General features: G+C 40.5%; 1 protein-coding gene and 1 long non-coding RNA gene across 9 annotated transcripts, besides 7 other annotated features; one reads left to right on the forward strand and one right to left on the reverse strand.

The window, feature by feature from the left end:
• Window positions 1-2,509: 2,509 nt before the first annotated feature.
• Window positions 2,510-40,284, forward strand: LINC01504 (long intergenic non-protein coding RNA 1504). 2 transcript variants are annotated; one of them, NR_110952.1, is made up of 5 exons: window positions 2,510-2,699; window positions 12,060-12,164; window positions 25,738-25,795; window positions 32,466-32,571; window positions 38,666-40,284. It is a non-coding gene; the product is annotated as a long intergenic non-protein coding RNA 1504 (long non-coding RNA). The 2 variants fall into 2 exon arrangements; NR_110953.1 differs by lacking the exons at window positions 25,738-25,795; window positions 32,466-32,571; window positions 38,666-40,284 and having other exon boundaries at window positions 12,060-12,542.
• Window positions 12,712-13,260: an enhancer, noted in NCBI's record as "OCT4-NANOG hESC enhancer chr9:74930554-74931102 (GRCh37/hg19 assembly coordinates)". NCBI's record gives its function as "activates a minimal SCP1, AML or CMV promoter by ChIP-STARR-seq in naive H9 embryonic stem cells {active_cell/tissue: H9 hESC(naive)}" and the evidence as "EXISTENCE:reporter gene assay evidence [ECO:0000049][PMID:30033119]".
• Window positions 40,285-48,486: 8,202 nt separating the features above from the next.
• Window positions 48,487-62,282, reverse strand: ZFAND5 (zinc finger AN1-type containing 5). 7 transcript variants are annotated; one of them, NM_001102420.3, is made up of 7 exons: window positions 61,770-62,282; window positions 60,544-60,680; window positions 57,702-57,861; window positions 57,184-57,295; window positions 56,492-56,595; window positions 54,005-54,130; window positions 48,487-53,175 (listed from the first exon to the last, which is right to left on the reverse strand). In NM_001102420.3, exons 3-7 carry the CDS (start codon window positions 57,850-57,852, stop codon window positions 53,027-53,029), a joined length of 642 nt encoding a protein of 213 aa, NP_001095890.1. In that variant the 5' UTR covers window positions 57,853-57,861; window positions 60,544-60,680; window positions 61,770-62,282; the 3' UTR covers window positions 48,487-53,026.
• Window positions 61,285-61,988: an enhancer, noted in NCBI's record as "H3K27ac hESC enhancer chr9:74979127-74979830 (GRCh37/hg19 assembly coordinates)". NCBI's record gives its function as "activates a minimal SCP1, AML or CMV promoter by ChIP-STARR-seq in primed H9 embryonic stem cells {active_cell/tissue: H9 hESC(primed)}" and the evidence as "EXISTENCE:reporter gene assay evidence [ECO:0000049][PMID:30033119]".
• Window positions 61,285-62,693: a biological region, named in NCBI's record as "hESC enhancers GRCh37_chr9:74979127-74979830 and GRCh37_chr9:74979831-74980535".
• Window positions 61,301-62,130: a silencer, noted in NCBI's record as "silent region_19947". NCBI's record gives its function as "represses an Ori minimal core promoter by ATAC-STARR-seq in GM12878 lymphoblastoid cells {active_cell/tissue: GM12878}" and the evidence as "EXISTENCE:reporter gene assay evidence [ECO:0000049][PMID:35858748]".
• Window positions 61,989-62,693: an enhancer, noted in NCBI's record as "NANOG-H3K27ac-H3K4me1 hESC enhancer chr9:74979831-74980535 (GRCh37/hg19 assembly coordinates)". NCBI's record gives its function as "activates a minimal SCP1, AML or CMV promoter by ChIP-STARR-seq in primed H9 embryonic stem cells {active_cell/tissue: H9 hESC(primed)}" and the evidence as "EXISTENCE:reporter gene assay evidence [ECO:0000049][PMID:30033119]".
• Window positions 62,141-62,520: a silencer, noted in NCBI's record as "silent region_19948". NCBI's record gives its function as "represses an Ori minimal core promoter by ATAC-STARR-seq in GM12878 lymphoblastoid cells {active_cell/tissue: GM12878}" and the evidence as "EXISTENCE:reporter gene assay evidence [ECO:0000049][PMID:35858748]".
• Window positions 85,959-86,028: a silencer, noted in NCBI's record as "silent region_19949". NCBI's record gives its function as "represses an Ori minimal core promoter by ATAC-STARR-seq in GM12878 lymphoblastoid cells {active_cell/tissue: GM12878}" and the evidence as "EXISTENCE:reporter gene assay evidence [ECO:0000049][PMID:35858748]".

Raw genomic sequence — 130,663 nt, forward strand, 5'->3', positions numbered from 1 at the left:
GATCACACCACTGCACTCCAGCCTGGGCAGCAAGAGTGAGACTCCGTCTCAAAATAAATGAATAAATGAAGGACAGCACCTCACAAATGTTTTCTTTGTGTAGGAGAAGCAAGGGAAAATAATATAGAACTATAGAACAGACAGCTGTGAACAGGCCCTCTGCTAATTTGATTTATAATCACCTAAAATACAAGAAACATCAGATGCTCTTAACTGGAAATTTTCTCTTCATTAGAGAAATATGCATTGCCATATTTTTATCTAAGAACCAGTATGGAGTTTGTAGGGAGTTTGGGGACGGCTCTGTGCAAAGTTAATCATAGCCTGCTCAGTTGATTATAGTATGCATTCTGTTTGCTTGTCTCGTTAATAGAGGGAGGCTTCAACTGCGTGACATGAAAAGGCTGGACGTGCCAGAGAATTACGTATTGTGTTATTTGTTAAACTTTAGAACCACAACCAATGCTTAATGCTGAAAACCTCTAATCAGCATTGGATTGTTCAGACTTAAAGCTATGTTTGTAATAGTAACAGTTAGTAGGATGGATTGCAAATTAAATAGAAACATACATTGTAATTGAAAGCTCTTTAAAAATTCCCCAGATGGAGTTAAAAGGTAATCACTTGATGAGTTCATTGGGAAAAAATGGAAAAATATTTATTAAAATTATTCAATTACTAGAACCCTCTCTGTCCCTAAAGACTAATGGGGGATATCAACACAAAGTAACTCATTCAAAGGTATTATAGGCCAGGTATGTGGCTCACGCCTGTAACCACAGCACTTTGGGAAGCCGAGGCGGGTGGATCACCTGAGGTCAGGAGTTCCAGACCAGCCTGACCAACATGTTGAAACCCCATCTCTACTAAAAATACAAAAATTAGCCGAGCGTGGTGTCGGGCACCTGTAATCCCAGCTACTTGGGAGGCTCAGATAGGAGAATTGCTTGAACCGGGAGGTGGAGGTTACATCTAGTGCCATTAGAATTTAATAAATGTTAACTGATGGAAAAACTTCCAAGGTAGGGTGTGGTGATGGGAGTAGAGAAAGCACATGTTTTTCCTATTAAATGGTAAATGTCCAATTTGGGGTTAACTGGTAACTTCAGAGAACTGTGAGTCAGTTGCGTTCACGGAGGCCTAGCATTTTGCACAGGCAACTGCATTAAGCAAAGCAAAGTGCATGCATTTTGTTTTCCTTTGGGTATGTCTGGGCTTTGGGAAGCAGATTTCTTGCATATCAGTAAAGTGAAAGAGTTTGTTAATTTTGAAGTTCCTTATTTCAAGTCATTTTTGAAAAATATTTTACTATTATCTGTTTTTCACTCCCTGTGTAGATTTTTATTTGTTTGCCTTTTTGGTTCCTGTTTAACCAACCCAAAGTTAGAATTGGCTGAGAAAACTCTTACTAGCAAGTAATGTTATTGTCAAATAAATAGACTTAGGGATAATGTCAGCCCTAGTTAGTTGGGGTCACCCTGCCTCTTAAGATCTAGAGGACATAGGCTCAATCCCCCATACCAAGACTTGCGGAAGTCCAACTCAGTCTTCAACAATTCCATGCATTGCCAGAGGGCTTACATTCTCATGATCAGTTCTGGCTTCAAACTCCTATTTTGCTGAATTTGTTGAGTTTAGAGATAATCTTTTCATTGCCTCTTGTGTTCCTTATTCTGTATCACCTCAATACAATGTAGATCCTGGCCAGCCAGCCAGCCTGCCTTCCTCTCCTCCTCATCCTTCTTCTTCTCCCCCATCCTCTCTCTTCTCTTGTCTCTCTCTCTCTCTCACTCTCTCTCTCTCTCTCACATACCCACACCCACACCCACACACACACACACTCACACAGGCATTTTTATATGTAGTCAACTTTGCTGGAGTTTGGGAAAGGTAAAAGTAGTTTGCATAAAATGTAAAAAACATGAATACAATATTCATCATCCTTGTCCTTGTTCTTAAAAAGCAAATCTTTCATTCCTTTTCTGCCACAATTCGGGCTCCAGCCTCCCTCTCTTCCTTTTCCCCTCCTTTCTATGCCCACTCTCTTTTAAGAGAAGAAAAAATTCCTCTCATTCTCTTACAGGGGACAACTTAGCCCTCCCAGAAACTTACTGGGTCATTTTGACTGCAAGTGACAGAAAACAAAGTTCAAGCTGCTTGACACAAGAGGATCTACTGAGCCTTATAACTTAAAAGTCCAAGGGTGGATCTTGTTTCGGGCGTGGGTAGATAAGGGAGCTCGGCCGTGTCAGCAGATCTGATTTCTGTCTCAGTGTGTTGGCTCCACCCTTCCTGATTCTGGCTCCCTGTCTCAGCAAAACTCTCCTTGCTTTACATTGGGCCTACCCCTAGGCCTGTCAGTGTGGGCTGGGAATGCAGCACGCTCATTGGCTTAGGCCTCATTCCCATCATCCAACCCTGGCTCCAGGAGGATGGGATTAGTGTGACTCAAACACGTGGAAAGGAGTGGTTCTTCTGAGGAAAACCAGCTGAAGTATTACAGAAAGAGGAAATGCTGCAGAGACCCAGCCGGAAACAGTGCTGGCCAGCTCACGCCTGACCCACCCTTATTCTAAGCATAGGGTCTGCCTCTGAAGAGCTAAAGACTTCCTGAAATTTAAAAATTAGTGCTTTTATTTGCTTGTCCTGCTAAGACCGTAGGCAAAGGCCATCCTCCTCCCATTGACAGTTTAGAGTGGGTAAGTTCGTTTTTATAGATATTCTAAAATGCCCTGCAGGTACCAGAAACGTTTTATATCTTGATGGTAGGGGTTACACGGGGTATACATACGTTAAACTTTATCAAGCTGTACAGTTAAGGTTTGTGTACTTTACTGTATATGTAGTTTAGTGTACAAGCTGTACCTCAGTTAATTTTATTTTGTAATTTCCTGCAAGATTAGCAGCAAAAGCGCATGTGATGTCGAGTGCAACACTCAAGCCCATGATCTTTGGTTTGCCTTTATACTAAGCCTTATTCAGCCAGAAGCCAAGAAATAGCCCAGCTGAGGTCACCAGGGTAGAAAACCCATATGGGTTTGGGATTAAGTCCTATTTTGTATTAATATGGGTATATTTGCCTGAAGTGTCTTCTGGAACCTATATTTAATTTGTGTCCCTCAGAAACTGAGTATGTTGACACAGGAAACATTTAGAGACTGGGGATAGCCTGAGAGTCAATGTCTATAACTAAGGCTTCTAAACATTCCCCTAAATTATTCAGGTGAACATTACAGTAGTCCCCTCTTATCTGGGGGGATACCTTCCAAGCCCCCCATTAGATGCCTGAAATCAGATTTTACCAAACCCTGTACATACTATGTTTTTCCTATACATACATAACAATTATAAAGTTTAATTTATAAATTAGGCACAGTAAGAGATTAACAACAATAATAATAAAATTAAAAAATTACAACAATATACTGTAATAAAAGTTATGTAAGGCTGGCAAGGTGGCTTATGGCTGTGAACTTTGGGAGGCAGAGGCGGGAGGATCCCTTGAGCCCAGGATCCTGGGCAATTTGGCAAAACCCCATCTCTACAAAAAATAAAACACTTAGCCAGGCATAGTGGCGCATGCCTGTGGTCCTAGTACTCAGAAGCTGAGGCAGACGGATTGCTTAAACCCAGGGGGTTGAGGCTGCAGTGAGCTATGTTTGTGCCATTGCACTCCACTGTGGACAACAGAGCAAGACCCTGTCTCAAAAAAAAAATTATATAAATGTCTCTCTCTTTCTTTCAAAATACCTTATTGTACTGTACTCACATATTTTCAGACCACAGTTGACCTCAGTTAACGGGGAACTATTGTATTCAAGGCAGAAAGATAGTTTGCCTTCTACCATAAAATGGTGCTATTCAAAGTCATCATTCCTCAGTGAAACATCACATTTGACAGTCCTTTAGAGCAGATTGTAATGGATTTAGAATTGGAAGATCCACCTTTAAGTCCTGGCCTTGTCCTTTACTGGCTGTGTGGCTTTGGGCAAGTCACTTAATTGTGGCTGAGCTTCAGTTCCACATCTATAAAATGATGATATGGGAGGTTCCTGTCTTTCAGGGCTGATCTGCAATACAGAGATGACACATGCAAAGATCTTTTGTGAAATGGTAAAGTCTCATTATTATCCTGATCCCCCCTGCCCATTGCCTTTGAGAGCATTAATCACGTTTTTTTTAGTGCCTCTTTTGCATTTATCTTCTCAGGCAATCTCTTGAATGAATTTTTCACTCCACAATTACCTCTAAGGTTAAGTGATTCCCAGGAGATTGTCCAGCAGCATCTTGCAGGTTGCCAATACATCAGAAGAGCTTGCGTGAATTTCATCTTTCATCATTTTTTAGATGCTATCTTCATGTAACTTAATCTTGTCTCTCTGAATCTTTTGCAGTTCAATCTCCTAATTCACCCTGCTTACAATATTCCCCTTTGGAATCTCATTATCAGCTGTTGCCAACTAAGCAAAGGCAGAGTTTCTTGATGTCTCTTCATCTGTTTCCATGTTTGTATTATTCTTTGATTATACAAGTAAAATAGATAAGGAATAATTGTTGATGTTACAGAGAAATGGCAATTTTCTTTTTGAAAGGTGAGATTATTCTTACATACAGAAAAGCTTACCATTCTTCATGAAGTTACTGGAGAAAATGATAAAAGGGGAAATTTAATGGGAATTGTTCAAATATTTGAGAAATTAACTTTCACCTGGTAGACGCTCTCTACATAAACCTAAAAATAATTTTAGGTTTGGTTAAACCAAGTAGTTGGGATTACAGGCATGTGCCATGATGCCTGACTAATTTTTGTATTTTTAGTAGAGACGGGGTTTCCCCATGTTGGCCAGGCTGGTCTCAAGTGATCCATCTGCCTTGGCCTCCCAAAGTGCAGGAATTACAATTAATGGGAATTGTTCAAATATTTGAGAAATTAACTTTAACCTGGTAGATGCTCTCTACATAAACCTAACCTAAAATTATTTTTAGGTTTATGTAGAGAGCGTCTACCAGGTGAAAGTCACTATTTTAGGCACATTACTTGCATTTCTTATCTAATTTAATCTCCATCACCATTCCATTAGTTAACTATTGTTTTCTTTCTTCTACACATGTTGAATCAGGTTAGCTTGTACAATGTCACAGTAGGTAAAATGGAAGAGCCATACTGGAATAAAAATGCATTTAAATCCAGGCCGGGCATGATGTAATTCCTGCACTTTGGGAGGCCAAGGCAGATGGGTCACTTGAGACTAGCCTGGCCAACATGGGAAACCCCGTCTCTATTAAAAATACAAAAATTAGCTGGGCATCATGGCGCATGCCTGCAATCCCAGCTACTTGGGAAGCTGAGGCAGGAGAATCGCATGAACCCAGGAGAGGGAGGCTGCAGTGAGCCGAGATTGCGCCACTGCACTCCAGCCTGAGGGACAGGGCGAGACTCCATCCAAAAAAAAAAAAAACAAAATCCAAAGCCTGGGATTTTTCCATGAGATATTCTTCCATGGCACTTTATTTTATAGAGTTTGGGTGAATCTCCAACCAGCCAGAGATAAAAGTTTTAAGCCTTGGTAGTTGAATATTGACTGGTTAGCCACATAGCTTGTGCTCAGGATTCATATACTTCCCCTTAACTAGAATGTAAATTAGGAAGAAAGGGGGGTTGAACACATGGCTCAGGCCTGTAATCCCAGTGCTTTGGGAGGTTGAGGTAGGAGGATTGCTTGAGTTTAGGAGTTTGAGATCATCCTGGGTGACATAGGTAGACTCTGTCTCTACAAAAAAAAAAAAAAAAATTAGCCAGGTGTGGTGGTGCGCACCTGTGATCTCAGCTACTCGAGCCCAGGAGGTGAAGGCTGTGATGAACCTTGATAGTGCCACTGCACTTCAACCTGGGCAACGGAGCAAGACACTGTCTCTAGTAAATAAATAAAAATAAAATAATTAGGAAGAAAGGAATGAAGGAGGAAATGAAGGAAGGAGCAAAGGAAGGAAATGGTCACTTTTCTGTTTCCCTGGAGGATTGCTGCAGACTAACAATGCCAGTCTTACATTGCTTCAGTAAGAAGTTCCATTGTTTTAGGAAGATATCCTAGAAAATAGGTTACTCAATATAGGGATGGACCAAGGAATTAATAGAATTAATCTTAATGAAAATTATGAAGTTAACAGTCTACCGAAGACAAACAATTGCCACCTTTTAGGACAATAGGGATCTGGACTCAAAAATCTTTTGGGAAACTATAATTTTATAATGTAATTACTTATTTTATATTAATTTAAATGTAGGCAAGTTAGAAACTATGAGAAAGCCATCTAAGTATTCCTCACGGGGGCACATCTGTTTTATGAGTCTGCAAACTCAAATGACTAAAATGGCACAGTTATCAGCATGTTAACATGACTAAAATTATTGACATGTTGAGAGACATACAGGTGCGGATGTATTAAATTAGCATATTGCTAGAAAAAATATATGATTAAAAGTGGATAACAGGGCTTTCCATCTTTATTCCTTTGGGAAAGCAGACATTGTTATGCACTCTCAAGTCAAAGATGACCCTGATCCTAGACTCAGAGGCACCTGGGGAATTTGCTGGATCAGGCAGTGACTCAGATTTACCGTCCAAACTCATCCCTGGTCTGAGCAGCTCCCTGCATCAGCTTTCATGACCCTGCTGTTGAATCATGGCAGCCAACAAACAATCACCACATTTGTGGGACCTTTTTTTAGCCCCTCTCACCTGTGGCTCCCAAGATCCATCACCTAAGATTTACAAAATAGAACACACAAAGATCAAAGGTCAGCTTTGAAATATAAAAGCATTGTGTCCAAATGTTAAAAATAAGGTCAGCCATAAATCATGTTGGAAAGAAGTAGAATGTCATAAACACAAGAGATTACAAATCATAATTCACAGCTTGGAGCTCCACAACCCTAACAGAATTAACTTAAAAGCAACAACAACAGTAAAGGTGATGACCACAAATAACACAGGTCGGAGATCTGAGGTTTGGCAGGAAAAAGCCAGATGTGTTCAGAGTTCAGTGGAAAAGGTCACAAGCCTAGACAGACTAACTAGGTATCATAAGAATGTCTGTTTACCTTTTTTATCTTGGTAAACACTATATTTATAATTATTAGACTTTTTGCTTGTTTGGTTACTGAAGGTCATGCTAGGACGCGAGAGAATGACTTATTTGGAGGACCCTAAAAATAAAATTCTACATGCTTAATTCAAGACATTCCTACTATGTTAGAGATAAAATACTGGAAATCCTAAAGAAGAGAAGAATAAACTTGCATCAGGTTCTTCTGCTGTCACTTCGCAATGCTGAACTATCACCCAGAATTCTTTCAATATATGATAGCACATCACTGACACCAAAAAGAATAATGATTTGGCCGGGTGTGGTGGCTCACACCTGTAATCCCAGCAATCTGGGAGGCCGAGGCAGGCGGATCATGAGGTCAGGAGATCGAGACCATCCTGGCTAACATGGTGAAACCCCATCTCTACTAAGAAATAAAAAAAAAAAATTAGCTGGGCATGGTGGCGGGCACCTGTAGTCCCAGCTACTTGGGAGGCTGAGGCAGGAGAGTGCCATGAACCTGGAAGGCAGAGCTTACAGTGAGCCAAGATCATGCCACTGCACTCCAGCCTGGGCGACAGAGCAAGACTGTGTCTCAAAAAAAAAAAAAAAAAAAAAGAAGAAGAACAATGATTTAACTATAAGTTAGATATAAGTTATAACCACAAATCTAAATATCAGCTTTCTTGATCAACTGCACAGCTTATAATGATTTAAAACCTACTAATAACTATGTATCTTATTTTCTTGCAATAACACATAATTATAATAGGTTAATATTTATGAATCACACTGAGGTTCTCGGATGAAGTGATAAGCAAGTAAGTAAATATTACATAAATAAATAATTACCTGAGCAGTTAATGCCTCTGAAGTTGTGGATTGTAAATTTGAGAATACTAATTGCCTTATGAAATTTTGGCTCACAGATAACATGGGAAGTAGTGCTGTGTAATATGTAATCAACTCCCCTCTAATTTGACTTTGAAACCAAGTGAAAGAGAAAGAAGAAAATTAGGTTAATGTCTACCTATTTCTTTTTTACATATGATTGGGGACATTCTGAACACACAATGTCAATTCAATATGATTGATTTAAGAACATGGAAAATTAAATGGTTTGATCTTTTTCCATTACATGTTCATATGCAGCCAATACATGAAAATAACTTTTAAATAGATTTAAAGTGTCTGATGGCCATTATAGGAAGAAAGAAATATATGTGGAAGTAATTTGTTCTTTGAATCATATTCAGATAAGATGGAAATATTAAATACTGCAAATATCCAAAAATGGTATAGATATAACCTGATTTTTGCAATTTTCTTTTTTTTAGGTATAACATTTTAATCCTTTATAAATAGGAAGAAAAATGGAAAAACAATGAGGAGTAGGAAATCACATTTCTAGTTGTCTTTTTAAACCATAGCTTTGAAAGCTCAGAGAAGGCAAGAATCCAGTTTGCTATACAATAGAAAGCATTGAAGAATGTCATAGGCTTACTTTTTCCCCATTCAACATTTCTCTGGATATTCACCCATAACACTTAGGAGCAGATAAAAAAATTCTTTTCTAACTTGACTTCTTTAAAATGACTTATGGTAAAATATCTTTTTTTTTAAGATGGAGTTTCTCTCATGTTGCCCAGGCTGGAGTGCAGTGGCGCCATCTCGGCTCACTGCAACCTCCGCCTCCCAGGTTCAAGTGATTCTCCTGCCTCAGCCTCTGAAGTAGCTGGGATTACAGGCATGCACCGCCACACCAGGCTAATTTTGTATTTTTAGTAGAAACGGGGTTTCACCATGTTGGTCAGGCTGGTCTCAAACTCCTGACCTCAAGTGATCTGCCTACCTTGGCCTCCCAAAGTGCTGGGACTACAGGCATAGGCCACCGTGCCCCACCAGTAAAATATCTTAAATTACACTAGAATCCAAAGGTTTATCCTTGTAGTCCCTCACAAAAACAACTCTGAATTTTATTAAGAGCCAAATGAGCCTTGAATCTGAGTCCAGATCAAACACTAAGAAATTTGGTTCATTTGAGTGGCTTCTTTATATACACTTGCATTTTCTAAATTTTCTATAATGGACATATACCACTTTTACAATCAGAGGAAAAAACAAAACAAAACAAAACAAACATTACATAAAGAAGTTTAGTTCAGTTGTCAAACTTGCTCAGGGCCAATAGAAATGAGAGGATAAGCCAGGCGCAGTGGCTCATGCCTGTAATCCCAGCACTTTGGGAGGCTGAGTGGATGGATCACTTGAGGCCAGGAGTTCAAGACCAGCCTGGCCAACATGGTGAAACCCCATCTCTACTAAAATACAAAAATAAATAAATAAATAAGCCAGGTGCGGTAGTGCATGCCTGTAATCCCAGCTACTCGGGAGGCTGAGGCACAATAATCCCGTGAACCCAGGAGGCAGAGGTTGCTGTAAGCTGAGATCGTACCACTGTACTCCAGACTGGGCGACTGAGTGAGACTCTGTCTCAAAAAAAGAAATGAGAGAATAGACTAGAGTTCATGGCGTAAGTTTTTGCAGAAGCACCACTGCGTGAGTCTGTACATGGCTTTAAGAACTGTTTCTTATGTTTTATAGCAAACATTGTGGATGATGTAAATGAACACTATTACTTCTTCCCCTTTTATTTGTGAGCACTGAAGGATGTGTGCACTTACACGGTTTGCTTCTGCATGGTGGTTAAAAAATAAATTATCCATCAGTTTCACAAACAATGTGAAAGTTGCTTTACATAAATCTGAAGCTGAGTTTGCTCTGGACAGTGTTAAGCCATCTAAGAATTCTGCTAGGAGCAGATGTTCAGTCCTATTAAAGTGAGCAACGACGAACTTCTCAACTGAACATTATTATTTTAGGGAGTTTAAAGAGAAGCAACACAGGCTCATACGAATTAGAAGAGACTAAATCCACATAATGCAGTAGACTCTCAGTTTAGTACCAGCTGTCATTCGTACAAGCTCTGTGACTCTGAAACATTCACTTAACCTCTCTGAGACTCTGTTTTCATTTATAAAATGATGATGATAATAATAGTACCTATTCAGAAGATTACTGAAAAGACTAAACTAGATAAATTGCTTAGGACATTTATTAGCACATGCAAAGTGCTCCAACAAATATTTACTCTTATAAAAACTTGTACTGTCTTCTCTGCTGACTTGACGGTGGTGTTACATGAAGAGCAGAGTCTGAATGGTTTTATTATTATTATTATTAATTAATTAATTTATTTATTTATTTATTTTTGAGGCAGAGTTTCACTCTTGATGCCCAGGCTGGAGTGCAATGGTGTGATCTCAGCTCACTGCAAACTCTGCCTGCCTCCCAGGTTCAAGTGATTCTCCTGCCTCAGCCTCCCAAGTAGCTGGGATTACAGGCATGTGCCACTACGCCTGGCTAATTTTGTACTTTTAGTAGAGACGGTGTTTTACTATGTTGGTCAGGCTGGTCTCAAATTCCTGACCTCAGGTGATCCACCCGCCTCGGCCTCCCAGAGGGCTGGGATTATAGGCATGAGCCACTGTGCCCAGCCTGAATGTTTTAAAATATCTTTACTACTTGGTATAGTAGGTTGGACATATCACGTGCCCTTACTTCTGTGCTAAGAGTATTATTTAGGATTAGAACCTTCAACCAGGTCCTAAAATGATGTCACCTAATTAGTTACTCATCCTAGGTGTGGCAAGTAGAACTTCCTAGTACAAATTGGAGAGAGCCTATGTTTGTGTTTAAGACACATGTCTTAGTCTGTTCAGGCTGTTAGAACAAAATACACACACTGGGTAGCTTATCAACAACAGAAACTTATTTCTCACAGTAATAGGGGCTGGAAAGGCCAAACTCAAGGAGCTGGCAGATTCAGTGTCTGGTGAGGGCCCTGCTTGCTGGCTCATAGATGGCACTTCTTGCTGTGTCCCCATAGGGTGGAAGAGGCAAGGCAGCTCTTGGGAGCCTTCTTCATAAGGACACTAACCCCATTCATGAAGGATCTGCCTTCGTGATTTAATCACTCCCCAAAGGGCCCACCTTCAGTTACCATCACATGGGTGATTAGGTTTCAACCTACGAATTCTGGGGAACACAAACATTCAGACCATAGCAGTGCTAGATGGTGTTTCTAAAGGAAAAATAGTGCTCCACTGGGGCATAAAAATCTGTTTATAGGCTAGGCATGGTGGCCTGTAATCCCAGCACTTTGGGAGGCCAAGGCGGCAGATCATGAGGTCAGGAGTTCGAGACCAGCCTGGCCAGCATGGTGAAACCCCGTCTCTACTAAAAATACAAAAAGTTAGCTGGGCACGGTGGCGCCCGCCTGTAGTCCCAGCTACTCAGGAGGCTGAGGCAGGGAAATCGCTTGAACCCAGGAAGTGGACATTCCAGCCTGGGCGACAGAGCGAGACTCCGTTTAAAAAACAAAACAAAACAAAACAAAACTGTTTATAATATTAATAATAAATAGTTCCTGAATGTTCACTTGGAGTCAAAGAGCTGCTAACAACTAGGCCCACATTCTCATTGAATTCTCACTACCACCTTATGCAGCAGGTACTGTTTTAATCCTGAGAGAAAACTGGGGCTCAAAGAGGTTAAGTAACTTGCTCACTGTCACATAACAAGTAGATGGTGCACTGGACACTTCAGTGCCTACTCACTCCTTTACAAGGGTTCTGAGCCATGATTTTTGTGTGGTAAAGATGAGAGGCAGACAGCTGTTTATAGAATTGGAAAATACTTCTATCTTTCCTTGATACCTGCACCCATCCCCCTTTCATCCACATTGCAGTTTTTGCAAAGTCAGTCAGTTAGGAGGGAAACATCCATTTAATTGAGGGGAAGGAGAGTATTAGCCTCATCCTTTTTTCTAAGTGGTGGGGGAAAAACCTCCACTGAGAGAGAGAAGAACAAGAAGAAAAAATTTAACCAGCAATTTTGTTCACTTGAAGGCAGAAACAACCACGGTTACCCTAGAAGTAAATCCAGAGCTGCGGGACGCTGGAGGACAAAACCAACCTTCCAGGGAAGCCGAGGAGAAGTCATGCCTTCAAAAGGTGTCTGCCTTTTTTTTTTTCACCCTCTCTCCTCTAACCTGTTTGTAACTGGGAAATGAAATAGTTTTGGTTTGCAAGCTGTCGCCAGGGAGTGGAGCAAGACTTTGTAATAAACAAGAGCAACTGCCAGAGCCCCCAGCGAGCCTCTCCAAGGCCAGACTGCCAAGAAAAGCTGGCAGTGTGACAGCAAGTTTCATTCAGCGTGGCCGGTGGTCACTGAGGAGCGACCATGAGGAGGATGGCCAGAGGGGGTACCCCCCAGTCTCACCTTGGGGAAGAGTACAGCCTCCTATTAGTGAGCTGTGTGGGCTATTAAAATTCCCCCAGGCTGAGTGTTTCAGGAAACACCATAAATAAATAAAATTGTCTGTGTGTGTGTGTGTGTGTGTGTGTGTGTGTGCAATTCTCTAGAGAAAAGATCTAGAGCTTTCACCAAATTCCCAAGAGCCCACGACCCTTACAGCAGAAGCCAAACTCAGAATTAGCACACACTTAGGTCTTCTGCAAAAGAACACCAAGCTCACCACTTTTATTTCTGGAAACTGAGCCTAGGCGGTCAGCCCACTCTCCTCTTACAAAACCCCTAGGCACTTAAGAGACCACAGGGGAAAAAAAAGAACTCAACCCCTTTTCTAATCTAAACCTAATCCTTCTTAAACCTTGCCTGACCCGGGTTACCAGGAATCCTGCCAGTGCCAAATGATACGATGTTTATTCAGCTCATGTCTTAGCCCGCTGCTCCTGAGCCACAGAAATCAAAGGGGAACATTCAGCCACCACCTGCTGATCAACGTGTAAACAAAGGGGTAGTCAAGACTGAGGAGGACCAGCTTTTGAGGACAATCACTGCGTGTTGCTCCAGCTCACATAAAGGCACGGCTCCTAAGGAACAGGCTTGAGACATGCACAAGTGCTGTGCCAAGTAGTTCAGGAGCCTGGTACAGCTGTTCCCAATATGCCTTTACCTCCTGTTGCCTCTTCTAACCACAATAGGGTGTGGATGACATAGTGCCCTTGCTCCCAGAAGAAACTGGGAAAGTTACAACTCATTAACCAGTTAGGTTAGTGTTGGAACAGTGCTTGCCACATTATTCTGAGAAGCCTCAGATCCGTGAGGGTGATGTGGAGCTCAGAACACATGGCCTGACCCCATGTGGGGTTTTACTGGAGCAGTTGTTTTGATCTGTCTTACATCTGGGGGATCTGCAAGAGATTTCGAGGGATGAGGGCCAGTTCCCTTGCTAAAACTTAGAATGTTTAAAAAAAAAAAAAACTCCCTTGTACTATTGAGCTTGGTACATCTTTCCTTGAAAGGAGCTAAAGTGAAATAACTTATAGATCCTGACATGCAATGAGCTGGGTTTTTTTCCAATTTTCTTTGCTTCTTGTCTCTGAACATATGCCTCCTTATAATTCTTCCTATATGTGTTTGATAGCATTGTTCTCTGAGTAATAGTAACCATGAGAAGAATATCTAACATTTATTCCATGCCTATTGTGTGCCATGCCACATGCTGGGCACTTTATGTGCCCTTATCCTACCGGACCCCGCTGCAGCCCTGTGAGTGGATGGTCCCTCTCTTCAGCTCTCAGGTGACACAAAAACAACAACAACAACATCCGCAACAGCAACTTCTTCAGTTCATTTAGTTGGTAAATTCTGGACTCAGAACTGCAAGCTAGGCAGTAACTCAGAGGTTGAGTTGACTTGATGTATAATGTCACCTTTAATGTCTACTGAACAAGAGATGTGTGTGTATAAGTAAGACGTAAATTATTTTTTCATCTTGAAAAGGAATGTGCTCAATAGAGAAAATCTGAAGTTAAAAAATAAAAAAACAGGAAGAAAAAATAACCCATGATTTCCCAACTCCAAGACCACCAACTGTTAATGTGTTAATGTTTGCGCATATTTCCTCCCAGTCTATTTTTATGCATAATTTTTAGCCCTGCATATTTAAAACAGCTGTGATTGTGCATATTTTATTTTGCTTTTGTCACTTTGTATGACAATATAATGTATGATGATGTTTTTCATAATATTTCAAATTCTCTATAATTTTTACTGGCTAAATATTAGTCTTTTAAGTGGAGTAATTCAGGTTGACAAATATTTATTGAGCACCTAATATGTCCCAGACCCTGTGCTCCACCCTGGGAACACACAGATATATAAAATTCTGTTCTTTTCTTCAAGAACTAGCAGTCTAGTGTAGAGCAAAGAAGGTAACTAGATAACTATGTAGTTATAATAATAGCTACCACTGGCTGGGCATGGTGGCTTATACCTGTAATCCCTGCACTTTGGGAGGCTGAGGCAGGCAGATCAGCTGAAGTCAGGAGTTTGAGACCAGCCTGGCCAACATGGTAAAACCACGTCTCTACTAAAATACAAAAACTAGCCAGGTATGGTGGCGGGTGCCTGTAATCCCAGCTACTCGGGAGGCTGAGGCAGGAGAATCACTTGAACCCAGGAGGTGGAGGTTGCAGTGAGCTGAGATCGTGCTGCTGCCTTCCAGTCTGGGTGACAGAGCCAGACTCCATCAATAATAATAATAATAATAATAATAATAATAATAATAATGATAGCTACCACTACTGAACATATATGATGTCCCAGGCACCATTCACAGGTATGAACTCACTGAATCCTCAGAGCAACCTTATGAGTAGGGATGATCACTCTGTTCTTTTTAATAGCTGTTGAGACTGAGGCATGCCTTGCTAATAAGATGGCATTGCCCAGTGTGGCAGGTTGAGTAATGGCTCCCTGAAGATGTCCACCTTCTAATCCCCAGTACCTGCAAATATTACCTTGCATCGAAATTACCTGTAAAGTAAAATGGTAAAAATGGAATATAATCTTACATGGAAAAAAGGGATTTTGCAGGTATGATTAAGTTAAGGATTTTTTTTTTTTTTTTAAGATGGAGTCTCACTCTGTTGCCCAAGCTGAAGTGCAGTGGCGCAATCTCAGCTCACTGCAAACTCCACCTCCCAGGTTCAAGAGATTCTCCTGCCTAAGCCCCTGAGTATCTGGGACTGCAGGCACGTGCCACCATGCCCGGCTAATTTTTATATTTTTAGTAGAGATGGGGTTTCACTATGTTGGCCAGGCTGTTCTTGAAATCCTGACCTCAGGTGATCTACCTGGCCTCCCAAAGTCCTGGGATTACAGGTGTGAGTCACCATGCTCGACCTAAGTTAAGGATCCTGATACAGGAAGATTATCCTGGATGATCTGGGTGGGTCCAATGTTGAGGAGAGTCCTAATAAGAGGTAAATAGTAATGTCAGAGTCACAGAAGGAATGTGATGATGAAAACAGAGAAAGAGAGAGAGAGAAAGGGCAGAAGAGAAGGAAAGAGAGGCTTGATGCCACACTGCTGACCTTGAAGACTGAGGAAAGGACCGTGAGCCAAGGAATGCAGGCAGCCTCCAGAAGCTGGAAATGAATTCTCCTCTGGAGCCTCCGGAAAGAACAGAGTCCTGTTAACGCCTTGATTTTACAACTTTTGACTTCTAAATTTATGTTGTTTTAAGCTATTAAGTTTGTGGTAATTTGTTATAACAGCAACAGGAAATAAATACACGAGGATTAAAACCCAGGCAGTTTGACCCTAGTGCCATCGTTCTTAACTATGGTCATATATGAGGTTATTAGCTATGTCCAGGGTGCTATGTGAATCTAGAGAAATAACACTTAACAGAGAGATAGGGAAGGACAGATAGTGTCAGCAAGATGACAATCTAGCTCTCTTAAGTGGGGCAGGAGTTACGAAGGCAGTGAAGGAAGGAAGGATAAGGAATTGAATTAACATAGAAAGATATGCATGATATCATAGGTGAAACTATTCTACTATTATGTATTTGTTTCCCCATTTCTGTTTTTAGAAATATATACATGAGTTTATTTATATTTATAATCATATGTGCAGATAATATGCTCTTATAGTGCTCTTTGGGGAGTGGGTTTCTGGGTAAATGTAAGAGAAGGCTTTACTTTTTGCTTATAAATTTTCACATTATTTGAAAATTTCATCACACATGTATTATGTTGGGCTTACTTTTTTGTAAAATAAAGTATGTGTAATATATCATTTTTCAAAATTGGAGAAAATGATATGCATTGCTGGGATGCAAATTTTTATGTATAATATAAAGCTTTGTGCTTCTTTAGTATAATTTCCTTAGTATGAAAATTTCCTAGAGGTAGAAGTGCTGAACCAATGGATACAATATTTGGAAAACATATTTAAAAAAAAAAGATATGGTAGACAATGGATAAGCCAAAATGAATGTATGAAGGGAAAGAAGATATTGAAGTTGGTAAAGAGAAGACATGATAGTTGCCTACTTGTATGTAAAGGCAGAAACATGGTATATTAGTTTGCTAGGACTGACATAACAAAGTACCACAAACTGGGTGCCTTATACAACAGAAATTTATTTTCTTACAATTCTAGAGGGTAGAAGTTCAAGATCAAGGTGTCACCAGAATCAATTTCTTCTGAGGCCTCTCTGCTGGGCTTGTAGATGGCCGCCTTCTCCCTGCGTCTTCACATGGTGTCTTTCTGTAGATGTCTGTGTCCTAATTTCCCCTTCACACAAGGATACCAGGCATATTGGATTAGGGCCCACCCCAATGATTTCATTTTAACTTAGTGACCTAATTAAAGACTCTGTCTCCAAATACAGTCACATTATGAAGTTTTCGGGTTAGGATTTTAACCTGTGAATTTTGGGGGAACACAATTCGCCTTATAACACATGGAAAAGAAAGCTCCAGAATCAATACTAGTGATGAGAATTTATCTTCACTATGAGAAGTAAACTTTGTTATATATATGTATCTATATGTATATATATACAAACACATATATATACATATATACACACACACACACACATATATATATACATATATATATATATATTTTTTTTGAGATGGAGTCTTGCTCTTGTTGCCCAGGCTGGAGTGCAATGGCACAATCTCTGCTCACTGCAACCTCTGCCTCCCGGGTTCAAGCAATTCTCTTACCTCACCCTCCCAAGTAGCTGGGACTACAGGTGCCCACCACCACACCTGGCTAATTTTTTGTATTTTTAGTAGAGACCGGGTTTCACCACGTTGGCCAGGCTGGTCTCAAACTCCTGACCTCTGGTGATCTGCCTGCCTCAGCCTCCCAAATTGCTGGGATTTTGAGACTCTGTCTAAAAAAAAAAAAAGGATGGACTGGACATGGGAGGGAAGTCCCATAAGATGATCATAATGGAGCTGAAAAATTTCTATCGCCTAGTGACATTGTAGCCATTTTGACATCAAAGTGCAATGTACTACTCAAGTGTTTGTAGTGATGCTGTTGTAAACAAATCTACCACACTGCTAGTCATATAAAAATATAGCACAATTGGCCAGGTGCAGTGGCTCACGCCTGTAATCCCAGCACTTTGGGAGGCCGAGGCAGGTGGATCACAAGGTCAAGAGATCAAGACCATCCTGGCCAACATGGTGAAACCCCATCTCTATAAAAATACAAAAATTAGCTGGATGTGGTGGCAGGCGCCTGTAGTCCCAGCTACTTGGGAGGCTGAGGCAGGAGAATTGCTTGAACCTGGAAGGTGGAAGTTGTAGTGAGCCGAGATTGTGCCACTGCACTCCAGCCTGGCAACAGAGGGAGACTCTGTCTCTCTGTCTCTCTCTATATATATATACATATATAGCACAATTATGTACAGTACATAATACTTGATAATGTAATAAACAACTTGCTGGTGTATGTATTTAATATACTATATATATATATACACACACATATTTTTTTTTTTTTTTGAGACGGAGTCTTGTTTTGTCACCAGGCTGGAGTGCAGTGGTGCTATCTCGGCTCATTGCAACCTCCGCCTCCTGGGTTCAAGCGATTCTCCTGCCTCAGCCTCCCAAATAGTTGGGATTACAGGCGCATGCCACCACGCCCAGCTAATTTTTGTATTTTTAGTAGAGACGGGGTTTCACCATGTTGGCTAGGATGGTCTCCATCTCTTGACCTCATGATCCACCTGCCTCAGGCTCCCAAAGTGCTGGGATTACAGGCGTGAGCCACCGTGCCTGGTCCTATACCATACTTTTAATCATTATTTTATAGTGGACTCCTTGTACTTATTTTAAAAAGTTAACTGTAAACAGCCTCAGGCAGGTCCTTCAGAATGTACCCAGAAGAAGGCATTGTTATCATAGGACGTGACAGCTCCATGTATGTTATTGCCATGAAGACCTTCCAAGTGGGACAAGATGTGGAGGTGGAAAGCAGTGATATTGATGATCCTGACACTGTGCAGGCCTAGGCTAAGGTGTGTGTTTGTGTCTTAGTTTTTAACAAAAAATTTAAAAAGTAAAAAACTAGTAAAAATTCTAAAAATGAAAAAAAGCTTATAGAATAAAAATATAAGGAAATAAAATATTTTTGAGCAGCTGTACAATGTGTTTTAAGCTAAATTTATTATAAAAGTCAAAAATTTTTAAAAATTAAATAGTTTAAAAAAGTAAAAATGTTACAGTAAGCTAAAGTTAGTTTACCTTTGAAGAAGGAATAGGTTTGTAGCATAGGAGCAATAGGCCACACCATATAAGCTAGGTGTGTAGTAAGCTATACCATCTAGGTTTGTGTGAGTACATTCCCTGAGGCTAACACAAGGACAAAACCACCTAACAACACATTTGTCAGAAGGTATCCCCAGTGCTAAGTGACACATGACTATAGTTTGCCAACCCTGATCTAAAGCTGTAATTCAAGAAAACTTAAAATATTTACTAGTTTGAACATAAGTATGTAGTGAGCCCAGACTGATTAATTATGAGTTATACTCATTTCTTTGTTGATTTGTTTAATAAATGCTGTATTTCTGAGTGATAATCATATAGTCTGGTCCCTTTCCAATAACTTTATACCTATATTCTATTATGAAGATGTAAACTCTGAACTTTAGTTTAATAATAGCATATTTCTGGACCAGGAATTTAGGTTTTTAAAAAGTTTTTGCTACAAATACTTAGGTTAAATCTGTCACAGAAATGATGTATCACATGCTATAACTGCAAAATAAGGGACAGAGAGATGAAGGTTAAGATGATGCATCCCAGAGAGTTGGTCTTTCATTCTGCTATTCATTCAAACAATATTCACATGTCAACATGTGCAAGGCACTAGAATGCATTCCTTGGAGAATTCCAGGATGACATAGACATAAACATGATCTTCAAAGTCTCCAGTGCTTTCTTTGGATAAAATGAGAATAGAATTGCCCTGGCCTTGGGAATTAGTTTAGGGAGAGCACATGACCAAGCTAGAACAAGTGGACTCTTGCCATGAAATTTTAGCCTCAAGTGGAATACCTTCGCTGTAAGAGCATGCAACTATGTCATTGAGGAGACAGTTCATTCGTTCCTGCCCTGTGCTACATAGAGTTGCCCTTTTTCCAAGGATGTTTGGTTTGCAAAGGGGATTAAAAAGAAATCATGCTGGAAAAGTAAGTTGGAGTGAGCTGTGGTGAGCCTTCAAAACCAGAGGGAGGAGCATGAACTATATTCTATAGATAAAAAAGCTTCTTCTAATACCATAATTGATTTTAGTGGGTTAGCAATAAACCAGGTGAATACAACATCCATGTCCATGATGTGCTAAAGACCAGCCTGAGTTATGCTAGGTAGAAGGCTGATTACAGATTGGAAGTATTTGGCATTCCGTGCAGATTTTCCTGTTCTGCTGCTCTACAGCAGGGTTTCTCAACCTCAGCACTGTAAGAATTAAAGAAATAGGAAAGAAACATGAAGGGTGGCTCGACAGTCAACAAGGACAGGTTTATTTTAGAAAACAAACCTGAGAGGGGCTTCTGGCCGAGTTAGGTCAGAGCCCACTCTCTTACACACTAAGAGGTTTTAAGGATTCAGGGTGGAAGAGTTTATCAGAGGCTTGGACTGCTTCTGTGTCTCTTTGTTGTGCTTATCTGGGAGGGAGAGTTGTGTGTCTGTTCCCATACATCTTTCTGCAGCTGCAGGCATACCCCCCAATTCTGCTTTTAGCTTCCCTAACTTAGTGCACCTGAAGGGAAAGGAATGTGCTTATTGGGGCCCACTGTTTTACCGGGGCCCATTGTATGAGGGCGAAGTTTGGCAGTTACCCAAGAGCCTTTCCCCCCACCTCTGTTTATCTGTGTTTTACTGTCTGCTCTTTCTGGCTGCTTGTAGTTAGAAGAGAAGTGATTTCCTTGAAATGCATGACACTAGAAAGAGAGCTGGAACTTAAAGTGGTGGTGTTTGTCCAACATGACGGTGCTCCTGCTCTGTCAAGCACTGGTGACATTTGGGCTGGATAATTATTTGTTGTGGGAGACTGCTCTGTGTCTTGCAGGAGGTTGAGTCTCCACCCACTAGATACTACCAAGTAGTACCACCTCTCCTGCTACAATAGGAAAAAATGTCTCTAGACACTGGCATGTGTGCCCTGGAGAGTGGTATAGTTTCCTATTGCTGTGGTAAGAAATTATGACAAAGTTAATGACTTAAACACAAATTTATTCTCTCACAGTTCCAGAGGTTGGAAGTCTGAAATGAGTCTTATGAGACTAAAATCAAAATATTAGCAGGGCTGGTTCCTTGTGGAGGCTCTGAAGGGAGAATCCATTCCCTTGTCTTCTTTCAACTTCTAGTAGCCACCTATATTCCTTGGCTTGTGTCCTCATTTACCTCTTCAAAGTGCATCTTTCCAAACTTGACTTCTGTCATCCTATCGCCCTCTCCTCCACTCTGACTCCTTCTACCTTCCTCTTAGAAGCACTGTCGTGATTCTCTTGGGCACACCTGCATAACCCAGGCTCATCTCCTTATCTCAAATCCTTAACTTAATCACATCTGCACGGTGTTTTTGCCATGTGAGGTAATGTTCACAGGTTCTGTGAGTTAGGATGTAGACATGTTTGGGGGCCCATTATTCAGTCTACCACTAGGGCAAAATTGCCCCATGTTGAGAACTACTGCCACAGAAGAATGGGGCCAGATAACCTAGATTTGAGTCCCAGCTGCACTTACCTACTAGCTGTGTGACATCAGTTTTCTGTTTTTTCTTTTTTTTTTGGTGGGTGGGGGAGACAGAGTCTTCCCCTGTCTCCCAGGCTGCAGGGCAGTGGCGAGATCTTGGCTTACTGCAACCTCCGCCTCCCAGGTTAAAGCAAGGCTCCTGTCTCAGACTCCCGAGTAGCTGGGACCACAGGCGTGCGCCACCACACCTGGCTCATTTTTGTATTTTTAGTAGAGATGGGGTTTCACCATGTTGGCCAGGCTGGTCTCAAACTCCTGACCTCAGGTGATCCACCCGTCTCGGCCTCCCAAAGTGCTGGGATTACTGACGTGAGCCACCACACCCGGCCAACATCAGTTTCTCATCTGTAAAATGGAGCTAGTAGTAGTACTTACCCCATGGAATTTTTTTTTTTGAGAAATAAATGAGATAAAGCACACAAAGTCAAGCAGTTATCAAAGTCCTTGTGATATGGTTCTTAATACTTGTTACCTATTGAAAATAAAAGTAAAGTTACATTTAGGATTTGTAAATATGTGGATTAACTTCATGGACAAATGTAGAAAATGACAGTGGTCTCTAAGGAACAAGCCCCTGGCTAACTTGGAGTAAATAGCACAATCATAATTGTTTAATTATGAACATGCTCTAATTCTCATGCCACTCTTACAAGGTATGTGAGGTCACACAAGAGTTTCTCCAATAAGTTTTTATATATTTATTGAAATGTACTAAAAGTTTCTATTTTATGCTTTTTACATGTAGTAACTCATTTAATGCTCACAGCTACTCTGAGACATAGATAATATTGTTATTCCCATTTTACAGATGAAGGAACGAGGGCACAGAGAGATTCGAGTTGTCACCCAAGCTCACATAGCACCAGTGACAGAGGTGAGATTTGAATCAGGCAGCCTCTGTCTAGAGTTCCCTTCCTAACCTCCATTCTATACTGCTTTCAAAGATCCAGCCCTTCCCTCAAATCACGTTTTCTTACTTAGACTAGGGTTTGATTCATGTTTACTCACTGGGAATAAAGGTCAGTTAAACAGAATGAGAGAACAGGAAAGTCTTTCAAAATGATGCTTCTGTCTACTTACATTGTCTGTTACTTTAACAACTTAGGGATTCTTGGAGCAAGTAAAGAACCAAATATAAAGACTGCTTTGTGGGAGGTAGCTTGGATCCTTCATCATTTTTTTTCCCCCCATAACTCCTGAGTTCCACTGGAGACACAGATTCTCTGGGGGTAAGATTAGCGGATTCGTATTTTAACAGACCTCTGGCGGTTCTTCTCTATGCTAAAGTTTGAGAACACTGCTTTCAGCATTTCTAATCTCATCTCAAATTCATCAGGGAGCTGTTTCCTCCTTCATGAAAAAATCTTTGACTTAATGATAGCTACCCAGGCCTACCTTATTAGCTAAAGGGGGCATAGAGACTTAACTCTCAGTGGTTGACAATTATTGTAAAGTAATTCTTGCCGTTATTTTTCTCCCCTAAGGGTAAACTTAGCAGCAAATGGCATACTAGTAACTTAACCAATTGAAAGGGTAACAGCAAAACTAACAACCAAGTTTGCTTTTGATAGGTAGAATTGGCTGCCTATAAGGTGTGACATGAAAGTTGAAGGAAGGCTCACTTTTGCAAATATCTTTCCCACTGTTCTGCCAGGGGGAAGCAATTTTTTGGTTTGGGTTCCCCTAAATTCCAAATATGTTACCTAGGAGGAGTAATAAGTTATACATTAAACTGTTATGATTCAATCACAGCTTTAAAAAGATCGCAAAATTAGCTCTCAGGTTACTTAGCAAATAACCAATTAAGGTCTTGAGAGGATAATATTTGGGATGGGAAAATTTAGGTGGGTAGAAAAAGGCTGAGCAAAGTCAAGAATGTAGGCTGTTACCAAAGGCCAAATGGCAATACTGGACCAGCATATCTTCTTCTGCTATTTCCTTTATGCCCCTGAGGGTTCTTCTGAAGCAGGAGTTGGCAAACTTTTTCTTTTCTTTTTCTTTTGAGACAGAGTCTCACTCTGTTACCCAGGCTGCAGTGCAGTGGCATGATCTCAGCTCACTGCAACCTCCACCTCTGGGACTCAAGCGATCCTCCCGCCTTAGCCACCCGAGTAGCTGGGACCACAGGTGCACACCACCACACCCAGCTAATTTTTTTGTATTCTTGGTAGAGACAAGGTTTCACTATGTTGCCTAGGCTGGTCTCAAACTTGTGAGCTCAAGCGATCCGCCTGCCTTGGCCTCGCAAAGTTCTGGGATTACAGGTGTGAGCCACCACACCTGGCCGCATACTTTTTCTATAAAGAACCAGATAGAGGCTGGGCATGGTGGCTCACGCCTGTAATCCCAACACTTTTGGAGGCTGAGTCGGGCAGATGACCTGAGGTCAGGAGTTCAAAACCAGCCTTGACCAATATGGTGAAACCCTGTCTCTACTAAAAATACAAAAATTGGCTGGGCATTGTAGCATCTGCCTGTAATCCCAGCTACTGGGGAAACTGAGGCAGGAGACTCGCTTGAACCTGGGAGGCAGAGGTTGCAGTGAGCTGAGACTGCACCATTACACTCCAGACTGGGCAACAAGAGGGAAACTCCATCAAAAAAAAAAAAAAAACCAGACAGAAAATATTTTAGGCTCTTCAGTCATGTGGTCTCTGTCGCAACTGCTCAACTCTGCCATTGTAGTGTGAAAGCAGCCATGGACAATATGTAAACAAAACAGTGTGGCTGTGCTTAGTTATGAATCCTAATATTTGAATTTAATATAATTTTCATGTTATAAATTTTTAATTATCTTGTTTTTTCTCAACCATTTAAAATATGAAAATTATTCTTAGTTCAGGGCACATATAAAAACAGATGGTAGGCTGGATGGGCCAGTTTATTGATCCCTGTTCCAAAGCAAAATCAATTTGCTGTTTTCAATACATACTCCATGCTATCCTACTTCTTTACATTTGCTTTCATTATTCCTTCCACTTACGTAGAAGGAGCCCTACACACCCCAACCTACATGCCCATATGTACCCATCACCTAGTTCAATTATTAGCTTATTTTCAAAGTAAACTCTCATCCTCTAAGTGCCTTCATCTATACTTCTCTGATGGCCTTGATCATGGCAGATTTGTATTACTTTGTGGTCTGTGATTTTTTTTTAAATTTTATTTGTTTACGTATTTATTTATTTTTGAGATGGAGTCTTGCTCTGTTGCCCAGGCTGGAGTACAGTGGCACGATCTCTGCTTACTGTAACCTCCGCCTCACGAGTTCAAGTGATTCTCCTGCCTCAGCCTCCCGAGTAGCTGGGACTACAGGCACACACCACCGCGCCCAGCTAATTTTTGTATTTTTAGTAGAGATGGAGTTTCACTGCGTTGTCCAGGCTGGTCTCAAACTCCTGAACTCATGATCCTCCCGCCTTGGCCTCCCAAAGTGCTAGGATTACAGGCATGAGCCACTGTGCCCAGCCAGGATGTTTTATTTTTATATCCTCCATGGCACCGAGCCTAACAGAGTTAGCAAAGTGTCCTAAGTCAAGGAAGAACCATCAGCATTTAGGAAACAGCATAAAGATTGTACCCGGCCAAAAGTGGAATGAAAGTAGTTAAAAGAGAAGTGAAAACGTTTCTGAACACCTATAGTGGTTTGAATGACAGCCTCCCAAAAGATAGGTCCTTGTTCTAAAACCTGAACCCGGACAGGCGTAGTGGCTCACGCCTGTAATCCCAGCACTTTCAGAGGCCAAGGCAGGTGGATCACGAAGTCGGGAGTTCAAGACCAGCCTGGCCAACGTAGTGAAACCCCATCTCTGCTAAAAATACAAAAATTAGCTGGGCATGGTGGCGTATGCCTGTAGTCCCAGCTACTCGGGAGGCTGAGGCAGGAGAATCACTTGAACCTGGGAGGCGGAGATTGTGGTGAGCCAAGATCATGCCACTGCACTCCAGCCTGGGCAACAGAGTAAGACTCCACTCAGATAATAGACAGATAAATAAATAAATAAATAAATAAAACCTGGACCCTGTGAATGTGACCTTATTTGGAGAAAGGGTCTTTGCAGATGTAAGTAAGTGAAGGATCTTAAGATGAGATCATCCTGGACTACACCCAATGATAAGTGTCCTTAAAGAGACAGAAGAGAAGACACACAGAGAACGCCATGTGAAAATGGAGGCAGAGATTGGAGGGATATAGGCACCTGGAATGCAGAGGGAGTGAATTCCTGCCAACACATAAATTTCAGACTTCTGGGCCCCAGATTGTGAAGAATAAATTTCTATTGTTTTAAGCCACTCAGTTTGTGGACATTTGTTACAGAAGCCCTAGGAAGCTAATACAACCCTCACCACCTGCTTTCCCAAGTTGTGTTAACAAATATCTAATATTTATTTAGCACTTGTTATATTCAGCTTTAAATAGATAATTACATTAAACTTTCACAGCAATCTTATAAAATAGGCATTATTATTATTCCTTGTACAGATGAAGAAACTGACATCTGGAGAAGTTGAAGTAATTTGCACAAAGATTCACTTGGCTAGTAAGTCATGAAACCAGAATTGAACCCAAGCAATCTGATTCCAATTCTCTTCTCTTTTTTAAAAAAAATTTATATATATACATTTGTTATTATACTTTAAGTTCCAGGGTACACGTGCACAACGTGCAGGTTTGTTACATATGTATACATGTGCCATGTTGGTGTGCTGCACCCATCAACTCGTCATTTACCTTAGGTATTCCTCCTAATGCCATCCCTCCCCCTCCCCCCACCCCATGACAGGCCCCGGTGTGTGATGTTCCCCACCCTGTGTCCAAGTGTTCTCATTGTTCAATTCCCACCTATGAATGAGAACACGTGGTGTTTGGTTTTCTGTCCTTGAGATAGTTTGCTCAGAATGATGGTTTCCAGCTTCATCCATGTCCCTACAAAGGACATGAACTCATCCTTTTTTATGGCTACATACTATTCCATGGTGTATATGTGCCACATTTGCTTAATCCAGTCTACCATTGATGGCCAGTCCTCTTCTCTTAATCACTGTTACCTGTTAGGTTCTTAATCATTCTCCTTACATTTCACATACCTTAACAGAGAGGAAGAAATGTTGGTTAATGACTTCCTTCTTTGGGGAATGATATTTCCTAAACTGGATTTCTGCTCTCCCAGCTACTCATTCTTGGTGAACAAGCATAGAATAGTCTACTGCTCAGGTCAGGACAACAGAATCTCTCTCTGGGTCTCCTGCCCTTCATCCTTCTCTGATTCCTAAGGTGGGGGAGCTTGGAAGCTTTATGTTAGCCTTTAAAGAGTATGGCCTTCATGAAAGTCTGTTCCCCTGAGCAGCTCTATTTGAATGCATTTAATAACTGTAGCTTCTAGTTTCCAATAAGGAAAATAAATAAGAGGAAACACAACTGCAGGCAGCACTGGGATGATGTCAACAATGGAAATATCAGCATGGTTCCTGGAAAAGTCATGGAGAGCAAAGTGCTCAAGAGCCATTGAAATCCTTTCATAGGAATAGGTTCTGAGGACCAAATGTTGTTAGAGTCTTCAGGGAAGCAAGATAGCACAGTGGTTAAGAGCATGAGTGCACTTGGGTCTAGGTTTGAATATCCTGGCATTATCACTTACTAGCTCTGTGACTGAGCAAATAACCTTGAGTCTCAGTTTTCTCATCTTCAAAGTGGGGAATAAAAATATTACCTACTTCATAGGTAATATTTATGTAGAACACTTGCACACGTAAGCCCTCAATATTATCAAAGTGTTAGCTGTTAAATTGTGTATGAAAGTCTTGAATGAAGGTTTTCACTCACCGCCTTTTCTCTCACCACCACCCTTACTCCTTTCCCTTTTACTAAATATAATTTTGCCACTTTGGCTGGGCGCGGTGGCTCAACGCCTGTAATCCCAGCACTTTGGGAGGCCGAGGCGGGCAGATCACTTGAGGTCAGGAGTTTTGAGACCTCCTGAAACCTCATCTCTACTAAAAATACAAAAAATTAGCCGGGTGTGGTGGCGCATGCTCATAATCCCAGCTACCAGGGGGCTGAGGCAGGAGAATCACTTGAACTCTAGAGGTGGAGGTTGCGGTGAGCTGAGATCGCACCATTGCACTCCAGCCTGGGTGACAAGAGTGAAACTCCATCTCAGGAAAAAAAAAGAAAAAAAAATTTGTCACTTCATTAACTTTTGAGTACCTCTATGGAGACCAAAAGTAAGTCAGCAAGAATAAAAAGAAGAATGCACAAAGCTTACACAAACTTTCCTTGAAAAATAATTACAAAAATAAAAAATGTTTTCAGAAAAAAGAAATTTTACATTACCAAAATCAAGATTATTTTACTCTATTCTAACCCAACAGATACAGGTTATTTCATAACCCCATTATGTGGAAATTTAGGTAGGGCCATTTTCATCACTTAATTCCTCTCATCCCCCACTCCTGCTGCCTCCTAGAAGCATTCATTATCTCAAGATAATTTCACTGATTATTGAGGCATTATTATTCTGTCGCTTCTATTGTGACCTCTTCATTTCTGAAATCACTCCTTTGCTTCAAAGATGACACACTGGTAAGGATACTAATTTTCCCCTACTCTTGTATTAACCAGGTCCCATAGCCCCAGCATCTGAAATTTGAAAAACCAGAATGTATAATACCATTAGTAGAAAATAGCATATGTAGCAGTCATTGCAACAGCCATTTTGCTGATAACACTTCATGCTTTCTTATCACTGTTTTCTATCACCATTACTTTCAAAGCATTTTCTGTCTGCTTGATACAGATTACATGCATATGGATTTTTGTATAGTAATGCTTATGGAATATAGTATTATATACTCTTCATATTTGGTATTATTTGTTGATGGATTGAGACCCAGGGAGCATTAAATAACTGCCGAAGCTAGTGCAGTGAATTTATTGTGAAACCTTGAATCCAGAATCTAGATTTTGACTCTCCACTCTTGAGCTTATGGTAGAACTATATGCCTTAGCCCTTGCAAGCAACAAAGAGTATCACTGGGCTTTAACATAGTTACTATAGTACCTCCTTTTCCTTAGTCTGCTTAATTCTATCCCATCCTAAAGAACTTTATCTTGGTCTGTCCTGTCACTCTGTCTTCCCTGCAAAGTTTCCCTTCATACCTTCATTCTTTCCCTTACCCTACTGGCATCTGATTCCATCTTCAGCCACTCTACTAACCACTGTTATCGTCAAAGTCAGCGATGAACGTCTTGCCAGATCTCCATGAGGCCCCTTCTCAGTCCTTAATTGATTCCATATTATCTGAGATGATAGAGCATGGACACCTTCTCAAAATTCTTTTCTCCCGCTATTTAGCCTTGCTCACCTGTTCTGATCTTTGCCCTGTGACTGTTCTTCTGAAAACTCCTTTTTGTTAGTAAAGATTTATTGAGCATTACTGTGGAACAGACATCATGTTAAACACTTTACCTGAGTAATTTAAGGGTCAGCCTTTCTATCGTGCAAGAATCATCTTTCCCTAATTATTTTTTGGGAGCTAGGTGTGTGTCACATTCCACTCCCATGTTTATCTGCACTGCTGCTTGCTTCATCTCTGTCACCAGCCCCTAAAGACTGTGAAATCTGAACACAGATAGTTACCACTTTGATGGGTCCCAAAATGTGTAAATCAGAGATTTGGAGATTTTTTCAACTTTGGGAGGAAAAATGTGGGACATGGTAGTCCGGTCCTTACAGGGGCACACAAAAGATAGCTTCCCTCATAACAAAATTAATTCATGATACCATAGATCCCAAACAGTTTTTCTGAAAACTCAGTTATAGGATCTGAGTGATGTACGAATGAGTGTTAAAGGTTTTTACATGTGAAGGTGTTGTCCTTCATTGTGGCTCTTGCATTTTGCTAGAGGCCAAAAAAAAAACAAACAAACAAACAAAAAAAACAAAAAACAAAAAATCCTTTTCCAAGGAAAAATTCCCTTCTTTAAAGGGAACTACATATTGAAAACTTATGTGGGAGGTTTGGGTGTCCCCAGTCTTGGGTCACTACCCAGAAAAAGAGAGCATGCTAGAAAGCCTTCAGGCATTCTACAGGAGAAAATCCCATGTTTAGGTTTTAAAGCCCCTCTATTTTCCCCCTGATCCTTTCCTGTTATTCTTTGCTACCCCAATTGTCTGTCCTCTTAAACAATGATTCCAATATTCCCCAGACCTGGGATATGGGTCTGGTTTTTTTGAAACAGAAAAAGCAATTACTCCATCACAGAAATGGTGTGTGATATGAGAGAACCAGATTACAACATCAGTCTTCTCTCAATTCTCCACCCCCTCATTCCTTACAAAGGGATTGTTCTTGCTCCTTAATATCTCTGGAGTCAGCCTTTGGGTGTAGGAGAGCAGCTCGGGAGAGAGTGCTAACATGAGCAGAAATGGCTTGTCTCTGTTCAGGATTCTAATGCAATCCAGGTCTCCCTGCGTTGCTATGCTGTATACATTCTCCATCCTTACCATTATGCAAAGCCATATAAAGACCCATCCGCCTCGATGTGCTGTGCCCCCAAATACAAACATGAGGACTTTGACCTTCATGTGTTGTGACTTAGCACAGACATCACACCCAACTTAAGTTTTTTCTTTATTTAACATTTCCTTCACTCTGAGTGAACGTTCTGTCTCCTTACATACTTGGAACCATCTAGATTCTCCTTTCACTTAAATGATCAAAAATGCTCAGGATTTTGCCTTAAAGAAAACTTGTCATTTGGCTTCTTTGTCATCTATTGATTAAGATTGGAAGCTATTTGGTCTTAGTGACAGTCTCTCGGCTTTGCTACAACACCTAATACAAGAATTCTCCACTCATTAAATCATAACCCCCTTTGGCTGAACTTGTTCAAGGAATAAAACAAATGCTTCATCACATAGAATTGTGATTTCTTAGCCAGTATAAGATTTAATGGGCATTTTTTAGTCACGGTTATAGTTACTGTTTACCAACCTTAAAAATTAATTTCAGTATTGTATTTCATTTAGTCATCTGTCCCCTTTAAAAATGGCAACAAATAATACTGGAAGATAGCTTTTCTTGGGTTTGTTTATTGGATTATCTTTAAGAGCCCTGTTTTTGTATTTATCGCCAGGGCTCAAGCACAGTCAAATCATCATTAATTAAAATGTGCAAGGCACCTACAAGCAGCATAAATAAATCAGAATGGAGAGGCCAGCCTCGTCTGAGTGTCTTGCGATGTGGGTTAGCCTAGAGGAAAGGCATGCTCTCTGAAAATCAGAAAAGAGCTTTTTCCACCCAGTTAAAAGCAAGGAAATATGAAGCCACTGATTGTCCAAGAGAAAGGTCTTTTCAGGCCCCTCCAAGGGTTAACTTTATGACAAAATGAAAGATTATCCTCTGCCATCTGTCGCTGAAACCCTGTCTCCATTTTATATTCAAGCCTTGGAGCAAAGAGAAACTAAAGGAAATGGAGAGACTTTAAATGTAACTAGGAGCTGTTTCATAAGTTGATTTCTCATTTGTCTTCATCAGAAAGATTTCAAGATTGGGCCATTTAATAGACTCTCACTGACATCTGAGGGGAAGATGAGCAGTCAACTGTTGGAGATACTTGGAAGAGGAATGCATTCTGCTGTGGGGATTGATGGGAAAATAAGGAGGAGACAGAACTCTAGGTCGTAACATGGAGACTGATTAAACTAAAAGCCCAAGAAGCCGGTGCTTCTTGGAACAATGGCTTCTGTGGCCCTGTGGAGGCAGCATCCTGCATCCATCCAGGGAAAGACAGGTGGCGCTCTACAGGGAAAGGTGAAGTGGCCAAGGTGGTGTTCTTGAGAAAGGCAATTGTGAGAGTCTTCTCACATTGTAGGGGTTCAGTTCTGAGGAGAAAGAACATTTGTCAATGAAACAAACTGTGAGGAAATCACAGCCTTTATGATGAAACGACCTTCTCAAAGCTTGATTCCTCCGGCTCCATCATTATCATTTACCAGAAGTTCATCTGACGGGTGTGTTGCGCCTCAGTGAATCTCAATGGTCTCCCACAGAATTTCACTTGAGAAATGGGATCTGAGGGCCTGGTGTGGTGGCTCTTGCACGCCTGTAATCCCAGCACTTTGGGGGGCCGAGGTGGGCGAATCACCTGAGGTCAGGAGTTCGAGACCAGCCTGACCAACATGGTGAATCCCTGTCTCTAGTAAAAACACAAAAATTAGCCAGGCATTGTGGCTCATGCCTGTAATCCCATCTACTTGGGAGGCTGAGGCAGGAGAATCACCTGAACCTGAGAAGCGGAGGTTGCAGTGAGCCAATATCGTGCCATTGCACTTCAGCCTGGGTGATGGAGTGAGATTCTGTCTCAAAAAAAGAAAGAAAAGAAAAGAGAAAAGAAAAGAAAGAAATGGGGTCTGCAAAGAGTTTTGTTTTTTCAATTCATCGATGCCTTATGAAGTAGATGGGCTGTTAGTTCCACTCTAGTGCAAGAACCACTCCCTCTTTCCTCTCCGCCTCAGAGTTTACCTATTTATTCCAGAAACAAAGGCACAGACGTCATTGTCACGTTGTGCACTTGAATTTCAACTCCGAACTGACCACAGTTAAGCTTGAAGCAAATTGAAAGACTCTGGGTAGATAGTATGGGAAAGTCTAAACAAAACATTGGTGGCCAGGAAGAATGCCTCATGGTGACATGTAAGGAGGCCAGCCAATGCCCAGACAAGACAAGGAGAGCCTCAGGAAAGACAGGTTAGTGGCCACACCCTCTGAGTTCTCATCCTGTCCTATTGAAGAGGAAATGAGTCTCTGAATAAGAGTCTTTCTCCTCATCTAGAATCCTAAAATGTTAAAGCTGGAAAGAACCTGAATATACTGTCTAAAGCCAAGCCTTCATTTTACAGGTGAAGAAAACTGAGGGTCTTAGAGGTCAAGGCACTAGTCTGTGGTCACACAGCTGCTTCACGGCAGACCCAGAAGTAGCCTGCGGTTTTCCTGAGGCTCAGTTCACATCTCTCTGCTCTGAGGAGCCATTTATTTTATTTTAATTCTTTTAAAAAATGTATTTTATTTTTAATGGATAATTAATAATTGCATATATTTATGAGGTACAATGTGATATTTTCATGTATATGTATTCATTATGGAATAATTAAATCAAGCTAATTAAGGAAGAATAATTTATTTTTCTTTCTTTCTTTTTTTTTTGAGACGGAGTTTTGCTCTGTCACCCAGGCTGGAGTGCAATGGCCCGATCTCGCCTCACTGCAACCTCCACCTCCCGAGTTCAAGAGATTCTCCTGCCTCAGCCTCCCAGGTAGCTGCTCCAGGCGCCCACCACCATGCCTGGCTAACTTTTGTATTTTTGTAGAGACGGGGTTTCTCCATGTTGGCCGAGACGGTCTCGAACTCCTGACCTCAGGTGATCCGCCTGCCTCAGCCTCCCAAAGTGCTGCGATTACAGGCGTGAGCCACCGTGCCCAGTGAACAATTTATTTCCTAATCATCATGAAGAGAAGAAAAATAATTATTTATTCTCTGTTCATGTAAGTATGTCCAAGTAATTTATTAAGGAGTAAGAAAAGAGGACTAAAACCCTTAACTAAAAATGAAGTAAAAAGTTTAGATTTCTGGCCTTGCACATGTAGTTCCAGCTACTAGGGAGGCTGAGGTGGGAGGAGAATCACTTGAGCAGAGGAGTTCAAGGCCATAGTGTGCTGTGATCGCACCACTGCACTCCATCCTGGGCAACAGAGCAAGATGCTGTTTCTAAAAATAAATAAATAAATAGAAATTTAGATTTATAAGAAAAATTATCTTGATTATTGACTGCAATGTTACTTTTTTTTTGAGATGGAATCTGGCTCTGTCGCCCAGGCTGGAGTGCCGTGGTACAATCTCGGCTCACTGCAAGCTCCGCCTCCCAAGTTCATGCCATTCTCCTGCCTCAGCCTTCCGAGTAGCTGGGACTACAGGCGCCCACCACCACGCCCGGCTAATTTTTTGTATTTTTTTTAGTAGAGATGGGTTTTCACCGTGTTAGCCAGGATGGTCTCGATCTCCTGACCTCATGATCTGCCCGCCTCAGCCTCCCAAAGTGCTGGGATTATAGGCGTGAGCCACCGCGCCCAGCCTGTTACTTTCTTTTTAATAAAATTCTCTATTATTTCTAGAGTATGGCCAGACATGGTACATAAACCTTCAAAAGTGTCCTGGCGTGTCCATCTCTCCTCCTACCCAATAAATCACGTTATTCTCATCTCCATTTCCAGTTACCCTCTGAAATTTCCCAATTCTGGTAATATTCCCTTTAAATGTTAGGAGAATGCAAATTCATTTTTAAAATTCCTGTATCCACTTAGCAAATTATAGCTAAAGCTAAAATTTCAATACTTCATCAATCTTATTTCTAAATAGAAAACAGGTAAGTACAGGCAAGTCTGAATTATAGAACTTTTTGAAAGAAATTTAATTGACTTAATTACAACAAATGAGTTTACAAGATATAAAAAAAGAGATGTTGGGAGTGGGCGGCTGGATAAGAATGAGCTGTAATCACCATAAGAATTATTTTCATTTTTCTAGGCTGGCACTGTGCCTCACATCTGCAATCCCAGCATTTTGGGAGGCCAAGGCGGGCAGATCACTTGAGGTCAGGAGTTCGAGACCAGCCTGGGCAACATGGTAAAACCCCATCTCTACTAAAAACACAAAAATTAGCCAGGTGTGATGGAGTATGCTTGTAGTCCCAGCTACTTGGGAGGCTGAGGCAGGAGAATTGCTTGAACCTGGGAGGCAGAGGTTGCAGTGAGCCAAGATGGTGCCACTGTACTCCAGCTTGGGTGACAGAACAAGACTCCATCTCAAAAAAAAAATTATTTTCATTTTTCCTAAGGAAGAAATTGGCAAAGTTTGTTTGCAGCTGGAGCACAGTCTTAAAATCTTTGCCACATTATTGTCATGCTTAGCAAATACAAAGTATTCCCACCTCCACCAACTCCCTTAGGACTCAGACTGTAAGATTTACAGAGCTCTGAAGAAATGTCTTCCTTTTAAGACTATGAATTTATGGAAGCATCTGAAAATTAAAAAGCACATAAAATAGTCATTTGCTAAATGCATCAAACCCTCGGGGGCTCTAATGAACAGTTGTGTTGAACTGGATACATAAAGCTTTCCATTTGTTGTTACCTCCAAAATCCTTGTCAAAGTTGTCATCATCCTGAAGGCCTGACTCATTTTTAGCGTATCTGAGCAGGCTGTTCCTATCTGTCAGTTATAATTGTTCTTCTCATTTCTCTAGTCATTTTGGTGAAGTTTCCCCCGGCTGCACAGCCCACCACACCTCCTCCCCCAGTTGTCCCAACTGACACACCTGGATTTGGTATTTGCTAAGATGTCCAGTTGTGAGCTCCCCCACTTCATTCCGGATGTGGCTCATCACAAACTGGCCACTGCTCTAGATTCGCCAGATTGGTGCCACTGAAACCTTTTTCCTTTTTAAAGAATTTTATATGAACTGATGAGGTTTCTTCTAGATGATTTTCCCCATATGTTGTTACATTTTTTGTGAATAAAATAACCAATAATTCCTGGTGGACAATGCAGGATGTTTTAATAACTTTATTAGCTAGTTTCCCAACTTTGGAGTACATAGTTACTATTTTTTCCTCTAAAGTAGGTTGGGCACATTGGCTCACGCCTGTAATCCCAGCACTTTGGGAGGCCGAGGTAGGCAGATCACCTGAGGTCAGGAGTTCGAGACCAGCCTGACCAACATGGGGAAACCCCATCTCTACTAAAAATACAAAAACTAGCTGGGTGTGGTGGCATGCACCTGTAATACCAGTTAGTCAGGAGAGTGAAGCAGGAGAATCGCTTGAACCCAGGAGGCGGAGGTTGCAGTGAGCCAAGATCATGCCATTGCACTACAGCCTGGGCAAGAGCAAAACTCTGTCTTAAAAATAAATAAATAAATAAGTAAATAAAGTAAATATGTTCTACCTGTTTAACACCAGAGGGCTTGGCACATGGGAGTCACTCGCTGCTTTTTGTTGTTGTTGTCACTGATTTTTCTCTTTCTTTTAAGTATTTAAGAAAATAAGATGCTGGGCTGGGCGTGGTGGCTCACACCTGTAATCCCAGCACTCTGGGAGGCCTAGGCAGGCGGATCGCTTGAGGTCAGGAATTCGAGACCAGCCTGGCCAACATGGTGAAACTCTGTCTCTAGTAAAAATACAAAAAATTAGCCAGGCATGGTGTGTGCGCCTGTAATCCCAGCTACTCAGGTGGCTGAGGCAGGAGAATTGCTGGAACCCCTGAGGCAGAGGTTGCGGTGAGCCGAGATCGCCTCACCACACTCCAGCCTGGGAGACAGAGTGAGACTCCGTCTCAAAAAAAAAAAAAAAAGAAAAGAAAAGAGAGAGAGAGAGAAACAAGCATGGTGGTGAGCCAGGCACTGTGAAATGTGCTGGGGAATACAAAGATGAGCACATCACAAACAGTCTTTGATTCCAAGGGCTTTAAATACACAGTTAGTTTTCTTACCGTTAGATGATGCTGTAAACTTGCATGATCCGTAGCCTGCATTAGGGAACTGGGCCATGAAGTAGTAATGCAGTGGAACCTCATCCATTTATTCACATCACACTGGGTAGGCTCTCCTTCCTCTGATGACTATGCCACTGGAAAATGTGGTCCCAGAGTCACTCTAGCAGAGAAATGAGAGGAAGGAGTTTCAAGCGGAACGTTTTCAAGGGTCAAACTTAGAAGTGACTTACCTTCATTCTACCCACCATTCCTGGCTCAGACTCTGACACACAGCTAACTGCAAGGAAACCTGAGGATTGTTATCTTACAATGTGCAGAAGTAGAGGAACTGGGGTGATATTAAAGAAAAAATGATTTGCGACATTTGTGAAAATGGTAAGGTGGACTTTATTCAGGACCATCATGATAGGTATAGCAACTACCGAAATGGAGTTGCACAGCAGTGGAGGGAGATTGGACTCAACTCTGTGTACAGCAAGGAAAAGTGGGAATGTATAGCCAAGAAGCACAGTGGATGGAAAAAGAAATACAAGGAATGGTTACTAAGAGGAAACATCAGAGGTAAGAGAGGATTCTAGCTAACCGACCTAACAGGGTTCTTGCTGAAGGGAGATCTTCAGCAAGAAGAAGGGTTCTTGCTAGGGTGATCGGAAATCACCTGGGGGATGGTGAGAGATGAATTTGGTCAGAAATTAAGAGTGATCAGATAGCAAGGATGAGGGATCATGGCTAAACTAGCTTAGCAGAATTCTTGCTAAAATCAGGCTCTTGAGGACAGGCCCAAGCGTGGGCCCTGTTGAAAACGAGCTCAAAGGGGCTTGCTAGAATTTTGTCAAGAAGAGAGTCTTTGTCAGTAGCAAGCACTTAGCATTGTTTCTGTTGCATAACCAGAGATCATTTCCTCTGAATGTTTCATAGTGTGTATCAACATGTAAAATCAATGTCAATATTTCCCACAACCATGGTAAACTAAATGTTTTTGTGGTCATAATGGAACTTCTCAAAGAGAGCTATTTATTCCTTTATTGAATCTGTCACATCAAAGAAGTGGTGCACATTGATAAAGTTTTTATCTGTGGCTAAAATCTTTGTAACTAATATTCATGTAAAAGCATACCTGAATTATAGTCAACATAATTGTTCTTTCTGCATCATATTTTAATAGTTAAAGCAAGATTCTTTGGCCACACTTTCTAATTCTTCTTTTATTTATTTATTTATTTTTGAGACAGAGTTTTGCTCTTGTTGCCCAGGTTGGAGTGCTATGGCGCAATCTCAGCTCACCGCAGCCTCCGCCTCCCAGGTTAAAGAAATTCTCCTGCCTCTGCCTCCCGAGTAGCTGAGATTACAGGCATGCACCATTACGCCCGGCTAATTTTGTATTTTTAGTAGAGACGGGGTTTTTCCATGTTGAGGCTGGTCTCGAACTCCTGACCTCAGGTGATCTGCCCACCTCAGCCTACCAAATGCTGGGATTACAGGCGTGAGCCACCACGCCCGGCCCACACTTTCTAGTTCTTATTGTGTCCTCAATGTAGTTGGTTAAATTGTGTCTCCCAAAAAGATATGCTGGAGTCCTAATCACCCGTACCTGTGAATGTGACTTTATTTGGAAATAGGATTGCAGAGATAATCAAATTAAGGTGAGGGTACACTAGAATAAGGTGTGCTTTCAATCTAATGACTATTATCTTACTGAGAGAAAGAAGATGGAGATTTGGATACAGACACACACAGACTCACAGGAAGAAGGCCATGAAGACAGAGGCAGAGATTGAGATATGTAGCTGCAAACCAAAGAACTTTAAGATTTGCTGACAACCATAAGAAATTAGGAGAGAGGCACGAAATGAATTTTTTCTTAGAGCCTCCAGAAGGAACCTACACTGCTGACACCTTGATTTTCTTTTTATTTTATTTTATTTTATTTTATTTTTTTATTTTATAGAGAGGGGGTCTTGCTCTTTTGCCCAGGCCGGTCTTAAACTCCTGGGCTCAAGTGATGCTCCCACTTCTCTCCTCCAAAGTGCCGGGATTACAGGTGTGAGCCACCATGCCTGGCCAACATCTTGATTTCAAACTTCTAGCCTCAAGAACTGTAAGAGAATAAATTTCAGTTGTTTTAAGGAACCCATCCTGTGGCAATTTGTTACAGTAGTCCTAGGAAATTTGTGCTCCACTTACAAAGAATCTGGTCTTTAAGTGAGAGAGATGCCATCTTTAGGGTCTTACTTTGTGCAAGGCACTGTTAGACATTGGTGATTCAAAGAAAGTGCAAGGAGCTTATAAACTACTGAAAGTGAAAGACATGTAATTAGATATATTTGAATTCAACTGTGGAAAAGCATTTTCGTCTTTTAGAATCCCCAACCCCAAAAAAGAATATAAAAGATTGTGTTATACGTTACTACTTCTTATTCTTCCTCTAATAGTCAAACTACTCACTTCAATTCAATACTTATCTATTGCCTAACTATAATCTTTTGAGACATTAAGTATATTACTGATATCATACAAACTATGATACAGGAAATATCCTATTTGTTTATGCTCAGTCTTAAGGGAAAGTTATTGATGTGTTTATTAACACTTTTATGATTTAGAATGTTGCCACAAGCTAAAAAGTGTGGAACAGTTGATAATTTTTGGAAATCAATTCATATCCAGAAAACAAGGGCAAATCAAAAACAATTATTCATGATGCAGGTTGGTTTTTGAGGTCAAACAAAACAGTTGTTTTGTGTTTGAGATGGGATGTCCAGCTTAGAATATCTCTGCCTTAGTCTGTTCAGGCTGTCTCAACAAAACACCATAAGCTGGGTTGCTCATTCACAACAAAAATTTATTTCTCACTGTTCTAGGGGCTGGGAAGTTCAAGATCCAGGCCTCAGAAGATTTGGGGTTTGGTGAGGGCCATCTTCTCACTGTAGCCTTACATGGTGGAAGAGGTAAGGCAGCTCTCTGGAACCTCTTTTATAAGGGCACTAATCCCTTTCATGAGAACTCAGCCCTTATGAACTCATCGCCTCCTAAATTCTCTACCTCCTAACACCATCACTTTGACAATCAGATTTCAACATATGAATTTGTGGGAGTCACCAGCATTGAGACTATAGCAACCCCTTATTAGAAATAATTCATGAGGAACTGAAACTGTTAGGAAACCACTGTGTAAATGCTGGGAAACAAAGTCAGATAAATAATGCTGATAATTACCTGACTGCTTTTGGAACTGTCCTTTTTTGTGAACATGAGACTACATCATTGTCAGTTGATTGCAGAAGAACCACTATGATATTATAATGGGGTCCTGACTCCATGACTGTGTAATTCATGGCTTTCTAACGGTTTATTATTGACCTAACTTTGCAGCTCCCCTAGATCCCCTAACTCCACCATCTTGGGTTGCAACCAATGACCTGTTATTGCAAAACAGGTAATCTCACTTAGATAAGTATTAATCAGAGGGGCTTGACTTCCAGAGTTCATTTCAATGGTTTTCAACTCATTTGTAGAGTTTAACATCAGTAGCCCTTTCTCTTCCATAGGAGGGAGATGAACCATCCTGTTTGTTCAATAATCAGTGAGAGCGTGGCTTTAACGTCTCTTCCACTCCTTTCTAGTTCAGGTCTTTCTTAACTTGATGGAGATAGCTTGGGCCAGGGAGGGCAGAGTGAAGATGAGATGGCAAAAAAAAAAAAGTTTTGATCAGCAGCATTGACTCTGTGCTAAATACTGTGCTCAGCTCTTTGGATGTTATTTCATTGAAATGGAAAGAACACTGTAAAGTTGTCTTGTGAGGCACACTTTCCTGTTGAGGAAATAAAAGCATTAAATAACTTGCCCCCAAATACAAAGCTATTAGGATTGAAACAAAGACTTGAGCCCGGGATCTATCTAATTTCAAGGTCCTTGTTTTTTTTCTACTACATTTCTCTTTGAGATACAGTTACTCAAAGGTGTCCAAACTTCAGTTAATGTCAACCTCTGCCTCACTCTGGTCCTGGTGCCTTTCCCATGTTCCTGAGAAGATCATGTGGCACACTTCTCTAAACGTCTCTGTGCCATATCTCTTGGGATCAAAAGGCCATTCCAATAATTCTTCTGCATTTCTTAATGTATGCTCAGATGGCCCTGGTTTGCATTTAGAGAAAGGAAGCTAAGACCTTGGTGATAACTAAATATTTATATCTATTTTTTGATTATGTGCTTGTATTTAATTAAGTGGGTGCCTACTGTTGTGAAAATACTTTTGAATACAATTCTGAAGTTGTGCCAGGGAACTCTGACAATGGGTATGCTGGGAGCTGTCTGATTTCCTTGTCCTAGACAACTCATACAATGCAGTAGAAAAAGAATTCTTTATTCCCACTGCCTTTCCTTAGCCCTTCTTCAGAGCAGGGGAAGTGTGACTGTAGCTTTAAATAGTTTAAATAGTCCTTCAAATACGGCAAATAAAACAGTATCAATGAAAAAGAAGATAAAATGAGTGGATTACTCATATGAGTTTCAGTTTTATCATTCAGTTTCACAGAACTCCAAAGAATAATGTGATTAAGTGGTTTCTTTTTGCAAGGATTTTCCAGGTGAAAGATCTGAGCTATATATTGAGGAACCATAGGATTAAAATAGACATGGGTTTGCTTCTATGACAGCATTTTGCAAAATAACATGACCAGGTACTATTGCTCATGCCTGTCACCCCAGCACCGTGGTCAAGGCAAGTAGATCACTTGAGGCCAGGAATTCAAGACCAGCCTGGCTAACATGGCAAAACCTCATCTCTATTAAAAATACAAAACTTAGCCAGATCTGGTGGCACATGCCTGTAATCCCAGCTACTCAGGAGGCTGAGGCATGAGAATCACTTGAGCCTGGCAGGCAGAGGTTGCAGTGAGCCGAGATTGTGCCACTGTGCTCCAGCCTGGGTGATAGAGTGAGACCCTGTCTCAAAACAAACAAACAAAGCAAACAAAAACACACACACAAAAAAACCCACCTCTGATGTGACCCATGGATAGAAAACAACAAATTAAGTTTTAATGAGACTATATATGCTTGTACTTTAAAATGGGGCTAATTCATAGATATAGAAAACTATACTTATGACAGTTCATATAAATGAGCCACTGGACTGTCCAAATTTACCTCTTTTTATTGTATGGACCTAGTGAGTGCAGTGGTGCGATCTTGGCTCACTGCAACCTCCGCCTCCCATGTTCAAGTGATTCTCCTGCCTCAGCCTCCCGAATAGCTGGGATAACAGGCACCAGCCACCGCATCCGGCTAATTTTTGTATTTTTAGTAGAGATGGGGTTTCGCCATGTTGGCCAGGCTTGTCTCAAACTCCTGACCTCAAATGATCTGCCTGCCTCGGCCTCCCAAAGTGCTGGGATTACAGGCATGAGCCACCATGCCCAGCTAGGAGAAGTATATCCTTTTTTTGTTGTTTGTTTTGTTTTTTTGAGACAGAGTTTCCCTTTTGTTGCCCAGACTGGAGTGCAATGGCGCAATCTCGGCTCACCGCAACCTCCGCCTCCTATGTTCAAGCGATTCTCCTGCCTCAGCCTCCCGAGTAGCTAGAATTACAGGCATACGCCACCACCTCTGGCTAATTTTGTATTTTTTAGTAGAGACGGGGTTTCTCCATGTTGGTCAGCCTAGTCTCAAACTCCCCATCTCAGGTGATCCGCCTGCCTCAGCCTCCCAAAGTGCTGGGATTTACAGACATGAGCCACCATGCGCGGCCTAGGAGAAGTATATTCTAATTAACAGAGTCACTTAGGAAGAGCTGTAAAAAATAAAGATTCTCCCACACATTCTGATTCAATGGGAATGAATCGAGATCCAAATATGTGTATGTGTGTGTGTGTGTTTTTTGTTGTTGTTGTTGTTTTGAGACGGAGTCTCGCTCTGTCGCCCAGGCTGGAGTGCAGTGGCGCCATCTCGGCTGACTGCAAGCTCCGCCTCCCGGGTTCACACCATTCTCCTGCCTCAGCCTCCCGAGTAGCTGGGACTACAGGCACCGCCACCACGCCCGGCTAATTTTTTTTGCATTTTTAGTAAAGACGGAGTTTCGCCGTGTTAGCCAGGATGGTCTCGATCTCCTGACCTTGCAATCCGCCCGCCTCGCCTTCCCAAAGTGCTGGGATTACAGGCATGAGCCACCGCGCCCGGCCGTTTGTTTGTTTTTAACTCTCCAGTTGATTTCGGAGAATGCTAAAAGATTTAGGCTACCTTTCTAAGCATGATTTAGGAAAATCTCATCCATTTTCAATATTTGGATCCAATGGATTAGGAGGTATTATAAACATTAGAAGAGTTTCAAAGACTGATTCTAAGGCATCCCTCCAGCAATAGCAAACTAGGGTACAGGTTCAGGGAGAAAGTATACAGCAGAAGAGGGAACACTTAGTAATAAACAAGTGCTGATGTCCTGAACAGACTCAGACTAAATTTGAACTTCTCTATTATTTTAGCCTTGGAAATAGTAGGTTATAGATGATTTAGTTTCTCTCCATTACACAGAACAGTACCTTGACGAATCAGCCAGGACTATAAGAAAATATTTGGACTTACATGATTGAGACAATTACTATGTAAGATGACACACTTGAAACTCATATTTCTTGGCTTGCGAACACATGCATCATGTAAAGCATGATGTCTTAAGACCCTGATCTGAGTTTGAGAGGAGTGGGAGAGAAATATCAGGAAAAAGCAAACTAAATGTCAAGGCAAGGTTATTTTTAAAAGGACCAACCAGAGGACTACATTTGTGACCCACCAATTCATTTTCTCCATCAGTTCATGGACCATTGTTGTTGCCTCTAATAAGAGGCATGTGTTTTCTCCATCAGTTCATGGAACCATTGTTGTTGACTCTAAAAAGAAGAGAAAAGGTATTTCATTCTTTTTCTTATATTGTCTTAGAGAAGCAAGGCAGATTTGGTATTCTTGGCTTGTGTAACATGTATTTCTCTCTTACAGTGCTCAAGTATCTTCACAGGAAGGCCATTTAGATGGTGGGTCTTTGAGTCATGGATCTCTCTTTAAAAATTCTACCAAGAAACACAGACACCAAATTTTGCATGCAATTTCAGGGACTTATGGACCCCAGCTTGACTTGTCAGCCTCACAGGAAAACTAGTGGTGGGATTTCATTTCCATTCTACCAAATGAATTTCAGTTGATTAAAAAATGACCAATTGTTACACTCCATAGATCAGAATCTAGCCTTTTATACATCTGTGAATATAATCTTTTGCAGAGATTATTAGCCCTGTTGAAACTAATTTTTTTTTTTTTTTTTTAGATGGAGTCTCTGTCACCCAGGCTGGAATGCAGTGGCTTAATCTTGGCTCACTGCAAGCTCCACCTCCCGGGTTCACACCATTCTCCTGCCTCAGCCTCCTGAGTAGCTAGGACTACAGGCGCCAGCCACCACGCCCAGCTAATTTTTTTTTTTTTTTTGTACTTTTAGTAGAGACGGGGTTTTACCGTGTTAGCCAGGATGGTCTCGATCTCCTGAACTCGTGATTCGCCCACCATGGCCTCCCAAAGTGCTAGGACTACAGGCGTGAGCCACCATACCCGGCCCTGAAACCAATTTTAAAACACTGAATCTCTATCAAGCCCTCACAATGTGCTTACCACGACTAAATGTATTTATATACATCATTTTAATTCTTAAAGTCTGCATAGATGAATGCACTAAAATACTCAAGAGTAAGTAACTTTTCTAGAGTCACACAGTTTTTGAGTCACAAACTTCAAAGCCAGTATCTAACCACCATCTACTCCTTTGCTTTCCCACCCTAGAAGGAAAACTTTACTCTCCACCTACTATGGTTACAAATTTTGTAAGATGTGTTTTCCCTGGTAGAAGAGGCTTCAAGTAACAATCTACACCTAATAATATCCAACATTAATTTTGAAATTCTGACCATTGATCTTCATGAAGTTCAAAAGGAATTTACTTTTTCAGTTCTAAAATTAACACGACCAATTTAGTAATTCAGAAGATTATTTTTGTCCATTGTACTAGCTTATGATCTCCTTGAAAGCTGAAACTATGAATGCCTCACTTATCCTGCTCACATGTGGCACGCCTAGGCCTTAGGAAGATGCCCAGTGTCAAATACAGGAATGTGTTTGCTCCTCTCAGTTCTCAATGGCTTCCCAGAAGATACCATAGCTTCCCACAGATGTAAACCAGGAGAATCCTCTTGTAACAGCTTTAACAGGCCTGTTTCATTTTATTTCTACTGAGTAGCATACATCTAGCTCATTTTAAAATCCAGCTCTTGATCTTTAGTTTTAAAAATATGTACCACTGGCTGGGCATGGTGGCTCACGCCTGTAATTCCAGCACTTTGGGAGGCAGAGGCAGGTGGATCACCAGAGGTTGGGAATTCGAAACCAGCCTAACCAACATGGAGAAACCCCATGTCTACTAAAAATACAAAATTAGCCAGATGTGGTGGCGCATGCCTGTAGTCCCAGCTATTCAGGAGGCTGAGGCAGGAGAATCGCTTGAACTCGGGAGGCGGAGGTTGCGGTGAGCTGAGATTGTGCCATTGCACTCCAACCTGGGCAACAAGAGTGAAACTCTGTCTCAAAAAAAAAAAAAAAAAAAAAAAAAAAAAAAAAAATTGTGTAACACTGGCCAGGCGCGGTGGCTCACGCCTGTAATCCCAGAGGCAGGTGGATCACATGAGGTCAGGAGTTCGAGACCAGCCTGGTCAACATGGGGAAACCAGGTCTCTACTAAAAATACAAAAATTAGTGGGGCATCATGGTGCATGCCTGTAATCCCAGCTACTTGGGAGGCTGAGGCAGGAGAATCGCTTGAACCCTGGAGGTGGAGGTTGCAGTGAGCCAAGATCATGCCATTGCATTCCAGCCTGGGCAACAGAGTGAGATTCCTCTCAAAAAAAAAAAAAAAAAAAGAAAGAAAGAAAGAAAGAGAAAAAAAAAGTGTACTGCTGAAAAACTAACTTTAAAGTTTGAAATGCTATTATTCAGTACCAGGTATTATGTTCAAACCAATGTGGGGGCTTCCGTATAAGGGGCTACACATCATTGGGCAGATTTGATTAGCTGTGACAATTGTTTAGAGTCCTTAAAGAAGGCTTTAAGCACAGTCTAGGAGTGTACTATGTGATACGGTTTGGATATTTGTCGCCACCCAAATCTTATGTTGAATTATAATCCCCAGTGCTAGAGGTGGGCCTGGTGGGAGGTGAATTGATCATGGGGGCGATTTCTTATGGCTTAACACCACATACTCTTGCTGTTGTCATTGTGATAATGAGTTCTTGTGAGATCTGGTCATTTATAAGTGTGTGGCACCTCAACCTTCTCTCTCTTCCTCCTGCTCCCTCTTTGCCTTCCACCATGAGTAAAAGCTCCCTGAGGCCTCCCCAGAAGCAGATGCTGCCATGCTTCCTGTAGTCTGTGGAACTGTGAGCCAATTAAACCTCTTTTCTTTATAAATTACTCAATCTCAGGTATTTCTTTACAGCAACACAAGAATGGCATAATACACTACGTAATAATAGCCACATATGAGTAGTGAGCACTTGAAATGTGGCTAGTCTTAATTGAGATATGCTCTAAGAAATTGAAGATAGTACATATAGCACATTTTAAAATGTGGCTATTAGAAATTTTTAAATTACATGTTGGCCTACATTAAATTCTATTGGAAGCCGGGCGCAGTGGCTCACGCCTGTAATCCCAGCACTTTGGGAGGCCTAGGCAGGCGGATCACTTGAGGTCAGGAGTTTGAGACCAGCCTGGCCAACATGGAGAAACCTCGTCTCTACTATAAATACAAAATTTGCCAGGTGTGGTGGCACATGCTTGTAATTCCAGCTACTTGGGAGGCTGAAGCAGGAGAATTGCTTGAACCCGGGAGGCGGAGGTTGCGGTGAGCCGAGATCATGCCATTGCACTACAGCCTGGGCAACAAAGGTGAAACTTCGACTCAAAAAAAAAATATATATATATATATATATAGGAAGGCACTGGTAGGGAATTTAAAGCACGGCTGTTGGCCCAAGAACCATTGGTAGACAGCATTCTAAAGAATTAATTAAGGCCAGGTGTGGTGGCTCACCTCTGCAATCCCAGCACTTTGGGAGGCCAAGGCGGACGGATCTCCAGAGGTCCGGAGTTTGAGACCAGCCTGGCCAACATAGTGAAACCTCGTCTCTACTAAAAATAGAAAAATTAGCTGGGCACGGTGGTCCATGCCTGTAATCCCAGCTACTCAGGAGGCTGAGTAGGCAGGAGAATCACTTGAACCCAGGAGGTGGAGGTTGCAGTGACCTGAGATCGTGCCACTACACTCCAGCCTGGATGGCAGAGTGAGACTCTGTCTCTAAATAAATAAATAAAAATGAAGTAATTAAGCATTTTCTATTTTTGGTAAATTATTGATTTTATAGAATATTTAATGATTTTCAATACTTTAGGTTCTCAGTTTATCAGTTTGTAGATTAAATAAGTAATTTTCTTAGATTCCCTTCTGATTCCTAAAATTTAATAGGGATCTTTGAAAAATAACCTCCCCAGTCCAGAAAAATTGTCAAAAACTCCTCTAGTTTGGACAAAATGTAGAGTTTGAGATGTCTTAGTCAGTATTTAGTCAGATATGAGAGCAATCATGATGTTTCTGGCCTAGAGAGTGGGAAGACTTTCCGACCACTCTGCATATGTTCATAGGGAGACTGTATTTTGTGGTTGTTTTATAAAACAAACCACATATATACTTGGATCGCTTCAAAGCCAAATAGAAATGACTATGTATTATCAACTCCTTAGAGAATTTAAAATAGCAATTATTAAAAAGCACAAATAAAATAAACTGCTGGATTGGAGTGCTATTCCTTTCACATGCTTTCAGTGTTTCCTAGGAGCAAATTCACATCATTTCTAGGTTTTGTTAAACACATTTTAATTTTATTAAACCTAAACCAGATCTTGTTTATTAGGTTGTTCTTGGCAGGTGTTATATAAAATGAAGTAAATTGTATTTAAGAACCACAGAGTAAAAAATAAAATCATGACCTTAAAATGGAAAATTTTGGGTTTATACTATTCTTTTAAATCCATCAACCTGAAAAGTTTCACCAAAATAGGAGAATTAGTCACCATGGAAGATAGATCCCTGTAAGGAGATCAAATAAAGGTAAACCTATTCTGTTAATCTTCTCTCCTTTTACTTCACACCTTCACACCCTGAATCTTCACTAATGTAATCCTCTTAGTATTTTTTACTAGTTTTTCTTTTTTTCACTTAGTATTTTTTACCAGTGTAATCTTCTTCTTTGTATTGAGTCACATAATGGTTACATCTGTTTTTCCCTGAATGGACACCAGTTATAAGTGGGATGCTTGCTGTTACCATGGGTCCCAACTTATCAAGTAAAAACTGCTATCCTTTAATCCACTTTAAAAGCCTATCTTTCATTCAAAGACTCAAATAAAAGTGCCTATCACTCGAATGCTAAAGGACCATGCCTGAATATGAATGCATCACATTTTGATGGCTATAGATTGCACCCACTTCTAATAGGTATCATCACTTTATTTATCAGACTTCTGAAGTCTCATGTTATTTTTGTCATCTGATATAATCTAGCCACTGATAAAACTGGTTATGCTACCCCAGATATGCAAAGCAATCTAATTTTCATGCCAACCAAATAAGCCACAGTATAACTAAAAACAACTTGTTTACGCATAGACAATTTTTGCAGGCATTTTAAAATATAACACAGATGCTAAAGGCTAATGGCTCGGATGGCAGATTATTCTTATTTAAATATTACAATTTTTGACTGTAGAGTTACTTTTACAATATTAGTGTAAAACTTAACATTAGAAGCCAAATAATTTTAGTATGTGGATATTATTTATAAGACCTACTATGGGATAAATCTAGGGTAGGGGTTCCTCAGGAAACATGACCCTACTAAGGAAGAACTTTTCTCATTAGGGTGGACATGAAACCACAACACCAAGATGTGTAAGAGTTTTCTTTAGAGAAATGCTTGAGGTTCTATAATAGTAGACAAATACCACACAACAGAAAATCTAAATCGTATTTGTCAACTGGTATTGTAGTTGCATGTATGAATACATTTTTAGTGATGGGAAGGGACAAGAGGGCAGAAGCATATTACATAGCAAGGACCAGCCAACATTTTTAATTTATCCTGGATTATATTCACAAGATCAGTCTGAAAAATTTACCCAGACACAAGTATTTAAGATGAGGTCATTAGGCTAATTTATTTGTATTTTTTTTCCTGGCTGATGCCTGAGCTCTACAAGGTAAGTGCTTAATGTTATTTTGTTAATAGTTCTTGCACTTATCTAAAATTTAAGAATGTGTAACAAGGATTTCCTGTTAACTTCTGAGTTGACTGAAAAATTACCCCAATTCCTGAGCAGCTTTGGTTACATTATCAATATATACAGGCTGAGGTCCTGTGGTGTCAATAAAAATCATCATAAAAAATGTATTCAACACAGATTAGCCAACTAGAAAATAATCTGTAACTTCTTTCATCTTGCTCTTAACTACTTAAGTATCCTTAGCAACATCCCTACCCATAATAAAAGGAAAGTGGCACTTAGCAGTTGCAGACAAAATGGAGTCTTACATTTATGGCACAAAACAAAACAAAAAAAGTCTTACATTTATTAACTTTACTTCTATGGCTGTAACAGAAATACTCTGGAAGAAAACACAGAAACAGTCTTTGCTTTTATATAAATTTAAAACCAGCACTTGTGCATAGAAATAGCTATAAAATATTAAATGGCACTTTTGTATTCTGTTGTACTTTTTTTTTTTTTTTTACATTTGCTACACGGTATTTATTCAATGACTGTATATTTAGTCACCACCTCAACCACTGCTAAGCTCTCTTCATGTCTATCTGTACCAGTTTCCCATCTTAGACTGTGATGTCAACTGGCAAGGGCTGGCTGTTGGCCGATTCACCATGACTGACATGGTGCATGTTCACTTGTTTTTAAAGCAGATTGTACAAACAGGAGAAACAAACAGGGGAAACTGTATTTCCAGTTTCTTTTTGTTAACAGCCTGTTGCCTCACCCATGCAAACTCTTCTAGCTAGTTTAAGGCTACATAATCTTATTGCTAATCAACCAGCAACCATACCTATCACTCTCCAAAATTATAAGTTAATACTTATGGACAAAAACCACTATTGAGAACTTTGCATTCAAACAGACAAGAGTCGGCCAGGCGCAGTGGCTCACACCTGTAATCCCAGCATTTTGGGAGGCCGGGGTGGGCGGATCATGAGGTCAGGAGATCGAGACCACCCTGGCTAACACGGTGAAACCCTCTCTCTACTAAAAATACAAAAAAACCCAAAAAACAAAAAACATTAGCCAGGTGTGGTGACGGGTGCCTGTAGTCCCAACTACTCCGGAGGCTGAGCCAGGAGAATGGCGTGAACCCGGGAGGCGGAACTTGCAGTGAGCTGAGACCATGCCATTTTACTCCAGCCTGGGCGACGGAGCCTCTGTCTCAAACAAACAAAACAAAACAAAAACAGACAAGAGTCAAATCAAGTCTTTGTACATATTCAAATATTTACATGTGGAAAAGATTAAATAACCTTTCTAAATTATGAGTTACCTAAAATGTATGTGTGCCTTTGAAATGGAGGATATGGGACAGCTTGAGAGGCTTTGCTTCTCAGTGTGTATTGATAAATCCATGTGAATGTTATTACCAACCCCCAAAATACAATAATAGTATGCTTAACATCTTGCTATTATTAGATTATTTCCCCAATTTTAGTTATTTCCTAGCAACTTTATTTAATGCAGATCTCTTGCAAAGAAAGCCTTACGGAAAAGAATGATTCTAATGACTTTAAACTGCAAGTTTAAATAACAAATCTTTATCTTTTCACTATACAACTTGATGTAACCAATCCTGTTCTCAAAGTTTTCTTCCCAAGTTATGGAAACCATTATTCCAGAACATTAAGACAATAGCAAATACAATGTGCCAGGCACAGTTTTAAGTGTTGTCACCTTCACACTCCTGAAGGTGGTTGCTGTCTTCATTTAAGAGATGAAGCAGTCCAAAGTGGACCTAAAATAACTTGCCCAAAATCACGGGCTGGTTCCAGGGTCCCTCATCTTAATCACTATGCCATAATGCTCAGAAACAGCTTTCCCTCACAAACTAATTTTCCCCACGTTGTGGGAAGCCTACCTAGGATCAAACCTGAGGCTCTAGTTTTACAGATCAGGCACACTGAAGATGAGGTTTTCAAAAAGGACTCACCCATTTATACTGCGAATTCATGTGGTCACAGCCTAACAAAACTTCAGGTCATGGGGGTGTAAATATTTGTCTGCTTATGTAAGGGAAACATGGTATATTATTAAATTGCTTAATATCTGTACATTTCAAAGGACTTCATGGCCTTGCATTCAGGTTTGAATGCAAGAATTTGGGTAGAACTGAGTCCTCTCAGGTGCCTTACACACTGATTCCCTTTCTCCCCAGTCAATGGACAACCCTGACAAATCTTTGTTCTGATCTGGTTTAATGTTTCTTGTAAAACAAACAAACAAAAAAAAAACAAAAAAAACTGATTGGCCGGGTGCGGTGCCTCACGCCTGTAATCCCAGCACTTTGGGAGGCCGAGGCGGGCAGCTCACCTGAGGTCAGGAGTTCAAGACCAGCCTGACCAACATGGAGAAACTGTCTCTATTAAAAATACAAAAATTAGCTGGGCGTGGTGGCTGGTGCCTGTGATCCCAGCTACTTAGGAGGCAGAGGCAGGAGAATCACTTGAACCCAGGAGGCAGAGGTTGCAGTGAGCCAAGATTACGCCATTGCACTGCAGCCTGGCCAAACAAAAATCTATCTCTTGCTACTACTCAGACCTTCAGAGTGATGGAGTCCGAGGGCTCATCTTACCTTCTCTATACCACTCTTACTTCCATTTTTAACTTGAAAAATTAAGTTGCCCTTCTAAATCTTCAACTTCTAAATTTTCAACTCAATTGTGACTTTTCATATTCAGAGAAATACTACCCTATGTCAGTATAGGAACTTTGACATACATATGTACCTCCCTAACTTGAAGCAAAAGTAGCAGCATGCAAAGAACTGACAGATAAAACTAGGGTATTTCCACCCCAAACTCCATCACAGAGAAGCAACAGTTGCACTCTGGTAATCATTTACCCCAGGTAAAGTCAACATGTACCTGTCACCCCTTGTTCTTTATGATCTGGCATAAACGCTACAGAGACCAAGTCCATGGGTGAATCTCTGTATTAGAGCCAAACCCAAAACAGAAATAAAACAGAACTCTTTTTGTAAACTAAGTCATACCTACTTTCTTCTTCAGAATTGTCATAAAACATCATCTTTTACAACATGGAGAAGCGAGGTAGGCCATAATTGTTCAAATTTCATCTTTCTCAAATTTTAAAATTGTTTTAATCCCAAAGGTGCCTATTGAATTCTTCAAAAATAAACTGCCTATCAGGTATCATACCTGCAAATGCTTCTAATATCTCTTGATTATCACTTGAACAAGTTCAGCGATGGCAAAGGAAAAAAAATTATATAGCCATGTAAAGTAACATTTTCTAATTTTCCCCCTTTAGGACTCCAACTATGGCTTAAAAACCCAATGAACAAGTGAAGTTTCCCTCTGTACATGGCTTTTATTATTTACATAATACAATATAGCATCAATGCTGAATAGCATGATTATGTGCAATACATAAATATGAACTATCTGTACACATCTGCAGGTCTAACTCAGAACTAAGGTACATAAAATTGAAAGCAAAACTGAATGCTTTAAGAATAAAAGTAAAAACTAGGACTGAACATTGCAATAAATCAGAAGTAGTGCCTCGTGTACATACTTAACTATTTACAGATGAAAACAGGCATTACCACAACACTAACTATACTCATTTATATATAAAAAACACAAGTTTCATACATCACAAAAAACCTTCCATTATAACACAGAAGTGATTATTACCAGACAAGCATCAGTGAAGTATACTGCCTTTTCTAGTTGTTATTGTACAATGCTGTAGATAATGCAGCCCATGCAATACACCCAAGAACACTAGAGTCCTACACCCAAGTACAATATGATAAAGCAGCCCTCTGCAAGTGGTGCTGGATACCACTAAGAAGTCTACTGCAGCCATGTTGGTTATGATTTTCCATGCAGAAGGGTACAGTTACATTAAGAACTGAAGTCTTTTAAAAAGCTTTAAACATTCTTTCTTGAACCAAAACATTCGACAAAAGATGCACATGAAAAATTATTCAGATACCTTTGCAACTTAAAATTCAGATGCATGTTATTCAATAGAGCTGCTGTATGTGAAAACCAAACGTAGAGTTTAAATTTCTTCTTGTAAACAAATTAATCCTAGTGCAGTTCTGTGCTACACATTTTTAGCAATGAGTAATGCAGACATCTTCTGGTGCAGGCCAGTACAATAAGCTTCAAAGGTTATCTCAAGACCCTGTTGTTGGCTTGATGGTTTTACTTATAACCAGTTTCGATGTTTACCTTTCACAGAATGTCTTATTTGACAGCTTTAGATGACCAATTTAACCAGGCTTATATATGGCGCCAAATACTGGTTTCACGGGAAAGAAGGTCTGATCCTCTTTATGAGCATTTCTTCCTGCTTCCAAAGAATATGTTGTGAAATTAAAGAGGGTGAAGTTTAACTATGGTAGAAGTAGACTGCCAGTCCTTTTCTGGTGTACCATTTTAAAAAAATACAGGCACATAACACTAGCCAAAGATTATACCTTGATTACATTCCCAAAAGGCAGATATGCTGCAAACATGCAGAGATTTCATTTATTTTGTTTGGCACATGGGAACTACATTTTGTTCCTATTATCTGTGTGTTTCACTTTGCTGTGCAGATTTTCATCCAATTTTTTTCAGGGGAGGGCATATACATTTGTAGGGCTGTATCTATCCAATTCTGCCTGTAACAAACACCCAAACATCCTAAAATATCAATTATAAGACAGACAAGTGTAATGTAAAACTCTGGAGAACATCAAAGAAAAATGGCCATGCATCTGCTCTTTAATGTTTTCCTACGATATATTAAAATAAAAACAAAGTTTCAGTCTCTTCACAAGAAGTAATTTATATTCTCTGAATTTTTTCAGCCACAACAACTGGATTCTCTTTTCTGATTTTTGCTGCAGCTTCTGCTTTGTAATCATACGGACAGTTGTGCTTGTCAGAGTAACGGTGAAGTCCACAAAACAAATTTCCACATCGGCAGTCAAACCCTGTACAAACGAAGAAGTAGAGTCATTTGAGAACTTGAGGCAATTAAAAGAAAAAAAAGCCTTAGTCACTATAGAAAAGGAACCAGATTTTCATTGCTTTGTAACATAAAAGACAGTGAACTCTTTTCTTCCACTTCCTGGTGATAAGACACAGTCAACTCTTACAGAGTCTATCACGTTAACCTGGAAAAGGAACTTTTAACTTCCTTTGACATGGTGAGAAATTCAAATAACTATGTTCAGTCTTTCCTTGCAAGGGCAATAGCGAAGTGTTTGGTAAGCCAAACCACGTGGAGAAAACAAAATGGGCTATCTGCCAGCTAATTTCTCCCAGATGCTCTCCCTCTATCGACTCCTGTAGATGCAACGCAGGATAAAATTTACACAGGCTCTGGAGTTAGGCTAAGCTGGATTCAAAACACAGTCCTACCATATCTTAAGTAATGCTTCCTCAAGTGAAAACAACCATCAAGGTCTGAGATTTGAAGGAGACAAGAAAAAAAGCACCAAGAACATTCCCTGCATAGCTCAAAGTAGGTGGCGCTTACTGTTAGTTCAGTAACATTTTCCCTAGGTATACAAAAACTTTTTATCAATCTAATAAAATAAGAGGGCCTGAGTTAATAGTTTTATATGATTAGGAGACAAATGGAAGTAAAACCCAACTTCTTTCCACCCCAATACCACCTCCTCCACCTTTCCTAGACTACAGCTAGTCAGGCTTTTTTTTTTTTTTTATGTGTAAGACCAACTAGTCTCTTAGGGAGTGACCAAAAGCTCCTTGTTAACTGCAGAAGTAAAACATACATTGTCTTGTGTTTTGTAATACCTGTAAGACCAACTTTCTTTCTGCACATGAAACATCTGTTTTTCTTTGGTTTGGGCAATTCAGGAGCTTTTTCTTCACTCTGAGAAGTACTGGGCTGAGAAACTGATGGACTGGGCTGAGTGACAACTGAAAAGGACAAAAACACAAATTTGTCAAGCATTCACTGGCTAACATTTTTAAGTCAAAAAAGGAAGTATTTAAGAGAAACAGGAAGATGCCTGATAAAAATGTTTATAAGTATTCCTTGAAAATACAAGCTTTAAACAGAATCTTCCATTTTAACATCAGAACTTGATTCAAATCTGAGAAATTCCTGCCAATCACCATACTACTTGCTTCTCTAATTTTGTAAAATGATCGCTTCACTCAAGAAATTCCTTTAAAACACTGGTAACAGCCAGTACTAAAAACAAAATCCTAATTCTGTTTTAAAGAGCTGGGAGATGTTAATCATATGCTCAGTTTTTCCACGTTATAATTTCCTAAATGCAAACTTTTCAATCAGGGCAGTTCAAATTCATTACATCACAGTAAATAACAGTAGCCAACTTTGATTTTATGCTTATAGGAAAAAAAATCCTGTAGATATAAAAACAGCAAATTTTGACAAATAAAACTCAAACCATTCATCCCTAAATCAACGTCAGATCCAAAAATTCCAAAACAATCATTTTACCATTTTCACAGGTGCACTAAACATCATAGGAAGACTTGAAAGATTTTTTTAAACCTTGGTTTTAAAAACAGATCGGCAAACAGTCTTTAGAAACTACTCGAGAAGTATTGATTTTAAACTATTAAGGATTCCACAGGCAGAACAAGAATCTTATCTAAAATGGGCATCCACTATCGACAGAGATAGCATCTACAAACAGTCCCACCGTTTCTCCACCTAAAAAGGCTTTAAGTTTCAGTGTACACATGGCATCAATAAAATTTCTCACAATGAACAAAAAATACATTACTGTACTAAAGCCCACACTGCCACTAGTTCTTTAACACAAAAATAACAAAATTTATATCTACTTACATATAATTCAACTACACCTGAAACACTATAAACTCAGGTTTTAATATTAATCCAAATGTAACAATAGCAAATTTATGTATGCAATGCTGAAATTACTGCCCAAATATGCCAGCACCAATGCTATTAGCATATAGACAAGCTCCTACAACAAGCTGATTGATTTAATGGCAATTTTCTCTAAAACTCTGCCCAAATTTATAATTCAATTGCATTAGCAATGAATCTACTGGGAGAAATAGCCTAATATTAGACTAAACGAACAATATTCTACCTACTGCTACTGTGACAACATTAATGTTTATCCTGATGTCATGAGGATAAAGAATAATCTAGGGGAATAGTTGTATGGGGTAGAGGGAGGGTGTCAGCCATTTCTTTGGCCACATCTGAAAAATGAACTACGGCTCCTGAGACAAGGGAAGAAGGGGGAATAAGAAAATGACACAGAAAAGGCAAATAGCAGTGAATCACAGAATGCCTACTAAGTAATAATAAATGCAGACTAGCTCTAACCCAAGACTATTCTTCCAAGGTCAGAGTAATTTTGTATTTAAAAACCAAAACCAAAAACAAAAACCCAAACAAAGGCATCACGGGCAAACTAATGTGGTCAGTTTAAGGATGGAGCTCATTTCAAAATGCCAAATATAGATTCACCTGCCAAACTTGAGAATTTGGCCTTAACTTTGTAAGATTAATACAATAAACAAACTTGACTGCTGTTAGCAAAAGCCAGCCTCCAAAGCAGACTGTATAACCACTGACAGTATTTTTTCACAACAGAAGTTTTATATTGCATTTAATCAGCACTCTGCCAAAAAAGAACAAATTGATAAAATAAGCTACGTGCACTATATAAAGCACAGAAATCTTTTTGTTCTAGGGCCTAGTACAGGTAATTCAAGTCAGTCTTCTTCCACCATCAGGGCACTTCTGGTTGTGCTATATAAGCAAAGTTTCCAAAGTCACCATATCTCATGAAAACCAAAATGCCTTTCCACACTGAGTTTCAAACTCCCACAAAATATGATAGGAATATTGTACTTCAAATAAGTTCTAGTGTTCAAATATGTTGTTCTACTTAAAAGTTTTCCACAACATTGACAATATCAAAACTAAAGTTACTGCTTTTGGTTATAAAATTATTCCTTATACCCTTGAAATTTAACTTCATCAAGTTTTTAACACATCCAATCTCCAGATTACAGACTTTGCCCATTATGCACAAGGGTAGTGCAGGGGATGAGCAGAGAAGAAACTGAGAATAAATATGACTATTTTACACTTCAAGATACTCATACTCAAGATACTTTTAAAGATAGTAGTTCTTTGCTTGGCCTATATTTTATGGCTCTCCCTCCTCTTTGGTCCTTCAATGGGAAGGAAAGAATCCCCCCACCAGCCATTTCTTGCACTATCAAATTCAGAACTGAACAAGTATTAAATGAAAAACATACCTGGCTCTGACACCTCTGTTTTCGGGGTAGTTATTTTGTCCTCTCTTGAAATGCTCATTTCTGTCATTTGCTGAGTTACAGGCAAGGCAGCCACAGGCACATTTCTATTTGAGTTCAAGCAAACAATTTTTAAAGGTGTTAAGGGTACTTCTTGAGACAATGAATAAGTTGTCAGTTCAACTTTAAATTATAGAATATTTCCAAAATGAGCAAATGGAGCTAGATAATCTAAAGTTTAAAAAAAAATTGGATGCCCAGCACAAATGGTTGAGAAAAAAGTTTGATAAATGGCTCATGAACTCGAGGCTGCATTTTGTATAGGTTACCATATTTTACAACCAGCTAGGGATTTTTAGCTGTGCCTGTAACTTGTTTAAGGGCAAAAGGGCAGCTCTGCCAAAACACCTTGTCTGGCCCAATAATATTCTACAGTCTCACTCGACAATCCCTAAACCTCAATTACAAAGAAATAAAAAAGCACAGCATTTCCAACACAGTATCCTTGAGGGGGTTAGGGAGTCAGGTGTAAGTAACACACATCTTTACTCAATGACTTAAGAGTCATGTATTAAAAGACACTGAAATCCTCGATTGCAAAGCCAAGGGTATCTATTAACTTATTATTGGACCAGTACAGACATCTTGATTTCTTCTTTGTAATATCATAAAAACTCTGAAACGTTCAATCTTACCTTGATTTTTCAGATGTGCTGCCAGCAGCACCTTCACAGTTGTTTAAGCTAGTGTCTGCTCTCTGTACAGATGCAGAATCTGAGGTAGGACTGTTGGAACCACTAGCTGTTCCTATTTAAAAAAAGGATTTGTAAGGAACCAATGAACACTACAAAAACTCACTTAGTATCAAGACGTAGTAATAAATACTTGCATTTAATTAGGTTAGTGATATAAGCATTCACTGTGCTGTAATCCTATACTTGAGTATCCAAACAAAAAATATTAAAAAGTCAATCCAATGAACACAAGTGTGAAACAAAATAACCCCAAAAAAGAAAACTGAAAAGCTATAAGATGCTTGTAGATAGTCATTCATTCCTGATCAGTCATGTCAAGCACTTGGGCTGTTGCTTGAATTTCAAGCTCTTATCAGGTGTTCTCTCCATGTGCTTTCAGCATTCTCAGCCCCAATTCTTGGTTCTGTATTTCTGTCCACCAGTTCTTTCAAATGTGTTTTTCCTTGGAAATAACTTACCCATTGGGCTCATTCTGCCACTATTTTGCTGCCTCTGAAGATGTTCTTTGTAGCAAACTGAACACATTCCATTTGTCCTAGGATTTCCATAAAAGCCACATCCTGTGCTACACAGCATGGGCCCCGGGGTCTGGTTAGTCTCCTGAGCCATATTTTTCTGCTATAGATGAAACGAAATTTCAGAAATTAGTGTTATCACCAAAATATAGTCTAATATAATCATCGGTATACCGTTGTAATTGCTACGCAAGTTTTAACAAAAGCCCAAATTCCGTTAATCATTAAAAAGGGTGGGCAGAGATAATTATCAATATTTTGTTGCCTTTATAAAAGCAAACTGTTTTAGGACCAAAAAAAAACCCAAAAAGAAATTTTATCAATTATTAGGGTATTTTTACCTATCACTATTCTTGGTTTCAATTTATGAAAAGGTCTGTTAGCTCTCAGGGTTATGTTTTAATCAATTTGGGAAACTGGTATCTTTAACTTTTCACTCTGCTGCACTACAGGCAGACCATTTCAAATGTTTTTACTTAATTGGCTAATCACAATTATCACTGAGTCTTGATATTTATAGGTAGTTCTTTAAACTGGATGAATAAAGTTTTCTTAAAACACCTGTACATATCTGGGCTTCATCAGTAATTTGACAAATCTGCTGAGGCAGAGCATCTGTACTTTTTAATGCTGAAACATCTTCATATAAGGCTGAAAAGAGAACTGGTAGCCCTTCCTGCTACCCTGGCACCAACAAGTAAATCTCTAAGAATTTAGGGTCAGCTGGTTTACGAAACTCCTTTTACGTTCTCCATTTGAAGTTTCAGAGTATGTCAAAGCCAGTGCCTAGGAACCTGCAATACACAAATTATGAACCAGATTTCTCAGCCAAAGGCACTATTAATTTTAACAAGTGCTTGTCTTCCTCATACCAGAAAATAATAAAACCGTTCCAAGCTCAAATTCAATGTATTAAAGTCAATATATACACATAACCTTTAGTAATGGTTAATATTCAATGCTGGGTTACCAGAAAAAGCTTTACATAGCAAGCATTTGTTTCCAAGGAAGATTTGCTTTTCTAAAAGTCTTGTTAAAACGCTGTGCTAAATTATTAATAAGTTTTCCTCTGGATGAGAAAATACATATTAAAGAAAAATTATTTTAAAATAAAGTTGTGGAGGGTTTTCATGTCATCTTAAACATGTATAAGCATATGTACAAAAAGCATATTTGAGAGCATTTGCTTAAAGGAAAATTCGTGTGCTGTAACTTGTGGTCAGTCATTTTTTCCAACTACATACTAGAATACACTTTTTAGTGAGTTATTAAAAAACGATGTTTTAACAAGTATTAACTACCAAAATTAGAAGATGGGAGAAGGGGACTAACCAATTTTGACCTGGCCAGACCCCTGGTAATTATTCCCCAAAACATTTTATCTTCCCTTTTGTAAGTAAAAGTGCACCATACAAATATTAAGACAATCTAGCTTGTGTGGAGTGACCAAGATCCACAACTTACTTTTAACAACAGTATTAATTTAGTTGACACTGTCTCTTTAAATATTAACTGGAATTTAGCTGACTCATTTTGGAGCAGGGTAGTGTAAACATTTCAACATCACTTAGGAAGTTTATTAATAAACACTTTCAGCTGGGTTTTTAAATGAGCATAATAGGAGCAAAAAATGCTTTCAAATGATAAATATGTATGTATTTGCATGCCCACCACGCACAAAATATGTGTGAATGTTTGCCCTATGCATGAAAGTTGGGTCACTCCTTAAAACCAGTTTAAGTATGCTAGCTTACATTTTCTACACTGAGGCCCAGTCTCATGTGACATTGGCTTTAAAGTTTAAGGCCAAGCGATCAACCTACCTAAGTAATTTTAGTTAATCTGATTCTTAAAATATTTGTTTTAGATAAAATGGAGGATACTCCATCTAAAGATTTCACACACTCAGAGATAACAAAGTATTCCAACTTTGCTTCAGAGAACATGTCTACCTTCATTTCATTATAAATAACTTTCAACTGCGAGACACACAAGAGGTACCAGGACATGAGTCTTCTACATGGGTTCCCATCTTTTAGATTTTTTTCCCCTAGAAAGCCAGCTTTTAAATGCCATCACATGTGCACAGCTTGCTTTAATATTTCTCAGAAGCTCAGATCACATGGGAGGGCGCTTCAGCCTGTCACAAGGCTGCAATGTGACAAGCTGAGCTGGATGGAGGCTCTCACATAAAGCCTAGTCAACAGGGGCCTCTGAAATCAGCTTCTATTTATATCTCAAAGCCTGCCAACTCCTACACAACCCCAAGAACTAAGGATGCAGCGTTCATATATCTAACATAAGAAAACAAAAAAAGGGCTGCTAGTTTTTTCCTAATGTAGGAAAAACTACAGAACAATCTCAATCTAGAAGATGAAAGCATAGTCAAAGCTAAAATGGTCAAGGTTGTTGATAAAAAACTAAGCACAGTGGAGACAGTGTAAAAAAGAATCCTCATTTAGTGAGGATTTAGGGGATGAAGTGGGGGATGTGTGTTCCCATTAGGTATTGCATTCCCCTTGTATTTTAGAAAAAAATACCATTACTATTTATTGCCTTTAAAGTAATTAGCAACTTGAGCATGCACGTGTCAGCTCTATCAGGTATAGCTAGAATGCAGATTTTATAAAGTTTATGGCTTCCTCTAACTTACAGCTTAAAAAAACACCCGAGTGTAACTGAACAATTCTCCAATTCCAATTCTGAACAAAGAGCTTTTACACCTATGGAATACAGTTCTTTCAGGTGCACATGATGTGATGAGATGGCATGAATTCCCACTCACCTGGGAATGGAGACCTGAGTTCAAGTCTCTAGTCTGCCACTAAGTCAGTGACCTTGGGCAAGTCCTTACTTTCCAGATTTCAGTTCCCTCTTTGCCAAATGGAGTAGAATTGACTTTTAAAGGCTCCTTTTCAGGGCCTGGGAGATAGAAAACAGGAGACAACTACAAAGAATCCTTAATTTTTTAGGGGGGTGTGGGGAAACATTTTAACAAAAAACTTCAAAGATAAAATTGCAGTATTTTCACCAACTGAGTTCTGAAAGCCTACTCTTTAAAAAAAATCCTAAAAATAAGGAATAAAATACATTCGTTTATGTTTTTAGAAGTCTGTATCTAAATCCCAGGTTTAAGAACGGGGATGTGTGACCTATATGTTCCTTTATCTTGGTATCTCCTTAGATGCTATCCCTTAGGAGACACTCAATCAATAAAGATAATCCGACCCTTCCCCGAAAACACACCTCCACGGAGTGCGTGGAAAGCGAGCAAAAAATTTCACATTCATCAGCCTAAATGCACCAAACAAAGGAGGTGTTCCATTTCCTCCATGAAAACGGATCTCAGGATAAAAACGCAGCGACGTCGAGAAGCCCAAAAGACGACGCCGAGAACCCCCGGCCCCATGTTCCAATGGATTTTGGAACAAGTTCGGGTCCCACTGATACCCCATCCCCCTCTAAGCAAAGGCCTCACTCAATAAAGCCCAACAGGGCCCTCTCCGAAAACCACTGAGTCATGCAGAACAGCAGCTCAGCAGGCCCGGCCAGCCCTTCGCCTGCAGGCCCCACGCGGATCCCCGACCCCCGACCCCCGACCCCGAACGGCTCCTCTTAGGGGAGAGCTAGGGGGGGCTGCAACGGGCAGGGGGCGCGGCCGCCGCCTCGGCCTCTTTGTTTCTCTGGGTCGTGGTGCCCACGCCGGGCGCCGCCGCGGAGGCGAGCGGCCTAGAGGCCGGCCCCGCAGAGGCGGCACGCCGTGCATTGTTTCCCGACCGTGCTGTGGAGCGAGCCAGGGACGCCGGGAGCCAGGTCTCGGGCCACGACGACAGGATGACGCCTCCGTCTTTGTGCTTCCTGGGCTGGCGGGCGGGCTCCCCTCCCCCGGACGCCGCCATCCGCGGCCTGCTCCGGCTTCGCCATTGGCCCGCGGCGCCCCGGTCCCTTCACTCCCGCCCCCGGCCCGGCAACAAGGAGCCCGGCTCCCACCCGCAGCCCCGTATCACTCACCCTGCAGGGTCCCAAATGCGAAAGCCGGGTTCGCGCGCGAAGCCGGCACGATGAGGCCGGGCCGAGGCCTCCGGGAAGGCTGAGCCGGGCGCCCTGGTGCCGCCGCCGCGGGCCGGGAGCGGGTCGGAGCAGCAGGCGGAGGTGGCGCCGCCGCCGCCGCGGGGTCTTCCTTTGTTCCTGCAGCAGCGTCGAGCGTGGCCGGGACACGCCGGAGCTCGGGAAGTGGGAGGAGGGAAGCGAGGGGGGGCCGAGGAGGAGGTGGAGGGAGGACCGGCGGCCGCAGCGGCTAACGCTGCTCGAGGCGCTCGCCTGTCGTCGCCTCACGCCTCCACAGGCCGCAGGTTGGGCGGACGAGGAGGGCGAGCGGACCGCGCGCCGCGAGGCCTGGGGCCGTAAGGGCCCGCTGATGGCGCTCTTCGCCGCTCCTGCCACCGCCGGGGAAGCTGCGCGGCTCCCGGGAGCGAGCGAGCCCGCGTAGGAGATGCACACAGCTCCGCGTCCCGGCCGACTAACGCACTCGCCGCCCGGCGCCCGGGCTGTGAGGGAAAAGAGGGGGAGGGGGCGGGACCCGTGCGTCAGCGAAAACCCCGGCGGCGGCGGCGGCGGCGGGGAGCGCGGTGACGTCGCGGGCCCAAGGCCACGCCCCCGGTGCCCTGTCAGTAGGTCCAGGAGGCGGGGCCGAGACGGGTTGCTGTGCCTTCTCGCGGAGCCCAGCCACTGGCCTGGCAGTCGGCCCCTAGGGTGGAGCTGGGAAGAGCGAGTCCTGTGGAGGATGCGTTTCTATTTTTAACCCAATTGTCCGCCCTCAGCCTCCCTCCTTCGGATTTTCTCATTCAAACCCGTTTTTCGCCATCCTAGTTCTCACGCTTTGTCTCCAGCCCTGGGCAGACATTCCCTCCCCCAAGAATCGTAAGGATTCACCCCCAGAAAAGGAAAAGAATTGCCTTATGGCTTCGAGGTCTTTTCTGTTTATGAAACCTCCTCACTCCCCACACCCATTTTGAGCTCCGAAGTCCAGCCCGAGCGTGGCCCTGACGCAGCTGGCGGCGTGCGTTCGCTCGCCCAAGGTCACGGGTGGTTGTGCGGAGTGAGGAAACGCGCGGCCGCCCAGGGCTGCCAATGCCCCGGCGGCGCTGTTCTGAACAAACTGTTTTGGCCAGCCTGTGAAATCCCTGGAAATTGACGATTCCAGCAAAGCGTCGTGAACTGGGAAAGCACCAAATGTTCTACTCAAAAGCCGCGAAGGGACAAAACAAGCTAGACCCGAGGCCCAGATGAAGCGGGAGGAGGAGGCTTGCGAGAGGAAGTTCAAGGGGGGAGGTACTAGGCGGGCAGTTCAGGCACGAGGCACAGGTCCCCCATGGGTGAAAGGATGACTTTACCCGGAACACTGGGAACCTTTTCAGAGCACAAACAAAAAACATTTTCAACTGACCGCTCCAAGTGAATTTCAGTTCAACTCAAAATAACAAAATTACTAAGTCGGAAAGGACTTCTGAAATTTTCTAGTAAACAACGGTCTAACGAATACATAGAAATGATGTTTAGGGTTTATATTAGCCACATATAGAATGGAGAAGAGGTCCCTTCAGTGTTTCTCAAAGTTGGTAATCAGAAAAAAAATCACCTGGGGTGATTAAAGATTCCTACGCATCTCCCCTGGATATGGTTTTGGTTGTTCCGGGGTGGGAGCGGGGGTGGGGGGGGGCCCATATTGCGCTTCAGGTGGTCCTTATTTATAATCTGTATTTGGGGGAATGCTATACTGATAGCTTGAGCCACCACTGCCAAATCAAACAGTTCTCCGCCACAGTTAGCAAAGTACCTGGAGCATAACAACCTTTTGTTTTGTTTTTTAACAAATTCGGGTTTATTACTGTGATCAATTAATGTATTAGAGATTTAAGTAGTTTGGGTCACTGGTCCCACGACCACTGCAATTTATTTCCTTAAATTAGCAGATGAATTAGTAAAAAAAAAAAAAAAATAGCAGCTACCATTTACAGGCCATTTTCAGTGCCAACTATTTTCCATTTAGGGTCTCATTTTATCCTCACAGCAATTCACTGAGATAGGTACTATTATCATGTCCCTTTCTACAGATAAAGAAACAATGACTAAAAAGGCTTGCCCAGGGCACTGAAGGGCAGGGAGGCAATGGAGGTGATTATTATTGAGAACAAAAATAACTTGAATTTTAACTTGAATTTTTTTCTTTCTCTAGAATTGGAGTTATAGTGAGTGAAACAAGATAATTCCTGAAGAAGCATACTTTAAAAAAAGTCTAAGGGTAATGAGGCAAGCTCATTATTGAATAGTGTATTCCATAATATTATGTCACCTTCTGATAATTCATCTTCTCTATCACCCATTTATAATTTTCTCTGAGACTGTTTCAATCAAGAATGTTGCAGGTATTGGACCTAAACATACCAAGATTCCTTTTTAGCAGCTATTTTCTAGTGGTTCTCAAAATGTGGTCTCCAGACTACCTGGGAACTTATTAGAAATACAGATTCTCAGGCCCCAGCACCAAACCTGTGGAGTCACAAACTGGGGGTTAGCACAGCCGTCTGTGGCTTAATAAGTCCTCCAGGTGATTCTGATGCATACACAAGTTTGAAAACTATTGACTTAACCCTACCATGGCATCAGGTGACCCCTCTTTTTTTCAGATGGCTCACACCATGTGAAAGGGAAAAGTTTAAAAAAAAAAAGTCTCATATTACTGGTGTAACAGATTAAGGGATATACTTCTAAGAAGGTTTTTGTTTTATTTTTGTTTTCTTATATTTTAAATTTTCACTTGCACTCCAAAGACAAACTGAATTGCTAAACACAGAATATATAAGAGAATGCTTCTAATATAACATGCCAAAGGGCTTTGCTCTATAGTCATTAGGGAAGGTCAACTTTGGCCTGAAACCAACCTCTGTAAAAAAGATAATGAGTAGCCAGTCGTGGTGGCTCACACCTGTAATCCCAGCACTTTGGGAGGCCATGGGGGGTGGATCATGAGATCAAGAGACTGAAACCGTCCTGACCAACATGGTGAAACCCTGTCTCTACTAAAAAATATACAAAAATTAGCTGGGCATGTTGGTGCGTGCCTGTAGTCCCAGCTACTCGGGAGACTGAGGCAGGAGAATCACTTGAACCCAGGAGACAGAGGTTGCAGTGAGCAGAGATTATGCCACTGCACTCTAGCCTGGTGACAAAATGAGATTCCGTCTCAAAAACAAAACAAACAAACAAACAAAAAAACAGATAATGAGCAAAGTTGGTCGTGCTCAAAATGTGATATTGGTTAGGTGTGGTGGCTCACGCCTATAATCTCAGCACTTTGGGAGGTGGAGGCAGACGGATTACCTGAGGTCAGGAATTGGAGACCAGTCTGGTCAACATGGCCAAACCCTGTCTCTACTAAAAATACAAAAATTAGCTAGGCGAGTGGCAGGTGCCTGTAGTCCCAGCTACTCGGGAGACTGAGGCAGGAGAATCACTTGAGCTGGGGAGGTGGAGGTTGCAGTGAGCCGAGATTGTGCCACTGTGCTCCAGCCTGGGATAACAGAGCGAGACTCTGTCTCAAAAAAAAAAAAAAGTTTTGCACATTTGCTACTTTCCAGGCACTCACTTAACTTGGTGCTGGGATATACATTCATGTAAAAAAAAAAGATGTTACCCTGTTCTCATGGATCTTACTGTCATTTGGGGAGAAAGATATTATCATATAATATATAATTATGAACTGGTAAATATTTTGAAAGAAAAGCATAGAATGCTATGGGAGCATATAACCAATCATAACGGATCTTGAAAACTCACCCAGGTCTGAGTTCCAACCATCCCCATGGCCAAAGGAGCCAGGCTTATTTCCTTAAAGTAGGTAACCTGGTAGTCTGCTTAAGAACTCAGGTAAAGTCATTGCAGGTTCTCTTACACTTTTCTTTGTAAACTAGGCCTGGAAAGGGGATTGATGATGGGAGAAGAGCAAATGTAATTAAATTTCTTAGAGAAAACTGACATCCCTTAAAAATAGCAATATAAGTTATTAGTCCACTGTAAAATGTAAAAGACCTGAAGTTATTTTATCTTGACATATAAGTTCCTATTATGGAGACAAGAATTGCTGCTATGACATTATTATAATACTTGGTCATAAGTAACTATTCATTTTCTGTCTGTGCTTGAGTAGAACATGGTGAAGCACAAAGCCTTTTCTAGGGTCTTAAAAACTTCAGAGTGGCCGGGTGTGGTGGCTCATGCCTGTAATCCCAGCACTTTGGGAGGCTGAGGCGGGATGATCACCTGAGGTCAGGAGTTTGAGACCAGCCTGACCAACATGGTGAAACCCTGTCTCTACTAAAAATACAAAATGAGTTGGGTGTGGTGGCGGGTGCCTGTAATCCCAGCTACTCCAGAAGCTGAGGCAGGAGAATTGCTTGAACCCGGGAGGTGGAGGTGGCGGTCAGCGGAGATCACGCCATTGCTCTCCAGCCTGGGTAACAAGAGCGAAACTGCTTCTCAAAAACAAAAAACAAACAAACAAACAAACCCACACACAAAAAGCACAAAACTTTGATGTGTCACTGGACGTTCACATAGTGCCCTTCCTCCCTTTCGTTCCCAGCCCCTTCCCAGATTTCAAAGATCAAGGTAAAGGACTGTTTTATAGAAGTATTTTCAAAATAATTGGCTAAAAGGATTATAGTATTGTATTTAGAGCAAATCCACTAATTTAAAAATTAAGGCTGGGCGCGGTGGCTCACGCCTGTAATCCCAGCAGTTTGGGAGGCCGAGATGGGCGGATCAGGAGGTTAGGAGATCGAGACCATCCTGGCTAACGCGGTGAAACCCTGTCTGTACTAAAAATATAAAAAATTAGCCGGGCTTGTTGGCGGGTGCCTGTAGTCCCAGCTACTCCGGAGGCTGAGGCAGGAGAATCGCTTGAACCTGGGAGGTGGAGGTTGCAGTGAGCTGAGAATATGCCACTGCATTCCAGCCTAGGCAACAGGCAAGACTCTGTCTCAAAAAAAATTAAAAATAAATAAATAAGAAATTGATAAAGCAAGTTGCAATTTCATTATTATATAGACCTTTTGGTAAATTAAAATTCTTAATTATTTTCTCTGAAAATAACTTGATCAAAGAATCTTCAAATAAAAGACATAGATATCTTACCAGATTAGAGAAGACTTTCTGACACTATCTAGATACTATCAACGTAGCATTAAACAATTTTTGAGACTATTTGAAAAACTAAAAGCTTTTATTGTTTTTAATTTTCTTATTATTTTTTTTGAGATGGAGTTTCTCTCTCGTCGCCCAGGCTGGAACCTCCATCTCCCAGGTTCAAGCGATTCTCCTGCCTCCGCCTCCCTAGTAGCTGGGATTATAGGCTCCCGCCACCACCCCCAGCTAGTTTTTGTGTTTTTAGTAGAGAACAAAATCTGGCAGTCTTGTCTTGAACTCCTGACTTCAGGTGATCCGCCCACCTCTGCCTCCCAAAGTTCTGGGATTAAAGGCGTGAGCCATCGAGCTGGGCCTGCCTAATCGTTTATGTAAATCAAGAACTTAGGTTGAAGGAAACTGATGATTTACTATGTATATATATTTTGTTGTAAACACCATTTAAGAAACAAAATATTTTGGTCTCAACTCTTAAGAAATTTTTTTTATTGAACAAGCTAAGTGTGGGTTGTTAATCTCAGTAGTTAGCTCTGGGATTGTCTCAGAAACAATACTTTGGGGCTGGGTGAGGTGATTCAAGCCTGTAATCCCCGCACTTTGGGAGGCAGGAGGATCATCTGAGATCAGGAGTTCGAGACCAACCTGGCCAACATGGCGGATCACCTGAGGCAGGTGATAACCTGAGGTCAGGAGTTCAAGACCAGCCTGGCCAACATGGTGAAACCTCATCTGTACTAAAAATACAAAAATTAAGGCTGGGCATGGTGGCTCACACCTGTAATCATCGCATTTTGGGAGGCCGAGGTGGGTGGATCACCTGAGGTTAGGAGTTCAAGACCAGCCTGGCTAACATGGTGAAACCCCGTCTCTACTAAAAATACAAAAATTAGCCAAGCATGGTGGCGGGTGCCTGTAATCGCAGCTACTTGGGAGGCTGAGGCAGGAGAATCACCTGGGAGATGGAGGTTGCAGTGAGCCGAGATCGTGCCACTGCACTCCAGCCTGGGCGACAGAGTGAGACTCCCTCTCAGAAAAAAAAAAAAAAGAAAAGAAAAAAAATTAGCTGGGCGTGGTGGTGTGTGGCTGTAATCCCAGCTACTCCGGAGGCTGAGGCATGAGAATCGTTTGAACCCAGGAGACGGAGGTTGCAATGAGCTGAGATTGTGCCACTGCACTCCAGTCTGGGTGACAGAGCAAGACTCCCTCTCAAAAAAAAAGAGAAAAGAAAAGAAAAAGAAACAATACTTTGGAGCATATCATAACCTGGGTTCATGGGTGGTGGGGTTGGCCAGGAAGACAGGAATGGTGTCAGTGATTTAGTTAGAGCCCAGCAACTGTGCTGTTATAAAGCTTAGGCAGGAGGCAATTGTTCCTAAGGTCCTATTAGCCAGCAGAAAAAAAGCTAGAAACAATTAGGGAGGTCAGGATTCAGACAGAAGACTAGCATGAGAAAAGTGGGTAGGGTGGGCCTCTGTCCTGGAGCAATCTAAGTTCTAGGCAGAGAGCCAAGGCAAGTATCTTAAGTTTGTGTAATGTCTTTCCACCTACAATGTATATTCAAATGTATTAATTTGATAAATTCTCACAACAGCCTATTGAAATAACTCTTATCTCTCCTTTTGCTGGAGGAGTTGACTGACTGAGGCTCAGGGCAAAGTTATATATCCTGTCCATTGTCATATATCTAGTGAGAGTACAACCTTCTGTTCTTTGGCACAGTGTTTGTTGCCTCTTCAGGATCACTTCCCCCTTTAAATTTATTTCATAATTATATTTACCATTAGAATGTTAACCTTTTTTTTTTTCTGAGAGGGAGTCTCACTTTGTCACCCAAGCTGGAGTGCAGTGGCGCGATCTCGGCTCACTGCAACTTCTGCCTCCCAGGCTCAAGCAGTCCTCCCACATTATCCTCCGGAGTAGCTGGGACCACAGACACGTGCCCAGTTAATTATTTGTATTTTTGGTAGAGATGGGTTTCACCATGTTGCCCAGGCTGGTCTCAAACTCCTGAGCTCAAGCAATCTGCCTGCTTTGGCAGATGGATTACAGGTGTGAACCATGGCGCGAAGCCTAGAAAGTTAACCATTCTTTTTTTTTTTTTTTTCTGAGACAGAGTCTCACTCTGTTGCCCAGGCTGGAGTGTAGTGCCATCATCTTAGCTCACTGCAACCTCTCCCTCCTGGGTTCAAGAGATTCTCCTGCCTCAGCTTCCCAAGTAGCTAGGACTACAGGCACATGCCACCATGCCCTGCTAATTTTTTTGTATTTTTAGTTGAGATGGGATTTCACCATGTTAGCCAGGATGGTCTCGATCTCCTGACCTCATGATCTGCCCACCTTGGCCTCCCAAAGTCCTGGGATTACAGGCATGAGCCACCGCACCCGGCCATACCATTCTTATCTTGTGTATCGCTCACCTCACCCAGCAGTCTCTAACAGGCAACTTCTGTCTCTTTTGCTAGCTCCAGCTTATCTGTCCATCTCCTAAATGTTGGCATTTTTTAGGTCTAGGTCCCGGGCACTCTTTGTTTTTTCACTGCTCATACTCTCTCAGAGCGACTTTACCCACCTTCATAGATTCAAATGAAGTACTCAAAGGAATGAGTATCTGTACTCATCCCTTGGCTTATAAATGGTTTATTTATGAATTTTTCACTTACAAAGATATAGCTATTTGTATTTATTTATTTATTTATTTTGAGACAGAGTCTCACTCTGTCACTCAGGCTGGAGTGCAGTGGCATGATCTCGGCTCACTGCAACCAGCCTCCTCGTTCTGGACTCAAGAGATTCTCACGCCTCAGCCTCCCCAGTAGCTGGGATTATAGGCATGTACCACCATGCTTGGCTAACTTTTGTATTTTTAATAAAGACAGGTTTCACTGTGTTGGCCAGGCTAGTCTCAAACTCTCTGGCCTCAAGTTGTCCACGTGCCTGAGTCTCCCAAAGTGCTGGGATTACAGGCATGAGCCACCACACCCAGCTGACAAAGGTATATCTATTTTTAAAATTTTACTTACAAACATTTTTCAACTTAATCCAGAAAACTCTTCTTTTTTTTTTTGTTTGTCTTTGCATACTGAAGTTATGCTCTGTCATTGGAAGAGAAATGTATAGCTAACCACTACTATTGTTAGGTAGTGAATAAGTGGGAGTAGTGAATAAATATCTAGAAATAGATATGAATTTATATTTATTCCATGTGGATCAATGGCTCTAGAATGAACAAGATAAAGTTTGAACCTGGGAATTTCAGAGCCAGTACTTCAGATACTGGTATATGACTGATTTAAGTTGTTTTTGTATTATAACTTACAACATCATGACCAACTCTAAATGTGAAGCATATAAATATGTAAGGGAAAATTCTTTTTATTGAAAAATTAAAAGTGATAAACTGAAGCAGGACAAATAAATAAAAACATTAGCTTCACCAAAGAAGATATACAGATGACAAATAAGCATATAAAAAGATGCTTCACATAGGCCGGGCATGGTGGCTCACGCCTGTAATCCCAGCACTTTGGGAGGCTGAGGCAGGAAGATCACGAGGTCAGAAGATCGAGACCATCCTGGCTGACACAGTAAAACCCCGTCTCCACTAAAAAACACAAAAAAATTAGCCGGGCATGGTGGCGGGCGCCTGTAGTCCCAGCTACTTCGGAGGCTGAGGCAGGAGAATGGCATGAACCCAGGAGGTGGAGCTTGCAGTGAGCCGAGATCGCACCACTGCACTCCAGCCTGGGTGACAGAGCGAGACTCCATCTCAAAAAAAAAAAAAAAAAAAAAGATGCTTCACATTATATGTCATCAGGGAAATGCAAATTAAAGCAACAATGAGATACCACTATGTACCTATTAGAATGGCCAAAATCCAGAAAACAAACAACACCAAATGCTGGTGAGGATGCAAAGCAACAGAAACTCTTATTCGTTGTTGTTGGGACTACAAAATGGTAGTCACTTCGGAAGGCAGTTTGATGATTTTTTATGAAGTTAAACATACTCTTACCATATGATCCAGCAGTCACACTCCTTGGTATTTACTCAAAGGAGTTGAAGACATGTCCACAAAAAAACCTGCACACAGATATTCATAGCAGCTTTATTCGTAATTGCCAAAACTTGAAAGCAACCAAGATACCCTTCAGTAGGTGAATGGAGAAATAAACTGTGGTACATCCAGATAATAGAATATTATTCAGTGCTAAAATAAACGTGTTATTAAGCCATGAAAAGACATGGAAAACTTGAATGGATATTACTAAGTGAAAGAAGCCAGTCTGAGGTCCGGGCGCGGTGGCTCACGCCTGTAATCCCAGCACTTTGGGAGGCCGAGGTGGGCAGATCACGAGGTCAAGAGATTGAGACCGTCCTGGGCAACATGGTGAAACGTCATCTCTACTAAAAATACAAAAATTAGCTGGACGTGGTTGGCGCACGCCTGTAGTCCCAGCTACTCGGGAGGTTGAGGCAGTAGAATCGCTTGAACCGGGGAGGCAGAGGTTGCAGTGAGCCGAGATCACACCACCGCACTCCAACCTGGCAACAGAGTGAGACTCTGTCTCAAACAAAAAAGAAGCCAGTCTGAAAAGTACGTACTGTTAATTTCAACTATATGACATCCTGAAAAAGGCAAAACTATGGGAACAGTAAAAAGATCAAGTGGTTGCCAGGGGATAGAGGGGAAAGAGGGAGGAATATGCAGAACACAGAGGATTTTTATAATAGAGAAACTACTCTGTGTGATACTATAATGGTGGCTACACGTCATGATCAATTTATCCAAACCCACAGAACCTACAACACCAAGAGTGAACCCTACTTTAAACCAAGGACTTCGAATGATAATAATGGGTCAATGTAGGTTCATCAGTTGTAACAAACATACCACTCTATGGGATGTTGATAATGGGGAAGGCCATGCATGTGTGGAGGCAGGTGTATATGGGAAATCTCTGTACCTTTCTCTCAATTTTGCTGTGAACCTAAAATAGCTCTTAAAAATAAAGTCTATTATTAAAAATAAAGAAATAAGTGGGATCCCTCAAATTCAGACAAGCTTTGATTGTCACCCCAAAAATTAAAAAACAATTAGGTCTGTTAAGTGCTTGGATAATATAAAATTGAAAAAATAAGAGATTGTTAGGTTTTTGTGTTTTTTTTTGTTTTTTTTCCAGACAGAGTCTCACTTTGTCACCCAGGCTGGAATGCAGTGGCGAGATTTTTTTTTTTTTTTTCCAGACAGAGTCTCACTTTGTCACCCAGGTTGGAATGCAGTGGTGAGATCTCGGCTCACCACAACCTCTGCCTCCCGGCTTCAAGTGAGTCTCCTGCCTCAGCCTCCCGAGTAGCTGGGATTACAGGTGTGCACCACCACACCCAGCTAATTTTTGTATTTTTAGTAGAGACAGGGTTTCACTATGTTGGCCAGGCTGATCTCGAACTCCTGACCTCATGATCCGCCTGCCTCGGCCTCACAAAGTGCTGGGATTACAGGCGTGAGCCATCACGCCTGGCCTGTTAGGTCTTAGTAATACTATCGCTGAACTGTGTCTAAGGCTAAGCCTAAATTGTTGGGATTTCCTGAAGCTTTTGATGCTGGAGAGAATGCTTCCTTGAACTTCCTAATTATATAGCAGAAGGTGATGTCTTTGAAGCCTTCACGAAGGCAATTGAGGGAGTCCAGCGAACTAAAGAGTAGAGTTCAATGGGCATCACAGATTTCAGATTCGAGAATATTAGTCTTAGGTTATGGGATAGATTGCAGCTGTAGACTATTGAGGTACTTGATAATGGCACAGAGGAACTTCAGAATAACTTCAGTATCTGTCATTATCATCGTATTTGAAGAAAACTGATCTTTTTGGGGAAACAAATTCCCTGAAATCCAATGCTCTCTTGTACTTTTTATTGGATATAGAAGGATGGTCCATATCAGTCTCCTCCAGCTTTCCCAAAGATCAGAGAAGCAGAGAAGATTTCTTTGTTGCTTTCTGTGGAGACCTGAAGACCACCCTGTGCAGTGGGTCTGATAGAAGGAGGCACTGACACCCCAGGTGCACTTGCAGCTTCTCTTCTAGTCCAGTTCCTTCCTTTCAGGAAGACTTCTCTTTCTCCATCCTTTTCTGGCTAAGAGGTTTAGAAGCTAAGAGATTGAGCAGCCTTCAGGATGAAAGAATGAAATAAAGGATTCCTCCATGTTGGTCAGGCTGGTCTCAAACCCCATCTCTACTAAAAATACAAAATTAGCTGGGCATGGTGGCTCATGCCTGTAAGCCCAGCTACTCGGGAGACTGAGGCAGGAGAATCACTTGAACCCGGGAGGCAGAGGTTGCAGTGAGCCGAGATTGCACCATTGCACTCCAGCCTGGGCAACAAGAGCAAAACTCCTCAAAAAAATAAATAAATACATACATAAATAAATAAAGGATTCCTGCAATAGGAGTTAGATGCAACTGGATGACTTCTAAAGTCCCTGGCAATTATAAGACTGTGATTTCTGGCCAGGCACAGTGGCTCACACCTGTTATCCCAGTACTTTGGGAGGCTAAGGCAGGCGGATCACGAGGTCGGGAGTTCAAGACCACCCTAGCCAACATGGTGAAACCATGTGTCTACTAATGATACAAAAAATTAGCCGAGCATGGTGGCATGAGCCTGTAATCCCAGCTACTCGGGAGGCTGAGGCAGAAGAATCGCTTGAATCTGGGAGGCGGAGGTTGCAGTGAGCTGAGATTGCACCATTGCATTCCAGCCTAGGCGACAGGGCGAGACTCCATCTCAAAAAAAAAAAAGACTGTGATTTCTTTGAGTGCTTATTTAAATAGGTAAATTTATGGTTAATTTAATGTTTTTAAAAAAATTTCATTCGTTTGTAGTCACTTGACCTTATAGTTAAGATAGAATATTTAAAGATGTTAAAAAGACAGAATTTTACAGTAAATTAATTTTTTTTTTTTTGAGACGGAGTCTCGCTCTGTCGCCAGGCTGGAGTGCAGTGGCTTGATCTTAGCTCACTGCAACCTCTGCCTCCCAGGTTCAATCGATTCTCAATCTCTTGACCTTGTGATCTGCCCGCCTTGGCCTCCTAAAGTGCTGAGATTACAGGCGTGAGCCACCGTCTCCATCCAGTAAATCAATTTTGAAAATAAAAACCAATACAGCAACATGACTACATAAAGATTAAAGGAACTATATGTGTTACGAGCAAATAATGTTTAGTATTTATTTTGTGCTTACTTTGTGCTTTTATATGCCTTATCTCTAATTCTTACAATAATTCTTTGAAGCAGTGATGATCATCCTCTTTTGCAGAGGCAGAGCTGAGGCACAAGGAGATAAGTAACATGTTTAAAATTGTATAGTTGCTATCTGAGAATGAAGTCAAACCCAGGTCAGTCTGACTTCCAAAGTCGAATTCTTTCCAATATAGTAAGTGCCTTTCCTAAACCATTGACAGTTGCAGAATTTTCGACTTGCAGTGAATACTAGAGGGTCCTCTCCAGTACCCCACCCAGCATAGAAGTCTTCTAAACAACATCTCCAGACCGGGTGTGGTGGCTCACGCCTGTAATCCCAAAGCTTTGGGAGACCGAGGCGGGCAGATCGCCTGAGGTAGGAAGTTCAAGACCAGCCTGACCAACATGGAGAAACCCTGTCTCTACTAAAAATACAAAATTAGCCAGCCAGGCGTGGTGGCACATGCCTGTAATCCCAGCTACTCGAGAGGCTAAGGCAGAAGAATTGCGTGAACCCGGGAGGTGAGCCGAGATCATGCCATTGCACTCCAGCCTGGGCAACAAGAGTGAAACTCCATCTAAAAACAACAACAACAACAAAACATCTCCAGCATTCAGATTCTGTGCTGGTACCGCTAATACTGTGAAAGGATTTGCTCACAAGGCAATCTATTCCAACTTCCCCAGAATCCTGAGATAAGATTTAATCAGGCTGGGCGCGGTGGCTCACGCCTGTAATCCCAGCACTTTGGGAGGCCGAGGCAGGCGGATCATGAGGTCAGGAGATCAAGACCATCCTGGCTAACATGGTGAACCCCCCCCGTCTCTACTAAAAATACAAAAAATTAGCCGGGCGTGGTGGCGGGCGCCTGCAGTCCCAGCTACTCGGGAGGATGAGGCAGGAGAATGGCATGAACTCGGAGGCGGAGCTTGCAGTGAGCAGAGATCGAGCCACTGCACTCCAGCCTGGGCGACAGAGCGAGACTCCCTCTCAAAAAAAAAAAAAAAAAAAAAAGGAACTTTAGTGTTCCATTTAAATATATTCCACCACTATTAAGATACCATTGGGGCCAGTCATGCTGTCACCTGTAATCCCAGCACTTTGGGAGGCCGAGGTGGGCAGATCACCTGAAGTCAGGAGTTTGAGACCAGCCTGGCCAACATGGTGACACCCCATCTCTACTAAAAATACAAAAATTAGCCTGGCATGGTGGCAGGTGCCTGAAATCCCAGCTACTCAGGAGGCTGAGGCACGAGAATCTCTTGAACCGGGGATGGGGAGGTTGCAGTGAGCCAAGATCGTGACACTGCATTCCAGCCTGGGAGACAAAGTGAGACTCTGTCTTAAAAAAAAACAAAAAAACAAACAAAAAAACAAAAAAAAACATTGCCAAAAAACAGCTAACAAATTTTATTATAAAAAGACTTACTGAGAGATCATGCTCAACAGTGTGGCTATTTCTTTTCTTTTTTTTTTTTGAGATGGAGTCTCGCTCTGTCACCAGGCTGGAGTGCAGTGACACGACTTCGGCTCACTGCAACCTCTGCCTCCCGGGTTCAAGCAATTCTCATGCTTCAGCCTCCCGAGAAGCTGGGATTACAGGCACGTGCCACCACACCCAGCTAATTTTTGTATTTTTAGTAGAGGCAAGGGTTTCACCATGTTGGCCAGGCTGGTCTCCATCTCCTGACCTTGTGATCTGCTTGCCTCAACCTCCCAAAGTGCTGGGATTACAGTCATGAGCCACCACGCCTGGCCCAGTGTGGCTGTTTCTTTCAGTTTGTACTTGGGTATAATTTTGTGGACACTTTACTGTGGTCAATCCTTGTTATCAGTTAGTGAATTATTTGCCCTATACCTCATCTACAGCAATCCGGATACTTTGGCACTTGCAGCAAACTGTTTTTCCTCCTTTTTTTTAGAAGGATGTTAGGTGTGAGGGAGAAGGAAGAGGAACAAAATAACGACAGAAGAATTGAGTAGAATTCTTTCCTCCAGCTGTTTTTTTTGTGTTTTTTTTTTTTAAATTACAAAGTATTAATAATTTATGAACAAACTCTTTGTAAAAATTTTAAGCAACAAATAATTTTTTTTTGAGACGGGGAGTCATCCTTGTGATTTGTTTAAATACATAAGGTTTTGCTATATGTGTTGTTTTGCAACATGCGCCTTGGGGATCTTTCCATGTAAATTATTTACCTTATTCATTTTAACAAATTGCAGAGTATGAGTGGAATGTAATTATTTTAATCACTATCCTACTGATGGATATTCAGGTTGTTTGCATTTCTTAGCTATGATAAACAATGTTGATAAGAGCATAAGAATGCATTAATATTAATTATTTTCATTTTAAAGATACCATTGGGGCATGGTGCTGGTGGCTCACATCTGTAATCCCAGCACTTTTTTGTTTTTTGTTTTTTTTGAGATGGGGTCTTGCTCTGTTGCTGAGGCTGGAGTACAGTGGCACCATCTTGGCTCACTGCAACCTCTGCCTCCTGGTTCAAGCGAATCTCCTGCCTCACCAGCTAATTTTTGTGTTTTTAATAGAAATGGGGTTTTGCCATGTTGGCCAGGCTGGTCTCGAACTCATGACCTCAGATGATCTGCCCGCCTTGGCTTCCCAAAGTGCTGGAATTATAGGCATGAGCCACCATGCCCAGACTCAAAAATATACATTTTTTACCTGGGCTTTGCTTGTGCTCAAATTTTAGTCCTTGTGGGTAGAAATAATTTTTAAGATGGAAAATAAATCTTACTAACTTAACTGACTGTAAGTTTTTAGTATTTTCTTTCTCTCCCTCCCTCTCTCTTCTTCCTTCCTTCCTTCTTTCTCTCTCTCTCTCCCCTTTTTCCTTCCTTCCTTCCTTTCTTTTTCTTTCTTTCATTCTTTCTTTCCTTTTTTTCTTTCTTTCTTTTTCTCTCTCTTTCTCTCCCTTCCTTTCCCCTTCCTTCCTTCTTTCCTTCCTTCCTTCTTTCTCTCTCTCTCCCTTTCTTTCTTTCTTCTTTCTCTCTCTGTCTTTCCTTTCTTTCTCTCTCTGTCTTTCCTTTCTTTCTCTCTTTCCCTTATTCTCCCTCTCCTTTCTTTTTCCCTCTTTCTCTTTCTTAACCTTTGAAAATACAATACATACAGGACATTTAAGATTCACTAGAAAAGAATCAGCAGCAGAGGAGGAGAAATCCTGCGTCATTTCTCCCCTATCCATAGCTAGTTATTTTAATAACAATAGGTGGCCAGGCATGGTGGCTCATGCCTATAATCCCAGCACTTTGGGAGGCTGAGATGGGTGGATCACTTGAGGTGAGGAGTTCAACAACAGCCTGGCCAACATGGTGAAACCCCGTCTCTACTAAAAATACAAAAAAACTAGCTGGGCGTAGTGGAGGGCACCTGTAGTCCCTGCTACTCAGGAGGCTGAGGCCCGAGAATCACTTGAACCCAGGAGGTGGAGGGTGCAGTGAGCCGAGATCGCATCACTGCACTCCAGCCTGGGTAACAGAGCGAGACTTCGTCTCAAAAATAAATAAATAGATAAATAAAATAAGATAGGTAACATTTGCTAAGCACTGATTATATGACAGTCTTTGTTGTCACCATTATATATATTAATATAAACTCAATTCTCATAAGATAATTAGGATGTAGTCACAACTATTATCACCATTTTGCTAATTTGGAAATTGTCAGTGGAAAAGTGAGAGAACCTCCACATGGTGTACCTCAAAGGCCTGGACCTTGAGGCCTTATTCATCGTGTGGTAAAAAGAAACAGAGCAGCTCTATCAAGGCACAGTGTCAGCGTATCTCAATCAGGAACTGTTCCACTCTTAATGAGGGTCCAAGTTAGGGTGATCAGCTCCTCTGTTTTGCCTGGTACTTTCCCAGTTTTAGCAGTGAAAGTTCTATGTCACAGTCAACCTCTCAGTCCCAGGCAAACCAAAATGGTTGGTCATCCCAGTCCAAGTAGTGTTTGTTTTGAGGGAAGGTGGGTTGGAATGTATCTGGAGCAGGTGGGTGGTATCCCTATTTAATAGTCAGTAAAGAGAGTTGACAGGACCCTCATTCACTAAAGTGAGTATCTTTTTGGCCAGGCGCAGTGGCTCATGCCTCTAATCCCAGCATTTTGGGAGGCCAAGGCAGGCAGATCACCTGAGGTCAGGAGTTCGAGAGCAGCCTGGCTAACATAATGAAACCCCGTCTCTACTAGAAATATAAAATTAGCCATGTGGTGGTACATGCCTGTAGTTCCAGCTACAGGGAAAGGGAGGCTGAGACAGGAGAATCGCTTGAACCCGGGAGGCGGAGGCTGCAGCGAGCTGAGATGGCACTACTGCACTCCAGCCTGAGCATAAAAAAAAAAAAAAAATTAAGTGAATATCTTTTGATAAATCCACCATATAAATAGTAAGCCAAGACTGTAGACTTCCCTTCACAAGGTCACTAGAATACTTACTCCCTGTGAGACAGGAAAAGATTAAAAGGAGATGAAGCCTACACCTAGGTTGCAATCTAACATATCAGAGGTGCTGTTATGCTAAGGGGTGCTAAGTGTGAAGAGAGACGTAATCTCACAAATTTTCTTTTTTTTTTTTTTTTTTTGGTTATCTTTTGTTTTAGATCTTTTTTGTGTTTTCTTTTTCTTTTTTTTTCTTCTTTATTTATTTATTTATTTATTTATTTTAATCTCACAAATTTTCTGATGGCAAAAGTTCCTACCTTTCCTTTTTCGGCTTTTAATGTCAGGCAATTTAAATGCAATGTCCCGCATCTATAGACCTACAGAATAGTCTGACTTTCCTTGTTTCAGCTGGTCAATAATCCGGGCTACTGCATTATTGATGTGGCACAGATCTAAAGTAGTATGTGCCTGTGTGTTTGTGTGTGAGTGATCTGAAATTAACCTCATTTTACCAAAGATAATATATCCCTTTAAGATAACATTTTAAAAAGGAAGGATTGCATTTTTTCTGACTAATCTTGACATATTTAGAGTTGCGAATAGGACAATTTGAAAAAAAAAAAACTCAAGTTAAAATTGCAAACGGATCAGAAAACCAGGAATCAGTCATGTTTCTTAGCAGATGGTGGGTGCCACGAGAGGGAAGGATGGAACCATGGTCATCCTTACAAAAGGAAACACGAGACATAGGTTTATTTGCTAAGATTTTATAAAGCCTGCCATAAATCTCATTTGAAAATTGCTCTACCTAAGAAGAGATGCTAAAAATGGCCTGCTCCCTGAAATACAAATAGAAGAGTAAACCAATGTTCACATTGTAGTACCGGTTTAGCTCTGAAATTACACTTAACACAGCACAAAGTGACAGAGCAAGTGACATCATTGACCAAAACTACATGGACAGAAGTCCTACAAAGCTCAGGGCTACTGCAGTGCAAGGTCATTGATTTTGCAACAATTTGTTTCTTTTCTGATTTAAAACAAAAAAGTGATTTTTATGCACCAGGAGATCTAATCTATTATGACGTTCATCTTTTAACAGTCATCATTTTTCTTGGAACGTGTCATACTATGTAATCTGAGCAATAAGAACATCAGAAACTGACTGGGAATGTGGTGGGAGATGTGGCCCTGAAAACACTGGAAACACATTGTCTCCAAGGCGAGGGTCACAGGGGAGTGAGACAGTGTTCTCCATAAGAGATGGGGATGTTCTGAACTATAATCAGACAAATAAATTACAAAATTCACCACCTCAGACTTTTTGATGGAAGAACTAAGGAATTAGTTGTACTCTTTGATGCCTTTCTGTTTGCCAAAACAATGGCCTTTCTGATTCTCTTCAGTACATATTGAACGCCTATGACAGGACTAGCAGCTGGCACCCTGGAGACCAAGGTTAAAGATGATCTGGACTCTTCTCCAGAGGAGCTTATGTCTTCCTGAATTCACCCCCTACTGCTCTCACCCGTGCTCACTTTATTCCTGCCATTTGGTCTTCTTTGCTCATCCTCAAACATGCCAACCCCTCTCTTGCTTCAGCACTTTTTCTTTTTCTTTTCTTTTCTTTCTTTCTTTTTTTTTTGAATCAGAGTCTCGCTCTGTTGCCCAGGCTGGAGTGCAATGGTGCAAACTCAGCTTCCTGCAACCTCCACTTCCTGGGTTCAAGCGATTCTCCTGCCTCAGCCTCCTGAGTAGCTGGGAGTAGAGGTGCTTGCCACCACGCCCAGCTAATTTTTGTATTTTTGGTAGAGATGGGGTTTCACCATATTGGCCAGGCTGGTCTCAAACTCCTGACCTTGTGATCTGCCTGCCTCTGCCTCCCAAAGTGCTGGGATTACAGGCGTGAGCGACTGCACCTGGCCAGCACTTTTTCACTTAGTGTTTCTTCCTGCAGAATAGCTCTTGTCCCAGATACCTCACTTAATTTATTCCCTGCTTAAAGGTCACCCTCACAAGGAAGACCTTCTTTTACCCACCATATAAAAGAGCACAAACACATATATACATACACCCACAGATACATACTTTTTCATTATTCTTTAATACTATTTTACTTTTCTTCATTTCCTTTTTTTTTTTTTTTTTTTTTTGTGAGACAGAGTCTTGCTCTGTTGCCCAGGCTGGAGTGCAATGGCGTGATCTCGGCTCACTGCAACCTCTGCCTCCAGAGTTCAAGCAATTCTCCTGCCTCAGCCTCCCGAGTAGCTGGGACTACAGGCACCCACCATCATGCCCAGCTAATTTTTGTATTTTTGTACAGACGGGGTTTCACCATGCTGCCCAGGCTGGTCTTGAACTCCTGAACTCAGGTGATCCACCCGCCTTGGCCTCCCAAAGTGCTGGGATTACAGGCATGAGCCACTGCCCCCCGCCCACATCCATTTTTTTAATCTTATCAGATGAACATTTTTTTTTTTTGTTTAATGTGTTTCCCCGCTATCATGTAAGCTCTATGAAAACAGAAAATGTATTGTTTATTACTATATCCCTGCTGAATAGAACAGTAGCTGGCATATCATAGATATTCAGTGAATAACTGTAGAAAGAATGCATGAAATGAAGTGGCTAAATAGGCTGCTGTACTATTCACCGAAGGTTGGTCTGACTCAGTATTTTCATGTTCCTAAGTCCTGAAGATCATGAATCAAATTCTAAGTGCCCTCAGAAACCTCAAGGTTAAGCTTTATTCTACGTCCAGCAAATGGCCATAGCATGAGTGATGGTAAATGATCATCAGGTTTTCATTTCCCTCCCACTTCTCTTCCTCTTGTCTCCTTCAACTACAAACTGCTTTTAGCAGGTTTTTTTTGTTTTTTGATTTTTTGACAGGGTCTTACTCTGTTTCCCAGGCCAGAGCACAGTGGCACCATCACTGCTCATTGCAGCCTCAGACTCCTGGACTCAAGGGATCCTCCCACCTCAGTCTCCTGAGTAGCTGGGACTACAGTCACGTGACACTGCACCTCGCTATTTTTTTTGTATTTTGTAGAGACAGGGTTTCACCATGTTGTCCCAGGCTGGTCTTGAACTCCCGGGTTCATGTGATCTGTTCACCTCTATCTCCCAAAGTGCTGGGATTACAGGCATGAGCCACTGCGCCTAGCAGCAGTTTTATATAGTGGGCTTCTACAAAAGATTTCTTGTAAAGGTATAGTCCTACTTAAGCTAAACAACAAGAACCAAATACCAGAAAACAGAAAAAAGAAAAGCAGTATTTGGGGTAGAGTTAGGGAATAGGAAGTTAATTCTTTGCTTTCTTACTTCTATGATTATTTCAGTAACCTGTCTGAACTAAGTGAGTGAGTCAGCCCTGAACTCACAGACATTCAGCTTTCTCTAATATAGAACCTGAGGAGGACCATAAGAGAAAGGAGGAGTTTATGTTTTAACTATTTCAGAAAATAACTTTTAAAGGTAATACTGTGTTAGGAAATTTTCATTCTAATCACTTTATATTTCAATGTTAGAGGAGTTGAATCAAATGCAAGTCTTGTTAACATATGAAAAATCTTTCCTGAAAAATACTTTTAGAGATCAAATTGGCATCGTTAGCAGGGAAGCTATTAGAAAAACAACGGTACCCAAGATTTAAACAATAAAAAATTGTTTGGCTTCTTACCAGTCGTCCACTGTTGACTGTTGAAGTGAACAGCTGTGAGCTCTGTGCTCACAGTTTTCACATGGCCTACATGTCCTTGGGGGAATCCTACAGTTGTCATTTAAACAAACATATCTTTGTCATGTTTGGAAAGCCATCTAATTTAATTCTGTTGGGATAGTGTGAGCCTGGGTTTGAACTAGGCAATTGGAAGCATTTAGTCGAGCTCAGAGCACTGTAGGAATTGAGGTACTCCTTGTCCTCGACATCTACTACCTGAACTCCCTCAACATACTAAGTGCTAAGTACCATCGTTGGGGAGAGGGGTGATTTTAACGAAATATGAGATGTGTTCCTGTTGCCTTCTTTGTACAGTCAAACTTGCTATAAGAGAAGTTTGTTTATTTTTTGCATTACTTTGCTAAACACTGGCTCCTCAACTCCAACTCTGCCTCAATAGTATTTATGTTCTTCAGGAGCTGCCCTGTTGTTTTCAGGATCTACTCATTTTTGTGTATTCTGTACAAATCTTCAACAAATCACTAGAAGTAAATTTGAAGAAAATTGCATTTGGAGTCAGAAGACCTGGACTCTGGCCGGGTGCGGTGGTTCATGCCTGTAATTCCAGCACTTTGGGAGGTCGAGGCAGGTGGATCACTCGAGGTCAGGAGTTCAAGACCAGCCTGGCCAACATGGTGAAACCCTGTTTCTACTAAAAAAACAAAAATTAGCTGGGTGTGGTGGCCTGTGCCTGTAGTCCCAGCTACTTAGGAGGCTGAGGTAGGAGAATAACTTGAACCTGGGAGGCAGAGGTTGCAGTGAGCCGAGACTGCACCACTGCGCTCCAGCCTGGGCGACAGAGCAAGACTCCAACTCAAAAAAAGAAGACCTGGACTCTAAGTCTGACTTAAGGCTTATTCTATCAACAAATACAGATGTTCCTGGACTTACAGTGGGGTTATGTCCTGAAAAACTCATCATAAGTTGAAAATAGTGTATATCAAAAATGCATTTGATATTGCCTAAGTCAATCATGATGACATAAAAGAAATAAGAAAAATACATTTACTAGACCTATCTAGCTATGGTTACTAAACACCATTGCTTAACCTAGCCTATCTTAAGTGTGTTCAGAACTCTTAAATTAGTCTACGGTTGGACAGAATAATCTGGCAACACAGTACACTGTAGAGTTGATTGTTTACTGTTGTGATTATGTGGCAGACTGGGAGTTGTGGCTCTCTGGCACTGCCTGGCATTGCATAACTTAGCATACTGCTTTCTGTTGAATGTGTATTGCTTTTGCACCATCATAAAGCCCCAAAACCCTAAGTAGAACCATTGTTAGTCAGGGACCATCTGTAGTAATAACACAACCACCATAGAATTGTGTTGGGGACCAAGTGAGATCATGTATGTAAAAATAATTTGTAAACAGTAAAGATTATACAAAATAAAATGTATTAAGCTGTATTTCATTATGCACCCCTCTCAATAGTAAATATTATCTACAGAGTCAGGTCCACATACAATGGCCTGTTAGAAGTCCTCTGCAACAGGGCCTATCCCTCATACCTTCTATATGAAACCTATTCTTCAGACAGTCCAAGCTTTCACAATTCCCTAAAGAAAGGATTACTTTTACATATCTATAACCTATGTGAACACAATTCCCACTTCTTAGAATGTCCTTCCATTTAGGTTTCCAAATTGAAACTCCACTCATTTTTAAAGGTTTAATTCAAGTACCATTTCTTATTAGTTTGTATCAGGCATGTGTCACTCGTTATACCCATTACTGTATTGTAGAAATGTGGAGCCAGGTGCGGTGGCTCACACCTGTAATCCCAGCACTTTGGGAGGCCGAGGTGGGCGGATCACAAGGTCAGGAGTTTGAGACCATCCTGGCTAACACGGTGAAACCCCATCTCTACTAAAAATACAAAAAAATTTAGCCAGGCGTAGGTGGTACATGCCTGTAGTCCCAGCTACTTGGGAGGCTGAGGCAGGAGAATGGCGTAAAACCCGGGAGGCGGAGCTCGCAGTGAGCCAAGATCGTGCCACTGCACTCCAGCCTGGGAGACAGAGTGAGACAGAGCGAGACTCTGTCTCAAAAAAAAAAAAAAAAAAAAAAAAGAAATGTGGGTATACATGCATGATCTCCCTATAAACAGGAAGCTTTCTGAGTAAGTGAAAGTATTGTGCCTAATTGATGTTTTTTGATTTTTTTTTTTTGAGACAAAGTCTCCCTCTGTCACCCATGCTGCAGTGCAGTGGCACAGTGGCGCAATCTCGGCTCGCTGCAGCCTCTGCCTCCTGGGCTCAAGCCATTCTCCTGTCTCAGCCTCCCGAGTAACTGGGATTACAGATGTGCACCACCACGCCAAGCAGACTTTTGTATTTTTAGTAGACACGAGGTCTCACCATGTTGTCCAGGCTGGTCTCAAACTCCTGACCTCAGGTGATCCGCCTGCCTCAGCCTCCCAAAGTGCTGGGATTACAAGTGTGAGCCACCGCACCTAGCCTATGTCTTTTGATTGTTTAAGGTGCTTTGAATAGCCTTGGCATTCAATGTATATTTGCTAAAGGATAGAATAAATGAATAAACTCAGAATTAGAAACTTGTTTTATATGCCTGTCTTAATCTTTTTTCTGTTGCTTATAACAGAATACCTGAATCTGGGTAATTTATAAAGAAAAGAAATTTAGGCTGGGTGTGGTAGCTCACACTTGTAATCCCAGCACTTCGGGAGGCCAAAGTGGGTGGATCATTGGAGGTTAGGAGTTTGAGACCAACCTGGCCAACATGGTGAAACCCTGTTTCTACTAAAAAAAACAAAACATTAGCTGGACGTGGTGGCTCACACCTATAATCCCAGCTACTTGGGAGGCTGAGGCACGACAATCATCTGAATTTGGGAGGCGGAGGTTGCAGTGAGCCGAGATTGTGCCACTGCTCTGCAGCCTGGGTGACAGAGTGCGACTGTGTATATATGTATATACTGTGTATATACATATATACACAGTATATATATATGTACTGTGTGTGTGTATATATATATATATATATATATATATATATATATATATATATAGCTGGGTATGCTAGCTCAGGCCTCTCTTTCTCTTCTTATAAAGCCACCACTCTCACTCCCATGATAACCCATTAATTGGTTAGCCTATTAATCCATTAATTTATTAATCCTGAGTAGATTAATCCATTCTGGAGGGCTCTGCCCTCATGACCCAGTCACCTCTTAAAGGCCTCTACATCTTAATAGTACCACATTGGGGATTAAATTTCAACTTTAGTTTTGGAGGGAACAAATATTCAAACCATAGCAATACCTTTTTTTAGATGCTATAACTGGATACTATAACTATGTTTATGGTCATCTTCAATGGGCATGTAAATCTATTTGGTGGAACCCATTGGACATTCAAATGGTTTTGTGTGAATTTTTTTTTTCTTGTCTGGGAAAGATGGTTATAGAGATAAAAACTTTTTTCCCCTAAAAGATTCTGTTAAATTCTGCATGAAATCTCCCTGGAGAATGGAGTCATTTGGAGAATGTATTTTATTTTCTATTTACTTTTCAATCTATAAAGTCTGTTTTTATCTGTTATTTCTTTTCAACCTCACAGCAGTGGCGAGACACATGTATTATTCTTCTGTTTGTAAATGAGAAACTTCTGACTCAAAAGTTTAGTGACTCAACCAAAGCTTTGGAGACCACAAAGGCAGAGCCAGGCCTCAAACCCAGGTCTTTGGATACCAAAGCCAGTGTTCTTTCTTCTATACCACAGCTGCCATCTGGCAATTGGCAAAAACTTACTTTATTTCTTTTGTTTCTCTTTAGGCAGGAACAGCTCTGAAAATATACTTAAAAAATTAAGTCACTTAGGTTATTTTTTCTTTTCAATATGTCATAATTGGATACTGTGTATAGATGATGTGATGAAATAAGTCTCATATAAGGCTCTATGTGTATATTTCTCCTAAGATGCTCTTGCCCTGAATTGTGTTTTTGAGTCTCAGGGAATGTATTCATTGCTGTGCCACTTGATGTAGTCACAGGAAACCTATTCTGATAGAAAAAGCCATCTGTCTTTAAAACACCTTTTTTTTTTTTTGAGATGGAGTCTCACTCTGTCACCCAGGCTGGAGTGCAGTGGTGCAATCTCGGCTCACTGCAACCTCTGCCTCCCTGATTCAAGCAATTCTCTGCCTCAGACTCCCAAGTAGCTGGGTTTACAGGCTCCCACCACCACACCTGGCTAATTTTTGTATTTTTAGTAGAGACGGGGTTTCCCCACATTGGCCAGGCTGGTCTTGAACTCCTGACCTCGTGATCCACCCACTTTGGTCTCCCAAACTAGGGGTGACTCCTAGTTCAAGATGGCAGTGTGAGCACACTCATTTATTCCTCTCTCCCATGACTAATTTAAAATAATATCAGGACAATAAAAAAAGACATAGCCCACAGAAATGAAGAGAATTGCAGGTAGTAATGAGCAGATGAGAAGAGGGAAAACAGAGGCTTTAAGAGGTTTATAAGAAAGCAGAGAGGAGGCTGGGCGCGGTGGCTCACGCCTGTAATCCCAGCACTTCGGGAGGCTGAGGTGGGCGGATCATGAGGTCAGGAGATCAGACCATCCTGGCTAACACGGTGAAATCCCGTCTCTACTAAAAATACAAAAAATTAGCCAGGCGTGGTGGCGGGCGCCTGTAGTCCCAGCTACTCGGGAGGCTGAGGCAGGAGAATGGCGTGAACTCGGGAGGTGGAGCTTGCATTGAGTGGAGATCGTGCCACTGCACTCCAGCCTGGGCGACAGAGGGAGACTTCGCCTCAAAAAATACATAAATAAATAAAAATAAAAATAAAAATAAAAGAAAGCAGAGAGGAAGAAGAGGAGGCACCTGCACTCCAGAATATGAGAGAAGGCAACAACAGGGATAGAAGTCACGAAGTTGCCCTGAAGAACGCTGGAGAAACTTTGGACTCAGAGCTGGAGCCTCAGTCGAAGATGTCCAATAGCTAAATAGCAGGAGTTCTAAAAAGACAAAACACTCATGATAGAGACGAAGGAATTGTCAAAGAAAGAGTATTTCCATAGCTACAGGGAGATCTTCAAAATCAAAGGATCGTGGCCAGGTGCGTTGGCTCATGCCTGTAATCCCAGCACTTGGGAGGCCGACGCGGATGGATCACCTGAGGTCAGGGTTCAAGATCAGCCTGACCAACATGATGAAGCCCCATCTCTACTAAAAGCACAAAAATTAGCTGGGTGTGGTAATCCCAGCTACTCCAGAGGCTGAGGTAGGAGAATCGCTTGAAACGGGAGGCAGAGGTAGGAGAATCGCTTGAATCGGGAGGCAGAGGTTGCAGTGCGCCGAGATTGTGCCACTGCACTCCGACCTGGGCAATAGAGCCAGACTATGTCTCCAAAAAAATAAAAATGAAAAAAAAATCAGCTGGTCCTGGTGGTGTACACCTGTAATCTCAGCTACTGGAGTGGCTGAGGCAGGAGAATCGCTTGAACCCAGGAGGCAGAGGTTGCAGTGAGCTGAGATTGTGCCACTGTATTCTAGCCTGGTGTCAGAGTGAGACCCTGTCTTAAAAAAAAAAAAAGGAAGAAGGCCCACCTTTAGGGACCTCATGATGAAATCTCAGAACACCAAAGATTCTAAATGAAAATTTACATCCATGCACCCTTACTTGAGAATGTAAGCCTGTAAAATGAGGGTGAAAACCAAGAAAAGAAGAAGACGTATGATTGGGTGGTAATGAATTTAACCTTGTCCCAAAAGAAATGGCCTTTGTCTTGAGCTTTTGGGAGTCATCTCTAAGCCCTTGGATCCTCGTGTCTGACAGGAGTGTCTTTGTTTGCCTGGAGGGCTTTGGCTAGCCAGACAGTAACAGATGTGATTTAGGGTGGAGCTTTGATCCATGCCAAAAATGTGATTTAAGATGAGAGCTTTGGGTCACACCTTGAGTGACTGGAGACTGGAAACTAAAATTAGCTATGTGAATAGTCAATCATGTTTTTGTAATGGAGCCTCAATAAAAGCTCTGAACACAGAGGCTCTGCTGAGCTTCCCTGGTTAATGATAGCCTGTGCTTATTGTCATACATCAATGCTGGAAAAGTACTATGTCCTGATCCATGGGGAGAGGAAAATGGAAGCTCTGCATTTGGTTCTTTCCTAGACTCTGCACTATGCACTTTATCCTTTGACTGATTTTAATCTATATCCTTTCTCTGTGGTAAATCTTAACTGTGAGTGTAACTCAGAAAGTTCTGTGAGTCTTTCTAGCAAATTATCAAAACTGGAGATGGTTTGGACAACTCCTCAAACTTGCAATTTAATGAGGATGGTCTTTTTTCTTTTGAGACAAAACCTCACTCTGTCAGTCAGGTTGGGGTAGCTGGGACTACAGGCACATGCCACCAGGCCCAGCTAATTTTTTATCTTTTGTAGAGATGGAGTCTCAGTATGTTGCTCAAGCTGGTCTCGAACTCTTGGGCTCAAGTGATCCTCCCACCTTGACCTCTCAAGTGCTGGGATTACAGGTATGAGCCACTGCACCTGCCCTGAGGGTGGTCTTGTGTGGGCTGTGTTCCCTCTAACTTTGCAGTTGTCTTAAGTCTTCCCAGGGCTATACGAATGGTAGTACTAGCTTAGAGGAATATTAAAACAGCATCCAAGTATAGGGCTGTGTTCCCTCTAACTTTGCAGTTGTCTTAAGTCTTCCCAGGGCTATACGAATGGTAGTACTAGCTTAGAGGAATATTAAAACAGCATCCAAGTATAACAGTTGTGTGACCAAGAAGAAAATTAGTCTAATTTAGGAGAGTAATCAGCAGACTTACAGAAGTCTATTTTCAAGGAAATGAATGGAGTATATTTCAGATAATAGCTGCTGCTAATGAAAAGTTGCAAAATATTAGGATATGGTGGAAAAAAACCTATGAGTCTTAACAAAGCAAAAATGAATAGCCAGAAACTCTAGCTAAATCATAACATTTACCAGAATGTCATGTTCCAAATATGAAATAATTTAAAACATGATCTTTTTCAGCCATTGGTAAAATATTAGAGAGGATAATCTATTTAACCTTGGTGCTAGTGTATTTTCTTTTGAGTGACACAATGATTACAGGATCAGAAATGTAGTCAAGGGAATGTAATTATTAGCACTCTCTGGCTCTGTGATGAATAATGTGATGAATAGTCATAATAATGCAAAATTTGTTTATTGATTATCAGCTTTTAAAATAAACCGATGCACAAAGCATGGAGGAGTTAATCCTGATTAAGGACAGAATGTAAACACTCTCAGCTTTGATGATGTTAAAGTAAAGCTCTAGCTGACAGATTTTGGAAAATGAAAAGTAAATAGGGAAGAGGGAAGAAGTGGTAAGGATGCAAATGCTCTCATTTTATAAAATGAGGCATCAAGAGAATCTGTTGAAAATTGAAATAGTAATGACAAATTAAATAGCAATGACAAAAATGATCCTGAGAGCAGTGTGGAAGAGGATGTTCTATCTGGAAAAAATAGAAAATGCTGAATTCACTGCACACTGTAAACAAAAATATTAATTCCAGGTAAATTATAGACCCTTTCAAAGGCAAAACAGTAAGGCTTTAAAAGATAATACAGAAAAAATAGATTCATAATCTCTATATGGGAGAGTGATTTTAAAACATATTAAACATTAAGAAGCCCCAACCTTTAAGATAAGGATTGATGAATTTGATTACAGTGAAATAAGAACATTAAAAATAAAATAGTGGGTGGGGGGCGATGGGAGGGACCTTAGAGGATAGACCAATATGTGCAGCAAACCACCATGGCACACGTATACCTACGTAACAAACCTGCACATTCTGCACATGTGTCCCAGAATTAAAGTAAAATTTAAAAAATCGTAAAAAGGCAAGCCATGGACTTGAAAATATCTGGAATACATGTTTAATCAATATTTGTTATAGCCAACAAAGGACCCATATCCAGAATATCTGAAGAGCTTATACACCCCAATAAGAAAATACAACTTAATAGAAAAATGAGCAAATAGTTTTCAACAGCCACTTCAAAACAGGATATAACTAGTTGATCAATAAGCATATGATAAGATATTCAATCTCAGCCACCAGAAAAACACAAATTAAAACAGTAAAGAGGTACCACTACACACCTCTCAAAATAGCTAAAATTTAAAAAGACTGAAAAAGAGCAAGGATTGCTCCTGGAACTCTCCTCCACTGCTGGTGAAAAGAGAAACTAGCTTAACCAATTTGGAAAGCAATTTGGCTTTATTGATTAAAGTTAAAGATACCATACCTCATGACCTAGCAATTTCTCTCTTAGGTATATATCTAAAAGAAATATATGCCCATGTGTACCAGGAGACATGTATAAGAAAATTCATAACAGCTTTATTCACAATAGCCTAAACCTGGGAACAACCAAAATATTCATCCATGGGAGCATGGATAAATAGTTGTAAGGCTCTCTCTCATGGAATTCTATATAGCAGTGAATATTAATGGACTGCAGCTGAATGCTACAATATTAGTGAATCTCATGAACATAATACTGAGCTAAGAAAAGCCTGATGCAAAATAATATATAGTGTATGATTCTATTTACATAAAATTCAAAAACAGGTGAAATTATAGTGTTGAGTGATGCATCCTTGGATAGCAAAAATATAAAGAAAAGCAAGGAAGTTATTACTAAAGAAGTCAGAAGAGTTTTATGTTTTAGGAAAAGGGAGTGAGTTATGCCTTGGAGAGGCATGCAGGAACCTTCTGGGGACTGACACTCCTTTATTTGACCTGAGTAGCCATTTCAGGGAGGTTTGCTTTGGAATACATCTCTGCTTTATGTATTTTTTTGGCGTGTGACCTATTTCACAAGCTGAAAAGAGGATTTAAATAAAAAGAACTAGTGGTTTAAGAAAGTTATTTAAATAACAAAGGTAACCAATGGAGAAACTAAAATAGTGCTGTAACTGCTAAAAATTGAGAGATGTAGACCAGTGTAATAAGCTAACTTCTCCACTGTGGTCACAGGAAGTTAATAAGAAAATTTCCAAATTGATACACATATTATGAAATAAGAACCCAAACCAACTGTAAAAGCGTTGTTCTCTGTTATGTAATTTCCTTCTTAAAATAATGCATACTTATTAATTTTATAATCAAGAAAAACTATCATGTTATATTAACATTTTTATATTTTTTAAACATCTGTGTGACTGAACAACCAGATTAGAAACAAACAAATTTGTTGACTGAGTTAACTTAGTTTGAGGAATTTTAACTTTTTAGTGAGTTGTTTTGTAGTGCCCTAAATATTTATTGAAACAATTTTATATATTCAATGTAAAAAATTCTCTTTTCTCTGTGTAACTTTCAGATCACTTGTGAGAACTTTGAGAAGCATCCAAAGAGATTGAAGAATTTTTTTGTTTTAGTAGCAAAATCTTACTTATTGTACAATTATTTAGAACTGTGATAGAAGAGTTTTTATTGTTGCCTTTCCTGACTTCAATTCATTTTAAAGGCATTTTTATTAATAAATAACATAATGTGCAACGGCTTTCATAAACCACTCCCACTCCCACCCCTGTGTCATCCCCGTAAAACTAAACAAACCAACTGAAATCTCTGCACTTCTACAAAAACTCAGTATGATGTCCCTCATAAGAATTAATGTAAGGAACCAGGGTCGGTGGCTCACGCCTGTAATCCCAGCACTTTGGGAGGCCGAGGCGGGTGGATCACCTGAGGTCAGGAGTTCAAGACCAGCCTGACCAACATGGAGAAACCCCGTCTCAACTAAAAATACAAAATTAGCCGGTATGGTGGCGGGCGCCTGTAGTCCCAGCTACTCGGGAGGCTAAGGCAGGAGAATCGCTTGAACCCGGGAGGCGGAGGTTGCCATGAGCCGAGATCGCGCCACTGCACTCCAGCCTGGGCAACAAGAGCGAAACTCCGTCTCAAAAAAAAAAAAAAATTAATGTAAGGAAACAATGTCCTCATCACCCACCATTTCACAGCTGCTGCATTATACTTAGGTGGAAGTGTAGCTTTTATTTTATTTATTTATTTATTTATTTTATGAGACGGAGTCTTGCTCTGTCGACCAGGCTGGAGCGCAGTGGCGCGATCTCGGCTCCGCCTCCCAAGTTCAAGCCATTCTCCTGCCTCAGGCTCCCAAGTAGCTAGGACTGCAGGCGCCCGCCACCACGCCCCTCTATTTTTTTGTATTTTTAGTAGAGACGGGGTCTCACCATGTTTGCCAGGATGGTCTCGATCTCCTGACCTCGTGATCCAACTGCCTCGGCCTCCCAAAGTGCTGGGATTACAGGCGTGAGCCACCGCGCCAGGCCGGAAGTGTAACTTTTAATATCAAGCACTCACATTTTAACGTGGCTTTTTAACTAGGGCAAGACCCTACAGATCATTTTAATTATCAATATAAGTCCATTTGAGCTCACTGATAAACCACACGAGAGAAAAAGTTGCTTTTCAAATAAGGAAAGCCTTTTAATTGCTTGTCTGCATTTACTTTTTTAAGATTAGTTTTTGTTTTTAAAAAGAAGCAGATTTAGCCTGAAAAACATATGCAAATTTTCCTTCCAAAAGTGCTTTATTTAAAAAAAAAAAGCTTAAAAAAAGTAGTATGAAATAGGCAAATATTCTTCCAATATAAAAGAAAAGGAATTTGAAAGTTGAGATTCCACTTTGTTAAATTAACTACTAAAAATATGATGGATTAAACTTTGAGACTCTTGGAAAGTGTTACCATAATATTTATGATGAAATCATTAATTTTGTAAAGGGAAAACATTCTTGTTCCAACTCAGTAGTTCTTTTTCACTTTCTGGCTAACATAGAAAAATAAATATGACATTGTTCTGAGGAATCTGTTGTCCCAAAGCAATTAAGAAGCAAATCAATGAAATATTCTTGTAAATCAAAGCAGTTATCTTCTTATTTTTTATTGTGTACTTTGAACTCGCTTTTTAGGGAAGCATGTTGAGACATCTGAATTCCTTTGCCTTTAGATTTTGGAACTATTTTGGTCTTATTTCAATTGTTAACTATCTCTCTGCTTGTAATGTCTCAATACTTTTGAGTGTTCACAGTAAAAAGAATAAAGGCACCCACTGCACTCATTTATGACATGGACTGGACAGGAGCCACTCAAATGTCCACGCTGAGTTCTGGCAAGTCACATTGCCTCTGGTCTTGTGTTTTGGTTTGGTGGGCACACTTCTGTCCTTGTTCACACTTTCAATCCACATTTCCAAAGAACGGCCATTTTAATCCACCTGTGCTAAAAACATTGGTTAGGTCTTCTTTCTCTAAGAAGGTTGCATTTCAGGTATGAGATTTAGAAAATAACTATAGGCATAAAGGTCAGCCAATCTGTTTTCAAAACAGGGCTGACAAGTAAGCAGGTGCAGGCACTAAGTTCAACTTACAAGTGTAAACTCTACTTCAAAATCAGTTCTGAGTCATCTGCTCTGTCTGTTAGGCACTCTTGTTTACAGTACATCTTTAGCCTTCTCATGTAGCAATACTATTGGTAAGTGGTATGCATAAGAAAAAAAACAACTTGATCTTGACAAAATGTGTACCCTATGTGTGGTGAAGAGACGTTTTGGAAGGTCTTGAGCAATTTTTTAAAATGCCTGTGTGTGTGTACGTACCCTTTATGTAATATTTAATGACTCGTGTTCTAAGAGGGTGTGTTTTTCTTTCTTAAAGAGCTGGCAGCTGGCCTATCCTCTTAGAAATGGGAAATTTCTTAAGCTAATTTGCACAAGCAGGCTATGTGTTTTGACGACGAAGCTGTAACTCTTTGTCCAGACAGTATTGCCAATTATCTGTGAATATCCTTATTAAGTAAAGACTTCAGAAAAAAAAAAAAAAGCCAGATCTTTTTATTAGCTTGTTTTGCATATAAGCTTTCAGGATAGTTGTATATTAATGTCACTTCTAAAGAAGAAAGGAGTTATTTAAAGGGATGACCTGATTATCTTGATAAAGAAAATATTAGAGCTGCAACCCATTTTCTGAAAAATTGGCCTTGGATTTGAGTGCAGTCCGGAAGGTGAAAATTTTGAATTGAATTTTAAACTCTAGGACAATAAAGTTTGAGCCAAATCATTTACTCTTTCTGTTTCTTAGTTTTCCAATCTGTTAAATGAGAATCAAAGCATTTATGTATATTTCTTCTTATAGGGAAATAAAGCATTGGTAATTGATTAGAAGGTACAAATCAGTGCACATGCATTTGTTCTGTCTGAAATACTAAGCCAAGCATCATCTTCATCTGCTCCTTCCTTATGAGACCAATGTGCACCCTTGGGGTCATCACATATCTTATGGCAAGGAAAAGCCCTCTATCTGTAGTGAGACTTCAGAGGTAGAAATAAATTTTTGTGCCACATAGAGCTCAGATAACCAGGAAACAGCCAAAATAAAGATAGATTTTGTGAAAATTATGTTTCATGTTTTTGAAAATTTAAGAGCATTTTCTCAGAGAGAAAAAACATGCATGGATGGGGGCTAGAATCAGAAATAAAGAAGGTGAAGAGGTTGTAGCAATCACTCTTCTGACGGTCTTTAAAACAGAAAAATAAAAATAAAAATAAATAAAAATAAGCAAAAAATGTAATTCCCCAACAGATGAAGGAGGAATTGGTTTTGTTACTTTTTAGAGGTCCTTTTAGTTTATAACATGCTGATGTGGGTTATTACATCAGCCACCAATTAGCATATGAAGTGCCAACATATATGCCAAGCTATGCACTATGTGTTGGGAACTGAAAAGTGAGTAAGAGGCTGGGAGCGGTGGCTCACGCCTGTAATCCCAGCACTTTGGGAGGCCGAGGTGGGCAGATCACTTGAGGTCAGGGGTTCAAGACCAGCCTAGCCAGCATGGCAAAACTCTATCTCTACTAAAAATACAAAAATTAGCCAGGTGTGATGGCACACACCTATAATCCCAGCTATTCGGGAGGCTGAAGCAGGAGAATCGCTAGAACCCGTGAGGTGGAGGTTGCAGTGAGCTGAGATTGCACCACTGCACTCGAGCCTGGGTAGCAGAGTAAGACTCTGTCTCAAAAAAAAAAGAGTAAATAAGAAACAATTTTTGCTCTCAAGGTCTTCTTAACCTTTCATGGCAGAGAAATACATACAAATAATTACAATACTATGTGATAAGTGTTAGACTAGTGGCAAAAACCTGTGCTGAGATTACGAATTTTGCCTGGGCTGGTTGGGACTGAAGAAGTAATATTTGTGCTCGGCCGTGAAGACTGAGGGGAGGTTAGGCATGGCAGGTCATCCTAGGAAGAGAATACAGCTTGAACAAAGACATGGAGAAATGGATGCCATTGGTTTATGGGAAATATTTTAGAGACGAGGTAAGTGTTTGAGCGTCAGGCAGTTCCAGGTTTTTAACCCAGCTATGTGGCCATTCACTGGCTCTATGATTTGGGGTACATTACTTGGCCTCTCTGAACCTCAGTTTCTGCATCTTTAATATAGGGACATTATTGCCTATCCTGGCAAGTTGCTGTGAGCATTACATGAAAAAATAAGTATAAAGGGCCTGACACAGTGCAAGGACATAGTAGATGTTCACTAAATGATCACTGTTACCCTGTCTCCTTGAGTGGGTTGCAGCTATTAATATGGAACCACATATAGTTGTGACAAGTCTTCTGTGAAATGGAAGTAACACCTACTTTCAGGGTTGTTTTGAGGATGAGAGGTAGTATCAGACAGAGGTCCAATAATGTGCTCAAGAAACAGTAGTTATGATTACAATTATTATAACACTTCTCTTTGAAAGACCAAAAGACATGCATATTTTACTTATATTGAATAAATTATGAATTTGTGTGTGTGTACAGAATTGTACTTTCTGCTAGACCAAAGCAGAAACTTGCATTACCTTGAAGGTAATGTGTCATATTAATGAATATGTTTTAAAATAGAGAACTCAGAAATAAGACTACACACCTACAACCATCTGATGTTCAACAAACCTGACAAAAACAAGCAATGGGGAAGGGATTCCCTATTTTATAAATGGTGCTGGGAGAACTGGCTAGTTATATGCAGAAAATTGAAACTGGACCCTTTCCTTACACCTTATACGAAAATTAACTCAAGATAGATTAAAGACTTAAATGTAAAACTCAAAACTATAAAAACCATAGAAGCAAATCTAGGCAAAACCATTCAGGACATAGGCATGGGCAAAGAATTAATGATGAAAATGCCCAAAGCAATTGCAACAAAAGTAAAAATTAACAAGTGGGATCTAGTTAAACTAAAGAGCTTTTGCACAACAAAAGAAACTATCATCTGAGTGAACAGACAACCTACAGAATGGGAGAAAATTTTTGCAACCTATCCATGTGACAAAGGGCTAATATCCACAGTCTACAAGAAACTTAAATTTACAATAAAAAAGCTAACAAACCCATTAAACAGGGCCCAAAAGACATGAACAGACATTTCTCAAAAGAGGACATTCACGCGGGCACCAAACATATAGAAAAAAGCACAGCGTCACTGAAATGCAAATCAAAACCACAGTGAGATATCATCTCATGCCAGTCAGAATGGTGATTATTAAAAAGTCAAGAAACAACAGATGCTAGCAAGGCTGTGGAGTTTTTACATGGTTGGTGGGAGTGTAAATTAGTTCAACCATTGTGAAAGACAGTGCGGCAATTTCTCAAAGACAGAGAGGCAGAAATACCATTTGACCCAGCAATCCCATTACTGGGTATATACCCAAAGGAATAGAAATCATTCTATTATAAAGACACATGCATGCATATGTTCATTACAGCACTAATCACAATAACAAAGACATGGAATCAACCCAAATGCCTATCAATGATAGATTGGATAAAGAAAATGGGGTATATATACACCATGAATACTATGCAGCCATAAAAAAGAATGAGATCATGTCCTTTGCAGGGACATGGATGGAGCTGGAAGCCATTATCCTCAGCAAACTAGTGCAGGAACAGAAAACCAAACACCGCATGTTCTCTTATAGGGGGGGAGCTCAACCATGAGAACACATGGACGTATGCAGGGGAACAACACACACTGCGGCCTGTTGAGGTGGGTGGGAGGAGGGAGAGCATCAGGAAGAATAGCTAATGGATGCTGGGCTTGATACCTGGGTGATGGGTTTATCTGTGCAGTAAACCACCATGGCACACGGCACTATGTAATAAAGCTGTACATCCTGCACCTGTAACCCAGAACTTAAAAGTTGAAGATTTGGGAGGCCGAGGCTGGCAGATCTCAAGGTCAGGAGTTCAAGACCAGCCTGGCCAATATGGTGAAACTCCGTCTCTACTAAAAATACAAAAATTAGCCAGGTGTGGTGGTGGGTGCCTGTAGTCCCAGCTACTGGGGAGGCTGAGGCAGGAGAATAGCTTGAACCTGGGAGGCAGAGGTTGCAGTGAGCTGAGATTGCACCAGTGCACTCCAGCCTGGGTGACAGAGTGAGACTCTGTCTCAAAAAAAAAAAAAAAAAGTTAAAAAAAAGGAATATGTTTTACATGTAATCTAGTATAAATTAACCATGTTTGCTTTTTTCATTTCTGTGTTTCTGCACTGGACACCATACCAGGCACCCAGTAGATGTTTAAAGAAATAGCTGCTACATGAATTAGTCGGTAGCTCTCTAGATGGCTTTCTCAAACACATTTTGTTTTTAATGGAGGAAAAGAGTTTTAGATCCTGAAACTGCCTTTTGAAAACCAAGTTTCCAAGCCATTTGAACAGTTGTGGTGAGGATCATGCTGCTCCACAATCTGTGCCTGGAGGATGCACTGGTCCAACCCGTAATTGTCATTGTAAACAGTTATTATATCCATGATGATTATTATGACATTTCTAATAACTATGATTGTAGAGTTCAACCTAGTGTTATATCAATAAACCTAGACCAGAATGTCTTATGAGTTTACTTCATACTTCTTCTTTTTGGAACCTTATTGAGATGACAGAAATGGTAAAAAAAAAATCGAGCACTTTTTAGTTTCCCAAAGAACCCTTCTTACCTTTATCCTCTGTCCAATTGCATATGCTTCTGAGAGGTTTTGTCCCCATAACCGCTTTAGAAAACTTCTCTTTCTAGCTTTAATTATAAGCATTGATAATAATAGAGATGGTTACATGTAGGGTGGCTCAAGCTTGTTAAAATGACACTGACTCTCTGACTTAAAAATACTGGATTACATAAGGAAAAATCAGCATGGATGCACTTGAACTTCCTTGTCACAAAATGCAGCTACAACCTCAAAGTACAAATTATCCCTTCTGCCGGCTTCTAAGCAGAGCTGTGCCTAAGCCATGACACACAAAAGCACTTTTGTCTTACTTTCAAAGCACTGTTTAAAAAAAAAAAAAAAAAAAGATTCACAACTTTCCTTGAAAATCTATCTGTTCTTCAAAAACTTATTTGGTTCACAATCTAAAAACAAAATTTTTGTAATGTTGTAAATTTAGCATAGGTCCTCTTGTTTTTTTCTTTGTAGAAAAGAAAATATACGTATATAACCAACATTCTTTTTATTGTAATCAGTTATTTGGCCTAGATTTAGATTCCTTCAGCTGGTGGAGTTTGAAAATCTTTTCTTTCATAGATTTGAAAACTAGTGAATTTAGTTGGGAATTTATACTCTGTAATTTTAAGAAGCTCTCTGGCTTTTTCTCAAACTTGAATCTACTTTTAGTTGAGACATTTGATATTTTAGGTGCTGCCTTTAGGGTTCACAGCCATTACTATCCTGATCCTTCATGTTCAATTGCTCTTTTCCTCATTGTCATTTTTTCACTGAGTAGCTACTATTAGGCTAGACATCTAAATTGGATATTTATTTATTTATTTGGGACAGAGTCTCGCTATGTCACCCAGGCTGGAGTGCAATGGCGTGATCTCAGCTCACTGCAACCGCTGCCTCCTGGGTTCAAGCGATTCTTCTGCCTCAGCCTCCTGAGAAGCTGGGATTATAGGCGTGCACCATCATGCCTGGCTAATTTTGTTTGTATTTTTAGTAGAGACGGGGTTTCACCATGTTGACAAGGCTGGTCTTGAACTCCTGACTTTGTGATCCACCCACCTCAGCCTCCCAAAGTGCTGGGATTGCAGGCATGAGCCACCATGCACGGCCTAAGATGGCTATTTTTGTAGGCCAAAAAAAAAAAAGACAATCATAAATAATTATTGAACACATACCATGTACAAAGCAAAGGTTCAATTATATGGAGAAAGAAATTCAAAGGCAGAATATCAAACAACAGCATTTCAAAGGTTCACTCTGTACTGTCTGAGTCTAATTTTCTATTTGTTAACAATGTTTTATCTGGCACCTAACTTTTAAAAATTACTTGTTTGTAAACCATGTAGTGAATTAACCTGACCAAAAAAATTCAGCAAAAAATTTTCTTAAAGTTTGTAGGTTTAAGAAATGAAAAAGTTGTGCAAATGTGTCGAAAAATAGTTAAATGATATGAAAATCCTTAAAATAAAAACTTAAAGTTCTTTTCTTACCACCTGGAGTAAATTGTCTTAACAACTTTTATTTTACTCCAGACCTCTTTTTTTCTTTATTTTGCATATGAAATAAAATCTGCAAGTTTTTTTTTCCCACTCAGAATTACGTCATGGACAATTCTTTTATATACAAACACTTCTGAAATCAAGAAGAGCCAACATGTCTACTCTTAAAGGGCCTTTAAAAAAATCACTTCCCATATTCAATTGCTTTTTAATTGAGTACTTTTCAAAATTAGCCTTCATTATTGTAATTGCCCAAAAACATTAAAAGAAGGCATATATCCTCAAAACACTTTCATTTAAAACCATCTTTTAAAGAACATAAGGTACATGAAGTAACCACGTGATTTTGGCACAGTGGGTTGAAAACAAAACCAAAATAGTTACTCAAATGTTTTATCTATGCTATACCAAATAAGAGCGGACTTAGCATTCTTGAAAAGAACAAACTATGCTCCCAGGGAGCACAGAGGTGCCACGGCTGATAAGAAATAATGTTGGTGTCATCTTAATTCTAGAAAAAAATTAAAAGAACTTGGAATTTCTACATTAGGTTCACCTTCCCTTTAATTTTTTCTTTTTTCTTTTTTTTTTGAGACAGAGGGAGACTCTCGCTCTGTCCCCCAGGCTGAGTGCAATGGTGCAATCTCGGCTCACTGCAACCTCTCCCTCCCGGGTTCAAGCAATTCTCCTGCCTCAGCCTCCCAAGTAGCTGGGATTATAGGCACCCGCCACCACGCCAGGCAATTTTTTGTATTTTTAGTAGAGACAGGGTTTCGCCATGTTGGCCAGGCTGGTCTTGAACTCCTGACCTGAGGTGATCTGCCCCCCTCAGCCTCCCAAAGTGCTGGGTTTACAGGCATGAACCACCATGCCTGGCCTAACTTTTTCTTAAATCTTTGTCATCTTTTACTGCTTATTTGCTGATGAGCACAGGAAATCAAACGAGTAGGTGGCATACAAATTTTAATAGAAAATCTCTGACATAACTCACTGCATTTAGTTTAACAACCTTTTAGTTAAGGTAGAGTATAACATATATATGTGTGTGTATATATATGTGTGTATATATATGTGTATATATGTGTGTATATATGTATATACATGTGTAGATATGTGTGTGTATATATATGTGAATATATATATATATAAAATAGAGTAATATTTTCTGCTAGTAAAAGTTCTGCCAGGGGAAACATAAATATATCGGCATTTTATAGGTTTCCACAAAAAAAATTAAGTTTCCACCATCTAACAAACTTCAGAATACTGTCATGTGGCAGACATTCTGCACTGAAATCAAAATGCTTGCTGTTTCTTCTGAAGTGAAGAAGGAGGTTGCACTGCATGATCCCCCCAAAATCTCTTCTCAGGAACACTTGTTCTTAAATTTGTTTCCTCCATGAGATACAGAAAGAGCATACTATACACCTGTAAATACCAGTTTATTGAGGAACTCAAGTATCAATTCCATTGCTAGCAACGGTGTTTTTTAGGTATCTTTTCTGTATCTTCCAACCTACAGGTATACCCCTAATGAAGTAAAAATAACATGCACATCTGAACACATAAAAATGTAAACCTGATCTTTCCAACTTTAATTATAAAAGTGTTTATTATTTTATTCCTTTATATTGCAAGCTCTATTAGTGAACTTAAAATGTGTGAAATTTGATTTAACTGAAACATCAACATAGCTATTTTAAAGCTCTGTGTACGTGTACCAAAAAATTACAAATTGTAAATAGGATCAGTCTAGGGAAATTCAGGCTTCATTTTCTTATGGTGTGGAAGGTGAACTTGAAAGTCTTAAGAAAACATATGGTTCCTGTTTTCCCACTTCTACATGAACATATTACCAATTGTATAGTGAAAGCTGAAGTATGAATTATTCAAGACAGATTGATGAGATGTGTGGGAACCTTACTTTTTTTTCTGTTGAAATGATTAATAAAAAGGGTTTTAAAATTACCTAAGACAAAATAATGTATATTAAATATATATTATACAATATATTTAATATATGTATTTACATATATTAAAATGCATGATATTCAATATATGTATTTACATATATTAAAATGCATGAAATGTGTTTACATATATTAAAATGCTTGAAATGTATTTACATATATTAAAATGCATGGAATGTGTTCCTTCCCAATTTCTTTGGTCATTTGATATTAGGATCTGCCTGTAGGCTATCTCGTTCACTTTTTTTTTTAAGCTGAAAGAAGGAAAGGTCAAAAATACTCTTAGCATTGCCGAACTGATCAAGTATTGTCACGTTCTGCATTGATAGAAATCTAAGTGGAGTACTGGGTGCTCAACCTGAATCACTGTGAGGCCATTTTATACTGATGAGTGATTTTTATATAGTAGGGGCTCAGAGTGCAAAACTGCATTGTCTCTCCATTTCTACCTTTGGAAAATATTTTAATGATTAACAAAAGTGGTTAAAAAAAACAAAAAAAGGCTTCTACTAATAGATCTGGGAGAATTAAACCAGAGTAGATCATCAGACTATCTCTTTATAAAATATATTAGCCACATTCATTTATTATTAACATGTATTATTTATTTGCACAAAAATACATGTATTCATTGTAAAAAAAATCCAAAACCACAAGTAAACAACACTATCAAATTACCAATGGCACCTGGGGAGATTACCACAATAAATACAATAAATGAATGTATGTAGCAGAATAAGTTGGCCAGCGAATGATCTTTCCTCTCTTCTTAGGTGAAGGAATTATTAGCCTTACATTAAAGGAAATAAAAAGTTGCCAGGTATGAGCTACCAGTGAGCAATTCCTAAATCCACCTGTTGTCCTTGAAAGATCAGTTAGTTCTGGCCACTAAACTTAATGTCTGAGTAGGAGGGTAAGATCAACTCTTTCTTGTGGGAGAGTCTTAAAGGAAGGCTGAGCCCTGAGGGAGGAATAGGGGGAAGAGAAGAGTTTCAGTTCTTAAAGTAGTCAGAAGAGCTCTGACCTGGTCATCAGTAAGACTGAATTTAGATCGTTGCTCCTAACCATTGTGTGACCCGGAGTCGATTATCAATCTCTCTGAGCATCAGTTTTCCTATTAATCAAATGAACGGGTTGAGATAAGGAAAAGTCTAAGGTGGGAAAGAGATTGTGGAAATGTCTAAGACATAGCTTCTACAAATTTAGTTGTAAAAATGGGCCCAAGAAAGAACACTATTTCTAGATTGGGGTGATGGTGGGGGAACGAGGGAGATGAGGATGGAGAGAACCTTAGCAGAGGGCTCAGCTAAAAGTCTGATCTTGTTCAACACCTTCATTCAGGATCTAGAACTAAGCTGCCCAATATGGCAGCCTTTAGCTACATGTGGCTACTTTTGGAATTGAGATGTGCTATAAATGTGAAATACACAATGAATTTTTAAAATAGTACAAAAAATCTAAAATATACCTGTAACAATTTTAAGACGTTGATTAAATGCCAAAACAATAGTTCATTGGATAATTCATTTTACCTGCCTTTTTTTTTTTTTTTTTAGTCAGGGTCTTGCTCTATCACCCAGGCTGGAGTGCAGTGGCACAATCCCAGCTCACTGCAACCTTTGCCTCCCAGGTTCAAGGAATTCTCATGCTTCAGCCTCCTGAGTAGCTAGGAATACAGGTGTGTGCCACCATGCCCGGCTAATTTTTGCATTTTTAGTGGAGTCAGAGTTTCACCAGGTTGGCCAGGCTGGTCTCGAACTCCTGACTTCAAGTGATCCACCCACTTGGGCCCCCCAAAGTGCTGGGATTACAGGTGTGAGCTATGGTGCCTGGCCTACCTGCTTCTTTAAAACTTTTTATTGTGGCAACTAGAAAAATTTAAATTACGTGTATTTCCATTGGATGCTACTGATCTAGGCTCTAATTTTAAGAAAATACACTTTGGGAAAATGTGCAATGAATAATCTCTACATGGATGTGGAAAATGTTGCGATTGTAAGAATGGTGTAGTAGAATGAGTGTCATCAGGAATTTAAATATTAAGTAGATAAGAGAAAAGCAGGAAAATAGGAATGACAACAATACTTGAAGGGGAATAATGATAACAGGTTTGCAAACTACATATGAACCTGAACCTCCGATTGACAAAAAGCAGTTTAGAGCTAGTCTGGTGCAGAGAAACAGGCCAGAGAGTCATGCCTTGTTTGTGGTAGTTGATTCTTTTTAACTGAGCCTGTCTGCACTTGATTTAAGTAAGAAGGTAGGGATGGGAGAGGGGAAATTAACAGGGTATGATTTACAAAGCATGTTTATAGATCTTACAAATTGGCTTCACTAAAGGAAGGAGTTAATACATGTCAATAAATGAGTACAACTACTATAATATGCATAATGGCGTTTGCTAAATAGCAACTCTTCTTCCTGGAAAATTTCCTTTACCTCATACAGATGAATCATTTACTTCCAGAAAATAGTACACTTACTGTAGGCTTAGTTCAATCCTAGTGATTAAATTCGGCTAGCCAAGTCAGGTCAGATTTCATGGTAACATGACAAAAGGGAGAATAAAACTCTAAAAGGACATTGAAAATGTCCTAAACACCATATCCAATGGCTTTTCACAGTCTTCATCCTTCTAAGCTTCAGAGCACCACTTGACAGCAATAACCTTCTCTTTAACATTTTCTTCTCCATTGCCTTCCAGTGATGTGATGTCTGAGGTCTTTTCTTTTCACTCTGACTTGTCCTGACAGGGAAGCAGTATTGATTGAAGAACAAAGGTTTGTGGGTTGTAGTGAGAACTTGGGGTAATAGTTTCTGTAAAGTGTGTAGTAGGTTCTCAATCAATTATAGCTATTAGCTTTTGTTATTACCTTTGACTGAATATTTTCCTTCACCCAAGCCTTACATTTACGTTCTCTGTTCTTCATATACTACAGAATTGTATTTACTTCTTTTGTTTCAAATGTTACCCCTTTATTAATAAACAGCTGCACAATGTCACATCTGAACCTGTCTGTGAATGCATGGTGTAAGTATTTTTATTGTTTTTTTTTTAAGGCCTGGGCAGTGTATGACAGGCAGAAGCTTCTTTCTTCCAAATCTGTGTGCGTCTAAGAGACTCGATGTCACTCCACCTCCCCATTTTTGCCAAGTGCAGCATCACAGATGTGTGTCTGGGTCTTCCTCCAGTCCTTCAGCATTACACTCCCCAGAGCTCTATGAATACAATGGAGGCTGGGATGCCAATACATTCCAGCATGATCTTAGTTTGGTTTCATGTGGGACTTCTAGTGTACTACGACATTCTGATGATGGGTTCAAGGTAACTTTCTATGACTGGCACAAAAATGAGAGAAATTGTGTTATAGCTTTAGCTGTGGGGCTTTGGGCAGGTCATGTCACCTCTCTGGCTTAGTTCCTTTATTTGTAGGATGAGTGATTTAGACTTGATCTCAACACTTTCTCGTGCTAGGATGCTGAGTTTCTTGAAGACAATGGGCACGTAGAGGATAGCAAAGCACATGATATTCTTGAAGCTTTCAAATGAAACAGTGTTGTTCAAGGCAGGATAATGGGAATAGATTGCATTCCCAAAAATGTTCACATTAGGGATTTTTTTTTTTTTTTTTTTTTTTGAGACAGAGTCTTGCTTTGTCCCCCAGGCTGGAGTGCAGTGGTGCAAGCTCCATCTCCCAGGTTCACGCCATTCTCCTGCCTCAGCCTCCCAAATAGCTGGGACTACAGGCGCCCGCCACCATGCCTGGCTAAATTTTTTTGTATTTTTAGGAGAGACGGGGTTTCACCGTGCTAGCCAGGATGGTCTCAATCTCCTGACCTTGTGATCCACCCGCCTCGGCCTCCCAAAGTGCTGGGATTACAGGCGTAAGCCACCACACCCAGCCGGGGTAATTTCAATAGCTATTACGACCACAGGATTGCCATCCCGACAAGCCTCATATACTTGTTACTATTTTTATCACTGAAATGATAATTTATTGGTCATTTTAATCATAAAAGTCCTGCTGATTTTTAGTTTTGTAGATTACATAATGAAAAAAATCTTCTTTATTTATTTAGGCGCCCAGTACATGTTCATTGTAAAAATTTCAAAGAATAGAGAAAATTTTTTTAAAGGCAGTAAAAATCATCCCCAAATTCTGGCCACCTGGGAGTAATAATTTATAAAAATTTGGTTAGTGTTCTAATGTATGTGACCTTACATAAATTAGAACAAACTATTAATGCTGTCTTGTAACCTGCTTTCTTTCTTTGTTTTTTGTTTTTGTTTTTGTTTTTGTTTTTTTGAGATGGAGTCTCACTCTGTCGCCCAGGCTAGAGTGCAGTGACGTGATCTCGGCTCACTGCAACCTCTGCCTCCCAGGTTCAAGAGGTTCTTCTGCCTCAGCCTCCTGAGTAGCTGGGATTACAGGCGTGTGCCACCATGCCTGGCTAATTTTTTGTATTTTTAGTAGAGACGGGGTTTTGCCATGTTGGCCAGGCGGGTCTCAAACTCCTGACCTCAGGTGATCTGCTTGCCTTGGCCTCCCAAAGTGCTGTGCATTTGGCCTATAACCTGCTTTCTGAAAAAGTTTTTGGTATATTGTAGATATCTTTCTTCAGTAGTGGCCATTGATTTAGAATCATCTTTTGTAATAGCCATATTCCATTGTCTGGTGGATCCATAATATATACCATTATATATTTATTTATTCCTTTCATGATGGATATTTAAGTTATTTCTAATTTTCCACTATTATAGATAGAACTGTGATGAACATCAAGTCATATCAAAGCTTACAAACATATTGAAACACGCTTATTTTGAAATAAGAGCAGAGTTATTTTGTTAGGCAATTAAGAGGCAGTCAGTAAATATACTTTGATAATGATTGTCCCTGCGATGCCCTAATTCCTGATTTGCAATAGATTAATGCACTGTCACCATTATTTTCCAAAAGGTTAGAAACTTACACTTAATCACTGTAACTAAAAATTAATTTTATGCTATTAGAAATGATAAGGTAATACAAAGTATCCTTTCCCCAGCTGAAACTATTATAGTTATTTCTAATTCAGCCAGCCCTTATGAAAATAATAAAACATGTATTGGCTTCTTATCTCATTTGAATATGAAGGTTTATTGTCATTCATGTTAAATGTTGTTTTTTTTTTTGTTTTGCTTGAGTTAATAATACCTCAGAGTTGGACTAACACCATCTCCTTTTGTTAATCATCGACTGCCAAAAATTCAAAATCCCAAGCAGATTGAAGGAACAGTATAAAGTAATTTTCAGAGGTTTATTTTGGGAATGAATTTACAGAATATTTGCTTTTTTATCCTAGTACCTCATACAGTGCCTCGGACATAGTGGGCACTCAATAAATATTTATTGAAGAATGAATGAATGAAGCACATTCAATTTGTGACTTAAATAATGGTGAATATCTGAACCAATGGGGCCAACTATTTCTACAACTAAAATAATCCATTGGGGTTACCACAGAATTGACTTTCTACACTTAGAAATAAGGTGAATGTTTTCCACTAAACATAACTCACCAGTTTTATCATTCTTAATATTCATTGTTTATAGAGGGAGTTGGAAAACTGTCTCCTGCGGGCAAAGTCCAGCCTGCTGCCTATTTAGTACAACATGTGTGCTAAGAATAATTTTAAAAATATTTTTAAATGGTTGAAAACAATCAAGAGAAGAATAATATTTCATGGCAGGTAAGAATTATATAAAATGTAAATTTACTGTCTGTAGAGAAAATTTCACTGGAATCCTACCATGTTCATTCTTTCATGTATTGATGAAATTTCATGTTTTATGGTTGAGTTACAACAGTGGCATTGAGTAGTGACCCACAAAGCCAAAAATATTTACTGTCTGGCCTTTTACAAAAAAATTTTTGCCAACTCCTAGTTTTGACCCAAAACTGTTTCTTGGGGACAGGGATGCATTTTGAGTTACCAGCATTATCGAATGCTAGAGTGACAGCAACCTTGGCAAAGGCAAGTCAAGGCAGTATGTCTGTTTTGTTAACTACTAGAAAATCGTAGTGGTAGTATATTCTCTTTTCTTTTTTATCATCTCTGATTGAGGAGACCAGTCTCTTTTTTTGAGATGGAGTTTCACTATTTTTGCCCCTGCTGGAGTGCAATGGTGGGATCTTGGCTCGCTGCAACTTCTGCCTCCTGGGTTCAAGTGATTCTCCTGCCTCAGCCTCCCAGGTAGCTGGGATTACAGGTTCACGTCACCACACGAGGCTAATTTTGTATTTTTAGTAGAGATGAGGTTTCACCATGTCAGACAGGCTGGTCTCAGATTCCTGACCTCAGGTGATCCGCCCACCTTGGCCTCCCAAAGTGCTGGGATTACAGGCATGAGCCACTGTGCCCAGTCTGAGAAGACCAATCTTATGCAAACCTCTTACTGGGCCCAGCAATTCAACTGTGACCCCTCTGGCCTCTCTGGCTTCCCTCCAGAACCCTGCCTGCCCCATGGTTGTATAGGCTGGGGACACTAATGACTCCCCCAAAAGCCTGTCAGGATTTTAAAAATTGGGCTCTTCGGAACTTCTGTGGAAAATTGAAGAGGTTTGTCTATATCCTAAATGTATGAAATTATTGAATTCTTACATGAATTTTAGTTTGAGATTTTAATTTTAATTAGTTTCTTCTACAGTGGAGATACTCATTTGCACCAAGTTCCTGAGAGTAACTAAAGATCACGTGAAGAAATAAACAGTTCAATTATTGTTATTCTTTCACAAGATCGCTATAACACTGATTATAAAAGAGAGAGATGTTCTTACAGACACATGCTCTTTATTTCTGACTACCTAACAATTGTTTTTAATAATGGCCATTTCAAGCTGTCCCAGTTGTAGCATGGGTCATTTGCTATACGTATTGTATTAGGATTCTCCAGAGAAACAGAACCACACACATACACACACACGTGTGTTTGTGTGTAAATATATGTAGACATATGTAAAAATATGTAAATATATATAATTTAAATTATAGAAATTACATATATATTTCTGTATGTGCATATATATGTATGTGTAAATATATGCATGTAATTTCTATAATTTAAATTATATATATTTTTAGTTTTCATTACAGTTTTCTAAAAAAATTGGCTGATGAGATTGTGGGCACTGGCCACTGTGAAGTGTGCAGGGCAGGCTGGAAATTCCAGCAGGAGTTGATGTAGTTTTGTATCCAAAGGCAGTCTGGAGGCAGAATTCTCTCTTCTTCAGGTGACCTCAATCTTTTCTTTCAAGGCCTTCAACTGATTAGATGATGCCACACACATTATGGAGGGAAATCTGCTTTACTCAAAGTCTACCAATTTAAATGTTAATTATATATACAGTATACCTTCCCCGCAACATCTAGGCCAGTGTTTGACCAAACAAATGGGTACCACAACTTAGCCAGTTGACACTTAAAAGTAACCATCACACCTATGTGAATGCATACATATAAACATATATATGTATGAAAGACATATATATAAATAAGTGCATGTATGACACATCTACTACCTTTCTCTTTGAACAATGCTGTGAAATTTATTTCTAAATTTAAGAATAGCATGACTTTAAAATCACAAGAGTTTAAAGCACTATTGGATACTCAATGTGACTCCTCATGTTCTCTTTTAGTGTAAGTTTAACGGTCTTGTCCAGATTCTATGAATGTTCCATGGATATGATACTGTGATAGGTGGAATAATAACCTCCAAAGATGTCCATTTTCTAATCCTGAAATCTGCCAGTATGTTACCTTTGGTGGCAAGGGGGAATTGAGGTCACAAATCAGCTGACCTTAAAGCAGGGAGATTATCCTGGATTATGCAAGTGGGCCCGCTGTAATCACAACAGTTCTTAAATGTGGAAGGAGAGGCAGAAGAGGAAGTCAGAGTAATAAGAGGTGTTCTAGACTGAATTATATCCCCTGCCCAAATTCATATGTTAAAAACATAATCCACAATGTAATAGTATCTGGCAGTGGAGACTTTGGAAGGTAATTAGGTTCAGATGAGCTCCTGAGGGTGGGGCCTTCATGATGGGATTAGTGTCCTTTGAAGAGGATACCTCAGAGAGTGTGCTCTCTCTGCCTCTCTAGCATGTGAAGACACAGTGAGAATGTGGCCATCTGCAAGCCAGGAGGCATGCCCTCATCAAAACCTGATCATGCTGGCATCTTCATCTTGGAATTTCAGCCTCCAGAACTATAAGAAAATAAATCTCGATTGGGCATCAAGGTATAAGAAAAAAGAGAAAGAAGAGAAAAGAAAAGAAATGTCTGTTGTCGAAGCCACTCCACCTATGGTATTTTGCTATGGCAGCCTGAACTGACTATGAGAGGCTGTGAGAAAGACTTGGCCCAGTGTTGCCAGCTTTGACAACAAAGGAAGGTGACCATGAGCCAAGGCAGCGGGCAGCCTGTAGAAGCTGGAGAAGTCAAGGAAATAGATTGTCCTTTAGATCTGCTAGAAAGGAACACAGCCTTGCTGACACCTTGATTTTAGCCCTGTGAGATCCATGTCATGCTTATGACTTAGAGAACTGCAAAATAATAAATTCGTGTTGTCTGAAGCCACTAACGAGTGTGGCAGTTTGTTACAGCAACAATAGACAATGAATACAGATACTAAGAATCAGATAGGCAGGGCTGACTACTAAATATTTCAAGGAGTTAAAACATGCAAAAGTTCACGCTAAAGTTATTAAAACTAGAAATAAAAGTGCTTAAAAATGTTTGCTAGCAACTGCCTTGTACATAACATCAACAGCTACAGTCATTTTTTTCTTGCTGTTTGCGTCAATCCAGGGCACTTACTTCAAAGACTATCGAGAGAATCTCATTGGTGCTCACATTTTAGTATTATTGAATAATTTATAAGGATTAAATCAAGATTTTATTTGCAACTAGTTGCCACATGCAAATTTTGGAGCAATAAATTGACTGCTGTAATCTTTATATAATTAATTTTTTTTTTTTTTGAGACGGAGTCTCGCTCTGTCACCCAGGCTGGAGTGCAGTGGCGCGATCTCCGCTCACTGCAAGCTCCACTTCCCGGGTTCACGCCATTCTCCTGGCTCAGCCTCCCCAGCAGCTGGGACTACAGGTGCACACCGCCACGCCCGGCTAATTTTTTGTATTTTTAGTAGAGACGGGGTTTCACCGTGTTATCCAGGATGGTCTTGATCTCCTGACCTTGTGATCCTCCCGCCTCGGCCTCCCAAAGTGCTGGGATTACAGGCGTGATATAATTAATTTTTTTAAAAGTTCTATCTGCTGGGGGCAGTGGCTCACGCCTGTAATCCCAGCACTTTGGGAAGCCGAGGCAGGCGGATCATGAGGTCAGGAGTTGAGACCAGCCTGACCAACATGGTGAAACCCTGTCTCTACTAAAAATACAAAAATTAGCCTGGCGGTGGTGCATGCCTGTAATCCCAGCTACTTAGGAGGCTGAGGCAGGAGAATCGCTTGAACCTGGGAGGGAGAGGTTGCAGTGAGCCGAGATGGCGCCCCTGCACTCCAGCCTGGGCGACAGAGCGAGACTCCATCTAAAAAAAAAAAAAGTTCTATCTTAGCCTAAGTCCTAAAAACAGATAATAATTGTAAAAGAATTCAGTATTTGATAACATTATAATAGCCATGCTTAGTTCATGCTAAGGACATCTTGTTTTATTGAATTATTCTAATCACCCTGTGAAATAGGGGTGAGGCATAGTATTCAAAACGGGGGAGGTGGCAGTCTGAACCCAGGCAGGCTGATTCCTGAGACTGTGATTTAAACCATTTCACACACTGCTACACACATGGAAACTAAATTATGTCTGTAATTGTAGGCTTCACATCCAGTAAAGTAAAAAGGTAAACAGAATTTTTAAAGAAGAGGGTGAAGGCCGGGCGCAGTGGCTCATGCCTGTAATTCCAGTACTTTGGGAGGCCAAGGCGGGCAGATCATCTGAGGTCAGGAGTTAGAGACCAGTCTGACCAACATGGAGAAACCCCGTCTCTACTAAAAATACAAAATTAGCTGAGCGTGGTGGCGCATGCCTGTAATCCCAGCTACTCTGGAGGCTAAGGCAGGAGAATTGCTTGAACCTGGGAGGCGGAGGTTGCAGTGAGCCGAGATGGCACCATTGCACTGCAGCCTGGATGACAGAGCGAGAGTCCTTCTCAAGAAAAAAAAAGAAGAGGGTGAAGTTATCAGCAGCATTCTAAAATTGTCTATCTATTTCTCTATCTTTCTACTTATCCATTGACCAATTTGTTTTGGTCTAAGTTGAAAAGGAAGATTCCCAAAATAGGTTGGATTATAAATCATAAAGGAAGTGAACAAAGGCCTTCCTTTCCTCCCATCATCTCTTGTCTTTTCCCAGAGAAACCTTAACAAAAGGAGATTTATTCCAAAATTTAAAATATGTTTTTATGACATATCTCCCTTCCTCTTGCCATCCAGGATGAAGAAAGCAGTTTCTGGAGTTTGGCTACTGACCACAGGCCATTTGCATCACCCTAAAATAAGCAGTGCTGTGTAATATAGCAAGTTTACTAAGACAGAAACCAGAAGATATGGTTCTAATCTTGACATGGACATGAAATGTACTCTCTTCATACTCAGTTTTTTCATCTAGAAGATGGGCATACTTGTTCCTACTTTTCTGGATTGTTTTGAAGATTAAATAAAATAACATAACATATTTATTGCTTGCATGTAGTGTAGGGTTTTGTTAGGAACATTGTTGGGAATATTGTTAGGAATATGGGTTTTTTCCCCTTCTTTCCTCCCTCCTCCAGAATCTTTTAACTTTTCCCCTGTGTTCTAGATGCAGGGCTGCCACTCATTAGCTTTGTGGCCTAAGGAATGCTTAATCTTTGTGACCTCTTAATATTTTTTTATTTATAAAATGGGGAACAAAAAGATTGGCCTTGGCTGCCTTGAGTAGCTGTTTGTTTGTTTTTTCCTGTCTTCCTTTCCTTTTTATTTTTCCCAGGATCAAAAGAAACTATATCTATGGGCTTGAGGACTAAATCACTATTTAGCCGTAAATGAGAATGCTAATAAAGAACTTGGAATGCGTTATGTAATTCATAGCAAAACACTTTATATGCATTCTCATTGAAACATACAATATTCTTAAATTTCAATTTCTTCTTATCTTGCACCTACTTGAAACTCATCAATTATTCTCATTATCTTTAGAATGAGTTCTGAATTCCAACAAATCCTTCATGTAGGCTCTGCCTATGTCTTCAGCCTCACCTGAAACTCCCTTCTCAACCAACTTAGTCTTCTTTAAGTATTTCGTAATATACTATTGAGTTCCTTACCATGCCAAAGTCTTTCCCTATGCTGAGAACTGTTTTCCCTTTCCCTCCTTCCTGTCTGACCACCTTCTTAGCCTTTCAAATCTCACTCTAAAAGTGACTTCCTCTAGGAAGAATTATCTGTCCTCCCGACAGTTTTCTAGGGGACTACATCAGTTGCCATGTCATCTACACTCAATTCTTGCTCATCACTTTGTCCTTGGCATTTGTTGCCATGTCAATTCAATACTTGTTTGTGTAATTATTTGATATCCATTCCCTTGAAAAGTTATATCTTGTTCACCACTATCTCTCTAGTTCCAAGTACAGGCTTAGAACATTTGATTTGTTCAGTCCATATGTATTGAATGAATAAAAGATGACTTTTTTTTGGGACAGGATCTCATTCTGTTACCCAGGCTGGAGTGCAGTGGTGCTATCTCAGCTTACTGCAACCTCTGCCTCCCGGGTTCAAGCAATTCTCCGTAGTAGCTGGAACTACAGGCGTGTGCCACCACACCTGGCTAATTTTTGTATTTTTAGTAGAGATGGGGTTTCATCATGTTGGCCAGGCTGGTCTTGAACTCCTGACCTCAGGTGATCCTCCCACCTTGGCCTCTGAAAGTGTTGGTATTGCAGGCATGAGCCACTGCGCCTGGCCTTGAATGAATAAAGGATGCTTTTCCAAATGATAAAACTAAGATCTCGAGAGGTTAGGTAATACACCCAAGCTCAAACTGGTGACCAAGGGGAAAGCCAGCCCTTGGATCCAGATTCCATGATGCCAACACTTCTGCTAATATATATATATATATATATATTTGTTTGTGAAAATAACTGATTTATTGAAGAGTCTATAAAATTTAATAAAATTAGACTTTAACGAGTCTAATAAAATTATAATTGAGACATGTATCTTCTTTTTAATATTTAATTGAAAAATAAAAATTGCATATGTTTATAATATACAACATGATGTTTTGATATATGTATTTGTTGTGGAATGGCTAAATCCAACTAATTAATGTAACCATTACCTCACATACAAATTTTATTTTTAAGCATTATCAAAAAGTGAGTCCTTTCTATATCCTCATCTGAAAGTGCCTCAGCAAGGAAAATATTTTTTTAAAAATTGGGAGGGTAGAAATATGATGATGGTTCTTAAACTATTATCAGAGGAATATGGACAAAGGGAGGCAGAAGAATAGCCTGTTCTATGAAATTAGAATTGAGGGGCTCCATAATTGTTCTTCCTATTATGAGAGGTGTGTGAATGGAAATTTCAAAGAATTCCTAGATTATTAGATCAAGATTGTAGTTGGCTGTAGTTTCAAAGTTTCACTGTTTCTAAAAATTCTGTAGTAAATAGCCATCAGCTTGCATTTGAATATGCATAATAATTGTCCTTAGGAATGAAGGTGTCCCTCTCAATTTCTTCCTTTGTGCGTGTGTGTGTGTGTGTGTGTGTGTGTGTGAGAGAGAGAGAGAGAGAGAGAGAGAGAGAGAGAGAGAGAGAGAGAGAGAGAGGGTCTGGCTCTGTCACCCAGGGTGGAGTGCAGCCTGGTGAAATCTCAGCCTGGGGCTCAAGCCAACCTCTCACCTCAGCCTCCTGAGTAGCTGGGACTACAGGCATGTGCCACCATACTTAGCTAATTTGTGTGTGTGTGTGTGTGTGTGTGTGTGTGTGTATATATAAATATATATATAAATAAATATAAATAAATAAATATATATATATATATATATATATATATATATATATATATATATATATATCTTTTTTAAGAGTAGATGGGGTCTCACTCTGTTGCCCAGGCTGGCCTTGAATTCCTGAACTCAAGGGATCTGCCTGCTGCCTGGCCCTCTCTCAACTTCTGATCCAACTTTTAAGTTTCAGTTCTTACTTGATCAATTGTCACAAAAGGATAATTGTATTAGTTTTGTTTTGTTTTGTTTTGTTTTTTGAGACAGAGTCTTTCTTTGTCACCCAGGCTGTAATGCAGTGGCGCGATCTTGGCTCACTGCTACCTCCGCCTCCTGGGTTCAAGCAATTCTCCTGTCTCAGCCTCTGGAGTAGCTGGGATTACAGGCGTGCACCACCATGCCCAGCTAATTTTTGTATTTTTCGTAGAGACAGGGTTTTGCCATGCTGGCCAAGCTAGTCTCGAACTCCTGACCTCAGGTGATCCTCCTGCCTCGGCCTCCCAAAGTGCTGGGATTATAAGCGTGAGCCACCACACCCTGCCTCTGTTATGCTTTAGTTGTGAGAATGTGGGGAGTTGAGGGACCAGGTCCACTGGGCCTGTGGAAAGACAACTGGGGTGCTAGAAGTAGTGGCTGTTTACCAACTGGTGGAGAAATACTTTGATATCTTAACAACTAGTATAGTAATTCTGAGACAAGCCAGATGAATAGATGAATATCCATCTTGGATACATATGAGGTGCTAAACAATCCATTTTGAGTGTACTAAGCCCAGTTTGACTTTCTGGAAGTCATTTTTAAGGTTGAGCTCAATCAACAGGATGGAGTAAAGGATCACAGATGTGTGCTACACTCAAATGTGCGAGCAGAAAGAGTGCGAGGACTTCTCTTTCCTTGATTTTCTAGAGTCTTCATTGTTTTCTTCTCAACAGCGGGGTGTTAGGTGGGATGGGGCTGGGGGAATGGTCTTTGAGAAGATATAAGCAGGAAAGTTATCTGAAAGCAGCTTGCAGAAGGCTGGGGTATACGGATAGGGTCAGAGAGAGGCAAGAGACTGGGACATCAATCAGGATGCTCTTGTATGAATCCAGGTATAAGAGGATAAAGGCCTTAATTAGAGAAGGTGTAATAGAAATGGAAAGAAAGAGATAGATTGGAGAGAGGGAGGTTGTGGACTGTATCTAAGAGGCTTAGGTGATACAAATACCCACTGTCCACTATCCTAGCAGAGGAAAGAGTTTCCCACTATTGGCACCCAGTCAGTCCCAGCAGATAGAACTGCAAATACTACTTTTTCTTATCTCAGTTCATGAGGAGAGCTTTGTATCAAAGCTTGTTCGATCTTCCTAAGGCCCAGAAAGGAGAGAATGCCTTCAGAGAAGACCTAGAAAGTGGCAGAAGCATGAAAGAGACTTCTTCCTTATATTAGCTGCTTTCAGTCAGCGTTAGGAGTGTGTTGGAGGAGGCAAGGTTGGTGGCTTAGGGGGAGCTGGTGCAAGTAATGAGCCTGGCTGAGGCTGTGTCAGCATTTGTACACTGACTTAAGGTATACATGAACATTAAAAAGTAGAGTTATCTATTATAATATAGACGAAATGAGTTAAAGAAAAATGAAATTAAAAGCATAGAAGTTATATAGATGTGGCAAAATCTTGAAGGTGGTATGCACATCACTAAAGTTTGTGAAATGCTGATGTAAAGATGTAATCATTGGCTGGGTGTGGTGGCTCACACCTGTAATCCCAGCAGTTTGGGAGGCCAAGGCAGGTGGATTACCTGAGGCCAGGAGTTTGAGACCAGCCTGGCCAATATGGTGAAACCCCATCTCTACTAAAAATACAAAAATTAGCCAGGCGTGGTGGTGGGCACCTGTAATCGCAGCTACTCAGGAGGCTGAGGCAGGAGAATCGCTTCAACTCAGGAAGTGGAGGTTGCAGTGAGCCAAGATCATGCCATTGCACTCTAGCCCGGGTAATAAGAGTGAAACTCCATTTCAAAAAAAAAAAAGAGAGATAAAATCATCAAATAAATCTGACTAGAACTTGGAGTCAAGAGACCCGAATTTAATTCATGACCATGAAACATCCATTTTAAAGCACTGATTTTTGACCAAGGGCAAGTGGCTCGTGCCTGTAATCCCAACACTTTGGGAGGCTGAGGCAGCAGGATCACTTGAACTCAGGAGTTCAAGACCAACCTGGGCAACATAGGGAGACCCTATCTCTAAAAAAAAAAAAAAAAAAAAAAAAAAATTAGCCAGGCCTGGTGGCCCACCCTATAGTCTCCTCTACTTAGGAGGCTCAAGCAGGGGCCCACTTGAGCCCAGGAGGTTGGAGCTGTAGTGAGCTGTGATTGCACCACAGCACTCCAGCCTGGGCGACAGAGCAAGACCCTATCACATACACAATGTTAAAATAAAATAAAAAGACCAATTTTCGGTGTGGTAAAATGGGAAAATAATCACCAGTTCTTCTTATCTCTTAGTCTTGTCATGAGGTTCATTTTAGTCTCATTTGTTTATTTGCTCAACAAGCATTTATCAAATTTGGGCTGCCTGTTTGTAAGAAAGAGCTTTATAGTTAAAATAATTACTGGAAGGAGATATAGGTTTTTGAAATTTTTTCACAATGACCTGATATGTAAGTTTAAACTCTTGAGGGTGACCCTCATTTCCAAAGATCGCCAGAATAGATTTGAATTAAAATGAGATGTTTCCTTTCTCCAGCAAATATGAAATGAGTGTTAGTAGATAAGGGCATTAACATTAGAAATAGAAGGTGTCATTTTTCATTTAGTAACTTGAACACATAGAAAATCCACCTTTAACACATTATTATTGTTTATAAAGTGTTGGCAATACACATGGTACCTTGCAAAGTAGAAGTAGAAATGACAAGATCCTTTCCCCAAGGAGCTCAGATCATAACATTGTTGAACAAATCTACACAGCACAGCAGTATTGTGCATAATTGAGCTGATATGGTGGGAGAGGTCAGACTAGGGCTGTGGGCTGAAGATGTATAAAATGAGCCATTTGAAGCCAGGGGTTTGGGTGCTGGAAAGGCAGGAGGAAGGGTGTGCTTCAGACTGCTCCATGGTATCAAATAAAAAGTGTAGACAAAACAGGAACATAGAAATGTGAGTCAAGTGTGCCCACTTTTTGAGAAGTTGCTCAAAAAGAGTGCATTAGACTTGATTTCTTTTCTCCCTTGTCATTTTAAGCAGCAGCCTGTCTTAGTCTTTTTATGCTGCTATAACAAAGTGTCTGAGACTGGGTAATTTATAAAAAACAAAAATTTATTTCATATGATTTTGGAGGCTGGGAAGTCCAAGATCAAGGTGCTTACACATTTGATGTCTGGCTGAGGACCTTCTTGCTGCGTCCTCACATGGTGCAAAGGGGAAAAGGGCAAAAGAGGGATGAATGCTATGTCCTCACATGGCAGAAGAGACTGAAGGGGGAAAAAGGGTCTAGCTGGTTCCCTCCAGCTCTTTTACAAGGTCACTAATCCTATGTATGAGGGCTTTGCCCTCATGACTGAATTGCTTCCTAAAGGCCCCAGCTTTTTTTTTTTTTTTTTTTTTTTTGAGACAGAGTCTTGCTCTGTTGCCCAGGCTGGAGTGCAATGGCACGATCTTGGCTCACTGCAGCCTCCACCTCCCGGGTTCAAGCGATTCTCTTGCCTCAGCCTCTGGAGTAGCTGGGATTACAGGTGCCTGCCACCATGCCTAGCTAATTTTTGTGTTTTTAGTAGAGACGGGGTTTCACCATGTTTGCCAGGCTGGTCTCGAACTCCTGACCTCAGGTGATCCCCCTGCCTCGGCCTCCCAAAGTGCTGGGATTACAGGCGTGAGCCACCGTGCCCAGCCAGCCCCAGCTTTCTAAACTATCACACTGAGGTTGAAGTTCCAAAATGAATTTTGGAGGGACACATACATTAAAACATAGCAAAGCCCTTGGAAACTTCTTTGCCTGAGCTGCACCAATGAACATAGTTTTCTTCATGTCTGGTTTATAGATGAAGGATGAGAGTGGGCAGCAGGATATGCTGCCAGGGATGTTCGATAGCAGGGTTCACAGTAAGGGGGAAAGTCACAGTCTATATAGGTTTTGGCAATAGGACAACAAGTGCGGTGAAAAAGGGAAAGTTGTCTGAATCTCCATGATGTTTCTTTTTTTTTTTTTTTTTTTTTTTGAGATGGAGTCTCGCTCTGTCACCCAGGCTGGAGTGCAGTGGCGCGATCTCGGCTCACTGCAAGCTCCGCCTCCCAGGTTCGTGCCATTCTCCTGCCTCAGCCTCCCCAGTAGCTGGGACTACAGACGCCCGCCACCACGCCCGGCTAATTTTTTGTATTTTTAGTAGAGACGGGGTTTCACTGTGTTAGCCAGGATGGTCTCCATCTCCTGACCTCGTGATTCGCCCGCCTCAGCCTCCCAAAGTGCTGGGATTATAGGCGTGAGCCACCGCGTCCGGCCTTAAATCCCCATGATGTTTTATGCTTGGCATTGATCATGCAGCCCTGCATGCTAATGGAGCTGTCAGAGTAAGTCCTTTGCCCTTTGCCTAACGTTATCTCCACCACTGTGTGTTTACCCTCTTGTAGCCAGAGTTGGTATTAAATCATCATGACGTCCTTTCCAATACACTTCTGAGTCCTCTAATTTTCTCGTAGTTTGAGTTGTAATAATAACAACTAATATTTGTTGCACACTTAGTCTCTGCCAGGCAGTGTTCAAAGCACTTTACATATAATACCTCTCTTATTCCTTATGAAAAGAATTAGTAGAAAACTCCACTTTGTAGGTGAAGAAATGGAAGCTCAAAAAGATTAAGGGATTTGCTCATGGTCACTCAGCTATTAAGTGGTAGAGTGGGATTTGAGCTCAACTTTTCTTGTCTCTGTCCTTCTTTTTGACCACCTAACTACTACTGGCTCCCAGGAGGCCTCATTGAAGCTGGAAAGAGGTGGGGATTGGGAAAAATGGAATTGCAGACTCAGAAGCACCTCATAACATCATCCCTTCTTATTGCCCACTCCCAGAAAGCATCCCCTGGATGTCATCTTTGACAATTGTCACTTTGCTTCTCCTCAGACACTACAGGTGATCCAGAATGTGGTGCCACATGAGGCAACCTAGTCCATTTTTAGACAGCAGTGATTGTCACCCAGTTTTCCCATATTTTGAACAGAAATAATTTATCTCCCTAACTTCACCTACTTGTCCTAGTTCTGTTTTCTGGAGCTCTACCAAATAAAACTATTTTTCTTCTGATGGATAAATTTAAGTATTTGTAGATGCCAGGGAATTTGGAACAGTTTCCTACTACACCCCAAGCTCCTTTCCCTATTTGCAGAAGAAATGCAGGGGTTCATTCTCCACTTGGGCCAGTGCTTTGCGTTCATTTCTGTGAGCAGCTTATTATGTGTGCCTATTAACCCAGAAGGACACAATTGTGCATAGGAAAGTAGCTTTGTTTTACGGTTCAATTGATTGGAACAATAAGTACACCTCTGTGTGGTCTTCATAGTTTATTATGATTATGATTATGGTTATGATTATTTTGAGATGGGGTTTCTCTCTTGTAGCCCAGGCTGGAGTACAATGGCACGATCTCAGCTCACTGCAACCTCTGCCTCCCAGGTTCAAGCGATTCTCCTGCCTCAGCCTCCTGAGTAGCTGGGATTACAGGCGCCCACCCCCATGCTAGGCTAATTTTTGTATTTTTAGTGGAGACGGAGTTCGCCATGTTGGCCAGGCTAGTCTCAAACTCCTGACCTCAGGTGGTCCACCTGCCTTGGCCTCCCAAAGTGCTGGGATTGCAGGAGTAAGCTACTGCGCCCAGCCCATAGTTTATTATTTTACTTAATTTTTTCAAGACATTGGCTTTGAGTATGGCCCTGTTAGGCCCTGGTGTTAAAATGTTAGACAAGTCATTTATGTCTTTTGTGAAAACAGGGCTAAAATGTAATGGGAAAAAAAAGTGCAGTAGTTTTGGGTGTCACATGAGGGAGGGCCTTGAAAGAGCAAGGAGGTGCCCGGCATGGGCTCCCTGGGTGGAGGGTGAAGCACTGGATACTTTCAAGGACCAGTAGGCTGGTACCATCAAGGGAAATAACAAAATGGGATCAATTTGGCAATGATTTGTGGTACTTCTGGTTCAATTTGAAGAGGGGTGAAGATTACAGAGTACATACAGATGAAATTATTTCTGTTAAATTAGGCATAATAGTTATGGAAGCTGTGAGTTGTTTATGTCTTATTTGCATTCTTGATAAAAATTTCCAGGAGGCCCAGGGAGTTCTGTGTTTCAGTGAAACCCTTGCAATTTATGAAGACTATTTCATCTTTAGGATCTTGTTACCAGAACTGACTCTCTTTTTCTTGGGGAAAGGGTGCCTCCCCTTCCTCTGGTGGATTTCACTATTTTGTGTTGAAAAGTAAATTTGCCTAAACTTGGTAGGCCACTCCCAGACATATGACTGTGGGAAGGATCCTTCCTCTTTTGAAGCTTGAATTTCCTCATCTGTCAACTAAGGTTCTTTCCAGCTCTGAGGATCATAAGCCCTCTTCTTATTTTGGTGTGATGTTTTCCTGATATATAAAGGCCCAGTAATGTGATATATAATGTGCCATCAATGACACATTCTCCTGGCAACATCTATGGTATTGCAGATTAAGTTATTGGCTGTAATTCTTCATTCCCCTGTTATAGTAATATTATACATTTATATCCCTGTCATGGGTTTATTTTATTTTATTTTATTTTATTTTTTGAGACAGAGTTTTGCTCTGTTGCCCAGGCTGGAGTGCAATGGTGCGATCTTGGCTCACTTCAACCTTCGCCTCCCAGGTTCAAGAAATTCTCCTGCCTCAGCCTCCTGAGTAACTGGGATTACAGGCAACCGCCACCATGCCTGGCTAATTTTTGTATTTTTAGTAGAGATGGAGTTTCACCATGTTGGTCAGGCTGGTCTCAAACTCCTGACCTTAGGTGATCTGCTTGCCTTGGCCTCCCAAAGTTCTGGAATTATAGGCATGAGCCATAGCGCCCGGCCCAGCCATAGGTTTAGAGTAGGAAAAGTGTACTTTCCAGCTCCTTGGCTTTAGGCGTGGTTGTGTGACCAGTGGGCTGTTAGCAGATGTGATGAAGCAGAGGCTTGAGCTGTGCTTGTGCACGTTCCAGGCACTGGTCGCAGAAAAATAAAAGAAATGTAGAACCAGACCAAAATTCTTCCCAAAGCTTAGAGCCCAGCCTAGATCAGCTGAATCCCTGTAGATGCTTGAGTGAAAAATAAATACTTTATGTTTTTGCTGCTGAGATTTTGTAGTTGTCTGTTTTTTTTTTTGAGACAGACTTGTTCTTGTGGCCCAGATGGGAGTGCAGTGGCATGATCTCAGCTTCTGTAACCTCCACCTTCCCGTTTCAAGCAATTCTCCTGCCTCAGCCTCCTGAGTAGCTGGGATTACCTGCCACCACACCTGTCTAAGTTTTGTATTTTTAGTAGGGGTTTCACCATGTTGGCCAGGTGGTCTCGAACTCTTCTGTTGTTGTTGTTGTTGACACGGAGTCTTGCCCTGTTGCCCAGGCTGGAGTGCAATGGTGCAATCTCAGCTCACTGCAACTTCCGCCTCCCGGGTTCAAGGGATTCTCCTGCCTCAGCCTCCTGAGTATCTGGGATTTCAGGTACGCACCTCCACGCCCAGCTAATTTTTGTATTTTTAGTAGAGACGGAGTTTCACCATGTTGGACGGGCTGGTCTCGAACCCCTGACCTCGTGATCCACCCACCTCAGCCTCCCAAAGTGCTGGAATTACAGGTGTGAGCCACCATACCCAGCCAGTTGTCTGTTTTATAGGGTCAATTAATCATGAAAGTCAGCACATATATATATATATATATATATATATATATATATATATATATATATATATTTTTTTTTTTTTTTTTTTTTTTTTTTTTTGAGACACAGTCTTGCTCTGTTGCTCAGGCTGGAGTGCAGTGGTGCCATCTGGGCTCACTGCAAGCTCCGCCTCCTGGGTTCATGCCATTCTCTTGCCTCAGCCTCCTGAGTAGCTGGGACCACAGGCACCTGCTACCATACCCGGCTAATATTTTTGTATTTTTAGTAAAGATGGGGTTTCACTGTGTTAGCCAGGATAGTCTCAATCTTGTGACCTCGTGATCCACCCGCCTAGTCCTCCCAAAGTGCTGGGATTACAGGCATGAGCCACCGCACCCAGCCTTATTTGTGTATATTTTAATGAACTCCTTAATGCTCTTTAGTGACCAACTTTTTCATTTGATTTGCATTTTTGTTTCACAGGGGTTTCAGTCATTAAAATAAAGGTGGTTTTTAAAAATTCAATCTATTTATTATACTTATGAGTGGAACTCCAAATTTCAGAGGCTGAAATAACTCTCATTATCCTGGTAAGCTACCTGAATGCAGCAAATTTTGAGTTTGAGCACACACTAGGAGACAGAGCTATTGAACTGTGCACTGCTTACTCCTAATACTGACTCCTAGTTCTCAGCCACAAACTCCATCTGCAAGATTAAATAGCTGGCATTTATTTACTGGTGCCCAATAGGGGGAAGGAATTGTGGCACAAGAAAAGTAGCATCAGCAGTCTTTGGGGGCTTAAAATTAATGGATTTTTTTCTACCATGCTGTGTTCCAAAATTAATCTGGTTTCTGCCTGCGATGAACTGACACAGACTGTTGTTTTATGGTTATTTAAGGCACAGAATTTACCCTCCACAATTAGGCTTTACCCTACTCTTCCATTATAAGATTGAACAACATGATCCCCTGTTTGTATCTTTGAAAGCTATGAGCTGAGGTGCCCATTAGCCCCAGTATACTCACTCCTCTGCCTGACTGCTACTAGGTCTTTTGGAATTGATAGACTTAAAAACTGTGTCTCCAACACATTGTTACGCTTGCTGGGGGAAAGTGAATACCATTTAAGATACTCCTACATAACCAATGCTACTACAGTTTTACATAGTTCTTTCAGAATTCAGTTTCATTGTATCCTTCATCTTATCTGATAACTTTCTCTTGCTAATTTTCTGAAAGTTTTCCAAGCTCAAACTTAGAATGTTTAGTCTATTAGCTCTTTATGGTAGAGGTGACAAAAAATGACTGGGGATGGAAGGGACCTTATGGTGAGACTGAAAAGTCATTTCAGTCAAACATGGGTTTTGAGCTTGTGTCTTCTTTCATAATAAGGAAGAGATTTCCACTCTACTGATGTTGGTTGGTATTAGTGTCCCAGGTATGAACTACACTCTTTTATATTTGGATAACAGTTCAAGGCAGAAGATAACATAGGAGAGAGCAACTTTTTTTTTTTTTGAGACGACGGAGTTTTGCTCTTGTCACCCAGGCTGGAGTGCCATTGGTGAGCCTTGGCTCACTCCAACCTCTGCCTCCCAGATTCAAGCGAGTCTCCTGCCTCAGCCTCCCAAGTAGCTGGGACTACAGGCGCCCGCCATCACGCCTGGCTAATTTTTGTATTTTTGGTAGAGATGGGGTTTCACCATGTTGGCCAGGCTGGTCTTGAACTCCTGACCTCAGGTGATCTACCTGCCTCAGCCTCCCAAAGTGCTGGGATTACAGGCATGAGCCATCACCCCGGCTCAGGAGAGAGTAACTTAATCTTCCTCAGGAGATACAAGATACTTGCCCAAATCATCTTGGGATTCATACATATTGCGTGTGACTGTTCCAATATGGGAACCTGTTATGGGCATGACATAGTAAATATTTTAGTTAAATAATGCAATAAAAATAGAAAACCTGATCTGGTGGAAATGGGATCATAGCATGGAATCTTGAAAATTTGTTTTATTTATTAAGCACTCTCACATAAGTTACTGCATTTATTTCTCAAAACAATTCTATGAGTATAGTTATTATTATACCCATGTATCAAGGATCATACCCTTGTTTAGAATACCTTGCAATTCATCTTCACCTCATGTCTATAGGTCTTTTCTGCCTTCAGATCAGAAGACACTTAGAAGATAAAGCTTTAAGTTTTAAATTTTTAGGTATTCCCATGAAGTACCTATAACAATATGATGATGAAGCCATTCTGACTCAAAGGCTCAGGGATTTGCCAAAGATCCCACAATTGGTGAATTGCAGACTCAGAGATTCAAACATTTGCCTAGGCTAATAATATTCTTTCTGTTACATCATAACTGGTTTCCTGAAATCCTTGTAAACACTTATAAACTTATTGTATTCTGTTTTTTATTTTATGTTATTACATTTTGTATGTCATGTATATTATACTGTATGACTTTTATTAGATTCATATGCGTGACAGCTTAGTAAGTTGACCTGAAGATGCTAGTGGTGCTCACTTACTTCTTTCTCCCTGAGTGGACACTATTTAAAGGAAGCAAAGCAATGTTCTGCACCCATAAGATCTTCCTATCAAGATAGGGAAATTAGGCATACAGATTTGGAGTACAGAAAAATTCCTACTAATTCCTATGTGGTTGATCTTTCAGACTGAAATTTTACATTAGAGAGGAGTTTCATTATTATTATGCAACCATGACCAAAGTAACATTCCCTTCTCTCTTCCAACCTTCCCCAATCTGGGAGTTTCAGGGTATTACCCTGCATTCTTTTCTAGGCTCTCAGACATTATGTTGTAGGAAGCTAAGTGAAGGAACCCCTGAAATGTGAACAATTTTGGCTCTGAAGTTATTTCCCTAAACTATGCAAAGAAAAACAATAGGAAAGATTTTCTAATCTTTTGGCTCTTAGTCCTCTCCTAAGTGGGGAACTGAATCATTCTGAGTAGTGTATAAAATTAATTATCGTGGCAAGAGTGTTGCCAAGCTTGTGGATTCCCAGAGATTGAGGGTGGGGTGATTTTTGCCTTCCAGCCATACTCATATTTTTTCATAAATATGTTTAAAAAGTACCCACGAGCTGTTTTCGTTTTCACTCCTATCATGTCCTCAATGTGGGTCCCAAGGAAATTGACTTTACTGGGTCTTAATTTTCCTTAAAATAATGCACTTATTCATTTATTTTTTTGAGACACAGTCTCCCTCTGTCACCCAGGCTGGAGTGCTGTGGTACAATCTCAGCTCACTGCAACCTCTGCCTCCCCAGCTCAAGCTATCCTCCTGCCTCAGCCTCCTGAGTAGCACCACAGGTACACCACCACACCTGGCTAAATTTTTTGTATTTTTGGTAGAGACTGGGTTTCATCATGTTGCTCAGGCTAGTCTGGAACTCGTGAGCTCAAGTGATCCACCTGCCTTGGCCACCCAGAGTGCTGGGATTTCAGGCATGGACCACCGCATCTGCAGCTATTACTGCTGATAGATCTGACTCTCCACCAATGCTGCAGATGTGAAGCTGATACTAAAGAACGTTGAATTTAAAGTCTATTTACCCTTATTTCAAAAACATTCTTTTTGTGGTTCTTTGAAATAGCAATCTCTCTTAATGTATTTAAGCCTTTTCTTACAGAGAGAGAGGAATAGAAGAGAGAGAAAGAGAAACACTAGGGAGGAATGATCTGTCAATAATTACATATCATTTATTTATCTGTCAACAATAAACTTAAGAATTAAGAGCCATTGTCAACAAAATATTCTTTGAAAACAAAGTGAAATCATTTCTGAAAACATGAAAATTTAGCATGATTTATGATGCAAACTATTGACATTTGATTTATATCTAATAGCTGAAAAATACTTATCTTGTATACATACTTGCTGATAAAGGTTTAGAATTTTGGGATACTATGAAAAATCATGACACGGAAATAATATTTAGTGCTGCAGGAATAAGAGTAGAGAACTTCCAATATGAGCCTCCCTCTCTGTCAATGCTTTATCCACAAAGGATGTAATATGATGCCTTGGTTATGAGCCTGGATGCTGAGACAGCCTACTTGTTTTGTGTTCTACTTTTGCTCCTCTTACTACCTGTGTGACTTTGGTCAACTCACTTAACTCCCCTTGCCTTGGTAAAATAGGGTTCCTATTAATATTTACCCCATAGAATTATCCTGATGATTTAACAATGTATGCAGAATAGTGTTTGATATAAAGTAATTGCCCAATAAATGCTAATTATTATTATTATTTTTAAATTTTACTTTAAGTTCTGGGATACATGTGCAGAATGTGCAGGTTTGTTACATAGGTATACATGTGCCACGGTCCTTTGCTGCACCTATCAACCTGTCATCTAGGTTTTAAGCCCTGCATGCATTAGATATTTGTCCTAATGCTCTCCATGTTGATAAGTAAAAATTCCATTACATCCCTGGTCAATTTTTTTTTTTTCATCTTAAAGTTACAACTGGCTACTTTCTTTAAAGTTTAGAAGTACATTTTTTATTTTAAAAGTAATGAATGTGTATTATAAAAAACTAGAAAATTTAGAAAAGTATTAGAAAATAGAGAAAATCACCCATAATTTAATTATTCATGGTGAATTTTTTCCCATCATTTTTTTCTATTTTTTTAACCTCTTCTAGTTCTCTTTTATCTCAAGCAAGTTTTTTGTAGTATTACTGATTTTTTTTTCTCTCTCTGTGACAGGGTCTTGGTCTCTCGTCCAGGCTGGAGTGCAGTGGTACAATCTCAGCTTGCTGCAACCTCTGCCTTCTGGATTCAAGCAATTCTCGTGCCTCAGCCTCCCAAGTAGCTGGGATTACCAGTATGCGCCACCACGCCTGGCTAATTTTTGTATTTTTAGTAGAGACGGGGTCTTGCCATGTTGCCCAGACTGGTCTTGAACTCCTGAGCTCAAGTGATCTGCCCGCCTAGGCCTCCCAAAGTGCTGGGATTACAGGCGTGAGCCACCTTGTAGTACTATTTAATCTGTTGGCCTTTCTACAGAATCCCAGATATAATACGCTTCTATTTGTAATACCTGGCTTTGTTTCAGGGGTGCTATTTTTTCTACGCCCCATCTCCCTCTTCATCCTCAACCCTGAAATTTCTGATGCAGGCTGAGAACATTAGAGTCTGGAATAAATGAGTATCTTTAGGAGTGCCAGACATTGCTTCTAAGTGAAAAACATTTCCTTCCATATACATTTACTTGACTAGATCTTTGAAGAAGCCCAGTGGTAGTTATAATTCCCAGTCTTTTCTAGTAACCAGCAATAACTTTCAGATACTTTTTTCTCCTGTAACATTCTTCCTGTAAGTACTACGCACAGATCACTTAATGTGGCAGTAGATCATAACATTTTAATTTTTAAGCTCAGTGACAGAATTGTCAGGTGGTTAATGAACCGAAGTTTTGTGTCCATTTGGCCTGGGATTAAGCTCCAGTTTATCACACTTATCAGTGACGTGATCTTACAGAGGACATTTTATCTCTCCAAGACATAGTCTGGTTTTTAAAAAATGTAGATAATAATGGGATTCCATCAATCATGGTGCATGTTGTGAGGGTTAAGTGAGATGATGGTACAGAGGTTATGAGCACAGACTCTGGACCCAGTCTGCCTGGATTCAAGTCCCGCTGCTGCTGCTTAGTGGCAGTGTAATCTTGGGCAGGTTTCTAGACTTCCCTGAGTTTCTGATTGCTATGTTAAATGCGGATAATGACAGTTCCTATTTTGTAAAGTTGCTATGAGAATTAAGTAAGTTAATGCATGCAATACATGTAAAACACTCATAATAAGGACTAGCTCATGGTAAGTGCTCAGCTGATGGTAGTTGTTGTTGTTATTTTATTTTATTATTTTTATTGGCATTTATAAAGCCTGGCCCATAGTAAGTTCTTGGCAGATTGTTTGTTCTTATGACTTGTCTGGACTTGTCAATGTCCTCTGTCCTTTTTTTTTTTGATGGCTACCTTATTAGGATAGATAAATAGGGCCTTGCCTTAAAGTGAACACTGGAAACCTTTGAAATTTGCAAGTCGAGAAGAGTAGTTGTTATCAATAACTATTCACAAGATCAAATGGATTTTTTCTTTTCGCCACTTACTCTCCATCAGCTAGAAAAAGAAAGGGACACTCTTCCCATTGCCCATGCATATTTCTCCAGGAGAGGACAAGAGCCTGAACACCTGGACCCAAAAAGATACTTAACCTCTATTTCTACTTCAATAGAAATACAACATTTATTCTTATTTTTTTCTTTCTAAGAAAAAGAAGAGCTCAGAATTTTCAGCAATTCCAGTTTGAGAAATTTTTTTTCCTAAAGAAAATAGAAAATATTTGCTGCTTGAGTCTCCATCTTATGCATATAAGAAATTTGGTATAAAAATATATTGCTTGCTGAGGAACACATTTAACTCAGAACCCTGCATGCTGAAAAAACTGGGAGCATATGATGATAACAGAAGTAATCATTTTGGGGCAAGTAATTCTGGTGTTCTGTTTTTCATTTTTTTTGTTGTTGTTGTAGTAGATTTTTTATTTTTTATTTGTATTTTTTGAGACAGAGTCTCACTCTGTTGCCCAGGCTGGAGTGCAGTGGCACAGTTTTGGCTTACTGCAACCTCTGCCTCCTGGGTTCAGTTGATTCTCATGCCTCAGCCCCCTGAGTAGCTGGGACTACAGGTGTGTGCCATCACACCTGGCAATTTTTTAAAAATATTTTTAGTGGAGACAGGGTTTCCTTATGTTGGCCATGCTGGTCTCGAACTCCTGACCTCAGGTGATTCGCCAGCCTTGGCTTCCCAAAGTGTTGGGATTACAGGCGTGAGCCACCGCGCCTGGCCTTTTGCTGTAGATTTGATAAGATATTGGTATTTAACAGAAGGAACAGAAATATGGTAGATGATCATTGTTCCATGCCATTCATTTGTATCTATACTGGTACATCATGCACCACATACAAAAAAACTGTAACTACAGGTAGTTGATCTGAAGACCAGTTAGTACAGAGTAGGTCTTTTTCTCTGAAGTAATGACAGAAAGGATTTCATTGTATTTCATTTCAGAAATAGAATTTGTGATGGATTAGACAAGTGCTGGGCTGGAGCTTTTATTTTTAATAATTTTTATTCAATTTCTGCCATGTGCCAGCTGCTTTCACAAATGCCATTTTGCCACATAGTCTATGAAAAAAGAATTAGTTATGCAAATTAATAATATAAAAAGAAGTGTAGGGAACATATTAAGTCCCTACCGGGGGCATATTACTCCTATATGATTTAAAATAAATGCATATTTCCTTACATGTTATTAAGATTCAGAATTTAGTATTTCAGATTTGTCTACCTCCATGAGATTGGACTTTAACATGTGATCATTGGAGGTAATTTCTTATGGTAATATACATCTAGATAAATGTGTTCTAAGCACAGGTCAAGCCCCAGTTTTACCACATACTAACCAAGCCTCATTTTCCTATTTATAAGACTAGAATAATAATACCTACCATCAGGGTTATTTTCAGGATTATGGTACATAATATATGAAAAACCAACCTGTAAGGTGATATACAAGTATTAGGTATCATAAATAATCAAATATTTAAAATATTATCAGCTTGAACTAGCTGCTTGAATCAAATACTTTTTATCTACCCCGGACCTTAGTTACAGATTGAATGTGCACCAAGTGCATTTCACTGAGTATGGGGTTTCTCATTTACATTCAATATTTCTTTTTGGGCAAGACTATTAATAAGAAGATAATAACTGTGCATATAGATATTTAAGTTAATACTAACATAGGAAACTACACTTGGTAATAATACATAGTAAGAGAAAAAAGAAAGAAT

Source organism: Homo sapiens, chromosome 9, assembly GCF_000001405.40.
Source record: "Homo sapiens chromosome 9, GRCh38.p14 Primary Assembly".
In the NCBI taxonomy this organism is placed as follows: Eukaryota; Metazoa; Chordata; class Mammalia; order Primates; family Hominidae; genus Homo; species Homo sapiens.

Excerpts from the sequence above, each read along its gene's own strand:
- ZFAND5 (NM_006007.4), bottom strand. The coding sequence starts at position 57,852 with ATGGCTCAGGAGACTAACCAGACCCCGGGGCCCATGCTGTGTAGCACA. Across the intron at positions 57,296-57,701 it reads TGGCAGAATGAGCCCAATGG|GAACAGCTAGTGGTTCCAAC; the intron begins GTAAGTTATTTC and ends TTTTTTAAATAG. Across the intron at positions 53,176-54,004 it reads AAAGAAAGTTGGTCTTACAG|GGTTTGACTGCCGATGTGGA; the intron begins GTATTACAAAAC and ends TCGTTTGTACAG.